This window comes from Pinus tabuliformis, chromosome 5_2 (assembly GCF_031772625.1).
Source record: "Pinus tabuliformis cultivar Carrire ecotype Pingquan chromosome 5_2, CPIR1, whole genome shotgun sequence".
In the NCBI taxonomy this organism is placed as follows: Eukaryota; Viridiplantae; Streptophyta; class Pinopsida; order Pinales; family Pinaceae; genus Pinus; species Pinus tabuliformis.
Genome location: NC_142306.1, coordinates 122,258,913 through 122,403,091, shown reverse-complemented (window position 1 = coordinate 122,403,091; position 144,179 = coordinate 122,258,913). Strand labels below are relative to the sequence as shown.

The following is a 144,179-nucleotide window of genomic DNA, read 5'->3' as shown; positions in this document are numbered from 1 at the left end:
TATTTTCCATTTCTATTCCAATTGGATCATAGAATACTGATGAATCTCTATTAATGATTAGAAGAGGTTCAAAGGAGAGGATAACGGGCCTACTTTGAATAATATATCTTTAAGCGCTGGAGGCTGCATAAAATTGTAAGTATTATGTACATGAAGCAAATCCTTGGAAATCTGTCTGTTGAATAAAATTTTCCAAGCAACTTTCAAATGGATCATGGAAGAAAGGATGAAAAAATAATGAATTAGTCAAACAAATTAGGTTTTTGGCAAAATTGTGATGTTACACTCTCAAGTGATGGTTCTTCTTGAAAATGCAACCGAGAAGAAATAATAAGATGGTATGACTTGAACATCAAATAAAATTGAAAGATTAGAAGTTCTTGATGGTTATGATTAAGGCTTTGAATTCCATTTTCACATTCGCCTTCTAATGCCCTATGCAAGTGATTACCATGAAAGACATATATATACATTATGGATCACAAAAGTCTTAGATCTAACAGGAGTTCCATTTTTTTATTTTCTGCAAGAAAATACTTGAAAAATAATATTTAATGCTAAATTATTTTTTTATATGTACAAATTTACTCATGATTACATACATTTGAAGCATATTGTTGTTGAGATGGCTCCTCATGTGATCTAATTATGTCCATTTCTACAACCATTTACTTATTTTTTTGGACATTCCTACTGGCATGTTTCACATATCAACACGTAAATCATTTGAGATTTTCATAATCTTCATGAAAAAAGTAATAAACTATTTTTATTATGATATATGAAAACTAAATATAATAAAATCAATATTAATAAATTAATGGTTTGTAGTAATATATACATATAATTATAGAAAATCGTTTTATAGAATTAGGAATATTACCTTTTGAATGGTTCTTTTGTTGTTGTTTTATGTTTTGCTATTGTAAGTCTGACATGTCTCATTGACCATTGCTCTGGAAACACTTCCTGTAGTTTAGATATCATTTGGTTCTTGGAATCACTAGATTGGTTTTTTTATTGTAAGTGGAAAGTACGTCTATACATTCGTTTTATTAGATCCCTCATAGTTCTGTAATATTCCCCCCCTTCATTAACCTCCAACACCACTTTTGTCATTTACATGTTATATCATTTTTCTTTCCTTAGAAGGACATTGATATTTTCCTTCGTTGTTGCTCCCTATAGAACATTAAACATATATGAATTAATAGATTGTCTGAAACATGTTATCTAATATTCTTAAGTATATTATTAATGAAAATTAAAAAAAAAACTCAGATTAAATAGTATTTTTTTCATTCACCTGATTCATAATTATGCAATTTTTCTATCAGGGTTTTAGGCTCTTTTGCACTTAAATTAGAAATAATCTTATCGGCCTTGTTCATTTTGCGGCACTGCATGACACACACCAACCAATACATATTAGTTAAACTTACATATATCTCAAACATATTAATTTTGTAAAGAATTTACAAAGAACTTGCCTTCTCTGTTTTTTCTTATGTGTTATCATTGTGTCGATCAATATTTTGTTACTTGAGACCTTCTAAGACATTTTTTATCAATATACAACCTGTAGCATTTAATATAGAATTCATTAAATATATTTTACAAATAAATCAAATAATTTTCAGCCAAAAAAGCTCTCGTAACTGGTGCGTTTATTTAGATAAACGCACTAGGTATTTAGTTTTTCAGGCGCATCGTCATGGAAAATTAATTTTAAATTATTACGATGTGATTTGTAAGGATATGTTGTCACTTCAAATTGCATAGGCAGCACAAGTGCTGTAGGGGAGATCAAAAAGCCTCTGGGTTGATTGTAGACCAGTGCCTAGGACATCTTAAATAGAGGAGTGCATGAAAGATTATATGTGAGGGGTTATCAACACTCCAATAGTCCATGGTAATTTTTAGGTTCGAATTTTAGCCTAAGGGAAAAATTTAAGGGGTTTTTCATTTTAGAGGGGCAAATTTTTTATAAAACACCTATTTCATATATTTAGCCCAACTTTTATTTAAAAATTTTTTTTTTTTTTTTCATTTTAGCGGATAAACTATGAAAAACTCATTTGACCCTATTCCCTGGTTTGGGAGGTTATATTCCATTACAATCACCCGATTTTCTGCTTTTCAATGTTAAATTCATTTGCAAACGCCCATTTTCTGGTTTGGGAGGTTGTATTTGGTCCTAGTAGCCCCGATTTTTTCTGTGAACGGCTCCCTATTTTCAAATATGGTTTTCATCAATGGCAAGGGTGTAAATAAATAAAAACATAAATAAAGTGGAGACGTGGTAAATAAATAAAACCTCTTTTTATATTTAATCCAAGGGTATGGTAAATAAATAAAAATATAAATAAACTAGAGGTACGATAAATAAATAAAACTTGTTTTTATATTTAGTCTATAAGCCTCTTTCTATTTAAGAAGACTAAAAAAGGGGTTTTATTTAAGTGAATCCTATGGGCCAAATGCCATATTTATAAAAGAGGTATGGTAAATAAATAAATCATTTTTTTATATTTACTCCATAAGCCACCTTATATTTAGGAACAACAAAGGGTGTAAATAAATATAAATATAAATAAAGTGGAGGTATGGTAAATAAATAAAACCTCTTTTTATACTTACTCCAAAAGTATGGTAAATAAATAAAAATATAAATAAACTAGAGGTATGGTAAATAAATAAAACCTCTTTTTATATTTAGTCCATAACCCTCTTTCTATTTAAGAAGACTCAAAAAAGAGGTTTTATTTAAGTGAGTCCTGTGGGTCAAATACCATATTTATAAAAGAGGTGTAGTAAATTAATAAAAATATAAATAAACGAGAGGTATGGTAAATAATTAATTTTATTTTTTATAAAAGAGGTATGGTAAATTAATAAAAATATAAATAAACGAGAGGTATGGTAAATAATTAATTAATTAATTATATATATATATATATATATTTTTTTTAAAACTCCATAAGTCACTTTATATTTACAAACACTCAAAAAATGTGTTATATTTAGGTAAAGCCTATGGGCCAAATACCATGAGCCAAATTGTTATTAATACCCTGCAAAAAAACATTATTAACCCTAATATTAGTATTAATAAAATGGTATTGACCCATGGTATTCACATGGAATGTAGCCTATTTAAAGGGGAAATTAAACCAACATAGATCCATCTTTACTTTGGATCTCCTAACCACGGAGAGGGATCAAATATCATGATATGCAAACTAGCATAGAGCGAAGAAATATTAATAAAATGGTATTGACCCATGGTATTCACGTGGAATGTAGCCTATTTAAAGGGGGAAATTAAACCAACATAGATCCATCTTTACTTTGTATCTCCTAAGCACAGAGAGGGATCAAATATCATGATATGCAAACTAGCATAGAGCGAAGAAATATTTGATCCCTCTCGGGGCTTGGTAGATCAGGAGCAAAAATAGATCTTGTAATTTAATGTCCCTTAAATGTTTTAACTCGGTTAAAAAAAATAATAATAAAAATAAATAAATAAATAATTATTAATTTTATTAATTTTAATAAATTACTAATAGTAGTTTTTAAGCTCCACATTTATAATAACCCATGGTATTACCATGGTATTCATGTGAGCATACACTATTTAAAGGGGAAATTCTATCAGCTTAGATCCATCTTAATTCCAGATCTACCAAGTGCTGAGAGGGATAAATAGATTTCATCCCTCTAAGAGTGGTAGATGTGGAGTTAAGATGGATATAGGTTCGTTTTTATGATAATGAAGATATTAAATATACTTAGGAAATTATATTGTAAAAAATATCTTAGGGTGAATGGTTAAAGCTACATTTAGTCACTTCACAAAATTTAGTAAAAAATACCAATATCTCCATTAATATTGATTTTTGTGATTTAACAAAAAAAATTCAAAACAATGAAATCTTATCACTCTTTCCGCATCACCCTCGTAGAAGAGAGATAATTGCTGCCCAGATTTTCCACCATTTTTCAAACGTTCTCAATATGATATCTTCCTGAAAAAGTTAAGGTATTGTTGTTGGATTAGTTGTTTGAGAAATATGCTTGTTTGTACAACCTTTCATCTTCTCTGTTATTCTTAGTTTGTCGTAATGATGTGTGCGGGTTGTGTACCATATTGTCCTAAAAGGCGGAGATTGTGCACCAAAAAGGAAATTAATCCACATGTTACAACGCTGTTAAAAAACGCAAGACACATGAAGGTAGTGAATTATGCTAATAAGCAATTTAGATTGGGAGAGACGTAATTAAATTTTATTATTTAATTGAAGATTTCCAATTAAAATAATAATAAATATACATTTATATATTTATATATTGATTGGAAGGCTTCTGACATCGGTCACTTCTTTCCATTAGATCCCCTTTAGGCCTTTGGGATACCTACTACTTTCTTATATTATATAGTTGGGGCTTGCTACTTGTTGGCATGTTGGGGTAAACAAACTTGATGTGTTTTTTTTATCTGGCAGCTGGAGTCTATGGAATAAGAAAGAAATTTGATTTGAATTTTCTCATCCTGATAGGTAAATGTTTGTAGATGAAGATTCCATCTTAACAACTCTATCATAAGGAAATTCTGTATATCACAAAATCAAGCAATTTTTTTTTTTTTTTTTAACTCAACATTGGTTGCATTTAGGAGAAAAGCGTTGTCTCCATGTCTTCTTCACGTAAGAAAGTTGTATGGTCCAACGATCTTGCCATATGAGTGTTGACAACTAGCTTGCAGTACAAGGCTATCTTTGATGATGAAGCAATAGTAGTAGCTTGGTGGTGGGGAAGATTTGGAAATTTAAATCTTCAATGAAATCCATGATTTTTATGTGGTTGGACCCAACAAATAATATTTTGATGTGAGAGGTTCTACAAAACAGGGCAGGGCAGGGTCCTGGAATTTATACTCTATGCAAATGTGAAGGGGAAACAATATACCACGTGCTGGTGTTCATTTGTATTTTTGCTCAGGAGGTATGGGGTGTTATTCTCCCCTTATTTGAGGATAGGGTACTTGGAAGGAGGCTTCCTTGTTGGACTATTTGATGATAGAGCACTCAAATAACATAAATCATTGCTCCTGATTGCCTCTAGAGCCATTTGGACAGGAAAGAAGGAATAACAATTTTGTAGACAAGGAGATCCCTCCTTTCAGGTACATCATCAAATAAAATACCTTTATGAAGGCATAAAAATGACTCCAAAGGTTAAAGTTCCAAGGTGGATTGCAATCTGGAGGTTGATAAAACTTATCCATGGCCTTTCTTTGTTGGTGCTTTCCAAGGTGATAATATTGTTATATATATTATCTATGAATATGTGTGATATTCTTGTTTTATATATTATTTGCGATTTGAACCCAAGTCAGCTGCTCTTGCATGTGTTATCTGCGATTCAAACCCAATTCAGCACGTGCAGGAGGAAAATTTGAACTAGTGCTGCTTTTGGTGTCTTTCATGTCTACCTCTGCCAGAGAATTATCCACAATACATCAAGTTTTGGATTCACATGTCTCCCAATATTTGATTATTTTTCACATTTTGACATGGGCACAAAGGATAGGTCTTCTTTCAGGTGCAAACATATTCATTGTAGGTCATAATCGACAGTGGAACAGTAGGGATGGGCTTGTTTGTTCAATATAATTTGAACCCAACTGCAAATTTGATGCCCAAAACTTGACAACTAGTTTTGGGGGTTCCCTGGCAACATAAAAGCAGAAAATTAGGAGGTTTGAAACTTTGAGGTCGTGCCCATCATATAAACCTTTTTGTATCACAACAATCTTGACAATGGGAAATCCTTTGGCGTTCATGCTGGTGCAACCTTGCAACTTCCCAGGTGTGCATGTTGTTCACAATTCACGCTATGATTTATTTATTTATGTATTTGTTTTTGGTTGAAATTGCTACATGTATAGATAGCCTATGTGACATCCTTGATAATCTTTCCATTTGAAGACCAAGTGAAGAAAGCATAGATCATAGTTGAATATAGTTTAACTTGGAGGTGTTTAGAAGATTCATTTGTGAATTGAGTTGCTGCAAATAAGCTTCTTATCTTCATTTAATGAACTATGTCAAATACCTCAGTTTTATTTATAGTTTTGTTGAGTTAATGGTTAGTGAATGGCTTGATAAAGAATTTGTTCTTGATCTAGATTCCCCTCGGATGCCAGCAAACAGAAATTGTAGACCTCAATAATACAATTAATGCTCCTGTCAAACCGTGCCTCAGTTATCAAGGGTACTAAATTTATTGTGATTTCTTTATCTAGTTTGTAAATTACTCCGTGCAGAGGGAAAGCAAAGCTTTGTAGATCCTCTTCTAAGTGAGCTCGATCCTGAAATGAATCTAATAATTGAGAAAGAAAAGCAGTCACAATTAAATGGCTTGGAACTTATTTCTTCTAAAAATTTTACACCTTGGGCGGTTATGGAAGCTGTTGGATCATGTCTAACAAATAGGTATTCAGAAGGACTCCATGGTAAGATGTAAGTGCTTGAAGATATAAATTGGAATGTGAAGAATGGTAACATCATGATTGTGATTGTGCTTGAGCTGCTTATCAGTTTCTTCTTGCCACTTGGTATTTTTTTCTTTTTAAACTCAGTTTCTCTTAGATTTTGGACCTATACTTTTTAGTTTGAATGTTTGACATGTGTGTAATGGTTTCTAGGTTCAACGTTATAGTGTAGAGACCTGTAGTTGTTGCATGAGTATCTATTATCACAATGATGGATACAATTGTTGGACACTTTTCTATATTTATTCACTACTGTGTTGGGTTGGGATTTATGCCATGCATATAATATGCTGGCAATGAATTCATTGACCAAAGTGAGAGGCTTTGCTAGCAGAGGGCCCTAGAAGCATTCCATCTTGACAACAATACATGGGGTGTTAATTTTCAACCATTATCTCGATCCCCAACTAATTTTGTTGTTTATACAACTCTCCTCCAACCACATCATCGCATTATGGTGTGTATGGTTCTGAACTACGAACCTCCTTTGATAAGATTATCATTCCTATTTGGGCATGTAACATGTGAAAATTTTCTTTGCAACATTTAGGGTTTGGACTTACCACATGGAGGGCATCTGTCTCATGGATTCATGATAGCAAAAAAGCGAGTATCTGCTACATCAATTTACTTTGAATCAATTCCATATCATTTAGATGAGTCCACAGGTGAGCTTGCATTTCCAATCTAATAATAATTAGGAGGGAAACAGTTCCATCATTGACAAATATTGAACCAATCTTTTGGGGAAGTGTTCAAAGTGTTAATGGTCAGGTTTGTTTTCTTGGGTTATAGGATTCATTGACTATGAGATGCTTGAGAAGAATGCCACCCTTTTAGGATCAAGCTTATCATTGTTGGTGCTAGTGCATATCCCCGAGATATTGATTACCCTCGCATGAGGTAGGTATTGAAGCTAGGTATTTCTAGATCTTATAATGGCAGTCCTTTCAAAAATTTCTCTTTCCAACAATGTTTATTCTAGCATATTTTATTAATATGTTCTTATAGTATGTAATTTTGGATTTTTTTATGATTTTTAGTACTAAAAAGTTTGTGGTTTGGAAAGATTGCCAATATAGTTGGGGCATACTTAATGATGGACATGGCACACATAAATGGTCTAATTGTTGCTTCTACAATGGTCATTCCATTTGATTTTTGTGATGTAGTAACAACTACAACGCACAAGGTGAGTTGATGCTATTAATTTTCTCCGCACTTCACCCTTTCAATTAAAAATATGAGTATATTAGATGGACATTTTTTTGGATCTATCTTAATGCTATATATTTGTGCCATTTCCCCCTTGTATAAGAAAAATAATCCCATTAATGTTCAAGAAAAGATGAATAACTAAAACAAATATGCCATTCCCATCATAGGAGGAGTGATTATAGAGTTAAGAGGTGTAGATTTTCCTTTTGCTTCTCTTGCATGTTCTTTGATTCAGTTTCCTATTTTCATTTTTTTTATGTTCATTTTGTTTCTTATCACTACTAGATCAAAGCTTCGATGAAACTAATTATGTTCCTTGAATTGTTTGTCAATTGTTTCACTTTTATTTTTATATTTATGATATTTTTCATTCTGAAATATTTTTGGATTGGAGGGTTGTGATTTTTAGTCTTTACGAGGTCCTTGGGGAGGCATGGTATTCTTCAAGAAGAAACCAGTATTGGGGGTTGACCTAGAGACAACCATCAAAAATGTAGTTTTTCCAGGTTTACAGGTCAATCTGAGTTCTCCTTCCTTTCCTCCATCATCCATATTGTTCTCCTGCTCACTAATATCATAATATTGGATATATCGATTTTTTGTATCATTTCGTTTCTAAAAGATACATGAAATAATTTGTGGCTTTCTAGGGAGGACCACATAACCATACCATAGGAGGGTTCGTTGCTTGTTTAAAACATGATGTAACTATAGAGCTCAAGGCTTATCAAGTACAGGTGTAGCACTCTCACATGTCTAAGCTTCTGTAAAATTCATGCATGTGAATTATTTTTTGAATGGATTTTGTTTCTTATCAAAGGTAAAATAGTTTTAGTAAGTTGTAGCAAATTTCCGAGCCCTTGCAAAGAGCCTAATGGATTTGGGTTACAATTTGGTGTCTGGTGGTAGTGAAAATCACCTAGTTCTAGTTGATTTGAGGCCCTTGGTAAGGATCCTCTATTCATATGCTGGAGTACACAACCTACTTGTATATTGATTTCTATTGGATTTAGTTGGTTGAATGTAACATGGTATATATTAATGGGCTTGGATAGGGCATTGATGGTGCAAGAGTAGAGGACGTTTTGGATGTTGCTTCTATCACACTGAACAAGAATTTTGTACCAGGTTACATGAATTTTTTCTTTGTATATTTAGATGTAAGGGATTCATTGATTTTCCTTTCTCCATGGGATGATATAGCTTACTTTAATACCTTACATTTTCAGGTGATAAAAGTGTTATGGTTCCTGGTGGTATACACATAGGGACTCTTGCATTAACCACCCGTGGGCTTCTTGAGGATGACTTTATTAAGGTTGCAGATTTTATCCACGAGGGGTTGTAGATAGCCATTAAGGCTAAGAGCTCTGTGAAAAGTACAAAATTAAAAGATTTTATAGAATTTATTAAGTCAGACAATTTCCAGCTATGAAATAGCATTTTTGATCTCAAAAAGTGGGTTGAATCATTTGCTAGCCAATTTCCATTGTCTGGTGTTGGCACTGAAAATCTTAGTTAGATATATGACGTGCTCACAAGATCAGAAGTGTCCTTTATTAACTTTTAGGTTGGGCTTCAGTGACGATAACTAGGTTGGTAAGATTTGGTTCCATGTGTATATTATAGTGATGAATAATGTTTTAAGTTGAATTTTGTTTGAATTTATGTGCTTTCCCAACATTGGCATTAACAGATTCTATTCCGATGTGTTGGATGTTGAGTTTGCCATTTTATTTATTGGAAATTATGTACGACTCTCTTTTTGTTCATCACAAGAATTTTGGGTTGAAAAATATTGATAACTTGTATGGAAGCTATTATAGCACTTATTTATGTGGTGTGACTATGGATATTTTATATAGCCTGGAAAGCAATATTCCATACTTCTCAAGGGCCCAGGTATTGGGCCAATTACACAGTTTCATAAAGTGTGTTCACTAAGATACTTCTACACATGCACAGATTCCATGTATACATGACACATTTGCAATCAATTGGGCTTCTAAGATTTTATTGTTACATTCATCATCTCACATAGGCTGGCAAGAATTGGTCCCATTTGTAGATTATAGCAATGAACCATGTTGAGATCTGTATTTTTCTTGAATTTATGTGCTTTCCCAGTATAAGCATACATATTCTGTTTTGGTGTGATGGGTATTGAGTTTTCTATTTTATATTGGCAAAAAAAGTCTACATAATTTGTATGGTACACCCTTTCAATCCTTCATTTTCTAAAGCAGTTATTTAGACTCTCTTCTATTGGTTAGGACTAAGTAATAAGAATAGTAGGCATAAAGAATTAGGTAGGAATAAATAGAAAGAAAGTGCTACTGTTACATTTATTGTACACACCCTTTATAGAATGAATTTACCACCCTATCCATGGTTTATAGATAGAATTGACGTAGCTTGAGTAGGTATTTACATAGGGTTTGATTACTGAATTTACCACTTTACACACCCTGTCTGTGTTTCATTTGACTGGTTGACTACTCTTACTGTTTTGAATTATATTAGTATTAGTCAGTATATTAGATCGATTGGGACTTACACTATTAGGAAGCTACATCCTGAGTTTATTGAGTCTATAGAATCAAGCTCTCATTTAGTCTATAGGACAGAGGAATGCAAAGTATATAGAGACAAATTTGAGAGCCAAAAACACAAAAAAATAAGTGGAGTATTTGATCCAATTACTATTGGATTCACTTATTCCAAACAAGTGTATATATAATTTGTTATGGAGTTTTATGGGGTGAAGAAAAAAGTGCAAGGATTGTTGGATTAAGGTTGTGAGACGTGATGTGATGTGCCTGAGGAATATAAAATATATCATGACTAGGTGGTACCTATTTTGCCAAAATTGCATAGGACTTGTAACTGGTCCCATACACAATAAGTAGCCCCTTGTGGAGGTATGCCAGTCCACGAGAGGTGAACATGTCACTTGGGGGAGTTGAACCCTAGTGGGCGTGATAACAACACCCCTCTTTCACTAACTAGGTAAGACCCTGTTGACAACATTGTTTAGCTTTTGATTTAATAGTCTTCTGGTCTTAATTGTCTTAACAGGAGAGGGTATTATTCAATGGAATCATAGTATCTAAATGATGAACATGGGTTAAGTTTTGTTTCAAAATATTTGACTCTTGAATGCTCAAATTTTTGTGTGACCACCAAATGCAAGGCCTTTCAACCAACTAGATGTTCAAAGTAGCACAAATTATAGTGAGTGCAGTCTCACATTGCTAGAGATTGTTTTCAGTTGGAAGTGATGAAAATAATAATGGGAGTTTTCCAAACTGGGATTGTGAAACATATGAGTAATTGCTTCTATACCTTGGTGAAATTTCATTTGCATATACATATATTCCAACTAATCTCTCCTTCAATTAGTAGGATGTAAAAGCTTTTGTGAATGGTGGGCATGGTGTATTGGGATGTTTCCATTAACTCAGGTTCTGAACATCATGATTGAGTGTCAGGTTACAGGTAAAAACTTGGCATGTTCTGAATTAGTAATAATTTCTTTCTTAATGCAAATTTTTCATCTGCATATACATCTTAGCTGGCTTCTCTCGAAAATGGCAGAATATAAAACTTTTGTTGTTGTGTCATGGATGGCATAAAGTAATATGATTTAATTAGCTCAGGTTTTCATTAGGTTAAGTGTCGAAGATCAGGATTGAAAGACATCTACAACCGTGGTGGTTTATCAAATAGTAATGGTATTTTACTGAGAAACATTCATCTACATGTACATTCCAACTCGACTCTTTCAGAAATGGTAGAATATACTTTTGCGTTTTGAGTATTATTGGTTGAATAAGGTAACATTATTTAGGCTACTCGATTATTGCATAGCAGCCATGGTTTCCCTGTGTCTAGTCATCATCTCAAATTCTTGTGCTTGTTTTTTTTGGTGCAAACTGCAAAATTGAGAGGTTATTTATTTTGATCAGCTACTTTGATTTTCAATGGGAATTTATGTCTGATAATGTGGTGATTGTGCATGATTTGTTTTAATTCCTACACAACTATTGTGATATGTCATTCATCAAAGGATACCAATTTATTTATTTTTATTTTATTTTTTATTTTTTAAATTTATTTATTTATTTATTATTATTATTATTATTATTATTATTATTATATATTTATTTATTTTTATTGATTTATTTACTTATTTATTATTTATTATTTATTTTTATTTTTGTTTTTATTTTTATTTTTGTTTTTGTTTTTATTTTTGGTTTTTTGTTTTTTGTTTTTGTCTTTTTTGTTTTTTTTGTTTTTGTTTGTTTGTTTTGTTTTTTTTTTCAATCTACATTATTTTTCATTACTCCATTGCCAAAACACAGAAGTCCTTGCTGGGTTATGCATGTATTTGATTCTTGGGATTTTGTGTTGGCAGTTCCTCTGTTGTTCGTTGTAATACATTTGAAATTAAACATGAGGTGTTGTTTGTGGTGTAATATTACATTTGAAATTAAACATGAGGTGTTGTTTGTGGTGTAATAATACATTTGAAATTAAACATGAGGTGTTGTTTGTGGGGTAATACATTATTCTTAAACAACAACTCTTGTTGATCAATGCTTTGAATCTTTTCTTATTTGATGTCATGATCCCCAGTCGTTCCTGTTGTTATGGAGATCGTTCTTGCAGGCATTATTGCATGCTTAATGTATTGTCTTGATACAATGAACTAATTATGTTTTTTTATTGTTGCAACTCCATTTATATTATTGTCAAGTTCTCATTAGTTCTATTCAATTTTAATCAATGCCTCATGAGTTTGTGATTCTGGAGTAGGTGATAAACTAGGGGAGGGAAGCCAATAGTGGAATCTAGACCAATAGTGGAGATACAACTTGACCTCTGAAGCTATAACAAATCAAAACACAACACACCTATAACACATTATAAAAGTGGTATTAAAATAATGAAGAATGCTCACAAGTTTAAAAATAATCCATAAAATCACTAGGCATACAATTGTCTAGAAATCGACTCTTAGTTCACTACCATACAAAACATCATGTCCAAACACATCTTTAAATGCTCTAACATAAAGACACTTCAAATCCTTAGACATTAATAACCATCAAATGCTTAGTCCAACAAGGTTCAGTTTTGATGTATAGATTACCTATCACATCTAACAGAGAGGTTGATTGCTAGAGAATGTCTGCAGTAAATGATGTTCCAATATGTATAACCTCAAGTCCATATAGAGCCCAATGCTTCTTTCCCCTTGTGAATTTGATCATACATGAATAGGTACTGCTTATCATTCAATGCTTTCCATGACCCACCCCTAAGTTTGCAATCTATAATGCAAAGGAGTAACTTATTCAACTCTGTTCAAAATGACCATTAATCATATCAATTTGCCAAGGCCATTAAACATTTTAGAAGCACCAACATTGTCTAGGAGAAACTAAGAGCCCCTAGATCATAATCAAATCAATCCTAGACAAAGATATCATCATTTTTCATATGCAATCCATGTCGATGACCATTCACCACTCAACTTTCCAATGGAATGTTATACATTTAATCTATAATTCATGGAAGCACCATTGCAGAAACTCAGTTTACAATACTACTCTCTAGATCACTGTTAGAATTTCATACAATGTATATTTATTCTTGGGACTCATCAATCAAGATTTCCAATGGAGCATTATAAATCTAAACCATCATTAATGGAAGCACCATTTCTTCAACTCAGTTTACAATACTGCTCTATAGGTCACTGCAAACATTTCTCTCACCACGAATCTTTAGTTAGGGATCAACACTATTTCATAAACTCTCTCCTTTTAAATTTTTGTTTCTTGTCACCTATGTTTACCTTAAAGTTTTTCGTTTCCTTGTTTCTATGCACTGCATCAACCTCTATTATTCTACAATATTTGTTTGTTTAATGTTTTTCTGTCATGCACGAGGAAATAGTGTTGCTCTTGTGAGGGTAAGAATGCAAGTGACAAGGGTTGATCATCTACAAAACTCTTCCTCAAATGAGGAGTTAAATCCGGTAGGTTTTGAAGAGCATAATGATATAAAAGCTAAAGATCATATGATGTAGATGTTGAAGGTGGTGCTTTTGCATGAATTATAGTGCAAGGTGCAAGTTTAACCAAGAATATTAGTGTTAACAGAGGCTGAACTAAAGAGGATATGCTAAAGGAAATTGATGATGTTGACTTCAATGGATGCTTAATAAGAGTTGTAGTGAGAAAATATGGAACTCACAAACATAAATACATTATTGGCTAAATACCTCATGCACAGAAGAAGAAGAAAGGGTTATTACAATGTTAATTGAACAAAAGGAGGAAATAGTTGATTGGTGTAAGGAGATACTTGAAATTGGCCATGACCTAGAGTTGATACAACTTAAGGCTAATGTTGCTCCACTTTGAGTCCATTCAAAGATGGATTTTGGGGAAATCAGGGTGTGCAGGAGTTAAGAAAATATATCAAGAGCTGGCATTATGAACAATTGAAATCCTAAATAGAGACAAAGCTATGGATTTACACCCTACAATTTTGACCAAGTTCTATTACAATCTATCCAAGGCATATGGAGATCATTCATACAGTTTACAATATATATATATGCAATTGTGACAAGTTTCTTTTCCAAGTTGGAAGGAATTGTGGCATGTGGATAAATGCCAAGTGAATGAGTGAAAATGTGCCAAAGTGTTTCCTAACAACAACGTGGATAACTATATTTTTTTGTGCAATTACAATTGGTTTATCAATGTCTAGGCTATATTTGTTTTAGGGAAATAAAAATATGAAGAACCATTTCAAGAATTGTGAGCAAGGAATATCCGTGGTTGCACATCGTAATGCATAGATGACTAAATAATTGTTTATGATTTGGCTATACCATTTTGTCACTTTTTACCTAGAGGCGTCTATCTTACAAACATATACTTGTTAATTTTTTATGGCCATCACAACAACATAGTTTTACAAACCACAAAGGCAAACACGATAGGCATACATAGTGTTGGCACTACTTAGACATTACTCATAAGTTGCAACCCCTAGAAGTGTGTTTGGGCCTTTTAAGAATTATTTAAGGTTTGAGAGAATAAATTGGATGGCAAAGAACCCATGGAGAGAGGTAAAAAGGTTTGAAACAATTGAAATTGCTAGCATATCTATTGAAAGGACCTTGACACCCTCTAATATTAATGTGGAATGTAGGTGCAATGGAATTTGGCTAGTCAATTATGATTCTCTTACCAATGATGAGGCTTGTAGCCAAGTTTTTGAAATACCTGAAGATAAATATGCAAAAGTTGTTATAAACATGTTGAGTCTACCTCAAGGATATTATCATCTATTAGGTGATGATGATGAACATGGAAATTCTACTTAAGAATATCATGGAGCAATTCAAGAAAAAACAGTAGTTGTTGATGACAAAAACCACATACAAATTTTACAACTGCTAATTAAAATGAAATTGTTGAAATAAATATGATTGAAGGTGGTCGAGTGATGGGAAACATTAATGAGCAATTTTAATTTCCAAGCCAAGTGACCTTACATGAGTGGTTAGCGGAAGCCATGATGAATATGAATTAAAATGATCGTTAGGAATACTAATGAAGAAATCTTTAACATGCCTTCATACGTGCTGGGCCATAAGGTGTTCAGGTGGTGGGGACCAGAGTTACATAAATATTTTATTGTTGATCTATTAAACTCCATAATTCAAGGTAGGAACCATTTGTTCGTTGGGTAAGATACAACTATTTAGGTAAGAGAAAGGAAGGTCGGTAAGTAAGGGGGCCCTCTTTCATTTTCCTACTTGCATAAAGCCTGCTTGAATGGGAGGGAGTTTAACACAATGACTCAAAACAAAATATTGCATCGTAAGGCCACATGTAAGGTTCATGGGTATGGGATTTCCTCGATTCAACACTTCATGACATGGTAGAATGACTTTCATAACTTATATATTTCTTGAAGAACGCATTGTAATGACCAAATATCATATGGAAGGATGAACTACCTGAAGGTCGATGGCTTAAAAACTACTCGGAGAGCGAATGAAAGTGTTTACAAATTTCCCTTGTAAATATAACAACTTCTCCTTACAATGAGGCTGCAAATTTGTAGAAGAAAGAAAGTCCTTTGTCACAGTTAGGCTGGCATTTGAGAAACTGGTTTGATATGGAATCAACAAGGTAGTGATGGAAACACTCAAAGAAACAAAAGTTGGGAGAAAAGTAAAACAAAATTTGTACAAACATTAATCTCTCATATCTTGACAAAAGTGGTAGAGAAAATATTAATCTCTCCTACCTTGATAGAATTGGTGGTCAAGATCAACACCTACAAGAACTTTGTTGTGCAATATTATTAAAAGTAATAGAAGGATATGAAAGAGTGTACAGTAAGACCCTTGACAAACATGACCACTGAAACTTGCAACATTGTTTGTAGGAAGAGAAAATTATGTTTCTTTTTGCCAAACATGTATGCTAGTATATTACAGTTTAATGAATATGTTTTCCTATTATCATATATGGTTTCATACTTTAACAAAACATTCTCCAAGACTTCACAATGTTTTATTATTCAGTGAAAGATTTCCAAGATCTTACAAGATTTTATAATCTAGTGAAAGATTCACCATGACTTTACAAGATAATATAATCTAGTTAGAGATTTTCCAAAAAAATATATATACATATTATATTATTGATAAAATCGCCTCCCATTTTTCCTATGTATCACGGGGATTCACCCATTTATTATACATGTAAATTTAGGGTGGTTCTTAAAATTTTCCCTACGATTGTCACGTAAAAAGGTAATAGGAGGGGCTTGGTTCAATAAGCCTTCATTAAGGTGGAATCAAGCCAGTACAAGAATTCAAATGAGGGGGTATATCGAGACATTCTTAAAAGAGAAATGTCTTCTCCCAGTGGCCAACACACAACATTGAGACAACTTTAAAACTAAAGTTGGAGTAGTGGTGGAGAGGAGGAAAAGAAGGAGGGAAATATAAACAGAGGGGCTACCACTCCAAAACCTTACAGGGTGCGATTCTGTGATATTGTGTAAAATCGTTGGGGGAGGCCGAGATAATTTTACAAAGGAAACCTATGCAAAATTAGGGCTGTGTAGGCCATTTTCTCTCTCTTCCTGGGGGTCACGTGGCAGCATATGATTGGTCCTCAGATCTAACATGGAAGCTGACATCCTCAATGACGTGGAAGTATGGTAATGATGTGGCAGTACGGGTGAAACATGTCACTCAGTTTCAGTGTTTTCAGGGGCCTTATGGGGCGATTTCTGACAAATTGACAACCCTTCGTGTAGTTGAGCGAAGTCTGTTCTGATTGCATTCATATGACCTTGGATACTCCACACCCCCCTCATTATCATTCATAACCTTGGCTTTTAACATGCCTCATACTCACATAGACACATCCCAGCAGAAAGCCCCATTTGTATCTGACCCTAAAAAATTAATTTCCAAGAAAATATCACCAGCCTTTGAAGTTCCCTCATCCAATTCTCAGCCTGTTAATGCTCATTATTCAGGACTTACTCCTGAGGCCTTGACATACCCTCTTTCCCCTCCAAACAGTGTGGTCTTGACCCCAGTTCCTCAAGAAAATTTGAATCCCCCTCCACTAATCCAGATGGCTCTTCCAGGATTTTTTCTACATAAGTATGCACCTCTTGATCTACCTTAGCCCTTAAGTTTCATACAACAATATTACCTTAATCTTCTGCCTCGATTCAATGGGGAAGATGACAACACAACATAGATACACATAGAAACCTTCTATGGATTTTTTGAGAACTTGAATGTGGAACAATTGGATGTGGTCATGAGACTTTTTTTACAAAGTCTTGATGGAGAAGCCAAAAAGTGGTTCAAAGGCCTACCAAATGCCTCCATCACTACATGGGAGGAGCTGGAAAGTGCTTTCACCCAAAAATGGAGAGAAAAGAGGAACCATGAGTACCTCCTCCCTGAGTTTAATGGCATAATAAAAATACCGAAGGATGATACTTCAAAATTTATCAAAAGATTCAATAAGAAGTACAATAACCTTCCAACTAACATAAAACCTCCTCCAACTACAACTCGTGTGGTTTTCTTTGGAGCCTTTGAGTCCAACGTTGGTTTTACCCTGAGAGAAAGGAAGTCTCTCACTCTAGACCAACTTCAGATCGATGCTCTCGAAGTAGAAGAAAATCTGGCCTCAACAGGGAAGTCAAGGGTAAAGCAAGAACCTACTGAACCCAAAAGAGGGAAAGAAGAGGCATCCTCCTCTGGTCAAGATAGAGAATCATCAAACCTGAAGTGCGACGATCTAGACAAACTCATCAAGAGTTTATCAAAAAAGGTTGGAAAGCTTGAAATTGAGAACAAGAACCTCTCTAGATCAAATGCTCAAGTCAACAACCGGGGTTATAACCCACAATATAGAAGGCCTCCAAGGGAAAGAAAGGAACAAATTGACCAGATCCCTCATCCCTTATACTTGGAATATGGTCTCAATGAACGATCGTCAGATACATAGGAGATGCAAGGAAATATATATTCTACTTTTACCAAGGAAGAACATGATAATATGACTCACTAGGATGCCATTCATCATAGAGAAGCAGTAGCAGATGAGGAAGATATGGATTATTATTGCAAACATTTTGTAGAGTTCATGCAAACACAACCCCAATGTAAGTGTATTCTAAGATCTTCAAAGAAGAGGTCATGGAAACTAGAGAAACAAGAAGGAAGTGCTCCCCAAGTTGCTCCTCCCGCACTAGACAAAGGGAAAGGTAAGCTCCATCATGACCCACCCAAGGCAGGAGTCTCTACAAATAAGGAAAGCAATGGTCCTAAGGGACACACAGAAAAAGAGGCACCTGATCTGCTTAAAATTGCCAGCTAGAAGGGAGAAAGAACAGATCCAAGAGATATAGAAGAGGCCCAACCCACATTCAATCTCCATAAGGAGATGGAAAAGGTAAAAATTCCTATTCCTCTAACTGAGCTTCTAAAGTAGCCTAATTACAAAGCCCAAGTCTCTCAATTCATGCATCTACTCACCTCAACACCAACCTAGGATAATCTGAACCTCCAAGAGGAGAGGCTCATGGTTGTTTTTGGGCCGCATGTGGAAGATTTGGACCCTTCTACTGTGCCTTTATATGTGACTTTGGTGATCCATGACCTTTTGTTGCATAATCGCATGCTGGATTGCATGGCCTCACACAACCTCATGCCATTATTAGTAACATAACAACTGGGTTTAGAGACACCAGACCATACAAGGACATGTACTCCTTTGACTCTAAGATAGTCAAATGCTTAGGCATGACAAACTTAGGATTTGGTGGTAAAACTCACTTAGATCACAGTGAAAAGTGTGGTAATGGATATACTGGTGGTTGATATACCTCCTCGTTTTGGAATGCTCTTATCCAGATATTTGGGTTCCAAGGTGGGTGGCTCTATCAATCTAGATCTGAATTATGCCACCATTCCCACTTTTGGAGGTGAGTAAAGGAGGCTGTACAGAGAATCCAGGTTTACGAAAACCGTGACCCCAGCTAAGGGCTTAGAAAACTGCCAGTGCATGGGAAGGATCAAAATCTCCTGTCTGTTCCTAGAAGAGGATTGAAGCCTTCTGAGAGGAAACATCAGTACACCTAATAGGGCAATTGGAGCTCTTGTGAGCAAATGAAAATAACATATGGAAATTATACTTCAATGGAGAAAACTCAAAAGATGGGAATGGAGTTGGAATATTGTTGGTGTCTCCGAAGGGTAGTCTGATACCCCTCTCTTTCAAACTGGAGTTTGAGGCGACTAACAATATGGCGGAGTATGAGGCACTGCTCCTTGGATTACAAATGGAAAAAAATATGAATATCAAATGCCTAACAGTCTATGGAGATTCTAAACTGGTCATAAGGAAATTCATAAATCAATGCCAAGCCAAACACCCCAAGCTGGGGACGTACCAAAATGAAGTGTGGGACTTAATCGATAATTTCTTCCTAGCTTTTAACATCCATTTTCTACCCAGGGAAGAAAACAAGATGGTTGATTCTCTTGTGGTAGCTGCAAGCACTTTCAGCCCCCCATAGAATCCACTCAGATATTGGATAGAAGTCAGACACATGCCTCCAATACCTGATAATGTCAAAAAATGGCAAGTGTTTGAAGATGACGAGCAGGTGAAAATATTCATAGAAGTTGTTGGGGAGTTTTCCCACTCCACCATTGATCAAGAAGAAGAAGAAGCAGAACAAGAAATCACTTCGTGGAAAGACACCGTGGCTGGGCAAAAAAATTTGCAACTAAAAGGGAACACCCCCTCATGGACTTGTTCCACTGGAAAGGATTTTTAATAAGGATGACATAGCCTCCAAACAAATGGCCCCGAGAAGGACGAGTAAGTAGAAGACTGCAACATCAGATCAGAGGAGGAACCCCAGACGATCAGGCTGTCCAAAGAAATACCCTTTCAATACAAACAAATGTATTTATATCTATTCAAAACTTACAAATATGTATTTTCTTGGTCTTATGATGATTTGAAATCATTTGATACTAATATCATTCAACATAAGGTTCCATTGAAGAGTGGGATAAATCCATGCAAAAAGGAACTCAGACAGATAAATCCACTCTTACTCCCCTCCATTGAAAAGGAGGTAAGGAAGTTGCTGCAGGACAAGATCATAGTACCTTTAAGATACTCTGAGTGGGTAGCCAATTTGGTCCCTGTTTGGAAAAAGAACGGAGAGATAAGGCGATGTGTGGACTTTCAGAATCTAAACAGGGCGTCTCTAAAAGATAACTACCCTCTGCCCAATATGGATAATATATTGTAGAAGGTAGTGGGTGTAGCCAAAATGTCCATGATGGACATATTCTCTGGATATAACCAAGTTTCATTCCACCCTGAGGACCAGAAAAAGACTGCTTTCACCACCCCATGGGGAACATTCATGTACGCTTGCATGCCATTCAGGTTGATAAATGAAGGGGACACATTTCAAAGAGCTATGGACATAACTTTCGTAGGTGAGAAAGATAAATTCATGGTAGTCTACTTAGACGACATCACAATATTTTCTAAGACTGATGAAGAGCATATCCTCCATTTAAATCTCACCTTCAAGAAGTGCAGAAGGTATGGTCTCTCTCTGAATCCTAAGAAATATCAGTTCACCCTAAGTGAGGGGAAGCTGCTTGGACACATAATAGCATAAGAAGGAGTAAATATTGATCATGAATGAGTCAAAGCCATCAGCCATATTCCCTTGCCCATAAATAAGAAAGAAGTCCAAGCCTTTTTGGGGAGGATAAATTTCTTAAGGCGATTCATACCCAACTATGCTGAGATAGTCAAAGGTATTACATACATGCTCAAGAAGGAGAATGAAGTCAAGTGGAGCTTTGCCCCTTGTGATTCTTTCACTAGAATCAAAGAAGCTTTGGTTGAGGCCCTAGTGATAATCAACCTTGACTATTCAGTGCCTTTCTACATATTTTCTTTCGCCTCTCCACATACTATGGCTGATATGCTATTACATAAAATAAAGAAGGTTATGAGCAACCCATTGCCTTTTTCAGCCAAGTCCTAAGGGATGCTGAATATTGGAGAAACAAGCCTATGCACTAGTAAAGGTGCTGAAGTAATTCCATATGTATCACAACGTTCGTCCCAATGACTGTAGTCAAGGACACCCTGGTGCAGGGAGACAACGAAGGAAAGAGGGGTAGGTTTATAGCTAAAATACAAGAATATGACCTAGAAATAAAGCCTACCAAGTTCATCAAAGGCCAGGGGTTGGCCAAGATTTTATCTAAATACAACTACCAAGCTCTATGGATACGCCTGATCATAGATGAAGGCAGACCCTAGGATCACCAGACCGAAATTAAAACAACTGAGCAGAAGAGCTATGCCAAATATGAGGGATCACCCAAGTATAATAACATTGCTCATTACCTCTTATTCCTAAGATTCCAGTTGGGACTGGATAGATCTAAATACCAGAGTCTGAGATTGCAGACACAAAAATACATTATATCCAATGGACTGCTCTACTGGAAGGACCCGGTGGGGGTATTACTGCTACGTTGGGTGGAGGGAGAAACCCATGAAGTGATTGAGGATTTCCATAGGGGACTGTGTGGAGGACACTACAGTTGGAAGAAAACAACACATAAAATCCTTAAGGCATGATTCTACTGGCCCACGATGTTTGGAGATGTTTATTTCCAGGTCTAGTTGTGCCAGAAATGCCAATTGTTTGTTGAAGGACAGAATTTTGCTCCTCTCCCCTTGATTCCCGTGCACATAGAGGAGCCTTTTAGATAGTGCGGACTAGACTTCATTAGAGAAATAAACCCACCATCCAGTGGCCAACACAAATGGATTTTAACAACCACTAACTATTTCACCAAGTGGGTAGAGGCTATCCCAGCTAGAAATGTTACTGACTCAGTGGTGATAAAATTAATGGAGGAGAATATACTATCCCGCTTCGGGTGTCCTTTTAAAATTATCACTAATAATGCACAGATCTTCAAATATGCCAAGTTCACTAACTTCTGCCATAAATTCAATATCATTATTGGACACTCCACTACATACTACCCTCAAGGGAGTGGCTTGGCTGAGTCTTCAAATAAAACTGTGTTGAGGGTTATAAAGAAGACCATTACTAAAAATAAAAGGAAATGGGACTCCCAATTGAAATTTTCTCTGTGGGATAACCATGTAACGCCTAAATGATCCACTGGGAAATCACCTTTTGAGCTAGTATATGGAAAAGATGTTGTCTTCCCAATCCAATTAGCAATGCTAGTAGCTAAGTTGCTACAAGAAGCCGAGGAAGAGCCAATCACCTTCACTAGAAGGATAAATCAGTTGGTGGAGCTCCACAAGAACAGAGAGCAGGTGGGGATCAAATTGTCAAACTAGCAACAAAGGGCAAAATATATGTTTAACAAGAAGGCTAAGGAAAAACCTCTTCAGCAAGGAGATTTAGTTCTCAGGTGGGATGTCTAATGAGAATAAAAAGGAAAACATGGGAAATTTGATCTGCTATGGTTCAGCCCCTTCAAGATTGTAGAAAAGAGGGGAAATAACACATACATGCTTGAAAACTTGGATGGTGAACTGTTGGAACTGCCTGTAAATGGTCAGTTCCTAAAATTTTATTTTCAAAAATAGAGATGTCCTTCTCTTTCTCATTGTAAATATTTGGTGTGTGTGTTGAAATTGTTATTTGAAATTTTTAGTTTATTATCAAAAAATTCCTTTTTCACAAAATTATATTTTGTTTAAGAATGAATCCATTCCTAATGGAAGGAAAAGCTAATGGTTCGTTGGTCCTCAGCACCTTGCCAGTAAGGCGCTGTCTGCAGTTGGAGCCAATGTTGTCACTCATTGCATTTATGGGTTTCAATTGGTCAAAGTTGGCCAAGAGTAGTGAAGTTTGGAGCCACTTTCCCAAACCACAGAAGATCTCAGAGCTAAATCAAACCCTCTCCATTTCCTAGTGCTTGGAAAGAGCTTTCCAACGGTATATGGAAGTTCAAGAATGGACTTCTAGATCAAAAGTTAGAGCATGTTGAAAAAAACACTTGGAGAGTCTTGAAAACTAAGAAAATGTCTAAGTATGAGGGAAAACTGCATATCGACGACCCCGCAATCTTGCATCCCATAGGTCCCGCATCCTGCAAATCATATATCAGTGACCCCGCAATCCCACATCTCGCATCCCGCATCTCGGCGACATCGTAGTCCCTCAGTCACAACAACCTCGCATCTCGCAGTTCCGCATGGCCCCCACAATACTTGATGGGCCATCCTTAAGGAATTGCGGGGGGGGGGGGAATCACCGATATGGTGTGACATCGCTGGGGAGGGATGAAATTTAGTTAACAAAGGAAACGCAGAACAAAACCAACGCCGGACCACCCCCTTTCTCTCTCCTCCACGTGGCATCAGCTTATTGGTGATCGATAAGGGGCAATCCTGCATTCCCTCATCCCGCAATCCTGCATTATCGACATACCGAAGGATCAAAGGGCTACCACTCTAAAAATTGTGTGGGGGATGATTCTATGATACAATGTAACATCGCCAAGGGAGGCCAAAAATAGTTAACAAAGGAAATGCAGAACAAAACCAAGGTCGGGTTGCCCCCTTTCTCTCTCCTCCACGTGACATCGGTGATCGACGAGGGGCAATCACACAATCTTGCATTATCGACATATCAGTAGAGCAAAGGATTGCCACTCTAAAGATCGTGCGGGGGCCGATTCTATGATACAATGTAAAAGTTTTGGGAAAGGCCGAAAACCAAATACAAAGGAATTTGATGAAAAAACAGGGCCCGACAGGCCATTTTCTCTCTCTTCCTGGGGGCCATGTGGTGCAATATAATTGGTCCTGATGGCTGACATGGCAGTTGATGTCATCAATGACGTGGCAATACAAAGGACATGTGTTAAGCAGTTTCGATGTTTTTAGGCGCATTTCCGGGTGACACGTGTCACCACTCATAGGGTGACACATGGGAACAATGATGTCATCCTACATATCGGTGATCATAGCTGCCTAGGGGAGAAACTTAAGGAAAAGTACACTCAGCACCGGGATGCAGGATTTCGGATAACAAAGAAAAAAGCCCCCAGATGCGATGTTTCATAGGTTCTATTTGATAAAGATTTCACGTTCAAATTTCAGTCGATGTGGTAAAAAGGCGTCACTGAGGGTGATTCAAGTTATAAAAGGACAAGGCCCCCATAAAACAATTGATAGTGGCTCCAACCCCCGGTCATATGAGGAAAGTCACACAAGGGGCTATAATAAATGGGGGCTAAGGGGGAAATAAAAAAGTGCCCATTTCACCTGTTTTAGAGGTAAAAAGCTCACCACTGAGAGATTTCACTGTTACACTACATCAAGGCACCGATAGTGCAATACAAAGGTTTAAAGGGTGTGATGGGTTGGAATCTATGGTTTTAAGAAGAACAGGTGGTGCATTCAAAGCACAATATGGGCTGATCCAGGAGAAGCCCACTGTGACATGGGTCTGGGAGCTAGCGCCAAATGAAATAAATGAAAAAAATACATAGGTTGGTGAAACAATGCAGGAAGCCATGCCTTAAGTAGAACAACTCCTACAACAGAGACAATCACAGGATGAGCAAGGAAATCCTTGTATATTTTTCATCTTATGGTTATTTATTTGCTGTATTGTAACGTGCCTCCTTTCCTGAGGCATTTAATTTTGTAATATTTTGGGCCAAAAAGCCATTTATGACTAAAACAGCTAGTTGAATCGATATATGAGTCTAGACTAGAGATATTTTTCTGTAGTGAATGGTCTTTCTCCCCTCTCAAAATAAATAGGGGAAAGAAATACTTAGGAAAGGTTCAAAAATTCTATAGAAAACATGACATGCTATTTTCAGATTGTATCTCTTTGTAACACAGTTTTTCAAAATATCAAGGGAATGGTGGTGATTCCCTCTTCAAGAATTACAGTATGTGTTCCCTCTGTTAAAACCCATTTTGTGTTCATATTTCTTCTCTATATTCATGCAATTATAGCTGCTAGAAATATTTCAAGCTTCCTCATAGATTTATTTGTATTGATATGTGAATGCAAGTGCTTGTAATTATATCATAGATTCACTTGTCTCAATACTGTTGATGCATATACCTATGTGGACTATTGAAATCATATCTTTAAATCTGCAACACATGAATCATAGCATTCAACTCCTCCTTCATCCATTATTTCTACTTGTAACTCAAATAAGTATAGAAATCCTTAATGCCTCAAGCTCTATGTGTTAAGTGTAGAAGTCTTGAAGCCTTATGCTCTATGTGATGGGTTGCTCCTTCTCTTTGTCCTCTCTCATCTTCCTTGCAAAATCTTATTAAGTTGTAAGCCCTTGAAATACTCGGCCTCCATTATTTTTATGCATATTTATGAGATCTGAACCTGTGAAGAAGTACCAGAAATCCATGTCTTATTTCTTTGGATAAATGAACCAACCTATTTCCTATAAATATATGTATCTATAGCACATAAGTGATGTCTCCAGTTTCCTATAAATCATTTGAGACACACAAATCTAGATGTACCCAGATACTGGTCTTGTAAGCAATCCAAGGTTGTCTTTGGGATGTACAACAGGATAAACACACCGAAATGATTTAATGGTGCTATTTAGAAGAGGCACATTAGCGCATTATATTACATCGGGAGCAACGATTAACAAGCTAGATAGAATTGAGAGTGTTCTAATAATTTGGTGCATTATAATACACATGGAGCACCGGTGTGTCATATTACAGAGAGTGCAATGTGGAACATATCATTGTTTAAAAAAAACGGAGATAACTGATAAGGTTTGGATCTAATTCAATAATTGATTCCCCTACTTTACATGTCAAACACCCTATACATAGTAAGTACACAAACCCATTAAATCTAAAATCCCTAAATTGAAAAACCCTAATTGTGAAGTGGTAGAGGAAGTTAAACCCTAAGGTGAAATTTTGCAAGAAGCAAGGGTTTAAGGTAAATGTTGATTTTTTTTGTTCCTTGTCTGAATTTTAATTAAATTTAAAGAAGAAAGAAGATCCTAAAAAATTTCACTAATAAAATCTATAGTAATTTTTTTATTATAAAAGTTTTTTTTATTATTATCTTAATTGTGAATAAATCTAACAGAAATTGTAAAATATTTTAACAGTAAAATTTAAGATTTTTTCTATCTAGGATTTTGAGTGAATCACCATATCTTTCAACTTCTGATCTTTCAGAAAATCCAAAATATTTTGCAACTCCACAGTGCTCTTAGTATGTCTCTCTTACAAATGATCTCTCTTTTAATTAAACCCTAACATAATTTAAAAAAAAATTATTAGTAAAATAAACAATAAAATTTAAAAATTTTATTATGGAGGTTTTTAAGTGAATCACTATACCTTTCAGCTTTTGATCTTCTGAATAGTTCTACTACACCAAAGTATTTTTTTGTTGCACAATGCTATTAGTATGTCTCTCTTGCAAATCACTCATTTGAAATTTTGGGTGAAATAATGAAATGGAGAATAGCTTTTTACTATTTAAAACACTTTATGAAATTAGATTTAAAAAAATCAATTGCCACTTGTTTTTTAATTATAAATAATAATAAAAAAACGTGTTGTTGTTCTTGTTTTTGTTTTTGTTTTGTTTTCTTTTTTTTCTTTTTCATTTTTTTTCTCTCTTTTTTTTATTTTTTTATTTTTTTTTATCACATTAGTGCATTCGATAGTTAATCACATTGGTGTGTTTATAAAAAAGTGCACTGACATTGTTGAGGCGACAAATTTTTTCAACGCACCGACATGATACAATTTTTTATTATTTTCGAAATCATGAAATGATGCAATTAATTTTTTTAATGCAACGGTGCAATTTCTATTTAAAAGCATCGATGCTCTAATTTTTATAAGAACACCGAGCTACTTGAATTCATTTTTATTTTTTTTAAATTGGGAAACAAGTGTGTAGTAGTTCCAATTTTTTAAAACGCATCAGTGTGTTTTTGTAGAAGAACACCGATATGATAACATATTTTTATCGAAATGTCGCAAACCAGTGCGAGTATTATTTTAACGCCCCAATGTTGTTAATGTTTTGAACACATCGGTGGGATTTGTTATGATAAGCGCACCGATTTAGTTTAAAATCTATCTGAAATTTTAATTTCACATAAAATGGAATATTAATCTCAAATTATCTTTTAAAATGCATCCACATGAATTATTACATTAGTTCATAGTATATATTTTCTGCTTAAAGTCGACTTATTCTTGAAAAATGGATTGAAAACTATATTGAAATTCAAATTGTGGTATATGGTTGTTGAGATTAATTTTGGATATGCACAATTTTATTTTATTTTTTTTTATTTTTCTCAAATGCAGGGATAAACTTTCTTAATAATATTTGTAAATGGCCAATTATTTAAAATCCAGCTCGTTTTGTATTGTTGATCAAAATCCTTCACGAAGTTCAAAGACCTACCATCTTCTGGAGCACCCCGCTACAATGTAAACTTGATAGAAGGTTGCATTAAGGAAAAGAATCAAAGAGGAAGCATACAGAGAATGGTTGAATCAACTACCTAGTCAATTCCCACTACGTCCAGATTCACCAATTAGGAATGACTATAACAATAGTAGTTCTTCATCACAAGTTGGAAATGCAGGAGGCAATTAAATGGAGGTTGGTATGGATGATTACTTATGGGTTACGACTGCCATGGAGGCAATGTTGTTATATGCATTCCAGAATGATGAGCTAGGGGATTATGCTTATATGACTGATACCTTATTCGAAAGCTTGAAATCTACTTCCACCACCCTTCTCTATGGACTTGGAGACAAGTCAAAGAATACTCAGATGGGGACTACGATGTTGTTGTACAATGTTAAAGCAAAGTTTGGCATGTCGAATGCATTTTTCTTGGCAATATTGAGGTTATTGACTTGCATGATTGATTAAGTTCCTTATATTTTGTCATACAATCAAATTTAAAAATGGTTGATTTTATGAATGTTAAATATTGACCTTGTACAATTATATTCCCTAGCAAATGTAGGATATTCAAAGATAATGTTCTTTCGAGTGATAATGTCTTGCCAGGTAGTTGCAAAGAGGCAAAGCAATTATTGTAAATGTTGGGTGTTGAGTACATATCATATCATGCATGTCTGAACAATTGTATTATATATAAAGGAGAATATGTAGACAAAGAGATATGTCTGAAATGTGGGCATGATAGGTACCGTAATTAAAAAAGGGTAAATCACATGGTCCTCCTCATAAGATATTGAGGCACATGCCTATAATCCCAAGGATTCAAAGGCTCTTTCATTGCAAAGAATTAGCTATGTTGTAGGGATGGCATTCCTCACACAGAAGTGAGTCAGGAGTTATGTGAATCCAAATATATTCAATAGCCATGAAGCATATAGAGGATACATGGCCTGAAAAATTCAAGGATGAAGTACGAAGTCTACGACTCAACATAGCCATGGATGGCGTCAACCCATATTCCCTCCAAAACACCAACTATTCTATTTGGCATGTAGTAGTGATCAATAACAATACCCCCCCATGGTTGTCTGTGAAGAATGAACATCTTATGTTGGCTCTCATAGTCCTTGGTAGAAGACAAGTGAAGAATATGGATGTCTACTTACAACCATTGGTAGATGAATTGAAGGAATTATGGGAAGGGATACATGTGTACGATGTATAAAGACCCATCGCAACATAGAGGATTTTTATGTTGTATGGCATATGTGTTTACTTCATACATGATTATCCAGGCTTAGGAGTTTGATCTAGTATATTAAATTCTTATTGATATGTTTAATAACAATAATGTTTCACATCCCCGGATGCGAGTGCTTCAGAGAACAGTTAGGGTGATGGGACAGGGGTGCGGCTATGCTGGACGACACCTGCCAGCCCAGCACCACCTAGAAATGGAAGGGACGAGTTCATTACAGCCGAAGGGGAGTTCACATGGCCATGCGCATTGGGACAACGGCATGCAAAACCTGGATATGGATCAGACCATCACCTCCGCATGCTTCAGGTCAAGTTGGGCTTCGGCTCCATTTAATGCAGGAGTAATGGCGGGGGATAGCCGAGGAGAGGCGGTTGTATTAGAATTTATGTATTGCAATTGTCTGGTTTGGAAGCTTCATATGCATCGACGGCCTGGTGAAGGTGGGATATGGGTGTTTGTCGGGTTTCACTTGGCCGCTGAGTCGCGCCCTCTGCCTGCTCCCAATTTGCTCCTCTGTCCACTCTCTGAATACCATTTCACTCTCTCTGTTCTTTATCCCATCATGGTGAGACAATGTCTGATCAGCAGAAGGGGTGGCTCAAGGGGTGGTAGCTCTCGACAGCAGGTTAGGAGGCGAAGCACCTTGAGCTCTCCCTCTTCCTCGGCGGAAAATCCTTGCTATCCCAATACTAGAAGTGGACAGGGTTGAGCTCGCCTTCATTCTGCTCCCTTCCCTCTACCTCAGCATCCCTCCCCCCACACCACGTTTTTCCACTTCCGCAGCACCCTCAATCAGCCTATTATCACTGTAACCATCGCCATCTCCTTCTTTGAGGAGGCGGCTCAGAACACCCCGGCGCCCCCCCCCAGGAACGAGGTGCTTAAAGGGGAAACCAGTCAACACAGAGCTCAGAAGAAGGCTAACAAAGATAAGGAAGCTACGCACGGTGAACCGCCCAGCCGGAAAGGAAAGGAGGTTGTGGGGGAATAGCTTGAGGATACTGAGCCTCAGCTTGATACGCCAGCCATGGAGTAGCGCAAGGAGAATGAGGAGGACACACCGCTGGTGGAAGGAAGAGGAGAAGGCGAGCGCTCTCAGCTAGACAACCACGAAGATTGGAGCTGCTTGATAGTGGAGGAACCTGCCACGGAGGAGTTCATCAACCAGATTACCAATGCCAGGTGGCACTTCTTTTAACTCTTGCTTCAACTTCTTTTTTGTCCACGTAGGCATACCCTGGAGGACGAATTGCTGGTTTAAGGTTGTTTTTTTAGCAATGCCTAGAACAATGTGGCAATTGTTCAATGATGCACTCTTTTTTGTAATATATGTACTATCAGACTGGTTTCCCCTCTGTTGGGGCAGTCTTAGAACCAGTTCTTCAGCTAGCTGAGATAGGCTATTCTTCTGTACAGCCAATATCACTCTGTAAATAGTTTTTTTCCTTTCTTAATAGATTAATCTTAGTTAGCAAAAAAAACAATAATGTTTCACATATTAATTTAATTTGCTACAATTGTTCAAATCTTCATGGTTGCTAACGTGTCGGCCTATATAAAATAATTAAGCAGGTCTTGTAACAAAAGGGTGTCATGGATGTAAATGTTGTGGACCTTCTCTGAAGGCTAGGTGGTCCGACCACCTATGAAAGCCGGTGTATGACTGCTCCAGGGTATTCCTCCCAAAATAACACCCTTACAGAAGAGAAACATATACCTTCAATGTTAAACCAAAGAGTACCCAAAGGCTTGCAATAATAACACTAGTTGAATGGCTTAAAGCATATGAGAGAGAGAAGGAGAAGGAGATTGTAGAAATGTTCGATTCAAATGGGGAGCCTATGTTCGATGATCCAGAATTATTTGACAACTACGTTGAGAAATTTCCCATTGGGATGGAAATCTATCTTTTATGAGCTCCCATATTGGGAACATCTTAATATTTCCCACTTACTATATCCCATTCATATATTTAAAAATGTTTCATCTTCTTTATGGAGGCACATATCATCAAAAGAACGTGATACATTGGTTGTTAGGAGAGATCTTATTTCTTCAAAAACTAAAAAAAACATTGGTCAAGACAAGAAACTAGAGGAGAGGTTGGTCCCTCTTGGTCTTTCAAAGAAGGTGATGTCCCATGGATTTTAAAGAAAGATGATATTTCTTTAGAAAAGGAAGTTATAATGAGTGTGATGATGCTTTCTTTATATGGGTCTTCACTACAACATTTCTTCACTGAGGAAGATTGATTTTCGGGGTTGAAATTGCATGACCATTTGAACCTTCTAAGAGTACGTATGTCAAAAGCATGATTCTATTATTTTTGTTATTAATTTTGTATGTAATGTGATATTTTATAATTGCTTTTTGTATAATGTACTGTTTACTATGCAGTTTCATTATCCTCTGCTCATGCATGGGTGTGTGAACCATGACTTCCCTCAAGACCTGTGACATGCCATATCTAAATTATCTGCATTTGTACATTGGACCACGTCAAAGGAGATTCATATGGCTAGCATTCCATGGTGGCATCAAGAGATAACTGAGATTGTTTGTATGTTTGAGAAGGAGTTAGTGACAAGTTTCATGGACTTGTAGATTCATCTTTTAATTCACCTAGTCGATAAGGTTGAATTAGTTGGGGTCATTTCTTGTCATTGGATGTTCTTCTTAGAGAGGTACATGAAGAAATTGAAAGGTTTTTTTTCGACAAAGGGAAAAACCCGAGGGGTCTATGGCTGAGGGGTATATAACATATAAGTATTTCTAGTATGCAAATGAGTACATCAAGCAGATTGACAACACACCAAGTGCGATGATTTGGTATGATGAAAGGGATGAAGAGAAAAAAGAAGGGGAGCTTCTCAAAACAAATTGAAAGAGTCACATGATAAAGAGTAAGTGCAGGCTTATCATTTTTCAAATTACTATGTAGTAACTATTCACACTGAACTTCATATTAATGCATATTTTTATCTCATACAAACAAAATATATATTTTTTGTTTGATTTGATCATTATCTAATTCAGAAATTGAAACCATCAAATTATTCATTCTTTACAATATAGCAACGACACAACCATGGGTCACATTTTACGAAGAGAAAAGGAGGAAATGGGACAGCGACAAGTGAAATGGTTGAATGGTAGAAACATGTCGTATCCTGATCATTTAAAAGAAAATATGCCAATGACATGCCCTAATAGTTGGTTTTTTGATCAATTCAGAGAGAAATACAATGCATCTGATCGTTACCTGTGCGTTGAAGAGGATGCGGTAAAAATAGGGATTGGGTGCAACAACTTCATGATTATATTATCTTTTTATATAGTTTTAACTTCATACTACACCTTTGAATTGTAACACACACACACACACACACACACACACACACACACACATATATTTCCCCAAGGATAAATCACAATTTCCATTAATATTTGAAAATTACATATTGTAGATGCTTAAAGAAGCATATGTTGTAAGTTGTGGTGAACCACCTTGAAATGTTATTGTACAAAAAACCCTATAGGGTATACTGGTATTATGTACATAATTACATGTCCAAAAAATAAATATATACATAAGACTTTTCTCAAGAAAAAAGTACTAGCAGTAACTCAAAAAGTCATGAAATCAGGCCCTGTCAGGGCCCTGTATTCTTTGGTCAATGTATGGGCGATAGTAGTACTGATAGAAGTCCTATCAGTACTGGTCAAGAGATAAAAGTACCATTTATGACTAGTCCTACTCATGAGCTTCAAGCAACAATGATTTATCTCTCCTTGCTCTAACATCCACTAAGAGTACAGAAGTGCAACATCAATAGCAGATATCAAATGCAAACATCAACAAATCTTGATCCATTCATTCACCAAAACCTCCTCTGAGGGTGCAAGTGCATGTTCTGAGGACAATTTTTTGATAAATTTCTGGACCCTTCTCTAAATGCATGAGAAGGGTTTAAATACTACTAACTAAATAACTTAATTAAACAGATTCAGGATACGGTTTAAATGACCGCCCTTTTTCTAAGCAAAAATAAAACAAAACTATTTCTAAAAATTAAATCTAATATCTAACTATTTCTGCATTTGCTCCTTAATGTTGCAAACATTCAGTATTTGCCTGGGTAGAGTCAGCTGACTGTCTTCCGCTTTTGGTTGAGCTAAGCAAACATAAATGGTAAGAGTTGGCACCATCTTTTCAGCAAAATCGATGATATACTCGAGAGTCATCTTCTGACTATGTGGCTTCATCGGGTATGCCCAGTAATAATCCAAGTTCAACTTAGTTAACCCTTGAATCGATTCTGCCTTTTCTTTAGCTTTCTATTTCCAGTTTGTTCTTTACCATTGCTTTCTTGCATTTTTCGGGCTTACAAGTGACTGAGCAGTTAGAGGCTTTGCTTTTTGAGCAATTTTCTTAGTGCCTAGCGCAAGGCGCTAATCGTGCATCAGAAACTGCCTCTATTCTTTGATCCGGGCTTCTATGATGCGTTTTTCTCCTTTGGCACCTTTTTCTTCACTGGGTATAAAGCTTCAAAATTTGTAAAAATAATGCTTTCGTGAGCTCTTGACCTTGAGCATTAAACTGCCTATTGATATCAGCATCGTTCAATACTCATTCAACCATGGCTGTAAATGAAAGATCGGTAATGGATGGCTCAACAACGTTCTGTGAATTTGTGGCTCCGTTGCATGCGGACGTCTTTTCTCTGTCTTTGAACATTGGAGTTTTACCCTTTTTCCTCATAGCTTCCTGCACATTGCTTTGTGTAACTTTTGTTTTTCGTTCCTAGAGTTCACAAGTGAGGAGAGAGTAATGATAATAAAAATCGACAGGAAAGCTTTAAATGCTATGGATATGCAAAAACATGCCACCTAACGTAAACTGGCTCTTCGAACAACACAAAACCATATTTTATTAACAACTGGCATATAATTCATTAATTATCATTAAAGCGCGTATCCAGTTCTTGGTTTATGGAAAACTTTTCTTGAATATTGAGCCAGGAAAATTTGCGATGGAATGTTTTTGTGATCTGCATCGTAGTATCACATTACCGCAATTTCATCGTGTTGTGCTATCGCAAGGTTGCTTGATCGCAGTATCGCAATATCGCGGATCGCAGTATCGCAAAATCGCAGATCGCTGTAATCGTTAAATCGTTATGTGTTTTTCATGCAATTTTGCGATATGCGATATGCGATATCACATATCGGTGATTTTTTAAGGTTTTCCAATGTGAGTTTTTATTAATGCATGCGATGCGATGGAGTTCGCGTCGCAATCTCGCAGTTTATCATTTTTACTCATAAGGAAATGTCCTATCCTTCTTTGTGTGATGCGATGCTTCTTAAGGAGTAACATATATGAGCACTAATTGATTTTTGAATTTTTATTTATTTTTACTAAGGGTCCCCACTTAGCTAGTGTTATTGCTAATACTAAATAAAGAGGGGGGTTGTTGGTGGCCACAACAATTTGCGATTCACTTGGAAGAACCAGTTATCTCTGTTTTTTCTATTGAATTTTCAAAACTTCCAAAACAGAAAATTTTTCAGAAAATTAAACTTTATTATGGAAAGATAAAGTACATTATGCTATAAACTGCCAATGATATTTTGTTTCAACTATTTCCCACTTTGATTATTTTCTTCCTCAGGCTAGTCCTTGTATTTACATCAGTCATTACTTGGTCTTGTAAAGATAAAACAAAGTCTCCTCTGTAAACCAGTTTTAAATATGCTCATTTGTCGTAGGTAGAGTCTCTGCTGCCAGCAGGCGTTTATAGCCTCGACAGGATTACCTGTTACCCAGCAATGATCCGGTATCCTACTTAAGGCAGCCTACAACTTTCAAAGAAAAATCCATATCCACACTTATTGCTTTGATTTTCTTTTTTTTTCTTGAAGAACAATGTTTTGGTTTGGTAGCCAAATTATGACACAATCATTCACTTGATTTATAAATTTGCTGAACAAGTTGGCTCGTGATGAGACCCCTTGTCTTTTGATTGCAACAATCTTGATTCATTGCCCTGTTGTGGTGTACAATATTGGAAAAGTCAGCAAGTTATAATATCTGTGATTATGATAAGTCGGCTCGTGATGAGACCTCTTATTCTTCAAGATAAAGTGTATCCTTGGGTTGTTCCTCTGAAAGTTGTGATTTTCTTAGCAGGGAGGAAGTCATTGTTTCCTTAAGATAGCTCTGGACGACAATAATAGAGTTTTTGGAAACAATTGTTCTACAGAGAATCTTTATTTTGTTATTGATACCTTTCATTGTGCTGAGATAAAACAATTTCTTCAATAAAGGTTGTTTTCATCAAACTTTTTGAAGTTGAAACTAGTATCATATCTAGGCTAGAGTCTTTAACTGTATCTATCAATAATAAAGATCAGTTTTTCAAAAGATTTGCTATTTATACAAGCGAAAAGAAATTGGTGTCTTTTTCATAAATGCCTAAGGTAACTACTCACTACTGGTTTTATTATGAAAAGAAAAATAACTACTCTACAAAAAATAGAAGAATAATCTTCTATGGAAAATATTTCTTGAGAATTTGTCTGTTAACAGGCAAAGGATCCCTCTTACCTGCTAAATCCTGTAACACAAACGTTGATGGAACTATGACTTCTACAATTTGAAAAGGACCAAGCCACATTCTTTGAAATTTTGTATATTTGCCTTTCTCTTCATGAGCCTTGTCCCACTTTAAAACTAAATCTCCCATCTGAAAATCTTTTCTGGTCATTATGTTTGAATCAAAAGAGGATTTTACTAGTGCTTGATGATGAGCATGCATTTTCCTAGCCTGTTCTCGTTGTTATTCTAATTTTATTATTTCCATTTGTCTTAGCTGTAGGGAGGAAGTGGGTACTTCATCAATGTATTGAACTAAAGACAAAGAGGGAATTGCTAAGTGAGTCGAAAGAACCACTTCTTTCCCATAAACTAAATTAAAGGGAGAAGTGCCAATAGAAGCTTTTTGCATTATTCGGTCTGTCCATAAAGCATATATCAAAGTCTTGTGCCAATTCTTATGATTTTGGTCAACTGTTCTTTTAATAATCCTGATTAGGTTTTTATTTGTTGACTCAACTAACCCATTGCCTTGTGGGTAGTAATTGGCCGAATATTTAAGTTTGAATCCTCTTTTAAGTGTGAATTCAGTCATTGCATTTCCAGAAAAGTATGATGCATTATCAAACATTAAAGCGGAAGGCAATCCAAACCTGGTGATTATAAATTTATCTATGAACTCAATGATATTTTCAGAATTAGCCGTCTTGAGTGGAACTGCTTCTACCCACTTAGTAAAATAATCTATTGTTGTGAGTATGTATCTATGCTGCTTAGAAGACTGAGGAATGATCTCACCTATTATGTCCAATCCCCACTGACTGAAAGGTTGCTCAATGTTTACCGGCTGTAGTGGCAAGGATGGCTTCTTTTGTCTCCCAGCATGTTAAAATTGGCAACCAGGGAAAAAATTCATGTGGGTCATCTTATTCATGGCTAATAATATTTTTATTAGATTCCTCTCGTCGAGAGGTGTAGGATTGATATAAAGATCATCCAATTCTGATAAGAAACCTGATGTTTCACATTTTAAAATTTTTGGAAGCCCTGTATACTTTCATGTGCCGAAAGAGAAAAGAAATAAATTGGGAGCATCTGGAAAGAAGGGAATTTTCGTGGGCTATGGTGAAAATACTAAAGGCTATAGAATCTATGTAGCCGGTCAAAGGGAAGTCATAATTAGTCATGATGTCACCTTTGACGAAGATATGGCTCTCAGCAAGGTGATCAATCTTCTGACTTTGAGGAGCTCTCAAGAAGCCGACACTAGGGAACCGAAAGAAAAGGATGATGAATCAATGCCTGATGTAGAAGAACCCATGGATCCGATTGATCCTCCTCCATATGAGCCTTCCTCTTCTAGGAAGAGGCCTTCATGGCTTAAGAGGTTACTTGATGATGCTGAAGGACATGCTACACCCCGAGGAACCTTTCGTGAAAGTAAGAAACCTAATAGGTATCAAGGATACCTGACCATCATGAGCACGATCATACAAAATAAGCCTTCGTCATTCTCAGATGCCGTCAAGCATCAAGTATGGAAGGATTCTATGACCGAAGAATATGAGTCTATCATAAAGAATGATGTTTGGGAAGTAGTTCCCAGACCCCAGAACAAGACTGTTGTTAATTCCAAATGGCTTTACAAGATAAAGCATGCAGTAGATGGAAGCACAGAAAAGTATAGGGCTCGAGGAAGGTATAGACTATGATGAGATATTTGCACCTGCTGCCAGATATACGACCATCCGCTCGATCATAGCCCTTGCCGCTTCACAAGGATGGAACCTACATCAGATGGATGTCAAGACTGCGTTCTTGCACGGTTTGATCAAAGAAGAGGTCTACGTGGAGCAACTCGAAGGATTTGAGATTTATGATTGAAAATCTCATGTATGCAGGTTGAAGAAGGCTCTCTATGGGCTGAAGCAAGCACCCCGAGCATGGTATGAGAGGATCGATAGCTACTTGATGAAGTTGGGATTCACTAGGAGTGAAGCCGATCCTAACCTTTACTTTAAGGTTGAAGATGAAAAGCCTATCATACTGGTGTTGCATGTGGATGACCTCTTTCTACAGGTGCAAACCCTCTCATTCACAAATGTAAGAGGGAGATGGCTTCTGAATTTGAAATGAAGGACCAAGGACTTGAAGTGTGGCAAAAGCCAGGAGAAATTTTCCTATCTCAAGGAAAATATGTGGTGAAGATATTGGAAAGATTCGGAATGGTGGACTACAAGCCTGTAACTACTCCGATGGAGCTTGACTTCAAGAAGTTAAGCGGTAGTGCTGCTGGACCTGTTTTACGAAATGCTACCGAGTATCGGCAACTCGTCGGAGCATTAATGTTCTTAGTGAACTCCCGTCCAGATATATGCTTTGCAGTCAACACGTTGAGCCAGCATATGGTTGAACCCCACCACATACACTGGATTGGTGCCAAGAATCTTCTGAGATATCTTCGTGGCACAATGGGTTAAGATACACTGTCGAAGATGTGAGACTACTTGGATATACTGATGCTGATTGGGCAGGCAGTGTGGTGGACCGTAAGAGCACTTTCGAGTGTTGTTTCACCTTGGGATCTGCTTCGATATCCTGGATGAGCAGGAAGCAGAAGTTAGTGACTTTGAGCACCGCTGAAGCAGGATATACTGTTGCTAGCATGACCTCGTGTGAGGCAGTCTGGTTGCGAAAGCTCTTCAGTGAGTTGTTTGGATACCATTGTGATTCTCTATAACAACCAGAGGTGGGATTCGATTATTGAGGAATCCCGTATTCGTCGATTTCTCCAACAGATAGACATCATCTAGGATATGGTAAGTTGATGAGCAAGGAGGCTCCATCGCATTAAGATGATGTACAGGTTGATACACCTTGTCAAAGCCCTGAGGAAAGATCTAATTTGTGATTTTCCCAAACAACTTGGAGTCATCAAGAAACCCTTGTACAAGGGTCCTGCATGTTGCATACATTGAGCTCTGGGAGCTCTGAGGGCTTGTGGTTCTTACTGGAGCAACATACGACCACAGGGTGACTCACCCTCCCTTGGTGGTGCGCACTGGAACAAGATGATTCGCTCTCTTATGGAACAAGATGATTCGCTCTCTTGTGGAACAAGATGATTCGCTCTCTTGTGGGACAAGATGATTCGCTCTCTTGTGGAACAGGATGATTCGCTCTCCTGTGTAGCAGGATGATTAGTTCTCCTGTGAGGCCTGGATTGATGTGTTCTCCATGGCGATTGTAGCAGGATTGATGTGTTCTCCTGTGAGGCCTGGATTGATGTGTTCTCCATGGGGGCCTGGATTGATGTGTTCTCCATGGCGATTGTAGTAGGATTGATGTGTTCTCCTGTGAGGACAGGATTGATTAGTTCTCCTGTCGAGGCATCCTACCCATGCAGTCTGGGACTCATGGGAAGTACCTCTCATCTGATCAATGAGCAGGGAAATGAAGTTAGGGACCATAGTAGTACTGATGGACGCATCGTTGTAACTACTGTACTCCCTACGCTAGGAGGACCTCCATTGATCTGGGATCAATGATACTGGTCTGGGACCAGTGGTAGGAGTTGTACCATACTATGACGCTGACTTCAGGTCGGTTGAGACTAGTCTAGGATCAGTGGTACATACTCTGAGACTGACTTTGAGTCAGTGGAGGATGATATTGGTCTGGGACCATTGGAGTTGCACTCACTATGACGCTGACTTTGGGTTGGTTGAGACTGGTCTGGGACCAGTAGTACATACTCTGAGACTGACTTTGAGTCAGTATGATACATCCTCGATCATTTCTTCTTCTTCATAATTTGGACAAAAGCAGAGTAGAACAGAACAATGCAAGAGCAGAGCAGAACATAACAAAACAGTACAGATCAGTGCAGGGCAGAACAAGACAAAGCAGAACAGGCAAAATAGAGCAGAGCAGGGCAAGGGTCAGGCTGTACAAGGCAGTGCATTTGATGGATGAATAGTAACGACCGATAGACAGATTGCAGATGAAGTTCTCCATGGTTGAGAGGGAGTGTTAAAATTGGAAACCAGGGAAAAACTTCATGTGGGTCATCTTATTCATGGCTAATAATATTTTTATTAGATTCCTCTCGTCGAGAGGTGTAGGATTGATATAAAGATCATCCAATTCCGATAAGTATTCATGGAGATATGAATTTATTTTGATTATGGAATTATTATCAAGCCGACCTACAACTCATGTAGGCTCAGAAGCCCAACAGTCGCATCTATTCACCCACCAACGTTGTGTATAATATAAGAGGGCTTTTCCTCATTTGGACTCACTCATCTCATCACATCTCTCTCTCTCTACTGCGCAGATATGAGTCTCTTCTCTACTGCGCTGAAATGGGTCTCTCTCTCTCTCACATGTGAAGCCGGAAGCTGTTGAATTTGAAGTTGCAACTGCAGAAGTAAAGATTGACTTGCGTGGCCTAGAAGATCTCCTCTTTGGAACTGTGTTGTAGGTTCATCTGAACCGCCTTTGAAAGCCAAAACTTTTGGTGGTGGAATGAAGTCAATCCGACGAACGGTTTGCAAGATATCGACTGGCCTAGTTTGAAGCCGGAAACTGCTGAAACTGAAGCTGTAACTGCAGAAGTAAAGATTGAATTGCGTGGCCTAGAAGATCTCCTCTTTGGAACTATGTTGTAGGTTCATCTGAACCTCCTTTGAAAGCCGCAACTTTTGGTGGTGGAATGAAGTCAATCCGACGAACGGTTTGCAAGATATCAACTGCCCTAGTTTGAAGCCGGAAACTGCTGAAACTGAAGCTGCAACTGCAAAAGTAAAGATTGACTTGCGTGGCCTAGAAGATCTCCTCTTTGGAACTGCGCTGTAGGTTCATCTGAACCTCCTTTGAAAGCCAAAACTTTTGGTGGTGGAATGAAGTCAATCCGACTGTTAGTTTGTGAGATATGGTCTGCCCTATTTTGATAATGAAGCCGCTAATGCTGATGCTACTGATCTAGGGTTTGCTACTGCTGATATGAATCAGATTTATTGTACTATTTCTCTCTGTTGAATTATTGAAGATAAAAGAAGATTTGATCAAAGGGTTTCCCCACACATTGTGGGGTTTGTCCCTGGCTAGCCGCCACATCTTGTGTCTCTTGTCTTGGCTTGTTTTCTGTCGATCATTTAATGTTCTATCTGCACTTTACTTTATGTACATGTGATTGCTAATCGGTGGAATATAATAAGAAAAAGAAGTAAACTGTTATAAGCATAGAACATACCATAACTTAACACAGCAGTAGTTTGGCAGACTTAACATATCCTCATGTAACTGTGCGAGTCTTTAAATAACATGGGCCAGTAATATCCTGCGCGCAAGATTTTATGTGCAGTAGCATCTCCAACATAGTGTCCGCCTGTCGGCCCATCGTGGAGTTCCTGCAAAACTTTTTCAGCTTCAGCTTTCTCAAGACACCTAAGAAGAACAGTATCATAATTTATTCTAAAAAGAATATCATTTATGAGCTGATATTGTTTGGCTTTCAACCTTAGAGCTCTTTTCCTAGTATGATCGAGGTGTGAAGGAGCATACCTGTTCTTAAGATAATAAATGATATCAGCATATAATGACTCTGCTTCGTTTAGGCTTACCTCGCACATTTGTACCTCTGCAGATGGAATTTCAGAAATTTGCGATGCTCCAGCCAGCATTTTGCAGAAGCCTTGACCTCTTACAATGTTTGCTGGTTTAATCTCAATGTCATATTCCTATAAGGCAGTAACCCAATTGGCCCTTTTCTCACCCACATCCTTTTGTACTAGAAGTTTCCTTACCACTGGAAACGGTACTATAATCTTAGTATGGGTTTTGAGTAAGAAAGTTCTGAAGTATTTGACCGCTTTGAAGACGGCATAAGCCTGTTTCTCCACGTCTAAATAATTTAGTTCAGCACCCTGTAAATTTGAACTGAAAAACAAAATTGGGGCTTCCGCTTTTTCTTGATTTGCTTGAGTTAGTATCATAACATATGACTTATTTGAGGCAAATGTGTATAAAATAAAAGGCTCTAAAAAACTCAGAGTTGCTAAAGATGGAGCATTAATAATAGCTTGTTTGATCAGGTTGAATGCTTCATGTTCATCTTGGCCCCATTTAAAATTTGAGTTCTTTTTAATCATGGTTTGCAAAGGAGACACGATTCATGAAAAATCTGGAACGAATCTCTTTACAAAGTTGATCTGACTAAGGAAAGATCGCATGGATTTTTTGTTGTGAGGTAGGGATATTTCATAAATTTCTTTGATTCTGTCAGGACCAATTTGTGAATACCGGATTTTGACACTATGAATCCTAGAAGTTTCCCTTCACTTAGTGCGAAAAAATATTTCTTTGCGTTAAGTGAAATTCCATACCTTAAACACCGTTGAAATATTTGTTTCAACTCTTTAAGATGGTTGCTTCGCTTCTTCGAATACACTGTTATATCATCCAAATAAATTACTACAGATTTATTGACTAAACCTTTGAATGCGATGTCCATGGCTCTTTGAAATGTGGTACTAGCATTAATCAAACCAAATGGCATTTTTCGATATGCGTATGTGCCCCATTTAGTTCTGAATGTGGTTTTCAATTGATCATCAGGATGTACCGACACTTGATTGTATCCTGAAAATCCATCCAAGAAAGACATTAATTCTGAGTCCGCCACTGCCTGCAATATCTGTTCCATAGGTGGTAAAGGAAAATTATCTTTTTGACAGGCTTTGTTAAGGTTTCGAAAGTCAATGCAAATCCTAATATCTCTGTTTTTCTTTCTAACATGTACCATATTGGAGACCCATTTAGAATGTTTTACGGGAAAGATTATTCTGGCTTTCAGTAACTTATTGAGTTCAGTTTTTATCTGAGTTTCTAAATTGGGGTGGATCTTTCTCAGCGTTTGTTGGACAGGTTTTTCATTATCGATCATGGGAATAGTATGTTGGATGATGGAAGTGTCATATGTTTTGAGCTCATTATAATTCCAGGCAAAAACATTTTTATATTGTCTCAAAAGACGAATATACGCTAGTTTTTCTTCAGGGCTTAGGCTGAGGCCTAGATTAATGTTTTGTGGTTTAGCATGGGTTCCTAGGTTTACTAATTCATAGTTCAAGGTTGAACTTTGGAGTTTTGAATTGGTAGACCTTTCAAACCGATCTTTCAAATCGTACAAGTCTTCTAACTTGACCACCGACTTCGGTATAACATTGTTAGTGCTATCTTGTTGCAATTGTCGATCATGTTGGTCTTCGTCAATTATTTGATTGGAGTAGGATCCTTCAGATGTGAGGAAATTTACAATATCAGGATCGTCATTGAATACTCTCCAATTTGTGATGTTACCAGGAATGGATGGTCTAAAGATTAATTCTATTGAGAATCTATCTGGACTAAAATCTTCTGAAGGAATACGTTTAGAAGCTACGTTAGCCAAAAGGTCTACACTTGTGTTTTGGAGTCTGGGGATTGAAGATATATTAAACGCTATGAAATGCTCAGTCAGATCTTGAACTAAGGATTGATAATGTTTTAAATGACCTAATAAGCAATGTATAGTGTTACGTACCTGTTTAACCACAATCTCAGAGTCTCCAAAAACTTGAAGATACTTGACGTCTAACCCGATTGCTTTATACAAGCCTTGGACCAAAGCCTCATATTCTACTGTATTGTTGGTGCAATCAAATTCGAGTCTGCATGTCAGCATGATTTTATCTCCTTCTGTACTAATCAGAACGCATCATGTTCCTGCTCCTTCGTTAGATCTAGAACCATCAAAAAATAATTTCCAAAACAAATATTTATTTACAGGTTTATCTAAAAAATTGATACATTTCTAACTATCAGTTCGAGAAAAATTTTCAACTTGGGACAAAACAGAGTGTTCTAAATAGGGTAACGCATGAGCATTAAAATTTCCGAGAAAATAATCTACCGAGTAATTGCCAATAATGTTGCTGTTATACGCTACTGGTTCATTTTCCCCCTCTAGCTCCGTTACTATGTACTTCTGATGTAGCTCTCGTTCAACTTTTATTTGATTCGGTTTACCATTGTAGGGCAGCCACATGTGCGGCGAGTCGGTTGCGAAGTATCCATGAAGTTTTTCTGACCAATCCCTGCTAAGAATTAAGCCATAGAATTCAAGAATGTCAGCAACTAAAATGTCAATAACTTGACATACCTTTGGGTTGGATGACAACCTTATGGTTACTTGTTTTAGTTCGCCAATCATTTCGACTTGAGATCAATCTCGCTGAACTATGCGCACAGTGGATTTCTGTGGTTGAAGGTTTAACTTGGCACATATGGATTTGGGTAAAATATTCGATGAAGCACCAGAATCTACCAAACAATTGTGCCCATTTTTATTGAAGATTTCATAAGTAAGGAGAAACGGGGGAGTGTGAGATCTTGATCTTCCTCCAATTAGAGCGATGTCATTTGGATCAATCTTATTGATCACGTTAGTTGGAGGTCTTCCCATGTTATGGGAAGCTTGAGAAAGTACAACAGCAAGCAAAGGTGCAACTAGCATAGCATATAATTCTTTCATCGTTATCTTCTGTTGATGCTTTAACTTGCTCAGTTCGTAAAGGGTGATGTTGGCCCTAGTCTTTTTCATGTCTTCTATAAACTTGTACTCCATTTCATCCGACACAATCAGTGTTTTAGATGGAATTGTTTCATTTGTTTGGACTGGGCTGGTTTGAGTCGCTTTAGATGTCATTTTCTTTGTTGCAACTTTATCCTTTATTGCAAAGCTTGCGCTCTTTGGCTTAGGGATAGTTTGGGGAGGATCAATCTGATTTTTTACTTTGTGTGCTAAGTGGGAATACTTCTTGATCTTCTTCTTGTGGGAGGATGAAATCCCACATTCCTTGTAATTCCACAACTTCTTTTTCATCAGTCTGCCCTTTAGTGGCAATTTCCTCTTCCTCTTCCTCGGATTCAGCATTTGAAATAGCATTGGGTGGATTTGAATCCGTTGAAGGACCTCTTTTAAAAGCTCTGTAGGGATTTTTTGAAGAAGTTTCTGCTACTTGCTTTTTGATGTCGACCATTTCATTGGACATGGTCTTTAGAACTTTCTGCAATCCTTCCAAATCGAATGGATCTTTTGCTTGTTTCTTCTTGGAGTCTTCCTTGAAGGTGATTTTTTTGGATTTACGTTCCTCTATAGCGGATTTCTTTTCCAGGGCTACTATACGTTTCTCTACTGCTATTGCTTCTTTCATGTTATCAGCTAAGGTTGTTTTATTGGCCTTGTCCACGAAGATTGCTATGTTTGATGGTAGAGCGGTGATATACCATTCACATCATACTTCTCCGCTAGGCTAGGAAGCAGTAGGAATTTTGTTGAAGATTTTATTGAAATGTAAATTGAAATCTTTGATAGGCTTTCTAGATTCGACCCTAAGGTTGGATAGGTCATTGATTAACGTTTTCGTAGACCTGTCATCACCAAACTTGGTTAGGAATTGCTCCTGGAAGACATCCCAACTAGTGATGGATCCAGAGGGTAATGAAAAATACCATGACCCGGCTGTTCCTTGCAGAGTATAAGGAAAAATCCGAACAACAACATCTTCATTAGTAACCCCATTGAGATTAATGGATAGCATGAAGTTGTTTATGTTATCTTCTACTAGCATGCATGCCTCAGGATTAAATTTAGGCAGCCATTTCTCAGGATGGGCCGGTATTTGACTCAAGGGTGCAGGCATTAAGACTGCCCCAGGGTTATTCCATGGAGATTGGGCCATTGTTGAACTGCTAACAGAGGAAAGTGCAGAAGATGATCCCTGTGGCTGGGAAGATGAGGATACTATGATTGTAGATGACTGAGGAAGAGTTGTGGGGGTTCCAGTGGACAGATGGACGATGATCTAGAGTGGTGGAGTGGATGGTTGACTTCACGGTGAAAAAGTTGAGATGGACGATGTTGACGAAAGAGTCTCGATATCGGACTCTTTAGGTGATTTCCTTGCTCTTTTCCTGGTGGGAAGAGGTAATTCGGTTGGCTGAACGCCAAATTTTTCACTCTTTAGCTTGGTCAAGGGATGAGCAGGGTTATATTGCGAAGTCACGCTGCCTTGAGATTTATCAGACCTTTGAGGAGAAATGGAAAATCGTTGAAGTTTGTGAACCAGAGTTTCAACTTTAAGAAGTTAAACGGTAGATTGTTCTGAAATGTCAGGGTTTATAGCAGCGGTTGATACTCGAGCGACTTCTAACTCTGGATTTAAGTGTAATGGAGAATTTGGGGGAGATGGTGAGGGAAATTTACTCTCAGAATGGTATTCAGATTTAGATTTACTTGCCATTCATAGTTCAGGCCCTCCTTCTAGCGCCAAATATGTTGAAGCCCCAAAAATCGGGTCGACAACAAGGGCGATACCCACCTGGTCTGGACCTTGATTGGCAGCTCCTTATCCGTTTGGTATAGCGGGTCCGACTGGGGATAATGGGACCAGTTTCCCAATCTATGAGTGTGTGTGTAGAATTTGATGTTGCTGATCTAACAGTTCCTATTCAAGATATTCTAATTCTAACTTTAATCTAATTCTATGCTATTGTATTCTAATAAACATCACATCTAAGTCTATACTAACCCGGGATGTAATTCTTCTATTATGCGATCTAAAGAGATTTCAAATAACAACTGGTAATAAAGATCATTCAGCGATTATAAGAAAGGAAATCAATAAAGATGAACCACTTCGCATAAAAAGTTAGACGAAACAGTTGTGAAAAACATATCACATAATGAGCTATTCATACATTAAGCATAAATAAATAGCTATCACCATACAAAAGTGCCAAATGATAACTCAAGCATTCATGAAATAATCCATAAACAACTAAAAACTGTATATCACTTTAACACATAAGCAGCAATGGTCAAGAGATAAAAGTACCATTTATGACTAGTCCTACTCATGAGCTTCAAGCGATAATGATTTATCTCTCCTTGCTCTAACATCCACTAAGAGTACAGAAGTGCAACATCAGTAGCAGATATCAAATGCAAACATCAACAAATATTGATCCATTCATTCACCAAAACCTCCTCTGAGGGTGCAAAAGTGGATGTTCTGAGAACAAGTTTTTGATAAATTTCTGGACCCTTCTCTAAATGCATGAGAAGGGTTTAAATACTACTAACTAAATAACTTAATTACACAGATTCAGGATACGGTTTAAATGACCGCCCTTTTTCTAAGCAAAAATAGAACAAAACTATTTCTAAAAATTAAATCTAATATCTAATTATTTCTGCATTTGCTCCTTAATGTTGCAAACATTCAGTGTTTGCCTGGGTAGAGTCGATTGACTGTCTTCCGCTTTTGGTTGAGCTAAGCAAACGTAAATGGTAAGAGCTGGCACCATCTTTTCATCAAAATCAATGATATACTCGAGAGTCATCTTCTGACTATGTGGCTTCACCGAGTATGCCCAGTAATAATCCAAGTTCAACTTAGTTAACCCTTGAATCGCTTCTACCTTTTCTTTAGCTTTCTGTTTCTAGTTTGTTCTTTACCATTGCTTTCTTGCATTTTTCGGGCTTACAAGTGACTGAGCAGTTAGAGGCTTTGCTTTTTGAGCAATTTTCTCAGGAGTTGTCTTTAGCGCGACTTTTTGGAGATTCCGGTGATGGAATCTGACAGAAAAAATTGAGGTTAAATCTTGATTTGTATTATTTAAAATGATTTTGCAGAAATTAGCTATCAAACTTGCGATTCTAATAAATTGCTGCCGGATTTTGACTGGAAAAACCCACCGGAGAAGCTTCCAAAAACTCTCTTTAAAGACAACTGCATTTTCTCAGCGATGCGCGATTATCACGCATCGGAAACTGCCTCCGTTCTTTGATCCGGGCTTCTCTGACGCATTTTTCTCCTTTGGCGCCTTTTTCTTCACTGGGTATAAAGCTTCAAAATTTGTAAAAATAATGCTTTCGTGAGCTCTTGACCTTGAGCATTAAACTGCCTATTGATATCAGCATCGTTCAATACTCATTCAACCATGGTTGTAAATGAAAGATCGGTAATGGATGGCTCAGCGGCGTTCTGTGAATCTGCAGCTCTGTTGCATGCGGGCGTCTTTTCTCTGTCTTTGAACATTGGAGTTTTACCCTTTTTCCTCATAGCTTCCATCACATTGCTTTGTGTAACTTTTGTTTTTCGTTCTTGCAGTTCACAAGTGAGGAGAGAGTAATGATAATAAAAACCGACAGGAAAGCTTTAAATGCTACGGATATTCAAAAACATGCCACCTGATGTAAACTGGCTCTTCGAACAACACAAAACCATATTTTATTAACAACTGGCATATAATTCATTAATTATCATTAAAGCGCGTATCCAGTTCTTGGTTTATGGAAAACTTTTCTTGAATATTGAGCCAGGAAAATTTTCGATGGAATGTTTCTGCGATCTGCATCACAGTATCGCATTACCGCAATTTCATCGTGTTGTGCTATCGCAAGGTTTCTTGATCGCAGTATCGCAGATCGCTGTAATCGTTAAAACTTTATGTGTTTTTCATGCAATTTTGCGATATGCGATATCGCATATCGCATATCGGTGATTTTTTAAGGTTTTCCAATGTGAGTTTTATTAATGCATGTGATGCAATGGAGTTTGCGTCGCAATCTCGCAGTTTATCATTTTTACTCATAAGGAAATGTCCTATCCTTCTTTGTGCGATGCGATGCTTCTTAAGGAGTAACATATATGAGCACTAATTGATTTTTGAATTTTTTTTTTTTGACTAAGGGTCCCCACTTACCTAGTGTTATTGCTAATACTAAATAAAGAGAGGGGTTGTTGGTGGCCACAACAGATCCCAAAGTGTAGCCACACTCATTCAAAGAAGAGTTTAGCAGTGGCTTCTGCTGTGATATTCTTCTTCTAGGCCGCCATAATGGCCATCTTTGAGAATCTGTTGATGACCACAAAAACATAGTTGTTTCCATGCTTAGTAGAAGGAAGGCCCGACTTGTAATCCATGTATATGGATTCCCAAGGTCGACTAGGGGTAGGAAGCGGAGTATAGAGGCCTTTCTTCTTGATGGTCGGTTTGGAAATGGCACAGATAGTGTAGGATATGATGTACTTCTCGACATCTTGTCAAAGATTCGGCCAATAGAAATACTTCTGCAGTACTGCCACCATTTTCTCGACCCCAAAATGCCCATTTGCCCAACTGTAGTGTGCTTCCCAAATCATCTTGGCACGCTTGCTTGAAGGAAGAAAAAGATGTCCCAGGTGGCATAAAAAGGCATCCTAGAGGTGAAAATCTAGAACTTTCTGACCCTCCAAGAGCATATGGTATGTGTGGCTGAATTCTGGGTCACATTTGTAGAGAAGTCTCTAATCAGAAGTTTCGTGCCCACAAGAGTTGGGCATGGTGGTTAATGCCATGAGCTGTGGTCGGATGAGGTAGTCTGCAACATTATTGGTTCTTCCCTTCTTATACTTGATATTAAAATGGAAGTATTGCAGGTATGTGGACCACTTCTGATGGTGATCATTCTGCAACTTCTCTTGCGTCTTTATGAAATGCAGGGGTTGGTGGTTTGTGTGGATGACCGTTTCCTTCCCCAAAATGTAATGCTACCACTATCAGCAGGTCTGCACAATGGAATACATCTCTTTGTCATAAGTGGGATACTTCTGGATTGTGTCTGAAAGTGTCTCACTGTGATATGCCACTAGATTCCCCTGTTGAGTAAGGACTGCCCCAATAGCATAGTCAGAGGCATCTGTCTTGATCTCAAATGGTTGTTGTAAGTATGGTAATGTGAGCACTGGTGTAGAGCAGAGGCGATGTTTCAACTCTACGAATGCCTTCTATTGAGATTCATACCAAAATAATTTTTCTTTTATTCCTCCCTTGGTGACTTGACTCAAGGGCCAAGTGATATGAGAGAATCCCAACATGAACCTATGATAGAAATGGAAAGACCCAGAAAGATGCAGAGCTCTATCAGAGTGGTTGGGGCTGGCTAATCCCAAATGACTTGGATCTTGGCTAGATCCACATGCACCCCTCATTCATCAATAATGTATCCCAGATATACTGAACCTAGGTCATTCCAAAAGTGCATTTATCCAAATTGGCACACATCTTGTGTTGCCGTAGTGTTTGGAGAACTTGTTGGATGTGGTGAAGGTGTTCTTCCCAACTCTGGCTAAAGATCAGGATGTCATCTAAGTATACCACTACAAATGAGTTGGTGAATAGCCACAAGATGTCATCGATCAGCCTCATGAAGGTTTCAGGAGCATCCATCAACCCGAAAGGCATAACCAACCATTCGAAAAGGCCCTCCTTGGCTTTGAAGGCAGTCTTCCACATATCGGAGGGTTCAATTGGCACTTGGTGATATCCATACTTCAAGTCAATCTTGCTGAAATATTTCCCCCTTGAGTTGGTCCAGGAGGTCATCAATCTGTGGGATCAGGTACCGATTTTGGATAGTGATCTTGTTCAGCGCCCGATTGTCAATACATAGTCTCAAAGTCCCATCCTTCTTCTGTACCAACACGATTGGGCTCCCATAGGGTGATGAACTCGGGCAGATGTGACCTTTCTGCAGAAGCTCCTGAATCTATCTCTTGATTTCATCATTCTCCAGAATGTAGTGCCAATAGATTGGTCCATTAGGCAATGGTGCACCTGGGGTCAGATCGACATAGTGCTTGAACTGATAGTGTAGAGGCACCCCTGCAGGGGAGGTGAAGATGTCCTTGTACTCCTCCATGACCTTGTCCATATATTGTTTTCGTGCGGAGGGTCCCTATCTGGAGGTCATGGCCACCGTCTTCTTCTTTCCCTAAGGGCGTATCATCGGGAAAACAAATTTCTCAGTTTTGGAAATGATCTTACTGCATTGTTTTGTAGTAACCAAAGAGATGGCGATAGGATGCGCTACCTCTGGTATCTTGTACAACTTATTTCCTAAAGTAACAATAATAGTGCGAGGCCTTGATTCATACACAACATGTCGCTTCCACAAGTATGGTTGGCCTAGTATTACATAACAAACATCAAGGGGAGCAACATCACATAATACCTCATCCGTAAAGGGCTTGATGATGTATGGAAGGTGACAATGCTAGCTCACGCGAAGATCTCGTCCTAGGTGAAGCCACTTGATGGTGTATGGTTGTGGGTGTGTTGTGGTCGATAAGCCCAACCACTTCATGACCTCTACCAATATGAGGTTCTTTTGTCTCCCGCTGTCAACAATGAACTGTGGGAACCCTTTAACCATATATGGGAGTGGAAGAGGCGCTCCTCCTCCTCTAGATCTTCGGGTTCCTCCTTCTGGATATTTGAGGTGGAAATTGTGGCATTGGGCTCCGCATCGATAATCTACTTCCATTTGACATTCCCCTTGTCAGGTTCTGAATCAGATTTGGAAAATGCATATGATTCCAAAGCCTTCAGCTCGGCCACCAGTGACTACTTGGCCCGACACTCACTTGTGTTGTGAGTGGAGCTCTTATGGAACTCACTCCACTTTCCCATGTCCTTCTTCAACTTTGCAGTGTTGTTCTTTACTTGCGGCTTTGGCGGGTTTTCCTGGGCCACCTTGCCTTGGATTTTTCCTTTGTTCTGCAGTTTTTGGGTACCTTTCCCTTGCTTTATTTAAACTTCTACTCGATCTTGATGGCGTATCGGTATACCGTGCAAAGCAAGGAGATGTCCAGGAACTCCATCTCATCCTGGATGTACCTATGTAGGCAGCTGCAATAGTTGAGTACCAAATGTTTTTGTGAATCCTTGATACACAACTTCGTGCAAAAGGTATGAAAATCATTGGTAAACTCCAACACATCTTGGTCCCTTCCCTGCTGTAGCGTTGTCCACTTTATGTATTTATCCTCATAGCTCCTGACAGGGTAGTACTGCTCCTTGATGGCATCCTGAAATGAATTCCAAGTGGGTGTGGCTAAAAAAAATGAGGTCATACTTTCATCCTTCTGCTCACAGTAGGTTTCCCACCAGTCCTTGACATGGGGGGCGACTTTGAGAAGAGCAAAAGTAATCTTTTCTTGACTGGAAAAATCATGAACAAAAAAATATCCTTCTAGCATATTTAACCATTTATCTATGACATCTGCATCTATTTGGCCCTCAAATATGGGAATGTCAAAGTTTACTTGTACCTTAAAAGGAGTGGAGCCTCCAGAGTGGTTGTTGGATGTGGATGTGTTGTCGGTGGGCAACTGTTGAAGGATCTGGGAAAAGTTATCCATCATCGCGTTCCTTTGTTTCTCGAGGGCCTCCTCGAGCAATATTTTGATAGGATCTCCTACCCCCTCATCTTTTTTTCTTCCCCCATGGGTGGCCTTCGAGGTTTGCAAGGTTGATCTTGCAAAGGTTCAACCAGATCAAGCCCTAACTCCTTATAGCCCGACCTCGTTGGGGACATGCAAAGAAAAATAGAGAAAGAGCAGACCGCTCTGATACCAATGATCCAGATTTAAATAGGAACAAAAAAATTACAGATAGAATCATAAATACAAAGATGCAGTAGAAATAACACTTCATTTCATTACTATCAAATATTGAAATATGCTTACAAACAGAATTGAAATAAGACTAGCTTAGGTGATGGTATCTTATCTCTGACAAGAGATGAGTGGCTACACGCCTTTGAACTGTGTTACAATGAGGCTCAAAGGCCTATTTATTATTGAGAAACAATGGAAAACCATAAACATCCAAAAACCTAACCCTAGGAGATGAAGCGCCAAACTATGGGCCTCGTTTTGGTAAATTGCTACATCAACTTCCCGGGGTCGTAACTTTCGCATATGATCTCCATTTGACACGCATAATACCTCGTTAGAAATATCTATCCGAGGACTACAACTTTTGAATGACCAAAATTAGTTGAGGACCCATGTTGGTCCTGATTTTCCTTAAAAACGTCATTTAGGGCCTCAAAACAACTTCGGATGTTCAGGACCTGAAAAACTACCAAAAATAGTAAATTGTGCTACAAATAAGGAAACTAAAAAAACTAAAAGAAATAATGGTGGGGGTCCAACCGGAATAGGCGGGTGGCCACCAATATCCACCTGGATCATTCCAGGTTGGCGAGCTCAATCTCAATAGATTATAGTTTACGATCATTCATCTTTCTCTTGTTATGGGCCTAGTCAATGGTTAATTGCTTAAGTATAAGAAGGTTGTTGGAGATGCCTTCTGAAATGGTTCAACTAGAATCAGGAGGGTGATTCTTCCAAAATTCGAAGACTAACCAGATATAGTCTAAGTCCTTTAACCAAGTGGCATTGAATTTAAAGGGGGATTTTGGTTTGCGAGCATGACCAACAATCTCAAAATAAATGGGAGAATGATTATATAGGCCCCCCAATCCAGCCCACTTCCTATAGTTATGAAGGGCCCCAATAAGTGGTTCCTTGATGAGAAAAAAAAACTAGCCTTTGAGCCAATATGGCCTCTCCAATCCTTCGGTTCCTCCAGGTAGGCTGAAGTCGAGCCATGGGAATATAAATAAGTTGATGATCATCTATAAGAGCCTCTAAAGTATCAGATAAAGGATCTATCTAAGTAGTGTGCCCCCATGATTTAGCATGTCCAATAGAAAAATTGAGGTCACCTCCCATAATGATATTATCAACTTGTAATAGGGTTGAATTAAGGATTTGTTCCCAAAATGCAGCTCGGTTGTGGCAGGGGCCATACACATTAATTAGTCTAAGCTCCATCCCCAGGTCAGATGAGAAAATATCAACACCAATGAAACCATTCCCACCCTAGACATTTGATAGCCTTACCGATCTAGGATTAAATCCAAAGGAAATTCCCCTAGATCGCCCTCGAACATCTAGGGCATGAAATTGCCAACCAGTTACAAGTGATTCCAGCACAGGTATAACCATATCAATAACGCCAAGCATTTCTTGAAGGAATAATACATCCACCAATTCAATTTCCATAAGTCTCTTGAAGGCTAGTTTTTTGGTAGGGCTAGCCAATGCGCGACAATTAAGGGATAACCACTTCATGGGGGAGTTGATGATAGGGTGCTTTTTGCTCGAAGAACCCAATCAATAGCGAGTTGTCGGCCTTCAGCTACATCGATACCAACTTGATGGATGAATTTGGATATGGAGGAGTGTTTGCCCCGAGATGATTTTGGGGGCTTATGGGGAGGGATGATACCAATTCCACAGACATCCATGGAAGAGGATTTGAGGATGACAAAACAGATTTAGAAAGAGAAAGAGATGAATCAAAAGAATAGGAGGGACGGTTACCCGATGAGTGTGCTACAGCGACCGCCGCCCAAGATTTGGTATGCGGAGGCGAGGGAGGAAAAACCTGAGTGGAGACTTGCTTCTTCTCTCGAGCCTTTACCTTTGACAGATTACCAGGAGCTGAGGGCATCTGGTGATCTTGTGAACTCATCTTGTTAACCAATCCATCAGTCGCATTCTCTGGAGGGGGAACATATATTACCAGGGGGCATTCCTTATATAGATGTCCAACCTTGTGGCATCATCTACACCTAAAGGGCACCCCTTCGTAGTCAAGGATCTGAATGCGAGTGAAATGCTTCTAGTGTAGGGTAATTTGTTCCTCCAATCCTTCTCTAGTGTCAAGATGAACCAATATACGGGCCAAAGACATATTGCCAGAGACAATGAAGGATTTGTCATGATCTAGGTAGGTACCAAGTGCATTTCCAATGCGCTTGAAAATGTCTTCGGACCAAAAGTGTAGCAACAGACTAGGTAACCACACCTAGATAGGACCAACCCCCAATTTCTCCCACTCCAAATTGAACATGGGACTCCATCGCTTGAGAAAGACAGGTGCAAGATCGATATGCCAATATTTTGAAAGCACCCACGTAGTGTAGTCTGAATGCTGAAACCAAAGGGCGAACCAACCACGCGAGAGAGTGGTAACTGATGGAAGTTCAGAGAGGATCTGACCCCAAATTTCAATGATCCATTGCCGAAGCCTAGCAGTGGAATATGTTCACCTATGAACACGCCTAACCAGAACATAGTTTTTTGTATCAACCACATCCCCCATTTGAATCCCTTCACCGAATTTGAGAGAGACGTCCTTGTTCCTTGCTTTGACACACTTGGAATTCTTCATTGTATTGGGTTGCTTATTACCTTAGGGAATAGAGGAGGGTTTGGGAGGGTGTACAGGGAGTTGTCAACCCTAGGGTTAGATTCACAGTCTGCCAAGTTGATAGGCGGTCCGTAAAAACAACGGTATGAGATAGGGGTGGTTACGAAGTGGGAAAGGGTTTCTGGCTAAAGAGGAGGAGGCCCAGGGAGGTGATCCAGGGGGAAAGATGTAGGTTCTAATTGTGAAAAGTGAGGGAAATAAATAGCAAGAGGAATAGATGAGTAACCCGGTGGGTAAAAGGGGGAGGTGGAGTCAAGGCATGTAGCCAGGAAATGTAGGGATGCCGGAGAAGGGGGAGGGTAATTAAAACCTAGCCAAGGTTGTGAGTTTGCGGGGAGGGAGACATTCAGACACGAGGAGCTAGGGCCAGTTGGAAAATCTGGTGTAACGGCCCTAAGGTAACTGATAAAGGAGACTGGGGGCGCAGAAAACGACGCATTCGACAAGGGAGGGAGCGATGTAGTCCAGATGGGCACAGATATATACAAGTCATCCGTATAGTCAACAGATCTACTTGCATATCCGCCAACCTGTTGGCTGACCGTGATGTGCAAGTGGAAGACCCAATGCCAGATGCCAGGAAGGGTAATGAAAAAGAGGAGAACCAAGGATCCCCAAGACTTTTTCAAGGTGAAGAGTATAAGGGCATAGTCCTCAACCTGTATCAGCAGACCAGAGAAATCTACTCGAAATCAGAATCACTACAGAGCTGGAGCAGTCACACCATCCTCTTCAATTTGGAGCAATTCTATTCTTATTCTTATATATATATATATTTTTTATTATGTTTGGGTTATTAGACACATGACACAATGATTTTTACACTTTTTTATAGGTGCATTTGTTCCCATCTATGTGGACATATGAACATCATTTTCACATGGAGAATGTTGATGATGGATGCATGACACAAGACTATGGAGTGGAAGTCCAGTTTGACCAATCTAGTCATGCTAGCCACCGGGATGAAAACCTAATGCAGGGGACATTAGGTTACATTGGAAAGATATAAGGGATCATTCAAGTGGACTTCTATTCGTTCCCATGTGTTATTTTTTAGGTACAAGTGGTGGGACACCTTTGACCAGAATATCTCGATAGTGGACTGATATCTATCAATTATAGAAAGATGTAGCATAAAGCTAGGGAGCCTTATGTTTTCCTAAAACACTATAACGAGGTGCTTTTTTACCCATATGTGTTGGATAAGGATTGGTGATTTGTATTAAGACATGGCCCTATTTCAAAACATATTTTTGAGAACAATATAAGTGTTATCATGCCAAGCGATGAATATAATCAGGGTGATGGCAATGGAGAGTTATATGTACTTGTTATTTTATCATTTATAGTATTGTTGTATGTTTTTGTTGTCATTATTTCGCTAATTATATTATTTTTTACATGTTTTCTTGTAGTGGAAACATTTTTACAATACTTAAAACAAAGTATTTCTAACTGTGTACATTATCTATGATAATAAGGATTCAAGGTCACAACCCTTATCAAATAGGAACATATCAAGTGCACTGAGTCTATTTGTTGCAATAGGTAGCAATACAACTACCTTGAAGTTTGATGAAATAGTCTCATCCTTGTTGTCAGAGGAGATGAGACGAAAAAATATGGAGAGCCATAATGGAGATGCCTTGTCTATGAGAGGACGCCCTCAGAACAAAAACAAAAATAAGTCCACAAGTGGGAGATCTAAATCTAGAGGGAGATCTAAATATCAAGGAAAATTTGTAAAGGTATCCTGCAAATGTGAAAAAAAAGGTCACTACAAAAAGGACTGTAGATATAAAACTCCTGAGAAAGGAAATAGATCTAACGATGCTCCTTATGCATAGTTGAAAACCACCTCAAGTGAAGGTGGGGATGAGTACTTGGATTCTTCTTCAAGTGCACACATAGATCATGAAGCATGGTTGATTTACTCATGTGAATCCTTTCACTTCACTCCCCATAGGAATTGGTTTTGTGAGTATGAGAAATATGATGGTGGTGATGTCTTCCTAGGGGATGATAGGAAGGCTAGAATCATATGATGTGTAAAATTCAAGTTGAATTTTCAAGGTAGAAGGATAAAAAAAACTTCCTGGTATTCTGCACATTCCTGCATTGGCCAGAAATATAATTTCTCTAAGAAAAATGGATGATACAAGTGTAAAAACAATGTTTGAGAAAGACACCTGCAAGATGGTTTGGGGAGAACTGGTATTGATGCGAGGAGTTCATATTGGAAATTTGTACAAGCTTCTGGGTAGAAATTTTATTGATGGGTGCAACATTTCTGTGGTTCTTGAAGGTGGAGCAGAAAATCTAGTGGTCTCTGGAGAAAATACTATGTATGGAATCAAAGACTGGGACACATTAGAGAGAAGGGTCTTCAAATACTACATGGTAATGGTATGGTAGAAGGTATGTCTAATTTCTCTCTAGATTTCGATTTCTATGAACATTGTGTATATGGGAAGAAAAATCGGTGAGCTTCCCCTCTGATGCTAAGAGGGTGAAAGGTATATTAGATCTTGCACACAATGATGCATTTGGACTTATGTCAATTCCATCATTAGGTAAGTATGTGTTATATGTCTCATTTAACACATACATGGATATACTTCATTTGGAAGAAATTTGAAGTCTTTGATAGGTTTAAAGAATTTAAGGCTCTGATGGAAAATCATACAGAGAAGAAGATCAAGGTGTTGAGGACAAATAATGGTGGAGAGTTCTACAAGAATGAATTTGAAGATTTCTGTAATAAGTGTGGTATAACATGATAGAATATTGCTCCATACACACCTCATAAAAATGGAGTTGCAGAAAGAAATTTAGGACGCTGATGGAAAATGCAAGAAGCATGCTCAATGGCATTGGATTTGGGTAGAAGTAGTGGATAGTGTATGTTGTTTAACATACCACCTTCATTAGCATTGGAGGATAAGACTCCACATGAGGTATGGACTAGTAAGAAACCCTCTCTTTCACATCTAAGGGTATTTGGCTATGATGCATATGTACATGTTCCAAAGGAGAAAAGAACCAAGTTGGATCGTAAATTTGAAAGGTGCATCTTTATTGGGTATAGGGACGGGTTAAAAAGTTATAAGCTTTGGAACCCATAAACAATATTGTGTACAATCGAGATGTGGTGTTTAGAGAGGTGAAAGATGTTATTAAACATGAAGTCCTAACAAAGGACCCTAATGAGATAGGGTTTGAACTGAAGGAGGAAGAATTAGACTCTGCAACAGAACATGAATCAAAATAGGAAGAGCCAAACACTCTAGTTTTGAGAAGATTAATTTGAGATAAAAGGAATCCAAAGAGGTATATTACATCCATTTTCTGTTCAATTTTTTCTTTATCTATTACTGATGATGATCCCAGAATTTTCAGGGAGGTAGTGGATTGAAAAGATGGAAAACTATGGAAGGAGGCCATGGTTGATGAAATTGCATCTTTGGACAAAAGTGAGGCTTGGGATTTGGTGGATTTGTCATATGGAAGGAAACACATTGGCTTCAAATGGGTGTTTAATAAGAAGATGAATGCAAAAGGCAAGGTGGAGAAATACAAAGCTCGGTTCGTAGAAAAAAATTATTCCCAGGTGTCGATATTTTTCTCTTGTTGCCAAGTTAGCTTCTAGTAGATTACTTTTATATGTTGCTACTGCTTTTGATTTCAAGGTAGAAAAAATGGATGTGAAGAAAACACTTATTCATGGGGATCTAGAAGAAGATATCTACATGAAACAACCAAAAACCTTGCAATGAAGGGTAAGAAAGAACTGGTATGTAGTTTAAAAAAGTCTATGTATCATTTCAAGTAGTCACCAGGGACGTGGTATCATATATATATATATATATATATATATATATATGGACTTGGCTTCACAAGAATTAAAGCAGAGAACTGTGTGTATTTTATATTAATTGGTGATTGTGTTATTTATTTGGTCTTGTATGTGGATGATATGTTGCAGATTGGAAATGACAAAGAAATTATTCAGGATTTGAAGGCCCAGTTGTACTCTAAATTTGACATGAAGTATATTAGTGCTACAAACTATATTTTGGGCATGGAAATTAAACGAGGTTGGGTAAAGAGGAAGCTTTAGTTAAACTAGAGGAAGTATGTTGAGACAATATTACAGAGGTTTAATATGTAGGATAACAAATCAGTGAAGGTTCTTATTCCTATAGGTGTAAAGTTATTTGTTGAACAATGTCCCAAGATACAGGAAGAGGAAGAGGACATGTTCTGTGTTCCATATGCAAGTGTAGTTGGTAGCCTGATGTATGCAATGATATATACCAGACCATACATTGCACATGTTATGGGAGTATTGAGCAGGTTTATGTCAAAACTAGGGAAGGAGCACTAGATAACATTGAAGCGAGTTTTCAGGTATTTGCATGGCACTAATGATTATGGTTTTTACTACCAAGAAAGACCAGGATTGGATGGATTTTTGGACATAAATGGCTTTGTTGATGCAGATTAGGCTAGAGATTTGGATCAACGAAGATCTACAAGTGGGTATGTGTTTAACCTATTTGGAGGAGAATTCAGTTGGATGAGAAAGAGACAGTCTATAGTGGCACTTTCAACTAAAGAGGTTGAATGCATGGAAACCACTCATGCAAGCAAGGAAGTTGTTTGGTTGCAGAGATTGTGTTAAAGTATGGGGTTGATACGATGAGCTATAAGGATAGACTGTGATAGCCAAAGTGCAATTTTCTTGGCAAAGAACCTTTCTTATCATTCAAAGACAAAGAACATTGATGTTCAGTATCACTTTGTGAGGGATATGGTTGAAGATAAAAAGGTGTTGCTAGTAAATGTGGACATTCTAAAGAATATTGCAGATGTATTGACAAAGTCTGTGAGCATTGAGAAGTTTTCTTGGTGTAGAAAAACAATGGGCATAGTAGCCCCAGACCAATGAATAATCTCTCCTGTGACCCATAATGTGGAAAGAAAACAACAACTAGGAGAATTTTGGGTGTGTTTTATATTCTTTCCAAGGGTATATAGACCCAATAATAGTTGAGTAGACCTACCCATGGTTTTGCACATGGTTTTTGGGAATGGTGGTTTTTTATCGTGGTATTTGTAGATCTGGTCAAGGGAACTACGATTATGTTCTAATAGAGGGTTAATGGATTCGGGTTTATAAATGCTTCGACATGTATATTATCTATTGTAACATTGAAAGGAATATAATGAAAAATAAAAACAATATTCCTGGTTTTGGGATCAAGGGGAAAATCTTTGTGTATATTTATTTTATGTTCTCCCCATTGTATAGTTTTATGTTTTAAGAATTCGTTTATAGGTAATTTTTGTAGAGGGTTAAAACCTACATAGTTTAGGTTGTGTCTTAGGCTCTCTTTCCTTTTCTTTGAAGCTATTGGCTAACCATCAATAACCTTGTCAGATACAAGGTGAGAAGATCAAGATCTCTCCGCTATAATATGTGTCAATACTCGAGAATGAACACTAAGGTATGACTAATTTATCTTCTTGGTTATTGAAGACCATTTCAAAGAAGAAATAAATCTAAGTTGAATATTTTCTCTTGCGGGAGCCTTGTGTTTAGAAAATCTCTTTAAATGATGAGTATGTTTTCCATAATGCTCACAAGGGTGAAGATAAAAACATTGACTTCATGAAAATGCTGGATTTTGACAATATGAAGTGGTTGTGTAGGAGAAGAAAGTGAATATGAGTTGTCTTGAAGAAATACTTCACTCTAAAACCTAATAGTTTAGAATGTAAAAGGTCACCTATTTTTCATATCCATGACCATTTATGTGCTTGTTGTTGATGACTTCTTCTCAAGGTTTGTTGATGGGATTAGGAAGTGCAAGCAGAACCTCTAAATATTCATGTCAATATGTTCCTAAAGAGGCCTCACTAATCTGACCAGGTGTTGGTTTCTATTGGGGATTTTTCTCCAAGTCAAAAATAGAATTGTTTCGAATAAGAACCAATTTAGAATGATTACTCTTCTATTGTAGTTCATCTCGTCGGAGCTGAGATTTTAGCTACAGAAACTTAATCATGTCATGTGCATGTCGTAAACAAATTTGAATACCAACGAGGATGGCTTTGATGATGTTCAATATATCATGAATAATAGAGTGTATCAATGTATTCAGTAACTCTGATACCTTATTAATTCTAGCCATTTTTCCAACAACTGAAGTAAATTAAGGGTGTACGATTCAACCAAAAATGCACCATTTACAATTCAAAAGTATAAATGAACTTACAAAAAGAAACTATTTGCAAATTACTAATATTATTTATACTAAAGTTGAATTGATCGGGCCTCTCCTTGAGCAGGTATAGTAGGACAAAAAAACTTCCCTTTAGGTTGTCTCCGTTAGAGCATAAAGCATGAATAATGCCACACTCCCTAACTATTTGTGAAGAATAATATCATGTGAAATTTATGATATTAATTGCATTTCCTCCATGCTCATATGGCCTTTATTAAGAAATCTAGTTACCTTAGTACCACATAATGCCAATTCCAAAATATATAGATAAACCAATGAGAAACAATAATTCTCTAATCATTATATCAAATGAGTACCAGTGAATTTTATGAAATTGAAATTAACATGCCCTAAAAATAATTTAAGGATTTGAAAATGGAACCTCCAACTCTTGCGCCACAAGTGAATGAAAGGGCATCAATTCTATTAGTAAATTATACCCACCAACACTGTTGGATATGGGTGAAAATGGAGGAGAGCAAGCTTTAAAATTCCAGTGGTTGAGCACCTATATTTTATTAGAACCATTGAAGACCCAAGAGTCCCGTTATTAGTGAAAATTGTGCAAGGCTAAAAAATGTATAGCCTATGAGGCTTTTTCAATGATATATTAAGAGTATGCATGAACAATTTAATATAGGGAAATCTAAATGGGAATATAAATATTTTTTCTTAGGCCTTAAGCTTAAGCCTTTTAGAAAAAGAAGCTAAGGTGACATATAATATATATCCTTGTGTTCTGGGGTCAATGAAAGGCTTGAATGGGACTCAAAAACATAAGTATAAATGCCATGAATACCTAGCATTTGTGCATCAAGACAATAGTTGTATGAGAAGAAAGCTCCACTGGAATGTTCTGGCACTAATTCCCCTTTATCACCTATGGCTACACCTGTAATGACTAAAAGTGTACCTACCATGCCTATGCAACTTATAAAGCCTAAACAAGTTACTGACCTTAGAAAAGATCAGTTAATTGCCATAACTAGAGCATGGAGAAGGATCAAAATAATCCTTGTATATCATGATCATAAACTCATGATGTAGTGTTCTATGTCGAAGTTATGCCCATAAATGTACTAGAAAAATTCCCCACAAAAGTTGAAGTAAACAACAGGGGAGTGAATACCAGCATAGATTGCATTATACCAATCATTTTCTCTAACAGAGATATCGAATCTTCAAACTTAGCAATTTCTTGAAGACCACCATGAACAATAAACAAATTGCCCACCTTAATATGTTGCTAAAACTAGAATCCATGCGGTAAAATGGATAAATGATTCCATATCCACCAATTTTCTCCCACGTCTCCTCTAGATCACTAAATGGGATCACTTATTCTATGTTAATTTGACGAAGTTCTCTTGCTGTTGTAAAAATGGGTGCGGAGAATTATCATGTTGTAGAGTTACATGGTGAAGTTTATTTAGGAAAGGTATGCAAATTCAGGCACAAGTACACAGGGAAGACAATTTCCATGAAGTTTATCTTAAAGCATGGAAAGTGAGAAAAATACATTAACAATTTAAGGCAATAAATTAAGATATTATGACAATTGAAGCATAAGAATATAATAGAGATGCTAGATGCATTTAAAATTCCACATGAGTTTTGTTTTGTCACAAAATTTGCATAGGGTGAACTATTTAAGATTCTTGAAGATGACAAATGCCTTGAATTTTATAGCCTTACTCAACAATTTTGTTAACTGGTCATTGGACACTAATTCAAGAATGATGTAGAGAAAAAATTACAAGGAGAACACAACTATTCATAATAGAAATCAAAATAATGTCTTTGGAAAAAATCGTGCAACAAGTAAATAGAGAGGTACAGTGAAATGTTGGAGGGTGGCAATTATGATGAGTTGAAATTTCACCAATATTTAAAAAAGAGAGACCAACCTTTGAGTGGAATGCATAAACTAGATCAATTAGTTCCTTAGAATCCTTAGGATCACTTGTGCATTTTTTCTATTTTGGGATAGTGGGTAGAGAACTTAGCTTGAATCTAGCTGAGAGAGGGTTAAAGGTTGAAAATATGAGTGACAGAGGAGTAGGACTAATAACATAGATAATATGGAAGAGAAACACTCTTAAGTTACACCGCTCTGATAAGCTCAAGATGGCAGAGGCATTTTGAACCAACCTTGCTCTGATACCGTGTTAAAAACACATAAAAGTAATAAGAAATATGTAGAAAACTTGTGCGATGAAATTTTATTCACAAGATGTACATATAAATACAATTTTCATTGACCCTTGGTTTTCATATTCCAAGATATCTCTTGAAATTCTATGATAGTTGACCTTCACTCAAGGCTTTTCACCTTCCATTAAAGTGAATGAGCCAAGCTTGCAGAACCCACGAGGATTATACTTCCAACATACATAAATGTTTAGAAGCATATCTTCATTAATTTGCATCTAATAAGAAAACACAATGGGACAAGTGGTTTTTCTTAGTAGAATGGAAGTACAATACATCTTTATGTAGTTCATAAAAGATGTCCCAACAAGGTCAATGAACGATAACCAACTTTGAGAGGGAAACATTCTTTTACGATGAATCTAATACACAATACAAGACAAGATATGAAACCTATACAAATGAATATCCTTTATTATAAATAGGAAGGAAAATGACCTGATGCAACCCATCACTAGGCTGACCTAACCATAACTAATAATCTAATAATGAATTCTTATTGGGGCCTTAACACAGGGGACCTATTGTCTCTTTTTCTATCACACGTTGCACAAGTTCTTCAGGAGATATGGAAGCTTCCTAGAGACAACCTCTAGGTTGATTGTAGATCAGTGCCTAGGGCATCTTAAAGAGATGTGTGCTTTTAAATATTATCAGTAGGGATTTCTGATGCACTCCAATTGTCACGTAGTTTGAAAGGATAATTTAGGGAGTCGGTTTAATTATCCTTCATCAAGGTAAACTCAGGCAAATACATGGATCTCAATACACAGGGGGTAAATCGGGCTAATCTCAAAGAGAAATGTCTGGTTCTAGTGGCCAACACACAAAAATAAGCAATTCAATATTGGATTTTTAGTAAAAGTGAAGAAGAGGAAAGAGAGGAGGGAATTCGATGCATAGGGCTAGAAACAAGACATAATCCTAAGCAACAATGTTCCAGTATAACTATGGAAGACTGAAGAGGTGGAATGGAAGAAAAATTGGAGCACTAATTAAAGTCCCAAACTATATGCATCATGGATACATTTATCACTAAACAAAAATTAGTAAACATGTGCATATTACAGGTACTGCAGGCTATCAAATAACACAATTAAATTTGTAAGTACGTAGGTACTTCTCACTACTTAGCAGTATACATACAACCATGAATAAGAGTGAAATTGACATATTCATTACAGTATTTCTGAGGGAGAAAGAACATACATGAAGTGATATACAGAGGAGAAAAACATACTGCGCATTGATCTGATTGGAATCACCAAAGAGTTACATTAATCCTCAAAATGATTTCAATTCAACAGTCCATTACATTTAGAAATACATAGCTCAAGTCCCTCATGAACAGGAAAATAGAACCAAAAGTGGAATCACAGAATTTGGACCCCACAGGTGTAGAATTATAGAACCACTATTAAGTGTTTCTTCCCTCTTTTTATAAGGAGAGGGAGAGCTTTGAAAATCTATTACAAAATATCTCAGCCAGAGCTCCAACTATCTGATTGACTAGCTATCTCGATGTGTGATAGCTCGGCTACCCAACTGATTACAATAGATTTGATTCCCTTCTTGAAATACAAAAATTGCAGAATAAAAGAAAAAGGAAAAACTGAATGATGATGGGAGGAAAATATCTCCACGTCATTCCTGTTATGGCCTCTGCTCAAGCCATGTCTCTGCCTCAATGATTCGGCCAGTCCACCCGTTGCTTTCCTCTTTAATCGCTTGAATTCCTCACTCTTTGGAGCCAGGAGCGATCAACTGTGGTGGCCTTGGTGGTGTCACAGAATCACAATTGTCGACTCCTCCATCTCTTTAACTTCGTGTATTATGTTATCAGAGCCTGATATGCCCAGTAAAATTTCCATAATGCTATACTGAAGCATTTCCTCAATGGGACTTTTATTCTTAACAACATTACAAAGTGAGGAGTTTCATTGTTCTTTGGCCCTTTTTTCTTTTAGCCCCTTTCAAGATTTATCTCCATAAGATTGAGGGCAGTGACTAGGTGCTTAACCTTAAGGTGCTAAAGAATTTAGACTCTTTCCAAGGGCTATCATTCCTTTGTAAACTGTTCTCCACCCCTGGTCCTTTAAGTCCCTCTTGACCGTGGGCTAGCCCTTATATCGAAGCCCCTCAATCAGAGGATTCCAATCAAAGTTTTTATTTTGATGCAACAACATGCATCAACCTGCAAACTTCGATTTGCGATCTAACATCATCCTTTGCCACATGGCACCTCGCAAGTGGTGACACGTGTCACTCTTTTTTGGCCTCTTATGACCCCTAAAAATACTGAGTCTTCTTGCCATGTGTCCACCTTACTGCCATGTCATGATGACATCATCTTCCATGTGGAATATAGGAACAAACCTCTTTTCACCATGTGTCCCTTATTAGAACCAATCTTACGTTGCCATGTGTCCCGTTGGAGGAGAGAGAAAAGGCCCAGTCCTGCTATAGTTTTTAAGTAAAGTCCTTTGTTAATTTGCCTTAGGCCCTCCTCGACACTTTAACACTTAAGGAACAATCCCAATGATTTAACACTATCGGCCTTTGTTATGAAACCATCGGCCTTTGTTATGAAACCATCGGCCTTTGTTATGAAACCAGCGCACAAAAAAATAGAAAAGATAGATCAACGCCTTAGAATTCAGCCTCTTCGAGGGGGCAACCTCCTTTATGTTACACAAATGAACAATTCTTGGATGATACAAATGACAAGACCTCCTTTCTATATATAGGAGTCTAAGGGGTCATAATATAATCAGAGCCGACATAACAATAATAATGTAAGGGCACAATAATAACAATAGTGGGCTTCTATGGGGCACAATAATAACAATATGGGGACTACATGGGTACAACAATATAATAAGGGGGTTGTGCTAATAGCAATAAGGGGTTACACTAGTAGTATAGGGGTCTAACATGCCCCTCTCCTTCAAAAGTGTTGTCCTCAATGCCTAAGTAGTTCTTGATGCTTCTATATAAAATTCTTGTCCTCCCATGTGGAATCTTCAGTAGGTAAGTTCTTCCACTTGATGAGATACTTTGAAATTGATTGATTTCGTAGCTGTTGGTTCTTGTTTCTATGACTGCTCTAGGTTCCAATGTGATTTTTCCTTCCTCTTCAAGTTCTGGCAACATTGTTTGAATTGGGATATTCTGCAACTTTTGAATGAGTGGCCACACCTCTTTTTCCTTCTTCCATTCATCCCTTGCTTTGTTTATCCAATCTGGTTGGATAATAAAATAGCACAAAACAAGGCTTCCACATCCTCATCCTTTCTTGAGAGTGCATCTGTAACAAAAAATTTCTTCCGTTTTCTATAGATGATGTCAAAGTCATAATCCAACATATTTGTGACCCATTTTTTTTGCTCTTCTAAAGATAATATTTGTTCTAAAAATTATTTAAGACTATCATGACCCATTTTTACCTTGAAGTGTCTTCCCATTGGGTAAGGTCACCAATTATTATGTGCATGTAGTATTTCCAACATTTCCTTCTCATAAATAGCTCACTTGAGATGTAGCCGTAACAATACCCAATCACCTACATAAAAACTTTTTTCATTGCAATGTTGATCTCCCTATTGTTTCATTCGATTATGCACCAAAGTGGCGTTATCCTTTAAAAGTTGGAGAGCTTGTTGTTGATGCTCGATGTGATCTTTCACTCCTTGAACCTTTTTCTTCTTGATATGTCCTTCTATCTTGAGAGTTTGAGGAGTGGTAATTTCTTCCGATGCTTTACAAGATATGGTCGGATTCATTTCTTGATGCTTGATGTGATCTTTCACTTCTTGAACATTTTTCTTCTTGATAGTTTGAGGAGTGGTAATCCCAACCAATGCATTACAAGATATGGTTGGATTCATTTCTTCTTTCGCGATGTGATATTTCACTTCTTGAACCTTTTTCTTCTTGATATGTCCTTCTATCTTGAGAGTTTGAGGAGTGGTAATTCTTGCCAATGCTTTACAAGATATGGTCGGATTTATTTCTTCTTTCTTTGTGGTTGGGTCCTGGCATATATCCTCTTATTTTGATGTTTCTTGATCCTTTTCTTCCTCCTCTTCATACTCTATGGAAAGTAATTTCTTCTCAGCACACTTATGACCTTTAGTGCATTTGCTATCATAATTGTAACAAAGCCATTTTTCTCTTTTTTCTTCCAATTGTTGTGGTGTAAACCTTGTAGCTTGTGGAAGGATAGGAGAAGAAACACTTCCATAATTATAGTCGTGAATGGTGGGATTCCTTGTTTCTGTAATTTCACTTTCAATTTTTCTTGCCCACCTGAATGCCTTCTCCAGTGAATCAAGTTCCCAAAGACAAACCTCATCTTGAATGTTATCCTTTAAAGTGCTTATGAAGACAACAATCCTTTGCTTCTCTGGAATATCATTTACCCTTATATTCAATTTTTGAAAGTCCTCAATGTGCTCTGCCATTGAAAACTTTTGTTTGATATTTATCAATTGGCTAAAGAAGGTGTTTCTCTTTGTATCCTCATAAAGTGCTACCATTTCCTCCGTGAAAATTAACCATGTAACAAGTGGTTTATGACAACAAAGCCATTTATACCATAAAAATTGATCCGGTTCTAAATATGAAGATGCAATACGTACTTTTTGTAACAATTTCACCTCATGTAGATCAAAATATTGCTCCATCTGTAGTATCCAATTTACCAGATCCTTGCCATCAAACTTCTTCATATCGTCTTTTCTTGATTTTAGGAGCTAGATATTGAAACCACTATAACTCTGTAATTTCATCTCTTCCAATTCTAAAATTTCTTCTTATGGTAACCCTCTAAGTAATCTTTCTAACCCCGCAAGTCTGATCAAGATTGGATTCTCTAATGAAGAGTTATGCGAAATCTCCCATGATGACCTGAGTATAGACTGGTTCACTAGAGTGAACTTGTACGACGTACCGAGGGTCACTGTTTCAACCTTAGGTTCTGAAAATGATACCCCAAAAAAATACAATTTGTCCTCTTTCTAGAAATTCTTACGAAAGTTCAATCTGATGTTCATAGCAAAAGTTATGATGATTTTCCCAAGGTGACCTGTTTGGAATGTAATTCGGGGGTCTGCAAAAACCCTAAATTCCTCAGATTATACCTCCAAAAATATAGTAATACAAGATCTTAAATTCAAAGCCGAGGTTCAGACTGATTTCTTCTCAAAAGAGTTTTTTTTTTAGCTTCTGAAACATCGCAGAAAATTTTTATAGCGACAATTCCACGATGACCTGTTTGGAGCAGTGAAACCCTAGAATCCAAAGCTCTGATACCAAATGTTATGAAACCAATTCACAAAAAGATAGAAAAGATAGATCAACGCCTTAGAATTCAGCCTATTCGAGGTGGCAACCTCCTTTACATTACACAAATGAACAATTCTTGGATGATACAAATGACAAGACCTCCTTTCTATATATTGGAGTCTAAGTGGTCATAATATAATCAGAGCCGACATAACAATAATAATGTAAGGGCACAATAATAACAATATGGGAACTACATGGGTACAACAATATAATAAGGGGCTGTACTAATAACAATAAGGTGTTACACTAGTAGTATAGGGGCCTAACAGCCTTTGCTGATCACAACTTTCTTAATGTTATCATTTTGAAAATGCTAAACACCGTTATGCGATATGGCCTAGACCTACCGAATGTCGATCACCGATTTGACCTTGTGCCTTTCCTCCGATATGCAATCGTTGGCATGCCGTGAACCTCTAATCATCGATCGTTGATATTTATCTACACCTCTGATCGTCGATCAAGAATATGTCTATGATGTGCGATCACCGATATGCGGGACCTCTGATTTGTAGGACCTACAATATGCTCTTCTCCTTCCTTTCAAAGGAAACAAAACCCTTAAACTTCAATAGGCCATATCTTCTAACCTAGAAGTCCATTTTTAGACTTCCACATACCGTTGGAAATATTATTCCGAAAAATATCCAATAAAGGTGGTCTGATTTAGACTTTGAGTCCTTTTGTGGCTTAGAAGATGACTACAACATTTCTGCTCTTTTGTACTTTGGGTAGCTAAAAACACATTTTTGCAGTAGGTGACAACATTGGCTCCAACTAGGAACAATGCCTTGCTGCTAAGGTGTTGAGAACCTACAAGCCAGTAGCCTTCACCATTGGGCATGGAGTCAAAAATATAATGAATCTATAAAACCAGAAATCTCCATGGAACTTTATTTGCAGGGAGTCCTTTCCTCATCAAACTAAAATACATAAATATAAATTCTAACAACTGGAAATTAAATGCTCAACTAGTGAGATTATTTATATACAACTCCTACTTATGTATAGGGCATCAATTCACCTAAGTGAGGTCAACCCTCCAATGGTACCAGGTCAACATTTGGGTGTTGGACCTAATGCCTCCATGTTGTTGAAATTTTAAAATTAAAACAAGCATGCCCCATGAAAAATATTCAAACAAAAAACTTGATGCATACTCCAGAAATAACCTTTGTTGCTGACCAAAGAATGTTGTCATGTAATCAGCTACAGGTTCATAGAACTGATGAGAAATACTTGCAACTGCCTCATATTCTTGAAAATTCTGTAGACCAACATCCTCTTGGTTAGGGCAGCCACAAATATTGTTTAGCTCTTAAACTTTAGGTTTTTCAAGAAAAAATTGTTGCTGATATTTTGCTACCCATTTGTCAACAGGCCAACCCTCTTGGAAATTTGCAATAGAATCTTCATTTTTTGAACTATAAGAGTCATAGACTGGAGAATCTACTGAGTATTCTTGGCAAGAATCTTTCTGCAATAGGCAACCCAAACACTGCTTGGTCCTTCAACTTTGGGTTCTTCTTGAAAAAATTGTTGCTGGAATCCTTCTCCCCACTTGCTTGTAAGTAGATACCTTTGACCATCTATAACAGTCTCATCCTCATCTAAATCATATGAATCATATATCACAGAATCTTCATCAACTTCATTACTCACTTCTTGAACTTATTCTCCATTTGAAGGATGTGAATCTGTTATGAAACCAGCTCACAAAAAGATAGAAATATAGATCAATGCCTTAGAAATAAGCCTCTTCGAGGGGGAAACCTCCTTTATATTACACAAATGAACAATTCTTAGATGATTCAAATGACAAAACCTCCTTTCTATATATAGGAGTCTAAGGGGTCACAATACAACCAAGCTGACCTAACAATAATAATATAAAGGCACAAAAATAAAAATAGACAGATTCTTTGGGGCAGAATAATAACAATATGGGGACAATAGGGGCACAACAATAATAATAAGGGATACAAAAACAATAGTAATGGGGGAATCACTAGTATTATAGGGACCTAACATGCCCCTCTCATTCAAAAAAGTGTTGTCCTCAATGCTTGATTAGTTTTGGATGCTTCTGTATAAAATTCTCATCCTCCCATGTGGAATCTTTAGCAAATAAGTTCTTCCACTTGATGAGATACTCTAAAATTGATCGATTTTGTAGTTGTCGAGTTCTTGTTTCTATGACTGCTTTTGGTTCCAATATAATTTTTCCTTCTTCATCAAGTTCTGGCAATATTGTTTGAACTGGGAGCTTGTCACCTATAACCTTCTTTAAACATGAAACATGGAAATTTGGGTGCACTCGAGAAGATGTAGGAAGCTCCAATTTGTATGCCATAGTACCAATCTTTTGCAACACCTTGTACGGACCATAATACTTTGGTGATAATTTATTATCCTTCTTAGCTTGCTTGAGGGACATTTGTTTATATGGTTGTAGCCGTAGGAATACCCAGTCACCTGCATCAAAACTTCTTTCGCTGCGATGTTGATCTGCCTGTTGTTTCATTCTATTCTGCGCCAACATGAGGTTATCCTTTAAGAGTTGGAGAGCTTGTTGTTGATGCTCGATGTGATGTTCTAATGCTTGAAACTTAGAATTTTCTCTTAAATATGATGTGATGGATGGTGGATTATTTCCAAAAAGTGCCATAAATGGGGTCATTTTTGCTGCAGTATGGAATGAAGTGTTATACCACCATTCAACCAGAGGCAACCATTTGACCCATTGTGTCTATTTATGAGATACAAAGCAACAAAGATATCCTTCCAAACATTTTTTTACTATCTTAGTTTGCCCATCAGGTTGAGGATAATAAGATGAGCTATGAGCTAACTGAGTACCAAGACAAGAAAATAATTTTGTCCAAAAATTTCCAGTGAAAATGGGATCTCTGTCACTTACAATAATCTTTGGGTTTCCATGTAACTTTTGAATTGTTTCCATAAATGTAGTAGAAACTATACTGGCTTTAAATGGAAGTGATAATGCACAAAAGTGTGCATAGTTGGTAAGTCTGTCAACTACCACCATGATGACACACTTTCCTTCGGACTCGGGTAAACTTGTGATAAAATCCATTGAAATCTCCTCTTAGTTGGCTTGGAATGGATAACGGTTGTAATAGACCTGGCATCTTAATTGTTTCAACTTTATTTTGTTGGCAAACCAAACATTCTACCACAAACTTTTGAATATCCGATTTAAGGCCATCCCAAAAAAATTCCTTCTTAACCCTGTGGTAAGTTTTTAAAAATCCTGAGTGCCCTCCTAAGGGAGAAGTGTGCAATTCCATAAGAATCTTTTGTTTTAGTTGGGAATTCTTCCATAGGTATAAGCGATCTTTGTACCATAACAAATCATTTTTCCAGCTAAATGTATAAGATGTATTGGAATCTTGTTGTAACTTTCAAATGAGTGCCCACACTTCTTCCTCATTCTTCCATTCCTCCCTTGCTTCATTTATCCAATCCTATTGGATAATAGAAACGCACAACAATGCTTCCACATCCTCATCCTTTCTTGAGAGTGCATCTGCCACAACATTTTGCTTCCCTTTTTTGTAGATGATTTCAAAGTCATAACCTAACATCTTTGTGACCCATTTTTGTTGCTTTTCAGAGGATAATCTTTGTTCTAAAAGGTATTTAAGAATATCATAATCCGTTTTTACCTTGAAGTGTCTTCCCATTAGGTAGGGTCACCATTTCTTAAGCGCATGTAGTATTGCTAACATTTCCTTCTCACAAATAGCCTTCTGTAAATACTTTCCCTTGATTGGACGACTTTCGAAAGCAATGGGTCTTTCATCTTGCATTAAAACAACACCAATTCCATTTCCTGAAGCATCACATTCCACAATAAAGGTTTTTGTGAAGTCTGTCGTAGCTAAGACCGGTGCTTGGCACATTTCCTCTTTAAGATGTTCGAAGGCCTTTATTGCTTTTGGAGTCCATGAAAATGCATCTTTCTTCAATAATGTTGTTAGAGGTGCTTCTATTCTCCCATAATTCTTAACAAACTTGTGATAATACCCTGTCAACCTGAGAAATCCTTGCAGATGCTTTATGGATGTGGGGATTTTCCATTCCTTAATGGCTTTAATTTTGCTAGGGTCTACCTTAACACCTTCATGAGATACAATATGACCCAAATATTCCACCTCTTGTACTCCAAAGAAACATTTGGATCTTTTTGCATATAATTGTTTCTCCTCCAATAGTTTGAGCACCCTGTCAACATGTTCAACATGATCCTTCCAAGACTTACTGTAGATTAGTATATCATCAAAAAATACTAACACAAATTTTCTAAGGAAGGGTTTGAAAATGGAATTCATTAAACCTTGAAATGTAGAAGGTGCATTGGTAAGGCCAAAAGGCATGACCATAAATTCATAATGACCCTCATGAGTTCTAAATTTTGTTTTCAGAATGTCTTCAGTCTTCATTCTGATTTGATGATATCTTGACCGAAGATCCAACTTGGTGAAGTAAATTGGTCCATGCAATTCATCCAATAATTCATCAATGATAGGAATGGGAAATTTATCTTTAATAGTGAGCTTGTTGAGCTTCCTATAATCCGGACACATGCGTCATGATCCATCATTCTTGTGCACCAATACTACTAGAGCAGAGAAAGAACTTTGACTAGGTTGAATTATACTAGCCTCTAGAATTTCTACAACCATACATTCAATTTCACTCTTTTGGGCATAGGGATATCTGTACGACTTAATGTTTGGTGGAACACTTCCTGGAATCAAATGAATAGCATGATCATGATCACGAACAGGTGGGAGACCTTTGGGAGTCTCAAATACCTTGGAATGATTGTCCAAGACTTTATGGAGATCTAGAGAAATAGATGATTTCGATGTGGGAACCTCTAGCGAACATAATTATGCAATTACACCTCGTTGTTCCTTCTTTAGAAGCTTTGTCATACAGTTAGAGCTGATTATGTTTCTCCGGTTTCCCTGCAATACCCCTTAATTCAACTTCCTTTCCTTCCATAGAAAATTCATGAAAAGTTCTTGAAAATTAAAAGCTATTGTACCCAAGGATTGTAGCCATTGGACTTCTAGTACAACATCAGCACCACCCATTGGAATGGAAAGCATTGGGCTATTCAATACATATTATCCGATGGATAGCTTGATATTATGGCACTTTGTAGGGAAATTTATGGTTCCTCCACTTGCAACCATCACTTGACACTCTGGTGCTGGATATAGGAAGCAATTCAATTCCTTTGCTATCTTGCAATGAATAAAATTATGGGTACTTCCCGAATCGATCAACACTATTACCTTTTTCTTCTTGATATGTCCTTCTATCTTGATAGTTTGAGGAGTGGTAATTCCAGCCAATGCATTGCAAGATATGGTCGGATTCATTTCTTCTTTATCTAGGGTTTTTTCCTGAAGTATATCCTCTTCTTTTGACATTTCTTGTTCCTTTTCTTCCTCCTCTTCACAATCTATGTAGAATAATTTCTTCTCATCACACTTATGACCTTTAGTGTATTTGCTATCACAACTGTAACAAAGCCCTTTTGCTCTTTTTTCTTCCAATTATTGTGGTGTCAACCTTTTAGGTTGTGGAAGGCTATGGGCAGCAACACTTCCATCTTTATAGTTGTGAGTGGTAGTCTTCCTAGTTGCCATAATTTTGCTTTCCATTTTTATTGCTAACCTAAAATCCTTCTCCAAAGAATCAGGTTCCCAAAGGTGAACCTCATGTTGGATATTATCCTTTAAAGTCCCTATGAACACATCAATCCTATGCTCCTCTGGAATATCTTTTACCCTTATGTTCAATTTTTGGAAGTCCTCAATGTGCTCCATCATTGAACCCTTTTGTTTGAGATTTATCAATTGGCTAGAAAAGGTGTTGCTTTTTGTATCCTCATAATGTGCTATCATTTCTTCCGTAAAAATTGCCCAAGTGACAATTTGTTTATGAGATCAAAGCCATCAATACCATACAGACTGATTTGGTTCCAAATATAAAGTTGCAATAAGTACCTTTTGTGTGTTTTGCATATTATGGAGATTGAAAAATTGCTCCATTTGTAGTATCCATGTTTCGGAATCCTTGCCATCAAGCTTCCTCAAATCGATTTTTGGAACATGGTGGGTCTTCAATCCAACATTAGAGTCTATGAAATCATGATTAACATTTATTTTGTTCTCATCATGAGTTTCCTTTACTACCCTTTCACCATTAGTGACCATTTCTTTTCCTTTTTTTGTTTTTTTTTGTTGTGGTTCACGGACACCTTGGTCAACGGGTGGTCGCTACGTCCATAGAAAAATCTGGGTTGATCAACCCTGAAGGGAATCTAGCCCCACGACCCACTAGCAAGGCCTAACCCCAAGGGCTTCAGGCAGAATGGACCCTCTAACCTCCCGAACGGCGAGGCACTCATTTTGACCAATTGAGCTAACCCTTGGGGCTCCATTAGCGACCATTTCTTGTAGTAACTTATTCAAATTTATCTTCAATTCTTCCATCTTATCGTCCATGCCATTCATCTTAGCTTCCATCTTAGCATCCATGCCATTAATCTTAGCTTCCACACCATTCATCTTAACTTGCATGCCATTCATATTAGCTTCCATGCCATTCATCTTGGCTTCATTTACCTTTAGTGAGAGTGAAATTTGTTGTACTTGGTCTTGTAATTTTGATATATCATGTTGCATTTATTCCTCTTCTTCATGAGTCATGCTATAGCTTTCAGGTTTCTTACTAGGTGTTTCCATTTTCTTTCTTTGGGGCATTAATTAATGCTAATAATTCTTCACTATTCCCTTTGAATTCCTTCAAACTAATTTTTCAAACCAATCTTATGCAAAATTTAAAAAACTACACACCTTTTTTTTTTACTTTGTAAGAGCTCGGTATTGAATCTATTGTATCTCTATAACTGTGGATCTCTAATATCTGAAATATCGTCCCGTGGTAGCCATTTGATACCTATTTCTAACCCCGTGATTCTTATCAAGATTTGATTCTCCAAGGAAGAGTTATGCCAAATCTCCCACGCTGACCTGATTATAGACTAATTCGGTAGAGCGAACTTGTATGATGTGCCACGTGTCACTGTTTCAACCTTAGTATCTGAAATTGATACAAAGAAAACTATAGGTTGTCCTATTTCTAAAACTTTTGATGAAATTTCAATCTTATGCTCAAAACAAAAGTTATGACGATTTTCCCTATGTCACCTGTTTGGAATGTAATTCGATAATCTGCAAAAACCCTAACTTCCTTAGATCATATCTCCGCAAATATAGCGAGACAAGCTCTAAAATTTGGACCCGAAGTTTAGAAAGATTTCGGTTCAAATGGGTTTTTTGTGTGGTTTTTGAAACATCACAGAAAAAAAATTATAGCGAAAATTCCACAATGACCTGTTTGGAGCAGTGAAACCCTAAAATCTAAAGCTCTGATACCAAATGTTATGAAACCAACTCACAACAAGATATAAAGATAGATCAACGCCTTAGAAATAAGCCTCTTCGAGGGGGAAACTTCCTTTACATTACACAAATGAACAATTCTTTAATGATTCAAATGACAAAACCTCCTTTTCTATATATAGGAGTCTAAGGGGTCACAATACAACCAAGCCAACCTAACAATAATAATATAAAGGCACAAAAATAACAATAGAGTGATTCTTTGGGGCACAATAATAACAATATGGGGACAATAAGGGCACAACAATAATAATAAGGGATACAACGACAATAGTAATGGGGGAATCACTAGTATTATAGGGACCTAACAGAATTGTGGACTGGAGCCTCTTTGTTAACCTCCTGGTGGGCCTCCTCTGTTTGTGAAGCTTTCCATAATTGAGACTATTGTGGTTTTGCATCGCTCGAATCCCCATCAGAGTCATATGAATCATAAGAAAGAGAATCATACAATTCGACAGAGTAAGACCTCTGAGGGTTTGTCTACAGCTCGATGTTGTCTCCTTCTTCCCTTTCTTGATCACTTTGTGATGCTTCTTGATGCGAGTAGATATCTTCTTCGAATGGAGTCCCATAAACATCTTAAGCAGGATCATTAACCTCAAAAATATTTTCATCATTGAAATATGCACAGTAATATTCAAACAGAGCATCCAGTGGATATAATCTTTTGCAATAATGATTGAATGCTATGTGAAATCTCTTTAAGGAAGATATGTTGCCATGAGGTATTGTTCTATACCAAACTCTAGCATTCTCATCTAAAGAATACATGAACAATTTCATTTGTACATCTTCAAGAAAAATACCTTGTTGTTCCATGCATTCATGAAAGTCCTTGAGGTGTTGGTCCGACCTTCTATTTGTGTTTCCATTGAATCTAGGCAAATAGGTATTCCATTCATGAAATGAAGGGACATGATTGGGATAACCAACAATAGAAGAAAAATCCAATGGGGAAAATTTGTTGGCCAAGAATGAAAGAATGGCCATTTTGGAAACCACTTTAGGTGAGTGATCTCAAGTTCAGATGTAGGGGAAGTTTTCTACTGTTTAGCATCATAGCGAGTATGAGGCCACTTGAAAGCTAGGATGATCAAATAAAGATATAGAAAGTGGAGTTGCCAGGATGTTTACCATAAGATTCAGAAAATGGAGTAGCTAGAGTGTTTATAATGAAATTCAGACAGTGGAGTCGCAAAGGTGAGAGATCTTCAATCCACACTTCCCTTGCTCATTTGACAGAGGGAATGTAAAAAAATTTCATACACAGGGAAAAATATTTTGATTCGTTCCCCGACAATGGTGCCATAAAGATGTCGCTTTTTTTATCACCTGATGCACAAGTGCTTCAAGAGATATGGAAGCTTCTTAGAGACAACCTCTAGGTTGATTGTAGACTAGTGCCTAGGACATCTTAAAGATATGAGTGCTTTTGAATATTATAAGTAGGGATTTCTAGTGCACTACAATTGTCACGTAGTTTGAAAGGATAATTCAGGGGGCTTGGTTCAATGGTCCTTCATCAAGGTAAACTCAAGAAAATACATGGATCTAAATACACGTGGGGTGAATCGAGCTAATATCAAAGATAAATGTCTGAATCTGGTGGCTGACACGCAACAATAAGTAGTTTAATATTGGAGTTGTAATAAAAGTGAAGAGGAGGAAAGAGAGGATGGAATTTGATGCATAGGGATGGAAACAAGACATAATCCTAAGAAACAATGTTTTGGAAAAATTATGGAAGACTGAATAGGTGGAATGGAAGAAACATTGGAGTTCTAATTAAGGTCCCAAACTATATGCATCATGGATACATTTATCACCAAACAACAATTAGTAAATTTGTGCACATTACAGGTACTGTAGGCTATCAAATAACACAAGTAAATCTGTAACTACATAGGAACTGAGTCACTACGTAGCAGCAAACATACAACCATGAATAACAGTGAAACTGACAACTTAATTACATTATTTTCAAGGGAGAAATAACATACAGGAAGTGATATACAGAGGAGAAAAACATACTACGCATTTCTCTTATTGGAGTCACCAAAGAGTTTCATTAATCCTCAAAATGAGTCTAATTCACCAGTCCATTACATTTAGCAATACATAGTTCAAGTCCCTCATGAACATGTAAATAGAACCAAAAGTGGAATCATAGAATTTGGACCCCTCAGGTGCATAATTCTGGAACCTCTATTAAGTGTTTCTTCCCTCTTTTTATAAGGAGAGGGAGAGCTTTGAAAATCAATTACAAAATATCTCAGCCAAAGCTCCAACTATTTGATCGACTAGCTATCTTAGCGTGTGATAGCTCGACTGCCCAACTGATTACAATAGATTTGATTCCCTTCTTGAAATACAAAAATTGCAGAATAAAAGAAAAAGGAAAAACTGAATGATGATGGGAGGAAAATATCTCCACGTCATTCCTGTTATGGCCTCTACTCAAGCCATGTCTCTGCCTCAATGATTTAGCCAGTCCGCGTGTCGCTTTCCTCTTTAACCACTTGAATTCCCCACTCTTTGGAGACAGGAGTGATCAACTGTGGTGGCCTTGGTGGTGTCACGAAATCACAACTGCCGACTCCTCCATCTTTTTAACTTCCTATATTATGTTATCAGAGCCTGATATGCCCAACAATATTGCCAATTCTATATTTAAGTGTTTCCTCACCGGGACTTTTGTTCTTAACAACATTACAAAGTGGCAAGTTCTGTTATTCTTTAGCCCTTTTTGTTTTATCCCCGTTCATCATTCATCTCTGTAAGACCGAGGGTGGTGACTAGGTGCTTAGCCTTAAGGTGCTAAAGCATTTAGACTCCTGCCAAGGGCTATCGTTCCTTTGTAAGTTGTTCTCCGCCCCTGGTTCTTTAAGTCCCTCTTGACCGTGGGCCAACACTTATATTGAATCCCCTCAATCAGAGGATTTTAATTGGACGTTTTACTTTGATGCAACAACATGCCTCAACCTACATACATTGATTTGCAATATGACGCCATCCTTTGCCACATGGAAACTCATGAGTGGTGACATGTGTCATTCTTTTTTAGCCTCTTATGACCCCTAAATATGTTGAGTCTGCTTACTATGTGTCCACCTTACTACCACATCATGATGATGTTAGCCACCACGCAACATATCTAAACCAATCTCTGTTCACCACGTGTCCCTTATCATAACCAATCTTACATTGCTACGCTTCCTATTGGAGGAGAGAGAAAAGGCCTGGTCCTGCTATGGTTTTTAAATAAAATCCTTCGTTAATTTTCCTTAGGCCCTCCCCGACGCTTTAACACTGAAGGTACAATCCTGATGATTTAACACTATTGGTGTTTGTTGATCGCAACTTTCTTAATACTGTCACTTTGAAAACGTCGAACACCGATATGCGATATGGCCTAGACCCGCCGACTGTGGATCGTTGATTTGACCTTGTGCCTTTCCTTCAATATGCGATCATCGACATGCCTTGAACTTATGATTGTTAATCACCGATATCTCTCTAGACCTCTGATCGTGGATATGTCTATGATGTGCAATTGTCAATATGTAGGACCTCTGATATGCTCTTCTCCTTCCTTTCAAAGGCAACAAAACCCTTAAACTTCAACATGCCATATCTTCTGATCAAGTCAATTTTTGGACTTCCACATACCGTTGGAAAGATTATTCTGAGCACTATCCAATGGAGGTTGTCTGATTTAGACATTAAGTCCTTCTGTGACTTGGAAGATGATTGCAAACATTTCTTCTCTTTTGTACTTTGGGCAATTGAAAACACATTTTGCAGTAGGTGACAACATGACCTATACCCTCTATCAGGTGACTGACTATAGGAAAAATCTAGTGTTTGGCTACTGTTTGGGAGTTGTCTCTATCTGAATAACTACCATGTGTTGTCTAAAGCATGCTCCACCATGTGAAAATCTAAACACCATTGCTCATAGTCTGAACTAGAATCAAAGAGACAATGGGATTTTTCCAGTGCCAAGTTCTATTCATGAAATGATGGGTGTTTTCCATTTCCAACTTACATGCATGATGACATATGAAGAAATGATAATCATGTTTGAAAGATACTAAATTAATATGCCAAGCCTACATGCTATCTAAATCCTTTAGTTCCCACATAGAACAAAATAAATATCAAAATCCTTTTCACATGTCATCTTATTCAACTTTGTAAATGATGGTTTTGACATAGGGAGGCTCATTGAATATTTATTATAGTCGATATGCTTTCATTCAAGCAAATAGGTCCTACAGCCTCCACGCTCTTTTGTATATATGTAATTTCATGATTTGAAGGTAATAAAATAGACATCTCACTTACAAAAAAAAAACATAGGATCCATAGGGCCTATTGAGTACACTCATGTAAGAGGTGGGTGAAAGAGTCGAATCACATAGTTATGATAGCACGGGTTGAGTACAATCATCCTTGGGTAAAGTGAGAATCAAGCATGCATGCATGAGAGAAGGGAAATTTGAGTAAAAGAGGTAGGGTGGTTTTCAAGGATATGTATGGAGTTATGCAAGTAGAAAGATGTGAGGAAAAATAGATTTTTGAGTGTTAGGAAAATCATGAGGACATGGCTATAGGTAAAAGATAATTTGTTGAAGGTGGTAATTGTGATGAGAGCTAGATCAGTATACCTATGAGGAGTTATTGAGAAAACTTTCCAAGGGTATGCATAATGGTTATGTAAGAACTATGGTAACAACTAGATTTCCTAGAGGTCCCAACAAATAAATTCCAAGCCAGCCTTGTGTTGAAGCCCTAGAGGGGATGGAGATTGTCTGAGAGACTTGTCAGTCAATTTTCCTAAAAATAGAATATAACCAATGTTGAGAGAAAATATTGTGGGGAACAAGAAAGATTCTCCCGATGTTTCTAAAGATGGTACTCCTCTATTGATTGATGGAATATTTGTATCTTTTCCTCAAATGAATGTAATCAGTGAATGCTAAAAAGAAAACCCAAACAAAGTTCTCATACAATAGATTTAATCATTAAGTATACAATAAATGAATATGAAAATAAAATCTTATGTACTAGGGTCTTTCTTCAACAAGTATACTGTCTCTGTCTTTAAAATAATGTGAATCTAGAATCAACTACGACTTTGCAAAGATGAAATAATAAAATAGAATAATATGGATAGGTCTTCAAATAACTTTAAAGGACCACATACATTAGAATCAAATGAGTGTTTAAAAACTCAATTACACAACAATCCAATGATACATCACCATACAAACTCATGCTTGCAATATGAAACTTAAATAGATTTGTATGGGAAAATTAACAATAACATCCCAATGTGATAAGTCGAACATAGTCTAAAAATGAAACAACATCTTAAATGACAACTTCATAAACTATAATTCAACTACATTTGTTTTATACAAGCATGGATCTTGCTCCCTTGAAATTGAAATACAATATGAAATGCTTGGAAGAGACGAGAAGACATAATGAATGTGGATATTCCGATAGTCAAGCACACATGAAAACCTAATGGAGAGATAATGTAGAAGAATGAATGAGAGGGAAATTTTAGATATAGGCATATTCACAAGGTATTTTGAAAAGGAAAAACTTGTCTTCGGAAAAACTCCAAACTTTTTTTTAATGTGATTTTGTCCCTTTATAATCTTCTCTTCATCTTTGAAACTACTTGACAATTAGGTTTTTTTCTCTATTTGTCTTGAATTAATAAATATTCGTTTTGAAAATATGAAGTTAATAATTTTTCCTCCAAACTGGGTTCCACTTCATTGTTCCAAATTTCCTTTTTTTATAATTTTTTTTTCAAGAAATAATTTGGTGATAGGACCCAAAATGCATTACAGGAATTTTCATTTTAAAATGTTAACATTGAATTTCCATGTCATAATGTGTAAGCCAATCAAAATCGTTTAAAATTTAAAAGAGATACTAGTGTGTCTAGGTACTGGAATTTTTTTTAATAATATAACTTACCTACTTTAAGTGTGAATGGTTCCAAGTGACCCAAAACTATATTAAATATTAAAAATAAAATTAACATCTTAATCTATAAAAGTAAGAATATTGAGAATATTTTTAATGAAGGGTAAATGATGGTGTGTTAAATAAATAAATTTAAATATAAAATCCTAAATCTTAAATTTAATTTAAATTTTAAATTTATTTTTTTAATTTAAATTTTATTAAATCTTGTATTGATAAATTAATTTAAATAGAAAATATAAATATATGGTTATTTTGATAAAAGTGCATTTATTCGAGTAACTTAAATTTAAATTTTATTTGTGTTAATAAATTAATTTCAATATAAAATATATGTAGACGGTTATTTTTTTTTATAAAATTGACGTTTATTTGGGTAATTTAAATTTAAATTTAAGTTTCCTTTAAATTTTGAATTTTCTTTTTTAATTTTAATTTACTTTTTTTATTTAAATTTAATTAAATCTTGTGTTAATATATTGATTTAAATATAAAATATATATACAATTATTTTGATATATGTGACATTTATTTGGGTAATTTTGGTAAAAGAATAATAAAAATGATATATTAAAAAATTATCTAGATGACATTATTTTATTAGTTTCTTAATTTTTTCTTAGGTGGCTAATTTTGAGTTGAAAATTCCTCACAACTATTTTTTTAATGATATCTATAATTTTGGAATTGGAAACAACTCCCAACATGTTCTTCATGCTTCCAACTTTTCAACAAGTTTTTTTTTCCCAAATCACACATCGAGAACTCAAGTTATGGCTTCCAGAAGATAACACTTAGCAATCATTGATCTATTCCAAGTAAAATCTTAGCCTTTGATTTATAATTTTCTTTGTTCATCTCACATGCATTATAGGAGGGAATTTGTAATGATTTGTAACGAAGTAGGCTCCCCACATTATTCATGCATGGAGTAGAGAGAACCATGGAACCTTGTGTGTAGAGGGAAAAACTTAAGATGTAAGAATGTATAAAAATAAACTGAGTCTGGAGAATGATATGACAAGGTAGTACAAGTACACGTACAAGTAAAATGACTATGTAATATAGATTAATGTGAGAGGAAACCATTGGAATCAAGTGATGATATGTGGAGAATGATATGACTAGGTAGTAAAGTAGAAGTAGAAGTAAAATAAAATAATGCACGAGGAAAACAATGGAATGAAATGAAGAGATGTGCATAAATGCAGATTATGAAGCATGACTATATAAAAATGGATTAAATGACTAAGTAATAATGGATAAATAAAGAGATGAGAAGGAAAAAGAATAATAATTTAAGAAGTGGATAATGAAAATGGAATATGGATGAAAGGGTTATGAGAGATGGAGTAAAAAATGGTTAATTGATTCAGTAAAAATGGATTAAATGAATAAGTAAAAATGGATGAGTAATTCTAAACTGAATAGAAACTAGATAATGAAAATGGAATATGGATGCCCACAGGGCATAAAATAGACATTGGTAGAGTGTTCTGTTAAGGCACTTTATGGTGTAAATGTCACTGGTTCAAAACTTCATGGGAAAATTTCATTCATGCTAAGGGCTAGTGTGGTTCAAGTCGAGTCTGTTGGATCACAAAATTAACATATTTTACATTGTTGAACTGTCTCCTTTTATCTTATCCTAGCATTTGTTTACCATACCTATTACCACATTCACCCATACTTATGTGCTTAACAAGCTTAATGAGTAAAATGTTGTTAATATTCATAATTTCCTTTGTTTTCAATGAATAAGAAATGTTTTAGACTAATCTTGTTAATGACAAATGTTCTTAGTTTAGTTCACTTTCACCAATTGAACTCCATGATTTGCATATCCACATATTTATGGGGAATATTTCATAACATAGGTTTTGTCACTAGGATGCTCGAAATGGTATAGTATTCAACAGATTGCACCCAAGTCCAATTGGGCAGGTTCAAACCCATGGTCAATCTTCCTTAGTCAAATACATACTAGAATAGCAACAGTGAACTTATGAGTTGATGGATATGAATTTAGAAAATATAAGACATGGGTTTTGTGTAGAACATGCTCATTTAGCTTAATTGTGAGAAATTTTCAAAAATAAGAAAGGATATGAGAGACAAGGACGAATCTCTAAATTGAGTTTGTTCAGATTTGTTGTTATAGTTGTCTTCTCCAAAGTTCCACAAATGGATGTGCCTAGTCAGCAAGGAGGACAAATCAATCTATTTTCATATGTTTGAGATTGAATTTACCTTCTATCTTGATCATTGATCAATATCATTGTGATATTGTCTTCCCTAAATTCTCTACCTGGCCATGTTTGTATTCTAGTTGCCAAAACAGAGGAACTATTTACTAATTAATTGATCCACCTCTACAATTTGCTTCTATATGTATACCTAAGCTATGATGTAATCATATTAGAGAGGGGTAGGGAGGAAAAGGTTAGAAAGTTAGGGAAGAAAACTGGAGGAGGACTTGTCAGTGATCTGCATTGTATATTATTGAAGATTTTTTTTGTAATGAAATAATGCCATATGTGTTCTTGTATATGGTGTGGATCATTTATTAGCATTGTAAGCTCTTCCTCCATAATGAATGCGAGGATTGGCAGGGCCTCCATTCCATGGTATGCATTGCATTCATTTATTTCTAGTTAACTAGTTCAGTTGTGGATTTGATTTCCTTGTCTACATTTTAGTTATAGTTTATCCTTTCTATTTGTAAGATTTTTATTAAATGTTGAGTTATCTATAAGAGTTGATCCACTAAAGATTAAAGGACCAAAGAATCATGATAAGATATCACAAGAACCTTTGGAAAAGATTGTGGTTGGTGCCAAGAAAGCATTTGAGCAACCTTTTTCCAATCATGAACGATTATATGGTCTAGTAGTTTGAATTATCAACACTTCCTTGATAGGTTGGCATAGACTTTGATCCTACATTTCCTGTGCATGCACCTCAAAGCTTACGAGCCCTAGATTGATGATTTAATGTTTGAAAATTATACATATAAATAGCCTACCATGTTTGGCAGTGTTTTCGGGGAGGTGCTAAAAGGGATTATAACACTGGTATTTTTCTTGTTTTTCCAACACTTGTGACTTGGGGAGTAGAAACAGTCAGGCATAAGGACACCCTTGTTTAAAATATCTAGAAAGGGTCCTACCTTACCGCATCCACTTTAGTGGGTTTATTCAAAGCCTCGTCGTGTTTGTTTGGTGTGACTTTATGCAAGTTTATTTCTTTAGAGTGTTACATGGAAAGGTTAACATTTCTCGTGTCAATATAAAACTTGGTGACAACAAGATCACAATAGCACGAGTTTCCTGAATACATGCTTTGCTTCGTAATTTGTTTTGTTTGGTGTGCAAGATTTCATCTATTTTCCTAGAATTCTTGTTCTAGTTTGTAAAGACCCCACATGCTAATCCATTGAAAGACAGGGATTAGGAAACCAACCAGAATAATGTAAATATGCTCAAGCACTTGTTGAGTAAAGGAGGACATACACCTACAAGGACCTTTTCAAGTCCTTGTCCACATTCCAAAATAGTCACCAAGGATGTGTCCATAGAATATCAAAGAATCCATGTAATACAATAGGAGGACTTAACACACTCTTTTAATTGTCCTAATCATTATTTAGAGTAGATCCAAGAGTCATGGACCAAATCTAATGAGGAGCAACCACTTGAGCCAGAAATTGAAGAATTTATGGCATGTTTGTCCCCAAATCCTTTGTGCATTTTCGGATGTGATGAATAACTTTCTGAAGAACTTCATGGCATGCTAGACAAATAGAACCAAGGAGACCGAGGATGCATCGAAACTTGGTTCCAAACTATCATAAGGCCACAATACCATTTCATCCTTCAATAATTATTGGCTTCATATCCACATGAGCAGTTGGCCTCTCATGTTCGGGTATTCATTGACGTACATTTTTCATATTTGAATATGAGTATGCTTATAAATCTATTACACACATGGATTAACCAGAAATACTCCTACAGTTGAGAAAATATTTCCTTTGTTAAGTTGGGTACGTTAGTAGATCAATAAAATTCAATAAATGTTGCATGTAGTTATTTTCTCAGCTTAAAGTATAGTGCAACAACATTTTTATGTTTTTTTTAATAAGTAGGGAATACCAATAGTTGATAAAGAAGCCTGATGGAGATCTTTATTCTTATAGTAGGTCTCTATTGAAATTTGTTGGATATTTACATGTGAAAAATCTACAGATGATTTACAACTAACAAACATCTCAAAGGCAACAATAAAGCTTGATAGAAATAACATTTTTTCTGTTTTGGCCTTCAAGTAGTTCAGAAGTATGTTGTATTTCAAATTCTCTTGCACATGCTTAGATCTAACATTCATATTTGTAAGTTTTTATCCTTCTAATCTATTAAATATGAAGGAATCTTATCATAAAAACAACATTTTAAGCTTGTTATTTCTTATCATATCCTATCTACCACAACATAAAAAATATGTAGATAAAGTTTTTGCATGTTTCATGGTTTGAGTGGCAGCAAGCATCAAATTCACATATTGTTGTCGATTTACCCATGCTATTGTATAAACCCATCATCACCCATTCCTCACTTGGCTTTAAAGTAGTAGAAGTTTATATTGTTGCACCATCAACGCACAACATATGCTTATATTCCTCATCCCCAAAATTCACTATGGATTTAGCTTTCTTTTCCTAATGATTCCGTGCAACTGCATTAGCAAGGTAGTCCTTTCTCAAACCAAATGTCCTTCTCTTTTCATGATAAATTATTACAATCTTTTTTGAGGTGCTAAGATAAACCCTATCCACCTTAGATTCAAAATTTATCACTTTGTTTAATAAAGCATTCTTTATTTTGTAAGAAGTCTAGATAATCCAATGTTTCCAACCCCTCTATGTGCACTTCGTTGATATCATAGACAAAAAAGTAAGTGTGATAAGAAAAAGAGAAATTAAATGGCTTGTTGTTTGTATTCCTGATGTGAGATATCAAAGTAATATCACCACCATGAGCCAATGCAACTCTAAGAAGAAATTCAAAACTGTGGGGCCAACTTTTGAAATCTTATTTCGTGGGCTTAAGAATTAAGTCAACAAAAACCTTGTTCGCGACAGTTGAAAGGAATGCATAAGAAAATGAGGATTGATGAAACTCATTTTGAATCCTTGACAGTGATGGTTTAATGGTTAATGGTGAGATTATATTGTTTTATTGGGAAATTGGAATAGTATGTGGAAATTGCAAGAGAGCATATGTATGGTTGTATAAGAAGAAAAAATATGTTTTCAGGACATGAATTTTTGCTTACAAAAAATATTCTTCTTTTATTGTCATTATTCATGTCTACATTGATGAAATTACCAATGGGATAAAGCTTAGCAAATTTTCCATGATGAAATTTGAATACTTGGTAAAGTTGAAGGATGTTTGGGGTTGATGATTTATAATGAGGCAACTATAATAGTGTGTCCATAATAGCAGTATAGTAAAGCATGATTTTTCAACATTCCTTTACCTATATAGGAGTCCCAAAGTAAGTACAAGAAGGTTGTAGCTATTTTTTATAGAAATTATAGAGAAGAAATTGATTTCTTGATATCTCCCAAGTGGTGAACCTGTTGACCACGAAATTTGGAGAATAAATGAATCAAGGTATTATAAATAAATGCAAAATGTTTCAACCAATTCGGGTTTATTTTCTTCAATAAATTAACGTCTGTCATCTTTAGTCATTTTTCTTTTTTTCAAAATTGGTGTACCCATTGCTTTCATTTTTTGTGAGTAGGAGCATTAGGATGATACCAACAATCTCATCAAATTTCATGGAAAACTAATTTGTGGTTTGAGAGACAAATTGTAACAAGTCACTGCAAATTTTATAGTTTATTGCCTTTATCAATGGTGTTACAACCCCACCATGAAGGTCAAAATATTTTCTTGTTGTTCCAAAGGAAAATTTGCTCGGGGATCATTTATGGAAAATATTATTTGAAGATAGTTCTAACATGCATGGGGTTTTATTCTTAAGACATCTAGTGAAGCGATGTGGTTGCAGTACAATGCATGATTTCACAGTAGGAAATCAATTTATTATACATTTCTTTTAATTGAATCTCGGAGTACCCACGGTAATGATCATACTTGTCGATGTTTCAAATCCCAACAGGGATCCATCATCAGGACACTTACTGAATGATGATAGAAGAAGAGCTTAGTAAGAATATAAATAGTGTTAAGATAATTTGATTTCAAGGAGATGAGGTCCGCTTTTTAATTTTCTTATGTTTTTAATTTTTATTATTTATTCATTTTATCTTTTTCTATAATTATTAACCAAGTTTAAAGTTTTATTATAATTTTAATAAATTGTATTTAAATATTTTTATTCTTGTAATTAAAATATTAGTTTTTATTATTCTGTCTAATGTTACTCTAATGTGCCAAATTTTGTAATGTTTAATTAGATTAATTAGTTAAATAGATTTTATTAAAGATTTTTTGTCTTTATTATTATATCTAAATTCTACTTAATAAGTTAATTAATTGATTCATAAATATTATAATAATCAAAATTTATATTTAATAATGATAATTAATTTTTATATTATTATTAATAAAAGATAAATTTATTCTATTATTTTTTTAATAATATAACTAAGTTTACTAGATTTAATTAATTAATTGGTTACTAGATATTATAATTACTATTGTTAATTATTTTATTTTTAGTATAGGATGACTAATTGTTAATTCTAAAATAATTGATTAATAAGCGAAATGATATTATAATAATTTATTTGTTATTTTGTAAATGTTTAATGATATTAATAATTATTATTATTACTATAAATTAATTATTCCTATTATTCTTATAACTAATCTTTAAATAATTATTATTATTACTTAATTATAATATATATTAACTAATTAATTAATTAAATCTAATAAAACTTAGATCTATTATTATAACTTAATACAGAAACTTATTCTTATAAATGAATTATTCCTATTATTATTATAACTAATCTTTTTTATAATTATTGTTATAAATACTTAATAATAATTATTAAGAATCATAATAATAACTATTTTTATTTATTATTATTTTTATTTTATCTCTAATATGAGATCAGAAACTTTTAATAGGAGAGGAGCAGTTACCTGATTACCTAAGATGTACTATTGGTCCTAATCCCTTTGGTTAAAGGAACCCAACTTCCACTAATCTCGATACCATTGTCTCTATTGAGATTATGTGGATGTTTTATAATTTCAAGAGCCTCCCTGATCTTTCGTTTGTGATATTTCTCTTCTTTTGTGATGATTGAGGACACTAAGCTCTTCTTCTATCATCATTCAGTAAGTGTCCTGATGATGGATCCCTGTTGGGATTTGAAACATCGACAAGTATGATCATTACTGTGGGTACTCCGAGATTCAATTAAAAGAAATGAACCACAGATGCCTGAAATCCATTATTATACATTGTTGGAAACAAAAAATAAGCTTGAAAATAATGTATTGAGATGACACTTGTTGTCAATATACTGGTTGTTGCATAGAAAGGTAATAAGAAATATAACCTATTGTTTGATCATAGCCATAAGAATAGCAACAAAATTGAAGAGCATGTACTACTTGGAGTAATGGTCTTTTCAAGGATAATGACTATAGGAAATTTGTCCTTTTAGCAGTTATTTGTCCTATGAAATTGGATGGTTAAGGTTAGCATTGAAGTGATTGTTTCTTATTTTCCTTGAACATTTGGTCTCTGACAATAAGTTCATCCACCACATATATGCTTAATCTAGTGTTGATATTATTATAATGATTTGTTAGAATCTTGTCAACAAAGTTTTGTAGGTTTTGCTTGAGAAATTGTCTATTGATAATAAAAGTTTTATGCGGGATTACAAATTATATAGGTGGGTACCAATTCTCAAGGGAATGGAAGGGGTATGGAAACTCAGTTTCTTGGGCATCCCATGTGCTCATGGAAGCATGAATGAAATGTGGGATGCAAGCATAAGTTTCAATGTGGCCTAGAAAGAAAATTTATTTACATGAAACATGGAAATTCTATTTCTACATCATTTCCAATACTTCTTCAAAACCATAAGTTCTGCAAAGTCTTGGATTGGATAGTTTAGAAGCCTCTTGAGGAGTTACTCTCTACAACTGGTTTTATTCACCTAACTTAATAATGCTAACCTTTAATCTTACTATTGAGAAGTATTATTTAAGCAACAAGTCGATATAGGAATTGGCTTAATACTTGGCAACTTTGTGAGTGATGATTGTTTAGTTCACATTCCCCAAAGTCGATTTTGATATCTTTAGATTTTCCAAGAATATTTAGATCCTTAGAATTCTAAATAGGTTGAGTATGATTCATATCATTTCCTTAGCATTTTGATTAATGCAGTCGGACTCTACTAGAAGAATATGGAATTAATTCAGTCATTAATAGATCTATTTGCACAAGAAAATATGGCAGATAATATATTTGTATTATGAGTTTGATCAGTGTCCTACTTCATTTGGTTGAGGACATTCTAACCCTCAAGCATGTGAGAGATGTTGTATCGCGAAATTAACATATTTTACACTATCAATTGGTCTCCTTTTATCATATCCTTACATTTTTTTACCATTCCTATTACCACATTCACCCATACTTATGTGCCTAACAAGGTTAATGAGTAAAATTTCATTAATATTCATAATTTCCTTTATTTTTAATGAATAAAAGGGTTTAGACTAGCCTTTTTTATGATAAATGTTCTCAGCTCAGCTCACTTTCAACACTCAACATCCATGATTCACATATCAACACATTTCTAGAGAAGATTTTAGAATGTGGGTTTTGTCACTAGGACATTCAACATGGTATAATATTCATTAGATAACACCTAGGTCCAACAAGGGACCTTCAAACCCATGGTCAAACGTTCTTAGTCAAATAAATGTCAAAATAGCAGTGGTGATCTTCCTATGTGATTTTTGAGTTAATAGAGAATAATATAGAAATTATAAGACATGGGCTTTGTGTAAAACACTCTCATTTAGTTGTATCGTAAGGGGTTTTCCAAAATAGCAAAGGATCTAGGAGATAAGGGCAAATGTCTAAATTGAGTTTCCTTAGATTTTTGTTACGATCGTCTTCTCTAATGTTCCAGGAAAATGGATGTGCCCAACCAGTAAGGAGGAAAAACCAATCTATTTTCATATGTCTAAGATTAAATTTACCTTCTATATTGATCATGGATCAATCTCATTATGATATTGTCTTCCCTAAAATATCTACTTGGCCATGTTTGCATTATGGTTTCCAAAACAAAGGAATTGTTTACCAATTCGTTTATCCACCTCTACACTTTGTTTCTATATGTATACCTAAGTTAGATGTAATCATATTAGGGAGGGGGAGGGAGGAAATTTTAGAGAGCTAGGGAAGAGAATTGGATGAGGAATTGTTGATGATCTGCATTATATAATGTTAAAGATGTCTTTTGCAATGAAATAATTCCAAATATGTTCTTGTATATGGTGTGGATCATTTCTTAGCACTATAAGCTATTTCTCTATAATGCATTCCAGGATTGGCAGGGCCCCCATTCCATGGTGTGTGTTGTGTTCATTTATTTCTAGTTAGTTATTTCATCTGTGGACTTGATTTCCTTGTCTACATTTCAGTTATAGTTTATCCTTTATATTTGTAATCTTTTTATTACATGTTGAGTTATCCATAGGAGCTTATCCATTGAAGATTGAAGGACCAAAGAAGCTTGATAAGAGATCACGGGAACCTTTGGGAAAGACTATGGTTGGTGCCAAGAAAACATTTGAGTAACCTTTGTCTAGCGATGAAACGTTTCTATACATTAGTTTGATTTATCAACATTTCCTTGATAGGTTGGCATAGTCTCTGATCCTACATTTCCCGTTCTTTCACCACAAATCTTATGAGCCCCAGATTAATGATTCAATGTCTAGAAATTATACATATAAATAACGTGACAGGGTGCAATCCCCGAGCGATTTTGACAGCTTAGATGCTCCTAGGTCGCTTATTTTCAAGCCATAGGTTAGGCATGCTAGTCATCTTAGGAAGCACATAATAAATCAAACAAATAAAGAAAATGGAATAAGGATGAAAACTGATAAAATTAAGGAAGCTAGAATGAAAGGGATGTGAGCAAGTTAATACTCTAGGTTCTCAAACTAGACTGAAAATACCTCAAAATATCTTTGAGATTTTGTAAAGTATTGGATGTAGTTGAGACATGGGATTATCAAATGAAAGATGAATACATATGATTTTTCTTCCTAGTAAGTCATTAATCTTTCGAGGGAGAAACCATCTAGGGAAACCTTCTATATGGAAGCACTTGAAATTAATTTTAGACTCTTAATATTTTAATTTGGGGTCTCCATGAGATTCATATAGCACATTCAAAAGTGAAAAATCTTGACTTTCAATTTTATCAAGGAACTTTGATCAACAGGGCTATGGTGCAAAGAAGGAAATCTCATCCATTGGGTTATGCAAACCAATGGGGAATATACACAAGCAGTTAGAATTGTTGTAGGACTTGGGTCATTGTGTTTCTACTAGGTATTAGATTGTACAAGTGGACTATATACACACATTGGAGCTTTCTCATCCTTGTGGACTCATAGACCTATCTTGAGGGTGACTTGTTGTTAAGAGAATTGGAGCAAAAAAGTATATGGTTTTTCGGAATTTTGGATGTCTACAATCAACTATGTAAATAATTTAAAAGGTAAGTGATCTACACTATGTGATGTTTATTGTGTAAATGTTAATTTGAATAATGTGTTTGAATTTTATTTCATGCATTTGATTTAGGTGTGCATTTTTAATCAATTTCATTCACAAATTTATAAATTATTGTTGGTTATACATGCACGTGAATGCCATGTTGTGCATACTTCCATGTTAAATTTGGTATAAGAGGTAATTTTTAGTATCAAGGTGGCCTTGGAAGGGAGTCAGATGTGTTATAGGGTGGTATCAAAAGATGAGGTTAAACATTGAACCTATATGGGCTAGAGACCATTGTGAATTTGACAAATTCAATACTACAAAGTTTGGTATGTGTTGAATTTGTGCAAAAGGAGTAAGAACCCCTAATTTATGAGCAAAATCATGATAAATTTTCCTTAGGAATGTTGAGAAGTTAATTAATGTCATCAATTTGCAAGATGCAAAGTCAAATTCGGTCTAGAAGGAAAAATTTTGTCAGTTTATGGAAACTATGAAGTTTTGAGAATGGGCAACTAATATTAGTTCAAAGTTTTTATCGAATAGACAAGAATAGGGATCAACCTAAAAGGAGGAATTCTCAAGTTATCATTGGAAGAAATGAGTTGATCATCAAAGAAGAAATTTTAAGTTCGATGGAGGAGAAATTAGATACCTTTTATAAAATCATTGATGATTACATTCATTGAAATCGTCAATGGACCAATGAGTAACATTGGTGAAATCATTATTGGGATGATGAATACCTTTAGCGAAAGCATTGATGGGCCTATAAATACCTTCGGTGAAATCACCAATGGGCCAATGAAATGCATTTGGTGAAATAGTTGATGGGTTGATGAATACCTTCAACAAATTAATCAATGGGTCAATGAGTACCTTCACGCAAAATCCCCAATGAGGTTGATCAAGGATCATGCCAACACCCATTGGACTCTCCTTTTCAACACTAAACATGGTTATTTTTTAGCCATACAAATTGTATGGAAAAGTACACATAATAATGCAAATGGTGATGAGGTAGCAGTATATCCATGATGTGGGATAGCCACATGGTAAGGTAACATTGATGATGTATCAATATGGACGATGACAAGGATAATACATGTTTTTGTCTACAGGAACTTCACAGAAAGGTGCCATTAGCCTCAACAGTAGATGATAAGGTCCATTGCCTTCAGCACTTAGAAAAAAGTGTTTTCTTTGGTTAGCCACATTATCAGTTGAACTATTATGGCCTTCAATCATCAACCATCGTTGTAGGAAATCAATGCCATTCCTCCATGGGCTTAGCCAATGTTTGATGACCATCAGGGGTTGGATAACAAGTGAAATAAAGGATAATTTTGGAAACCACTAATAAAAACAAAGTTAATAACCTAATGAGAACTTGACTGGGCTCTCGATTTTTAAGAGGTTGCATTTAGTGCTAATTTTTATGTTGATTTTGAAAAGTAGTGATGCAATATCACCCTCTATTTTAGGGAGCAATTTTTTGAAAATTTAAATATTTTTATCAATAAAGTATAGACATTTTTTCAAGTGTTGGTTTTTTAACCATTTTTAAAGCTCTTTTTTTATTTGTGGTTTTTAAGTGTTATTCAATTTTGTTGATTTTTTATATTATTTTATTTTATTTTTGGGGTTCAAGTTACAAATTAATTAACATTGTAGCCTTGACTATTGGTGTCCTAAAAAATAGAGGTGCCATAGGTGTCAACAGTTGAGGATAAGGTCCATGACCTTTGGCACTTAGCAAGAGGTGTTTTCTTTGGTAAAACATATTATTGGTCGAAGAACAATGGCCTTCAACCATTGCCCATAATTGCAGGTAGTCAGTGTTGTCCCTCCATGGGTTTTGTTACCTCACACGGTGTTGGTCCGAGGATAAAACCCCTATAGATACCTTTTTGGAAACATCTGCAAGTAGGTGAAGTCTCACTTGAGGCATCTAGGGTGAATTGTAGGAATCGAAATAGTTATGCAATGATGAAGGAGGGGACCTTAACCTAGAGTTACCGAGTTTTCCCATATTCAACATATCATTATTACTATTCAGAAAAAGAAATGAAGTATACCCCAAGTCTTCAAAAATTGTGCATGAATCTCATCATGCATACATTTCGAAACTACAGTAACCATGAAAATTAGAGAAGGAATTAAACATTATAAAAAAAATAGAATAAAACATCAAACGAATATTTTTATTATCACTATGGATCTTCCATTACAATGATACCCATATCAGCTCACTGGCATTAGTAGACCATTCATCATTATAGTGCCAAAACATTCACCAAATTTGTGATACACATATATCTATCTATATCTCCCACTATGTTTCTCTAAGGGTTTGTCTCTTAATCCTCGATCTCGATCAATTTAAAAGTTTACATTTGGACCCAAGCTGACCAAAAACCCTTTAGTAGTAAAATATTACTCAAAGCTAGTAAACTAGGCACGGTTTTGACTAAGACAAAATTATCGCAATGACTTATTCGTCGCAGTTTCGTGCAGTGCCTTATCTTTGTGAATTTTGTGTGTTACCCCTTCGTTGGCCTTTCTGCGTAGTACCCTCCTGCATGATTCTCCTTTGCATAGTTCCCAAAACTTTTTACCCAAAAACAATGCTCCAACAGGTCCCCAACAATCACCTGTGGCTTGTCCTATATCCATTCAGTCTTTCTAGTGCTCCAATCATATGGAACTATCTCCTTTGTTATCACAACAAACTTTTATAAGTTTGTTTCACAACATCCATCTTGGCCTTGACTACCTCTACTTGACCTAGTATTTGTTCCGCCAACTCCACTGTAAGAGGCGTTTTCAACTTTTCTTCCACTTCTTGAACCATTTTTTTAACTATTTGATTTGTTGCCTAAATATCGCTTGTGACCTTAAATGCTTCATCCTACAATGTCTCGATCATCTACACTAATTGTTGTTGATCTACTCTCATTTGATTTATTTGCTTGCTAAGTTTCACACTTTCTAGCATTAAATCCTTGTGATTATTCATTAGTAATACGTTTAAGTTATCCTTGAGGTTATGTATCTTCTCCTCTGTTGTTTGAATATTTTGCACAACTTCCTTCAATTCTCCACTTTCCAACAACCTGGCCAAATCTACATGCCTTCTTCAATGGTTGAGGATAAGATCCATGACCTTTGGCATTTAGCAAGAGGTGTTTTCTTTGGTAAAACACATTATTGGTTGAACACCAATGGCCTTCAGCCATTGGCCATCATTGCAGGTGTTCAGTGTTGTCCCTCTATGGGTTTTGTTAGAGCACAGGGGGTTGGTCTGGGGAAAAAACCCCTATAGACACCTTTTCGGAAACACCTGCAAGTAGGTGAAGTCTCACTTGAGGCATCTAGGGCGAATTGCAGGAATCGAAATAGTTATGCAATGATGAAGGAGATGGGGACCTTAACCTAGAGTTACCGAGTTTTCCCATATTCAGCATATCATTATTACTATTCAAAAAAAGAAATGAAGTATACCCCAAGTCTTCAAAAATTGTGCATGAATCTCATCATGCATACATTTTGAAACTACAATAACCATGAAAATTAGATAAGGAATTAAACATTATAAAAAATAAAAAAAAAGAATAAAACATCAAATGAATATTTTTATTATCACTATGGATCTTCCATTACAATCATACCCATATAAACTCACTAGCATTAGTAGACCATTCATCATTATAGTGCCAAAACATTCACCATATCTCCAATACACATATATATATATATATCTATATTTCCCTCTATGTTTCTCTAAGGGTTTGTATCTTAATCCTCAATCTCCATCTATTTAAAGGTTTACATTTAGACCCAGGCTGACCAAAAACCTCTTAGTAGTAAAATATTACTCAAAGCTAGTAAACTAGGAATGGTTTTGACTAAGACAAAATTATCCCAATGGCTTATTTGTCGCACTTTCATGTAGTTCCTTCTCTTTGTGAATTTTGTGTGATACCCCTTCATTCGCCTTACTGCATAGTACCCTCCTACGTGATGCTCCTCTGCATAGTTCCCAAAAAAATTTACCCAAAAATACTACTCCAACAGGTCCCCAACACTCACCTGTGGCTTGTCCTAGAGTCATTCAGTCTTTCTAGTGCTCCAATCATAGGGAAGTATGTCCTTTGTTATCGCAACAAAATTTTATAAGGTTTGTTTCACAATATCCACCTTGGCCTTGACTCCCTCTACTTTCCCTAGTATTTGTTTTTCCAACTCCACTATAAAATTGGTTTTCAACTTTTCTTCCCCTTCCTAAACTATTTTTTTAACTATTTGATGTGTTGTCTCAATCTTGTTTGTGATCTTAAATGCTCCATCCTACAATGTCTCGATCATCTGCACTAATTATTGTTGATCTACTCTCATTTGATTTATTTTCTTGCTGAGTTGCACACTTTCTAACATTGCATCCTTGTGCTTATTCATTGGTAATACATTTAATTTATCCTTGAGGTTATGTGCCTTCTCCTCTATTGTTTGAATCTTTTGTGCTACTTCCTTCAATTCTCCTCTTTCCAAAAACCTGGCCAAATCTGCATGCCTTCTTCATAGATCATCTTGCATTCTACTTCTAATCCTTTGATCTAATCAAAGGTTAGTGTTGTTTCATGTCCCTTCTCCTCGTGCTCTCTTTCTTCTGGTGGAGTGCTTGGCTTTGTTTACGACTCCAGCTCCTTGTATCCACCTCCTTATGTGACTTTATAACATTCCATGAGTTCTTTATATATCTGATAATGCTTGTGCATGAAGCACAAGGGTATCAAGTCCTGCACAGTTTGTTTGTTTGGTGAAAAGATATTCTATTTGGAATTCTATAGAAATTTATCAACTAAAGGATTCCCTAATTCAAAGTTGAATGATACCTTAAAATTATAAGTCATTTCTCTCCAAATTTTTTTTCCTCTTTGCACCTCTAACTTAGTATACAAGTTCCTTGGGATAGTATCAACCATATGTACAAAACAATGTACCCATTCCTCCTTCAATATCTTCTTCTTATTCCATGCTGCAATATAACCTTTAAGATGAGTAATAGGGAAACTAAACCAATATACCTTGGTCCAGTGTCTCCTGCATCCAACTTAAACTTGATTTGCAACAAATGTCTACATGTTTGCCAACTTCCCATCTTGTCCTTGTGCACGGCCCACCAATGTGTAGGAGTTTCTTTCAAAGCTACATCTAAAGCTTGAAGTATTAGTTGTTCAGGTACATATAACTCAAACTATTTTACAAAAGAATAAACATCTAATTCTCCTTCAAGCTTCAGGGAATTTGATACCTTTGTTCCAATCCATCATAATATGTGGGTAATATGTGTGCACCTTCTGGTAGAGACTTAGTGTAATCTCTGCTGCCAATTCTCAAGTGTTTCCTCTAAATATGAGGAAAAAGATTTAATGCTATGCCAACTCAACACAACATTGGAAGTTGGGTTGACATAATCATCCCTCCACGCAATCACATTTTAAATATTGTCAAGGTATTTTTGTGTTGAACTCCTCTCTTACAGGCTCCACATAGGGATCTCCTTCCCTTCAATCTAACAACACAATAACCCTTAAGTCTCCTAATTCAAAAATCATCAACCTCTTGTTTAGGTTGATCATGAACTGGTTATCAAAGGCTCAATTGATTCCTAATAAAGTAGGATGTGTTTTGTATCATTTATAATCTCTATCACCTCCAAATTAACGATGCTTCTTACCCCATCAATATTGACTTCTACACCTGATAGCCTACCAATGGGGAAAATCCTATATTTATTTGCTAGTATTAGTTGGATGGGTGACCAAGTCAAATTCGGTCTCCCCATCATCTCCCATGTCTTTTTAGGACGTATATTCACATATGAGCCTAGATCTAGAATGATGTTATCCATGTCATAGTTCCCTTTATGTGCACTAAATCTGAATCCTTTGTTTGTCCTTCTTTTATGCACAACTTACTTAACTGTGTATTGGGGGGCTTGCGTGGTAGGTACTTCCCATTCTTGTGTGCAATTATCAATTATTTTGTGTATTCTAAGGCTAATTCATCCTTCATTAACTCCAAAAAACTTTTCAGGAAATTGTTAATAAGACTTACCTCCTTAGCAACTTCTCTAGGTGTGGATTTTTCATGTACTAGGGCATATCATATATTGACAATCCTTGAGGTGCATTCGAGCTTTATGAGCCCCATTCCATCGTAATCAACTCCTTTATATCTTCCATGTATGTGTCCTTTTATTTTATCATATCAAACTTTAGGGGTGTTTCTACAGCTTTTCTTACCCACTGATGAGGTTGACTTCTTGTCTAGCTATATTTGTTCCTATTTTTGTACATATTCATGTAATTTATCCTACTTGTGGATGGTCCTTACGCACTTCGGTATATATCATCCACACGTTCTAACCCCTCTTCTCCTACCACTTTTTAATCAGTTGAGGACAATCCCTAGTAGCATAATCCAATTGTTTGTGATACGTACAAGTTATGCAAGGATTGGGGCAATCAGATGCAATATGTCCTGGTTGTGCGCAATTATAGAAAATAAATGAACCCATGTCTCTTCCAAATCCTCTCCATCCTCTACCTTGGAAACATGGTCCTCCTCTCTGCATTCCTTAGCCTCTACCTAGCTAGATGTAAGCTCTTGGTTGGTTGTAATTTTGTACTCCCCCTTTATCCCCCTTAGTCTCTTATACACTATATGCATCAAAATTGCATTCCCTCATTAGTTACAATGCACGACATGTATGGATATCATGTCCCATTGACTTACAAAAATCACAAAATAGTATCATGATTGAGATCTAGTATTTCGACATCATGGGACAAGCTATTGGTAAGTTATCCCATACTCTACAAATCTCGAACCACGGGATCCTACCCTACGCCAAAGGGTTTTCATCCCTTGTAGCCACATACTATATTACATTCAGACACGCATTTCTATCCTGGCCATCTTTTCTACATATAATGCACCATGCCTTCTCTTGTTTTTCCTTGCCTTTGGCTAGATCTTGTAATTGCAATGTTAATGTTTCCAGCTGTGACTGAATGTGAGCCTTTCCTATGCTATTTTAATTTATTGATGATCCAGGACATTTACTTTGTTAATGTTTAAAATAATTTCTTAAAATAACATCTAAGACCAATATTACAACATTCATGAAGAAGCAACATAAAAAGGAGACAATAAAGACAATGCATCAATGTTTGATAACAGATTTCAATCACAATGTGTGAGCTAGGTATTCAAGCCTAACTTCAAAGTGGAGAGGCCTCTATATTATGTCATCAAAATAAAAATCAAGTACATCATAAAATACATGATTATCCTCACTTCTGGAAGTGACCTAAAAATGGGATACTCAAATCCTGAATCTGACTACACCGGTGAATTATGTATGAAATATGAGTAAAATGAATATAAAATTGACCAAGTTTTGACATTGTCAATTTTGGACCCCTTGAGAATCTCCAAGGTTCCATAGCAAACAAAATATATTAGGGATATTCCTTAGGAATATTCTCTAGAGCATACTATATAATGTTCTAACCTTGGGATATGTGCCTGAGCACGGTTCGGTAGGCCTGGTTCCACCTTGTGTTGAGTTCCAAACCCCGTCAAAGTTATGTGCCTCACTATCATGTCATGGCTCCCCAACACCATATGTTTAAGGGTTTAAATATATTACATCAGTAGAGTTAATAAAGTTTTCTAGCTAGATTATTGATTGACACATGATATTTAGTGCATTGGCAATTGGGAGGTCTCAGGGTTGAGCCCATGGGACTCAAGATTTTGTTATTACATTATAACAATATGGAGTTAGCGGTAGGGTTGGCAGAACCACCAACTTTGGTGGCCTGACCATATTTAACCACGAGTAAAACTATTTTCAAATTTATCCAGGCATATCTAAATTTAACCACTAGATTGGCCAGACCACCAACTTTGGCTATGGTCCAAATTTGTTTGGACACAATTAAAATTTGTTCAATGCCTAGTTTGACTGGATTTTTGACTGGATATAACGTTTTCATATGAACTTAGATTGAGGTGTCTTTTGCATCATTAGAATCGTCTTGACGATATATTTGACTTGATACTAGTTTCACTAAGATTTGAGGACATCAAATTTGAGGTCTTTTCAGATCACCCTAGATCCATCCTCCACACTAAGAAGATTTTGGGCCTCCAAAAGCCTTATCAATCAACAAGTAGGTAAGGGAATTATTCCCTCATTTTCTCCTTTTAAATCCATCATGCCTTGATAAGATGCATTCTTTTGAAATCTACTCGAAGGTACAACACATATCCCCATCATGAATTCTTGGTTATGCTGTCTAGGATGACATCTTTGGGCAACTTATCTAGGTACTTTGGAGCAAAATCATCCACTGAAGGAACTTGACCACTCTTCTCTGAATCCATGATCATAGGTGATTCATAAAGTTTCAAGTTTTCAACATTGACTACGAAATACATCTGCATATATTCTAGAAGATCAAGGTGATAAGAATTTGTTCCAATCTTTTCTAAGATGGTGAATGGACCATATCTGATTGGTTTCAACTTCTTTCCTTCTCCCTTCAACCTGTCCTTTCTTATGTGAAGCCACACTCTGTCTCTAACTTGGAACTAGTGATCAACTTTGTGTTTGTCATGTCTTCCTTTATACTGTGCCTGACTCTTTTTCAAATGTTCCTACATTTTTTGATGAATCATCTAGATTCACTGAATGAACTTGTGAGTTCTATCTTCATCACTTTGTTCATTAGAATCCTCATCTTTCCCAAAGACCAAATCTAAGGGATCTTTCAGCAGGTACCCAAAGCATGTCTCAAATGGTGAACTTTGAGTAGAAGAGTGAAAAGCCTTGTTGTATGCATGTTGAACATAATGTATTTGTTCATCCCACAACTTAGGATACTTGTTGCAATACCCTTAGAAAAAATGAACCATTTCTCTGTTGATGACCTCTATTTGACATCCATCGTTATGTGGATGGTAGGTCGTACTCCTCTTTAGCTTTGTGTCCATCATCTCCCACAAGCTTCTCCAAAAATATCCAAGGAATTGAGAGTATTGATCTAAAACAATGGATATGGGTAGTCCAAAATGGACCCATACATGCTAAAAGAAAACTTGAGAAGTCTACTTAGCAGTAATCTACTTCTTACATGGAATCAAGACACACATTTTGCTAAACCTATCCACCACTACATTCAAGTAGTCATGACCCTTTTTTGACAAATGAAATCCCCCTACAAAATCCATGGAGATACTTTCCCAAGGATGAGAAGGAATAGGAAGTGGCGTGTACAACCCCAATTTTCTATTATTGGGCTTACAAATCAAGCACATCACACACCCCTTTACATATATGGTTACTATTTCTTTCATCTAAGGCCATGTTAGGTCCCTATAATACTAGTGTATTCCCCTCATTATTATTATTGTATCCCCCTATTGTTATTGTTGTGCCCATGTATCCCCCACGTTATTATTATTGTGCCCCATAGAAGCCCACTATTGTTATTGTTGTGTCCTTACATTATTATTAGTATGTAGGATTTGATTATATTGTGACCCCTTAGACTCCTATATATACCAAGGAGGTCTTATCATTTGAATCATCCAGGAATTGTTCATTGATGTTATGTAAAGGAGGTTTCCCCCTCGAATAGGATAATTTTTAATTCGTTGATCTATCTTTTCTGTGAGATGGTTGCATAACATTTGGTGTCAGAGCTTTGGATTCTAGAGTTTCGCTTCTTCAAACAGGTCATCTTGGAATTTTCGCTATAATTTGTTTCTACAAGGTTTTAGAAGCTGAAATTCTGACCATGTGGAGCCAAAATCTTGGTGAACTTCATGTACAAATTTTAGATCTCATTCTGCTATATTTTTTGATATATGATCCAGGGAAGTTAAGGTTTTTGCAGGCTCCATAATTCCATCTCAAATAGGCAAGCTATGTAAAATCGTCATAGCTTTCATTTCAGGCATTGGATTTGAATTCTATAAAAAGTGGATGAAATCGAATGGACTATAGTTTTCTCTATAGAAATTTTAGGGTCGAATGTTGAAACAGTGACATGTGGCATCCCATACAACTTTGCTCTACTGAACCAGTCCATAATCAAAACATCGTGGGAGATTTGACATAACTCTATATTGAAGAATCCAATATTTGTATGACTTGTGGCATTGGAAAGAAGATTCATAGGGATACCGCATAACTAAATTTTGGACCTTGGAAATATGAAACTACAAAGATACAACAATTGCAATATCAAGCTCCAAAAAGGCAAGAGAAAGGTGTGTATTTTTAAAAGTTTGTCATAACTTTTGTTTGAAAAATAAATTTGAAGTGATTAAAAGGGAATATTGAAACATAGATATAAGTATTTGGTCTTAAAATGCCTCCAAAACAAAAGAATTATACACCCATTAAGCCCTTAGAAATCTCTATTATGACTCATGAAGAGGAAGAATAGTAACATGATATATCAAAATTACGGGACCAAGTGCAACAAATTTCGCTCTCACAAAGAGCAACCAAAGATGAAATGGATGGTTTAAAAGTAGATATGGAAGGTTTGAAGGATGGAATGGAAGCTAAGATGGATGGTTTGAAAGTATACATGGAAGGTTTGACAAAGTTTTTGCAACAATGGCTACCCGGTGGTGACAACATAATCTATGAAAATCATGACGTGGAAAAAGAAATATGAGTTATGAATTTAGAGACTCCAATGTGAGGTTTAATAACAACCACATTCCAAACATAGATATGAGGAAGTTTGATGGCAAGGATTTGGTAATATGGAAACTACACATGGAGAAATATTTTGATCTAAATGATGTGCAACACACACAAAAGGTACGCATTGCATATTTATATTTAGAACCCAATCAAGTTGTATGGGATGGATTTGTTCTCATAAACCACTTGTCACTTAGTCAATTTTTACGAAGGAAATAATAGCACATTATGAGGATACAAAGAGCAACACCTTCTTTAGCCAATTGATAAATCTAAAACAAAAGGGTTCAATGGCAAAGCACATTGAGGACTTCCAAAAATTGCATATTAGGGTAACTAATTTTCCAGAGGAGAATAGGATTGATGTATTCATAGGGACTTTGAAGGATAACATCAAACATGAGGTTCATCTTCTGGGGCGATGGAGTTACAAAAATTTTCTGGGTCAGTGCCTGATACAGGCTAGGGTTTTGGAATCCCTACAGAACTTTCTCGACTACTGGTGCCTGACCAGCATCCACAGACCTCTTACAGCTACTCCCTGGTTCCATTCAATATTTGCACCTTTGATTACTGTTTTATCTCGTTACCTCCCGTCACCGATTAACCTTAGCATCCGGGATACTGCCTGCAATCGTTTCCCCACCACAAGCAGTTCAGTAATAATGATAGTGGTTAGTAGCTCCCGATGGCAGCGGGCATGTCGTTTTCAGAAAGTTAGACATGGATCCAGACCTAGTTGACTACTCTGATGATCCATTCGAGGATGTTTCCATCTAGACATATCCCCCCCGATCTCGGATGGGTTGTTCCCACATAGAAGTGACTTGTCGGATGTCCTTGCACCTTTTCCATCGGTTTTGGGTCCCTCCTACCCGGTTGTTACCCTACTTGAGGACCCCATCATATGGCCGGCTTCCGATACCCCTCCCCCATCGCCAGCAACCCTATAGTTTTTGGCTAGGTGCAGAGGACCTGACCACACCATTGACTCCTTGGGTTATCCACCACACCCTCTGACCGCCACTTCACAATACCCTTCATCTGCACCTTCTGGAGGACCCTCGGTACTTCCACAAGAAATCCCTCTTGTGCCATTTTCGAATACCCCCACCTCTGGTTGCTTTGCAAGCATACCTCCAGCTTTGGAAGCAAACCCTTTGTTGGGATCAAATTCATAGAACCCACATTAGAGCACTCCTTAGGCGAATAATAGTGACAAGGGCCACAGACCAAGGAAGAAGCCAAAGTGTGTAAAGTCCAGGACCCAAGATGTTTCACTACGCTTGGAGGAGGATATTCAGTGGGGCAAAACCGTGGACATCACTAATAGAGTCTTGGTGGGTAGGGTTCAAGGGAGGAACCACACTGCTGCCAAGCTCAAACAATGGACTGCAAAAATTTGGGGGCATCACATGGCTGAATTTCCTTTCGTACAAAATTTCGTGCAGGGATGGTTTGCGCTCAATTTTGTAAGAGCTGAACACACCAATTGGGTTTTATCTAGTTTCTGGCACATTGAACAAGCCGCCATGCTCCTTAGGAGATGGAACCCTCTTTTTGACCCTGAGAGAGCAGCTGGGCACTGGACCATTGTGGGTCAGATTACCAGGTCTGCTTCTACACTTCTAGTCAAAGGACATCTTTAGGTGCATTGGGAATGTCCTGGGCACCTACTTGGAGCATGATAAATCATACCTGACCTCAGGCATCATGGTGTATGTAAGGATTCTGGTCCATCTGGATATTAGGGAGGGACTGCAAGAGAAAATTACTCTACTCTAGAGGCACTTCTCATGTGTACAAATCCTAGACTATGAAGGGGTTCCATTAAGGTGCACGAGGTGTCACAAGGTGGGACACTTATTTAGATATTTCCCTTTGAATGGGAAATCAAAAGCAACGGACAAGGGAAAGACGATCCCACCCAAAGCTACCAAGGTTCCTGAGCACTGCACCAGTACTAAAGCAACAACGACATCGATAGTCAAGGAGAATCCGAAGAAGTGTGGCAATGCACCCTATCAGCCTCCCTCTCCTCCTCTGACCAGGGCTAGGGTGGTTGCGGCGGCTGCGCTATCTTCGGGTATGCCTCTCTCTAATCCTTTCTCTTTGAATTTCTCTACTTCGACTTGTTTTCTTGTAGCATCCACTGTTGATCATCACGACATTGAATCATCCTCCCCAACTCCCCATTCCTTGGCCTGCTCCTTGCAGTCACCCCCTGCCCTATCCTCTGACTCTGAGAAGGGGTCTCTCTCACACAGCTACCCACTCAGATCACTATCTCGATCACAGCCTCATGCTTCTATCGGCATTGGAATAGTACCCCCTTCCATCCCTTTGAAACCTCCTCAAGGCAGACCCTCCTCCCTCTGTAAATCCAAGCAACAGGCAGGGGTAGAGGTCATCTCGGGATGACAACTTGCTATTGATCAGGTTCTTAGAGCACAAAACACCCTGGATCCATCTCCCTCACGAAGTTGCTCTCCTACAACTGTCAGGGGTTAGCTAGCCTCGAGAAAAAACTAGTTTTTCAGAGGCTTCTCAGTACTGAGTAGATTGATGTCATTTTCCTTCAAGAAACCTTGGGTTTATCTATGGTCATCATACACATCCTAGAATCCATGCTACCCGAATGGTCATTTCATTCCCTTGATGTAAACGGGTGCTCAGGTGGAGTTGCGATGGGGTACAACTCCAAGACCATCAAGCTATGTAACATTTGTGGAGGTTTTGGTCATATTGGGGTGGACATATTCTCATCTGAACTTGGCATTGACATCAGACTCATCAAAATTTATGGTCCATGCCAAACCGAGAAGATTTATGGGAGCATTTGTTGAGCTCCAATCTACTACAAGTGGATAACCTTATCCTTGGAGGAGATCTTAATTTCTCCATTGGATTATCTGAATCATGGGGTCATCATGCTCAGATTGACCCACTATTTTCATTTTTTGAATACATCCAAGAGGACTATAGTCTAATCGATATCCCATTTGCTAAATTACAACCCACTTGGAGAAAGAGAAGAATAGAGGAGGATAGGCTGGCTAGAAGACTAAACCGCTTCCTAATTAAAGATCGATTGTTGAGTATGGGGTATAACTATAGGTAGTGGGTTGGATCGGGGGGAATATCAGACGCCAATATACCTTGAAGTCAGAGGTGGCTTGAACAAACCCAAATCCCCTTTCAAGTTCAAATCAACATGGCTAAAATATGCAGAATACATTAAATTGGTAACTCATTATTGGAAGTCCCACCCTCCTGCAGCGGGTGGGAATATAGAAGAAGGTTTTGCCCACAATTTAAGCGAGCTGAAGAGACTATCAAAACAATGGGCACACAACAAGAGACTAATGGATGAACAAACCCTGAGAGGCACAGAAGCTGAGATTGATGATATGGAGGATGAGCAAGGCCGGGGATACACAACACTTGAATAGAAGGAGAGGCTCACATCCTTATTAGCACAGAGAGGTAAAATCCTAAAGGACAAGGAAGAATCACAGAGGCTGAGAAGCAGAGCCATCTGTCTACTTGAGGGTGATGATAACACAAAATTCTACCACAAGTTTGCTAATGGACAAAAAGCAATTAACACTGTTTTGGCACTTGAATAATGAGTAGGGCATCAGAGTGAATACCTTTCAGCAATTAGCCTCCCTTGGCACATCTCACTACAAGAAGCTCTACAAAGCTCCCCCTAATGCAACACTGGTTGAAATCATCAGAGTGGATGAATTTTTTCCCCAGTTCGTGGATCAGGAGGATGCTCTGGATCTCAACAAGGCGGTCACTATGGGGAAGCTCGAAGCCACATCGAAATGGTTCAAGTGAGACAAGAATCCAGGACCAGATGGTTGGCCGATCGAGTTCTATATTTCTTTTTTTGAACCCCTAGGAGATGACCTTCTCAAGGTCATTGAAGACTGCCGAACCTCTGGGAGGATGTATGAGGCCTTCAACACCACTTTCATTAGGCTCATCCCTAAATATGATAATTATGACTCTTTTGATGACTTCCGCCTCATCTCCCTCTATAAATGTATCTATAAAATCATTTCCAAGACCATTTCCAATCGCCTTCATCCCATTTTATCCTCACATATCTCCTCAGAAAAATTCGCCTTTCTCGAGGATCGACAAATCCATGAAGCTATAGGGACTACACAAGAGGTGGTGCACTCTATACAGATGAAGAAACTGAAAGGTATGATCCTCAAGTAGACCTCTCAAAATATTTTGATCATGCTAGTTGGTTATATATCAGAATGCTCTTATCTCATTTTGGTTTTCCCATAGAGTTTATATAGTGGATCATGTGTTGCATAAAAAACATAACTTTTAGTGTCCTTATCAATGGATTGGCATCACCTTTCTTCCACTCAGAAAGAGGCCTCAAGCAAGGATGCCCTTTATCCCCTCTATTATTTTTTCTCATTATGGAAAGCCTCAACAGACTCATATTGGAAGAACACAGGATGGGCAGACTTCAGGGTATCAGGATTATAGACAGATGCCATTTACTCTTTGTATATGACGTGTTGATCTTCCTTAACAAGGGAATTAGGGGTTTGATTGACTTACAGAATATCATGGAAATATTTTGAACTTCTACCGGCATGGAAATCAACAGTCTAAAATCCACTATAACGGTTTCAGGATGCACACCTCATGAGATAGAGTTTGCCTCCACAGATTCCCATTCACTCTTCTATAGTTGGATGATGGTCTTAGGTACCTGGGATACTGGTTGAAACCCCTCAAATATAAGATTGCAAACCGGACATGGTTAATCTCTAAGCTAGAGAGAATACTTAATATATGGCACCACAAGTACCTCTCAAGAGCAGGTTGGCTAGTTCTTATTAAAGCAGTACTCGAAGCTACCCCTATATATTGGATGTCTCTATCCTGGATCCCAAGGGGAATTCTCTCTAGAATACAAAATATCTGTTGCAGATTCCTTTGGAAGGGTAAACAGTCCGGGAGAATCTTTGCCTGGGCTAGATGGGAGTTACTAGCACTTCCAAAGAAATGGGGAGGATGGGGCATTAAAATATTGGACGATTTTTCCACTGCACTAGCTGCTAAGCTAGGATGGCAACTGATTACCACCAGCAACTTATGGACAAGGGTGGCATATTCGAAATATATATCTCCCCTAAACTTGATGGACTGGATCCGTCAACCCAACTGGAACAAGATTGGGATATCTATCATATGGAAAGCAGTGATAAACTCCCTGCCTCTTATCCGAGATGGGATCACATGGAAAATACAGTCTGGCTCATCGGTCTGCATTGGATTAGATCCCTGGATCGGTAGTGGAAACACACATATACTCCCACAGGATCTAATGCTCCATCTCAACAATTCAGGCATCATCCATATCAACCACATTGCGGACCCTGAGCACACCACCATTTTTCAGCAGGCATGGAAGACTGCACGAAGACTACACCTCCCTCAACTTTGGCATCATCAATGGGGGGAATACATTGCTTCCCTAACAGAATCATACATCAAGATTACAGAGGGGGAAGGTGAAATCATGTGGGCCCATGCAAAAAATGGTAGATACTCTCCAAAGGAAGGATACCTCTGTATCTCTGCTATCCATCGACCATTGATTGTTGAAAATTGCTGGAAACACCTGTGGAAACTAAAAGCGCCTCCCAGAACAAGATTGTTTATGTGGACAGTACTTAAAAACAAGGCCCCCACGGGGGACAACCTGAAAAAGAGAGCCCATCATGGACCATCCTAGTGTTTCATTTGCAAGAACAACACAGAGTCTATTGATCACCTCTTCCTTACTTGCCCGGTCACTTTGGACCTTTAGAATACCACCCTTAGGGCTATCAATCCCCACTGTCAATGGCAGGGCACATTTGTTGTAGATGCATGGGAAACATGGTGGTCATCTACAACTTCGAACAAGGCATGGAAATTACCCCTTCTCACCTGTTGGGCAATCTAGATCGCATGAAACTCTTACATCTTCCATAATACCATCCCATATTGGGCCTCCATTATCGCTCGCATTCTGGCTGAATACAACTCCATCATTGATGATGATGTCACACCATCCATCAGGACAATTGTCCCAACCGAGAATACCCCTGGGCATATTTCAATGGATTTTCACAGGATGCAGGTTGTGGGGGGGTGCTTTACTATACCTTTCTGACTCTCACTACTATAAAATACAAATGGGACTGGGAAGGGGTACTAATAATTATGTAAAGTTGATCACTCTTAAACACCTCCTACACTTTGCCATGGAGAAACAATGCAGGAATATACAAATCTTTGGGGACTCCAAAATAGTTTGCAACTGGATAAACAATACATCAAACTGTTATGCATATTCACTGAGACCTATTTTGGAAGAGGCACACAGACTCATTGCACATTTTGATCACTTTGTTTGTCTCCATATCTATAGGGAGCACAACCAGACTATAGACCAGCTATCCAAGGAAGCTGTGAATCGGCCTCCTGGTACATGGATGATCCAGGAACAGAGGGACAGTGCACACTATCAGTACTATCACCGTCCTTACATGGATTACATAGCATAACTGGCCCAGGAGGAGCCTGATTCTCATGTTTATAGTTTTTGCATAAATTATCTGTACATTTGTATATTTCGATTTTACTTGATGCATATATATGACACACAATTGTACTCCCTGTGAGGAGTTTTTTAATCTTTTTTGAACGACACAGAAGACATATTCTCCCTGCATGGAAAATCATTGATATTTTTTATCCTTTCTTTTTTTGTTAGGCGTACAACCTCACATATAGCATATTCGAACTGCATCTACAATATATAATTTTCTTATATCAATGAAAATTACGATTGTTCCAAGGGGAAAAAAGAGGTTCATCTTTTGGAACCTGATTCATTGGAGAAGGCACTCATGGTGGCAATAAAATTTGAAATCAAAATTATGGAAATAAGGAACTCTACCACTCACAACTATAAAGATTGAAGTGTTGTTGCTCCTAGCCTTCCACAACCTACAAGGCTGAAACCAGAAAAATTGGAGGAAAAAAGAGCAAAAGGGATTTGTTACCGTTGTGATAGAAGATACACTAAAGGTCATAAGTGTGCTAAGATAAATTATTCTACATAGATTGTGAAGAGGAGGAAGAAAATGAACAAGAAACATCAAAAGAGGAGGATATACACTAGGAACCAACCAACCCTAGAGAAAGGAGAAATGAATCCAACCATATCTTGCAATGCATTGACATGAATAACCACTCCTCAAACTCTCAAGATAGAAGGATATATCAAGAAGAAAAAGGTAATAGTGTTGATTGATTCAGGTAGTACTCATAATTTTATTCATTGTAACATAGCCAAATAATTGAATTGCTTCCTATATCCAGCACCTGAGTGTCAAGTGATGGTTGCAAATGGAGAAGTTATAAATTTCTATGAAAAGTGCCATAATACTAGTCTAACCATGGGGGAATATGTATTGAATAGTCCAATGATTTTGATTCCAATGGGTGTTGTTGATGTTATACTAAGATTCCAATGGTTACAATATTTAGGGACAATAGATTTTAATTTGCAAGAAATTTTCTTGAAATTTTCTTGGGAAGGAAAGGAAGTTGAATTAGTTGAATTAAGGGGTATTGTAGGGAAACCAAGAAATATAATCATCTCTAATGGCATGACAAATATTTTTAAGAAAAAACAACGAGGCATAATTTCATAATTATTCTCACTAGAGGTTAAAACATCAAAATCATCTATTTCTCCAGTTATCCAAAAAGTCTTGGACAATCATTCCAAAGTATTTGAGACTCGCAAAGGCCTCCCACCTATCCATGATCATGATGATGATAAAGCTATTCATTTGATTCGAGGAAGTGTTCCTCCAAACATTAGACCTTACAGATATCCCTATGCCCAAAAGAGTGAAATTGAACATACTTTTGCATAAATGCTAGAGGCTAGTATAATTCAACCTAGTCAAAGTTATTTCTCTACTCCAATAGTATTGGTGCACAATAAGGATGGATCATGGCGTATGTGTCCAGATTATAGGGAGCTCAACAAGCTCACTATTAAAGATAAATTTCCCATTCTTTTCATTGATCAAATGTTGGATGAATTACATGGAGCAATTCACTTCACCAAGCTAGATCTTCATTCACGATATCATCAAATTAGAATAAAGACTGAAGACATTCAGAAATCATAAGGGTAATTATAATTTTTGGTCATGCCTTTTGGCCTTACTAATGCACCTTTGAAATTTTAATTTTTGATGAATTCCATTTTCAAATCGTTCCTTAGAAAAATTGTGTTAGTATTTTTTGATGATATACTAATCTACAACAAGTCTTGGAAGGAGCATGTTCAACATGTTGACATGGTGCTCAAATTATTGGAGGAGAAACAATTATATGCAAAAACCTCCAAATGTTTCTTTGGATTAGAGGAGGTGGAATATTTGGGTCATATTGTATATCATGAGGGTGTTAAGGTAGACCCTAACAAAATTAAAGCCATTAAGGAATGGAAAATACCCACAACCATAAAGCATCTTCGACGATTTCTTGGGTTGATAGGGTATTATAGCAAGTTTTTAAGAATTATGGGAGAATAGAAGCACCTCTAACAACACTACTGAAGAAATATGCATTTTCTTGGACTCTAGAAGCGATTAAGGCCTTTGAACATCTTAAAGAGGCAAATTTCCAAGCACTGGTCTTAGCTATGCCTGACTTCATAAAAACCTTTATTGTGGAATGTGATGCCTCTAGAAATGGAATTGGTGTTGTTTTAATGCAAGAAGGAAGGCCCATTGCTTCTTAAAGTCGTCCAATCAAAGGAAAGTATTTACACAAACCTAGTTATGAGAAGGAAATGTTGGCAATACTACATGCACCAAAGCAATGGAGACCTTACCTAATGGGAATACACTTCAAGGTAAAAAAGGATAATGATAATCTTAAATACTTTTTGGAACAAAGATTATCTTCATAAGAGAAGAAAAAATTGGTCACAAAAATGTTGGGTTATGACTTTGAAATCATCTACAAAAAACGGAAGAAAAATGTTGTTGCAGATGCACTCTCAAGAAAGAATGAGGATGTGGAAGCATTGCTTTGTGACATTTCTATTATCCAACCTGATTGGATAACTCAAGCAAGGGATGAATGGAAGAAGGAAGAAGAGGTGTGGGCACTCATTCAAAATTTGCATCAAGATTCTAGTACATCTGATACATTTAGATGGAAAAATGATTCATTATGGTACAAATATTGCTTATATCTTGGTAAGAATTCTCAACTCAAGAAAAATATTCTTTTGGAATTTCACACCTCCCACTTAGGAGGCCACTCAGGATTTTTAAAAACTTACCACAAGGTCAAGAAGGATTTTTTTTTGGATGGCCTTAAATCTAATATTCAGAAGTTTGTGGTAGAATGTTTGGTTTTCCAACAAAATAAAGTTGAGACAATTAAGATCACGGGTCTGTTACAACCTTTAGCCATTCCAAGTTAGAATTGGGAGGAAGTACCAATAGATTTTATCACAAGTTTACCCCCAAGTCTGAAGGAAAGAGTATCATCATGGTGGCATTTAATAGACTTACCAAGTATGAACACTTTTGTGCATTATCTCATCCTTTTAAAAGTAGTATAGTTGCTACTGCATTTATGGAAACAATTCAAAAGCTAGATGGGGAAACCCAAAGATTATTGTAAGTGAAAAAGATCCCATTTTTACTAGAAATTTTTGGACAGGATTATTTTCTTGCCTTGGTACTCAAGTAGCTCATATCTCATCTTATCATCCTCAATCTGACATGAAAACTCATATGGTGAACAAATTTTTGGAAGCATATCTTTGCTGCTTTGTATCAGATAAACAAACACAATGGGTCAAGTGCTTACCTCTAGCTAAATGGTGGTATAACACTTCCTTCCATACTGAAGAAAAAATGACCCCATTTATGGCACTTTATGGATATCATCCACCATCTATCACATCATATTTAAGAGAAAAATCTAAGGTTCAAGTAGTGGAAGATCACATCGAGCATCAACAACAAGTTCTCCAACTCTTAAAGGTAAAGGATAACCTCACTATGGCACAGAATCAAATGAAACAACATGCATATCAGCATCATAGTTAAAGAATTTTTAATGTAGTTTACTACATATTTTTACAACTACGACCATACAAACAAATGTCCCTCAAGCAAGTTAACAAGGATAATAAATTATCACCCAATTACTATAGTCCTTACAAGGTGTTTCAAAAGATTGGTACTGTGGAATACAAATTGGAGCTACCTTCATCTTCCCGAGTACACCCAGTTTTCCATGTTTCATGCTTAAAGAAGGTTATCAGGTGACAAGCTCCCAGTTCAAACAATGTTTCCATAACTTGACGAAGAAGGAAAATCATATTTGAGCCTAAAGTATTCACAGGAACAAGAACTTGACAACTACAGAATCGATTAATTTCAGAGTATCTCATTAAGTGGAATAACTTCCCCATTGAAGATTCCACATGGGAGGATGAGAATTTTATATAGAATCATCCAGAACTACTCAAGCATTGAGGACAACACTTTTTTGAAGGAGAGGGGCATGGTAGGTCCCTCTAATACTAGTATATTCCCCTTATTGTTATTAGTGTAGCCCCCTATTGTTATTGTTGTGCCCTGTAGAAGGCCACTATTGTTATTGTTGTTCCCTTACATTATTATTGCTATGTAGGCTTTGATTATATTGTGACCCCTTAGACTCCTATATATACCAAGGAGTTCTTATCATTTGAATCATCCAAGAATTGTTCATTGATGTAATGTAAAGGATATTTCCCCTTCAAAGAGGATAATTTTTAAGTTGTTGATCTATCTTTCTCGTGAGATGGTTGCATAACAGGCTAATAACAAAATCTCTGCAAATAAGACATAGCTTTTCCTACCCCAAAGTGACCAAACGCAAGATAAGTGTGAGCTTCTCGAATTGCATGGACTCTTTCACTTGTAAGAATACATAGCTTTTCAAGATGCTAGAGTAACTTGTCCTATAAATGGTAGTTATCCACCTATGGTCCATCGATCAGCTTCTCATATACTTCTTCAAAATATTCATCAGTAGCATAGTGTTCAACATAGCTATCATGAGATAAAGAAGCATTATTTAAAACAAGAGATGTAGAAACATGAGGTCTAGAAAGCATATATGTCACTTTGTTACTTGTACCCTTCTTGTACTTGATCACTAAATGGTGTTGAAAGAATCCCATTGTTACACAATATTTTATCACACCTCCTACACTTCCCTATGACATACCCTGAAGTGCTCGAAACATCACCATTATACAGTATACTCATCCATGTATACAGCTCAGATCCCTCCTAAGACTTTGATTGGAAAATGCCTTGAGCTTTCCCTGAAGAAATAACTCTTAAAACCCTAAAATGAGGATCATCGCTCTTATAAGACTTAAAGCAATGATGGTCGCCTATTGCACAGTGCTTGACCAGTGATGGCATCACTCTGTTCCCTTGCATACTCGTGATGATCCCAAAAAGGTAATTTTCCCAAAGAGGATGAGAAGCTTCATGATCTAGAAGCTTCAAGAGCGGCGAGCTAGAGGTTGTTTCACATAAATGAGGTCAAATCCTCTCAACTTGGCCTCTTGGTCTTATCCCTATGAGCTACCTCCTTGAGATGAGGGCCTAATCATATCTTTGGAGAGGTCTTAACTCCCTTTCCCAGTCTATAAATTCATCCTCTCCCATTCTCAAATGGTTGGTCTATGTCTATTTGCACCCTTATGCTAAGGTTGTGCCTAGAGACTATTCATTTGACTTGGAGAAGGAGTGCTTGGAGAGTCCTTGGCTTGGACTTGGATTACCACTCAACGAGAGCCTATAAACATCAAGGCTTTGGTTGTAAGCTTCCCTTTATTTTCTAGTAATACACAATTGTTGGTTCATCTTCCCAAAATGTATATGTTCATGTATCATTTAGCTTGACATTCCTTGATCACTTAAGTAGGTTGCTATTGGATTTTCTATTTGTTTTGGAATACCTTGTTGTGTCTTGATCACTTGTGCAGGTGCGTAAAAATTGAGAGAAGCAGGAACAAGCTCATGACACAAACAGTTCAGTGTCCTCAACAAAGGAAATCAGAATAGCATCAGAACGAGGTAGGTCATCTCCTTTGTTCTTCTTTTCAATTGTAACCTAGGAAGATGTCTAGTTGATTATCACTTTGGTTTCTAGACCCACTCATTGGGCTAGAGGGATCATCTCTATCTGCAGAGAGGATTAACATTGTCAACAAAATGGCGACTCCACTGGGGAGCCTATGATCCTTTCCATCCAATCGTTCACCCTGATCTTTTGACTAGTTTGACCAATCGTCGATTTTTCAGCTTGTCTGCATCAGTTTGGGTTTATATCATCACTCATTACTGCTAAGTCTGGATTTTTTCTTGGCATCCTTTTAGTTTTTTCCCATATTCCTCACCCATCGCGGGCTTAGCCTTAACAATCACAATGGCATCACGGTTTTTACCTTTACTGTCGCGATGAAATTTTTTTCTTCGTTATTTGGTTGTGCTGAAATCATCACTACTTTTGCTATACAAAGTAGTGATGCCATCACGGATTTGCCTATGCAAAGTACGATAATCATGGGTTTGGGTATATAAAGTAGCGATGATTCTTGAATGTGAGAATTTTTTAGGTTTCTTCCTAATAATCCAGTGTGTCTTGGCCCTTAAGGTCTTTTCCCATATTGTATGCTTGGATTTGTCAGTTTTTTGATTGATTGCCTTGATTAATTTGAAAATTTTGTCTCATTGGCTTCAGAGTGAAATCTGACTGAGTTCTAGGGTTTCTATTCAATTAGTCATCATTTTATGCTTGTTGGTGCCATTGAGATGTTTGTTTTTCTGATTGATTGAGTGTTGTTTTCTATAGAAATCATTGAAAACATCATTTTGCATCTGTTTTAGCTTGTATTTCGAAATTTACTTTTCGTGAAAATGCATTAGATTAGTTGCATTGAGAAGTTATTTTTTGAGATTCATCATTGAGAATAGATCACATTTTTCGATGATTGAAAGCTAAAAACTATATTAGGTGCATCAAATCGTTCAAAACAAAAAGAAAAACATAATTCATATAAGTGCATCTTTGTAAAGTTAAAATCATTTTACTTTCGAAAAGTTTCCTTTGGGATAGTGAAAAGTGAAAATATTTTTTACTTTTGGCATTGTGTTTGGAAGATGAAAGTGAAATTTAGTGGAAGGCATTTTGCATGATGCATTTTGTTTGATGCATTATTGATTGAAATTTCTTCCCTTGGTTAGTCTAGCTTTCATAGAAACAAAAGTTTTATTTTTCTCATATAGTTGCATCTTAGATGTTCAAGTGACATCGTGTTGAGCCTTAAAACCGAAACATAATTTCAAGATCAACTTTAAAATCTGTCAATTAATCTAAGGACCATATGAAACATTAATGCTTCATACATAGTGGTCTAGGCTAGAGACGTGTTATGGCGTCTTTAAAACTTAGCAGTTGTCATTTGCTCTTGCATTAGAGAGTGCTAGCACAGACTTGTGCTCCCCGTACCATCAAGTATATAAAGAGATACCCTCATAGGTTGCAAACCTTTATCCATAGGAAGTCGAGTCTGACACCCTATAAACATGATACATCAAACACAACATTCAGAGAGATTGCTTGCACATACATAAAGTCCTTGGTAAATTTATTTGATGAGGTGTATATTGCAATTCACAGTTACTTAGTACTCCTTTTGCCTAGAGCTACCTAAGTAGTCATTTCGATCTTTTCTGACTCCTTAAATTTGAAAATATCATCAAGCACTTGTCCTTTCAAGCTCACTAAACCAATGAAAGCGACTAGAATCACCTTTTCATCCCTTTCTCGACTCTTAAAACATGAAAAGGCAAAGTTTTTGTTTCAAATTCTAAAATTAATTAACTGCAAAACAACATCCTTCCTATGGAAATACTCCTTAGTAGATCTTAGGTTGATACCAATGGAAACATTTCCTGAGTCTACCAATCAAGGAAACCCCTCTGATGGGAATCCTAGTCCTTTTCCTTCTTTTGGAAATATTGGTGCTCCCTATATGGTGATGTTGTCCCTTCTTGGATTGACCATTGGTCTTCCAATTTGGTTATTTTTTACCTCGGTGATTCCTAGTATCTAAATGGATTTTCAACCAAGTTCTCTTCCACTTGAAAAACATCAACCTTATTTTGATCCTAAAGTTGACCCCTTTCCTTCTTCACCTATTTCTTCACTTCATTCTTCCTCTTCACCTGGTGAAATTCTGGTTTCTAATAACTAGGAAGCTAAGAAGATGAAGGAGAAGAATCAAAATAAGCAAGGGGACAACCAAGCGGCTATTGTTACAGATGAAACTAATGTAGAAAAATCTTCCAAGCAGCCCCAAAAAGTAAAATTCCCTTGCATGTTATGTAAAGGTGACCACCTTCTTCAGAATTGTCCTGGTATTCCCAAGGTCTTAAAAGTGTGGTCCATAGGTTCACATCAACCTTTGTCATCAACCTATGGTGATCATGCTGGTGATAAGCCCTCAACTAGTAAAGTCCATGGGAAAACCAGAAAAGTCAAATTTACCTGTAAGTTATGTGAAGGTAATCATCCCATTCACCTTTGTAATCTTATGAATGAAGATTCCAAAGAGTTGGAAAACCTTACAGCTTCTCAACCTCGTCTTCCGACTAGGTATCAAAAGATTTCCCCCGATCCTTCACTAGTTGATCCAGAGATTGATCAAAAGTCATCTTTGGTCACCCCACTCTCTCTGAAAGTGAGCCTCGTGAGTCCATTCTCAGCCAGCCATTGGTTGAGAAACCATTAGACTTGACTCCACCTTCAGTTAACCATACCTTTCCGGTAGAGAGTGAACCTCATATTGCTCAGGTTCTTCTAGTTTCTTTAGTTTCGAATGAAATGGAGGTAAATCCTCCTATTCCCAAGGTGCATGAGATAATTTCTCGTGTTCCCATCAAGCAAGAGTGTAGCTCTCACATTTTTAGGACACCCCCTCCGAGTTGTTTAGTCACTTCTTTTGATTGGAGTCGGCTGGCAGGATATCACCTTCCATCTTATGTGCCTTTCCAATTTACAGTACATGCTTACCATATGGTTGTACCTAGCACAGTCATAGACAAGGGCACATCTATTAGTATCCTTTCCTCAACTACTTTGCAAGCTTTATGTTCTCCTTAGCTTGTCCCTATCACCCATAATCTGTTAGCTTTTAATAGTGGAACTAGTCAGCCGTTAGGGATCCTTCCTAAGTTTCCTATTACTTTGGGAGGAAAGACTATCTATATAGACATGATGGTTGTCCAAGTCCCTTTAGATTTTAATCTACTCCTTGGTCATGACTATGTTTATGTCATGGGAGCTCTTGTTTCCTCCCTCTTTTGAGTGGTGTGTTTCCCGCATGAAGAAAACATTGTGATAATTGATCAGCTTACATTCATTTCTCCTAAATCAGCTCCCACTCAACCATCATCCCTAAATGGTTCTTATGTGCAAGTAGTATCACCTCTGCCACAGGTTAATTACGTGGCCACCTTCTCCATGCCCACATCTACTGATGATCTAGTAGGTGATGCAGTACACCATGTACTGAGGGCATTGGAACCCGGTTTTTCATTTGGATCCCTGGACATGTATCCCTTCCAGAGTGTTGTTCTCCCTTCTGATGAGAACCTCTTGGAAGCCATGGCCTCCTTTGGTCTGTGATCAAAGGGGTCTGGAGCATAGTTCCTTGTCTTGTGTCAAGCTTGTTAAAAGATGAAACAAAGGATATGAGGATAGTTCTTTTACTATGTCAACCTCATTAAAAAATGAAATAGGTCCCCATAGGGCAGAGTTCCTTGTTGTGTCAAGCTCATTAAGAAATGAAACAAGGACCATGAGCAAAGTTCTTTTACTTGTGTCAAACTCGTTAGAAAATGAAACAAATCGCCTTCCAATTCGAGTCTTTGATTAGATTTCGTAAAATCCCAGTCGAGTCTTTCACTTGATCTCATAAGTGCACCTTCATTCCATCCACTTAGGTGAATGAAATGAAGCTTGGGGGCCATGTATCTCGAATTGAGTCATTATGCTGGGGGTATGAAATCTTATCTCAAGCATAGTTTATCTTTGTTTCAAGCTTGTGTAAAAATGAAACGCAACCGAAGCATAGTATGTTTCTATCTCAAGCTTGTGTAAAAATGAAACCAAATCCAAGCATAGTTTGTCTCTGTTTCAAGCTTGTGTAAAAATGAAACCATTCCCACTTTACATCTCGTGATTTTTATTAGATGAGCCTTGGTTCTTTCATTCCATCGTGACCATCTCTTTGGCCAATCGTACACTTTCACTTGGTTTTTTTACCCTTGCTTGAGGAACATCTACAATGAGTGGTCTTATTAGCCAACCTCTTAACCATTACATGTTTTGAGCAGTTCCATCATGACCGGAACCCGTTTTTGTCCTTTCATACCACTCATTCCTCCAGGTGGAGTCCTATTTCAGCTCTTTTCAGACTCCAAAAATATGAAAAGATTGTCGAGTACTTGTCATTTTGAATTCGTTAAAGTAAATGAATTGAAGTTGTCTCAGTATATGTTTACCCCTTTTCGGGTTGAGATTGACTATTTACAAAAACGGTACACCTTAGTCGAACATGGCTAAGAGGTTCTCTCGAATATTGTTTTCTACCTTTTTGGATTCGAGAGACAAATTACGAAAAGGGACCTGATGGAGTTTTCTTTTTCGTATCTTTTTTAAACTTTCTAAATATGAAAAAGACATTGAGTTACTCTTCTGTCGGACTCATAAAAATTAAACAATGAAAGACTTGTCACTGTGATGAGACCGAGCTTCTCCTTCCTAGGGTTTGTAAAACTTACTAGGATGGATTCATTAGAAGGGTGAACTTATACGACAAGAATATGGTATCCTCTTCAAGATTGTGTAAAAATAAATTGGTACTCACTAGAAATAGTGGGGGGAAATGAAGATGAAACATCCTTTATATAGGCAACATGTCTCTCTTGAACATAACACTCTTTTGCATCTCATGTCGGGTTTGGGACATCCTTGCCCAGTCACTTGTCCTTCCAGGTTTGGGTTATCCAATTTACCTCTCATCTGACTATTCCACTTCGTCATTATGACCCTTGGTCCTATCTTAAGTCTAATGTTGCCACACTCTGGAGTCGTGTCACCAATATGTTCAAGAGAAGTTGAATCTTTAGTTATTTACTTATACACCATTTTAGTCATTACTATAGTATTGGATCTTACTCATTTCATTCCACTTTATTCCTTGTTTCATTTTGATGATGAGGGAATTGTTATGACCCTCCTTTGATGGGTCACTTCCTGTCGAATTCAGCTCATTACCTAGGAAGATGACTTAGAAACTCCCTTTCAGTACATCTTGCATGCCTTAATGGTAAGTTCTTCACATTCGACGACAGGTTTTCATCATTAGCCTTTGATCAGATGATTCCACGAGTGTTCGACTTCAACTTCATTATCACATTAATAGATTGTACTATCTTACCTTGAGATCCATTGTCATTATGGGTGGTTCCTCTCGTGCCTGTTAATGGTCTACATCAATGGCCATTAATCAGGTGGTTTTCTAGCATGTTCGACCACGACACATTCATTCACATGTTAGAATTCGTACATTGATCGGGTCGGCATGGAGCGCAAGACCCTGAGTCTTGTCTGATATGACTCAGGCTTTGTGGAGTTATATGCTATTCATGATTGTACACATGTTTTTACTATACGAATGGTTGTGACCATACCGTGGGACTTTATATTGATGATGATCCTTGTTATCTAGATGGTTGCGCCCATACCATGGATCTTTTCATATAGTCTTCATCATCCGAATGGCTGCATCCATGCCATGGATTCATGTCTTGATCTCAAATATGTATATGTATATGTATATACGTCCTTGATTTGCAGGTCTCCTGACAGTGCGTGTCCTCGTCCTTGCAAGAGATCATAAAGCATCTCAGCCATCACTCCTCGTTCTATGCTTTAGGGGGCATCTGTTACACAGTATTTTGTCACACCTCATGCACTTCCCTATGACATACCCTAAAGTGCCTGAAACATGACCATTATACAGTATACTCATCCATGTATGCAACTCAGATCCCTCCTAAGACTTTGATTGGAAAATGCCTTGAGCTTTCCCTAAAGAAATAACTCTTAAAACCCTAAAATGAGGATCATCACTCTTATAAGGCGTAAAACAACGATGGTCTCTTGTTGCACTGTGCTTGACTAGCAATGGCATCGCTCTATTCCCTTTCATACCCACAATGACCCCAAAAAGGTATTTTCCCAAAGAGGATGATAAGATTCGTGATCTAGAAGCTTCCAGAGTAGCGAGTTGGAGGTTGTTTTGCATAGATGAGGTCGAATCCTCTCAACTTGGCCTCTTGGTCTTATCCCTATGAGCTACCTCCTTGATATGAGGGCCTAATCCTATCTTTGGAGAGGTCCTAACTCCCTTTCCCATCCTATAAATTCATCGTCTCCCATTCTCAAATGGTTGGTCTATGTTTATTTGAACCCTTATGCTAAGATTGTGCCTAGAGGCTATTCATTTGACTTGGAGAAGGAGTGCTTGAAGAGTTCTTGACTTGGACTTGGATTAACACTCAAGGAGAGCCTATCAACATCAATGCTTTGGTTGCAAGCTTCCATTTATTTTATAATAATACACAATTGCTGGTTCATCTTCCCAAAATGTATATGTTCATGTATCATTTAGCTTGACATTCCTTGATCGGTTAAGTAGGTTGCTATTGGATTTGCTATTTTTTTTGGCATGCCTTGTTGTGTCTTGATCACTTTTTCAGGTGGATAAACGCTGAGAGAAGCAGGAACAAGCCCGTGACACAAGCAGTTCAGGGTCCTCAACAAAGGAAATCGGAATAGCATCAGAGCGAGGTAGGCCATCTCCTTCGTTCTTATTTTCAATTGTAACCTAGGAAGATGTCTAGTTGATTGTCACTTCAATTGCTAGACCCACTCATTGGGCTAGAGGGATTGTCTCTATCCATAGAGAGGATTAACCTTGTCAACACCCATCCACCTGAAGTGACAAGCCTATTGTAACTTGGTTTATGACTGGAGATATTGTAAAGGCTGGTGCTCTGTATGTATGATAGTCTCCTTCCTATCAAGTTATGCTTCCATTTTGTTGACACTTTGAACTAAGGCATACAACTCTTTATCATACGTGGGATAGTTTACAACAACTTAAGAAAAAGTATTTTAATGGTAATAAACCAATTTCCGATGTTGCATCAATACTGCACCATGGCATAACGACTAACATTTGCCTCGATATCAAATGGTTGTTGAAGGTCTGACAAGGGTAGTACTGGGGTTGTGTTGATCTTTTCCTTCAAGGTGTCGAAACCCTTATGTTTCTTTCCTCCCTAATGAAATATTTGCTTCACACTGGTTAAGGCATACAAAGGAGATGTAATGATGGAGAAGTTAGCTATGAATCTTCTCCAATATTGAACTGCGCCTAAGAAGCTTCTCACTTCTGTTACATTTTTAGGTGTACGCCATTTGATAATTACACCAACTTTAGAAGTATCAATCTTATGTTTTCCTCCTCCAACAATATGACCCAAATACACCAAAGAAATATTTCCAAATTCACATTTGGACAATTTTACAAACAGTTTTCCTTTTGCAAATTATCCAGTACTTGTTTGACATGTTTTACATGATCATCCCATATCTTACTAAAGACAAGTATATCATATAGGTATACAAGTGCAAACTCATCTATAAATGGTTAAAATACATCATTCATTACACTCATGAATGTAGTTTGGGTATCGTAAATCCCAAATGGAATAACCAGCCACTAGAAAAGTCCTTGCTTGGATTTGAAAGCAGTTTTCCATAAATCATTCTATATAATTCTGATATGATGGTGATGGGCCTACAAATTAGAAATAAATTAAGGCTCGTCTGACCATCCTTCAGCACATTAAACATCTCTTTCTTCATTAGATGACATATTTTTAACTTTAATATGTTCATTAGGAAGGTTTAGAAATAATTGCATATTTGTGCCTATATTGTTTATTTTTGTACAATATTGTGAGAATATTGGGTAGATTATGAAGACTTGGAGGATGAAATAATATAGGGACTTGCTCCCTACTATAGGATGGACCAATATTCGATGATAAATGGACAAAATATCATGAAATCATTGACAATTTTTGGAGCTCCATTGATTGAGAAAATCTAGGAATTTGCCCCATGTCATTTAATGAAGATTCCTAGTGTTGGGAACCAGATTCACTTTTTGAGGGATTTTGGAGGGGAAAACTGCCTCCTTTCAAGGAGAATGCTTCCTCATCACTTTGTATAAGTACCAATTCAAAATTTTCTCTATGGGCATGTATTTCTTAGTCTTCTTGTGGATAAAACATGTTATTTAGTAGCTCCACTTTCATTTCTAACAGGGATGTACTTGGATTGATTCAATAATGAATTTTGGTGACATTTTTAGCTTTTAAAGCTTGGTTTCCTTAATAGGAATCTAAGTATCCCTGATCTTGGCCATCCCAGGAGCCTTATATCTCTTTTGTACAATCTCTTTATTTTCTTTGAATGTCTTTTTCACTTGCATCTCTTATTTATGCATTTATTATTCATGCTTCTTTTGTTGTAGGTTATATTGGTCAAATGATTGAAGTGAGTTGTTTTGTAGGTTATTTATAGAGTCACAAGAATGATGCATCCATATAACATCTTTGAAAATTCATCTTCATCATTGAGCTACTTGGATTGGTTTACTAGTTCACAAATCTAGAATTTCTGGAAGTCCCTTGAAGCAAAATAGTAGCAATTTTCTGTTATTTTTTAGAACGTGTTAATGAGCTTCATTTGAGTCGATTCCACATATATTGAGTCATAAAAACATTCAAGTTAATAAAAAAATTCACCCTGTTAGTGTCAGTCTTTCCAGCCTTCCTCCAGTGACCAAATATGCTCTTACAAAGTGGTCTCAGAGTGTCACGGTCAAATTTTGTCATTTCAAAGAGTTTTCAAGCAAAATTTGGTCACTAGGCATTAGGTCTAGGGTTTGTTTTCACTCCTTTCAAAGTTGCCCAAATGTCAGTCCATGTCATCATTCAGCTGAGTGTATCATCATTCAGAGGGTTTTCATCATCATATTAGGTTCCATTGGGTCATGTTACACCTTGTTCATGCTTCAGTTGCGCCTAGGCAAGGTCATTTCCCTCTCCTAGGGTTTTGAAAGCTAATTTCTCTTGAATGGTCAAATCATTAGCAAAACTTGTATCCAGATGTTCATACACCTTCCCCTATCCTTAAAATACCCTATCAAATGCTTCCCATCCCTTATATCCCCCAAATTCCTCATTTTCGCACAAACCCTAGTTTCTAGCTACAACCTGGCAATTTTCTAGGTTTGGCCTATGTTTTGCCCTTTTGGACCCCTTCCCCTCGCTCAATCTCTGAGATTCCACTTTCCCCTACTTCCTAACATCCCTCCCCACTCCCAAAAATTTCCCCAAGAATTTATAAGCCCCCTATCCCCTTCGTTTCGCTCCATTTCGACAAAATTCCTTGTTTCACACATCGGGACAAGTCGCACTCAAATGATGTTCCAGAGCAATAAAAGATGAATTTTGGAAAACTGAGAGATTTTTTTGTCCATAACATGCCAAAGACGAAAAACCTCCTTCACTTTTTGCACAGGTGTCATGGTTTTAGAGAAATGTCAAAATTGCAATCGCCAGATCCAAGGAGGTTGGCCAAAGCACAAAAGCGAAGAAAAAGGTCCGACCCCCTCCACATCTTGGCCGAGGCTTCCTTTAAGGAGAAAGGAACTAAATAGCTCAGCCACAGCACAAATCCCAAGAAATTTTGAGCATTTTGGGTCAATTTTGGTTTTTTCAGGCAATTTACAAGTTTTGTCCCTTTAACGGGTCTCACCCCCTACGCGACCCTTTCTCTTGGCAACTTCATTTTGCAAAAACTCAGAATTTCCAGATTTTTCATGAAAAGTTACATATTCTCATACATTTCCAAGAGATTTTGTGAGGTTTTGGGCCTCCAGAAGGTCAAAAAACAAGCAAAAAATGACTTTCTGCCACATTTTTGAGACACAGAAAACAGTCTTGGGAGATTGCAATTTTGGAGGGGCAAATGACCACCAAATTCAGAAATTCCAGTTGGGTTGGAAAGTAGACTCACAGACCTTTCCAAAAAACCTACTCTTGCCCAATTTTGACACCTGGAAGTGCCCCAAAAGTTCCCTCAAAGGTGCGCGACCCGTTAGGTAGAGGCGCGCGACCTATCAGGCAATTTTCTCAAAATTTCACTGTACAGCTCAGAAAAACGCAGATTTGACCATGTTTGACTTTTTGGAGTGGATTGTTATCCTCCTTGATGTAGATAATGTAATTTTTTGACACTTTTACACTTATGTATCTCTTCTAGAAGATTCATTCATGAAATAGGTGAAAATTAAATGAATGAATTGGTTTCCTAGCTTATAGAGGCAAGTTGTTTTGACTGCCTAGTTTTCAGTGCTTAGTTTAGAAGTGGTTGAAACAGATCCTAGGATAGTGAGCTCGACCCCTAGAGGCAGGGAAATATGTTAGATGATCTATATTATGTACTTTCTTGCTCATTTTCATGGTTGGACTCTTGAGGGAGAAGCTCTTATTGTATTACTCACTGTATCTCTGCAATTTTTGGCAAAGGAAGACCAGGGTTTTGCAGTCCTTTTTGGGATTCTTGTGGTCACATGTATTGATGGTGTGTTTCTCTTTGCACTTGTAAGTTTGTTATGTGAATCATTTCCTTACTTTTCCTTATGCACATTAGGCAAATGAAGTGTTAAAGTAGAACTCATGACTGTCATGCTCTGCTTTTAAGTTTGCTTAATATCAATGTTTTCCACTGTTTAAAGGGAATTCAAGGTTATTGCTTGCTCTCTTTAACTCCTCACCGGTCATTCTCATCCATCCATCTCTATTCAAGGCATCAATACTGTTTCCTACCTCGCCCCAAAGAACCCCCTGCGAAAACTGTGTCCAATCCCCGCACCTAAAATTGCCATTTCCCCAATTTTCCACCAAAAACCATAAAAATCCCAAATCAACCCTTTTGATCAGTTTACTAGTGTAAAATCAGTGTTACCCTATTGGTTATCTCGCCCATTGAAGATATTTATCGAGATAGACCGGAGAGAGCCCTCTCCTGCCCCGTAGGGCTAGCTACGAGGCTAAGTGGTTTGATGTTACATTGAGGTTTACCTTTCTCAGCCTGAGGTGAAATTTCAAGCGCTAACACACCCCATATCATATTCACTTGAATATGTTAGGCATTTGATAGGTTAACTAGCTCACTAATTCTTGAATTTCCAGTTTTTATAGTAGTAATTTTCTGTTATATTTTTTTTTTAACAAGGTTGGTTACTTTTTATATATTGCAAAAAAGAAAAAAGAAAGGAAAAGGAAGCTAGTTCCTTGTAAAAATAGATGAGGGCTGGAACAGAAGTAGAGTGTAAAATGGGAGCGCAGTCCACACACCTACTTTTTCAGCCCTGTTTCTAAAACTTCAAAAACTAGAAAGTTGATAACGAAAATCTGAGCTAAGGGAAAACTTTTCCATAAAATTACATGAACTCCTTATGCCACGCGAGTTAACCTAACCCACACTAAACGAATGATAAAGCAGACTTTACCAAACCTCAATCCTCGATGAGTGGGAACATTTTCCGCTTTCCAAAGCCATGGCGCGATTTTCAAAGCAAACTTTTAAAAGATTCAAACTCCGCCGTAGATTAACCTCCGTCAGATCTAATGGACACCACTGATCGCCGATCCATCAACTAGCATGACACTTCACCACCTCGATCCACTCACATTGATCCAACGACGAACAGGGATAGCAGATGGGAAATTCACACGGAGAATACCCGCCTGATAAAGCGGTATTCTCGCTCCCCCTCATGCTACGTGGCTAGCGATGAGTGGAATCGGGTGGTTCCCTCCTAAAACCGCTTACCACTTATACACAACCTGAAATACCATCCTATTTTAAAAAACCGTTATTTCTCTAAGACAAAGTCTCGAGCAAGTTATCGCCCGAAGACCGAAGATCTGCCACCAAAAACGGCATCGACGGCTACACCGAGTTCCTCTTCCACTAAAACTGATTTCAAACCTCGACCATTGATCACTGGGATCCAACAGTGCCTGTGCGGTTTTTTCTTCATCGGTCTCCTAAGCCTTACTTTGTGACAATTCTTCAGAGTTTTGTGAATTCTGATCCAAAAATAATGGTCTATGTTGAGGAGAGACCTACTGTTGTAGAGAGCCAAAATGTCTCGGGTCACCTGGGGGCCTGCGTAGGGGGACCTAACTGTGGCTTGCAAAACCATTATTGTCCAAGCAATCGTGAAAGGCGTGACTAATGTCGTCTTTGCCTAGGAGAGGAGGACAAATGAAGTAAAGTGTAGCTTTTTTGGAATTGTGAGAGGCTTGCGCTCTGTGCAAGGTAGTTTACAGTTAAGAACCTCTGTTGGAAAATAATATCTATTTTCCTCATGCAATCTCCTTCTTGATCTAATGTTTTGATAATTTTCGGGTCTGAAACTTCTTTCTCGATCCTCATACTGGGTCATGGTATACTTTCTTCATAAACTTCATTGTTCTCTTTAACAATCCCAGCTAGTCTATCAATTGCTTTGTTGGCTAGGCTATCAACGTCCTTATTTTGGTTTCTAAGGACATGCTTTATGGTTATTTTTCCCAGACTGTCTAAACTTATTATGATCCATTGATAGGTTTTGTTGATGGCTATGCTTTTGAAGTCCATTTTGGCATCCAAAGTGGCTATTATGATACCCGAGTCCCCTATTATTATGGGGTCCTTGATTGCATTTTTGTTTAAAAGCCTTGTGCCTAGGAGAAGGCTGTATGCTTCAGCCCTGTTGTTTGTCATTTCTCCAAGGCTCCATTCATAGGTTATTATTTTTTTTCCATTTGGATCTAGAATTACTCTGCCTTCCCCTACTTTACATGGGTTGTTTTTTGCAGCTCCGTAAAAAAAAAAGAATGTCTCACTTCTGTTCTTTTATCCATTCTGCAAATTATTTATCCTCCAACCTTAATTTCCATTTCTTGTTTGTATGAAATTCTTTATTTTTGTTGTAACTTCTGATCTTGCTTTGTTTTCTAACATTGCTTTGTTGTACCCGTCTTTCTCTTCTTGTTGTAAATTGTTCTAGTCCATTTTTGAGATTCCATTTGTGCTTATTATCTCTGCAACTTGGCTCCATGTTTTTGCTAGGATCTTGCCTAGATTTGGCTTTTGTTCTTTGAAAATGCATTTGTTTTGGGATAGCCAAATTTTCCAACGCAGGATAGAAGGGAGACATTTCCATATCCTATTTATTTTTGCCTTTTTTTCCTTTGTATATGGGTAGCTTTTATCCCAGTTTTCATAAAGAGTTGTCAACTGAGTTGTTGGATTTATATTTATTTCCAAAGGACTAATTGCCTGTTTCCAGCACTCTCTCGCCACCATACAGTTTATGAAGAGGTGTTGGATTGTTTCTTCCTCCTTTTGACACATGACACATTTTGAGGGCCCTTGTAATCCTTTTTTTTTTATATTTTCAGAGGTAATAATTTTACCTTTGAGAAGGGTCCAAGTGAAGATTTTAATTTTGAGCAGACTCTCTGATTTCCAAGCTGCCTTCCAAAGGCTCCAATCATTTCGGTTGTGGAGTTTTTGGAGGAGGTTGTACCCCAATTTCACTGTGTAATCCCCTCCATTTGGGTCCCAAAAAAATTCATCTTGCTCTTCTTTGTTGATGGGCGCAGCCCCTGCCATATGGGCTTTTAAAATTTCCCACTTATCTTTTAGTCTTGGTGGAGTAGCCAGCTTTTTCCATCTTACCCAGTTATTCTGATCCCACTCCGAAATAGAATAAAGAGTGTTAAATCTTCTCTCTTCTATCCATCTCTGAAGACCTCTTAAATTTTGTTGCTAATTTAAGGGATTTTTCCCTATTATTTTATGCTCCTAGGTAGAGATTGGTTTTCCATTCCCTGGATTTTTGGATATTCGATCTCTAATAAGAGGAATTATCCTTTTAACTAATTTCCAGATTTTGGTGCATGCTCTATCTGGAATAGTATTAGTGAGTAGCTTTGTTCTATGACAATTTAAATATTTCATTGTTAGAACTTTTTCCCACCAGTGACCTTTCCCATTTATCATTCTCCAGACAATTTTTGTCCCTAAAGCAGTGTTCATTAGTCCTGGCAGGCGAATTGCTATACCTCTTTTTTCATAAGGGAGAGTAACTTGGTCCCATCTAACAAGGCTGAATTTTTTATTATCTTGTTTTCATCCTTGCCAGAGGAAGGTTCTAATTATTAGTTTCATTTGTTTGTGGGCACTTGCCGAAGCCATAATGATTGCATACTGATATATAGGCAAGGCCGAGAGAAGTGCTTTAATCCGTGTCACTCTTCCAGCCAAGTTGAGCCACATCACTCCCCAGTTTTGAATTTTTTCCCTCATTCTCTCCACTTGCTTGTTCCAGACTTCTGATTTTACCACTTCCTTTGCTAAGGGTAGTCCAAGATAAGTGAAGTGGCTCCAATTTATTTGTAAAGGTATTTCCAGAATGTGTGAGATGCATTGCATTGCTTTTGTTGGGGTATTCTAGCAATAAATTCTGCATTTGGAGTTGTTTAAAATTCCTCCTGATGTTAGGAGGAATTCATCCAAGACTTTTTTGAATCATCTTGCTATAATGCAGGATGCCCCACCTATGAGAAGGGTATCATCTGCAAAGAGAGAGTGGTTTATATCTTTGACTCCTCTCGAAATTTGGATCCCTGTTATTTTGTTCTCTTTTCTCTAATTTTATAGCAAAGCGCTCAACGATTCAACCATGATGATGTACAAGAAAGGAGAAAGCGGACAACCTTGCCTCAGCCCTCGTGTGCTTTGGAAAAATTTACTGGGCCGACCATTGATTAAAGGATCTATCCATGGATTTGATATACATGCCTAGATAATCTCTATGAAATTTATTGAAAATCCAAACTTTTTGAGTGATGCTGCAAGAAAGTTATGGTTAATTCTATCAAAAGCATTTGCCATATCTAACTTAACAATAATTCCTTTCTCCTTTATTTGGATACTGTTCTGAATAGCCTCCTGAACAATTATCGCATTGTCTATGATTTGCCTCTTTGGGACAAATCCTCTTTGCTTTTCTGAAATTATTTCCGGAAGTAATATTTTCATTCTGTTTGCTAGAATTTTGGTGAGAATATTATAAGACGAGTTGCAAAGGGAGATTGGCCTATATCTGTTAAAATTTGTAGGATTGGATTCTTTGGGAATGAGAGCTAGGAAGGAGGAATTTGTGTTTCCTCCAATTTTTTTTTTTGGAAAGCATTTTTGAGCATTCTCATTAGGTATTTTTTCATAATTTCCCAATGATATCTATAAAAGGCCATTGTAAACCCATCTGGACCTGGGGCCTTATCAGGGTGGAGATTCCACATAGCTTCTTTGACTTCTTCCTCTATAATTTCTTTGTCTAATTCCCTGTTTTGCTGGTCACTTATCTTTCTTTTTTTTATATGCTGCAAAATTTCTTCACTAGCTGCCTATTGATCACTTGTTGAGAAGAGTTCTCTAAAGTGTTTATGAGTTGCATTTTTTATGGCTTCAACTCCTTTTATTTCTTGACCATTTACTTGAATCTGTTCAATCTGATTTTTTGACCTCCTTATTTTCATTTTATTATGAAAGAAGGTTGTATTTTTGTCTCCAGATTTTAGTCAGAGGCATCTTGATTTCAGTCTGCTTTCCTCTTCTTCTTGCCTATTTTGTTTATATATTTCCTTTTCTTGTATATGATCTTGCTTACTTTCTTCCTTGTTCTCTTTTTCCTTGCAAATATTATCCAATTTTTTTTGCAATTCGATTTTCCTAGCTCTATCCCGGAGATCATTTTATCTTGCCCAATTTTTTAAGTGCATCCTTAGGTTCTTTAGCTTAGTTTTCCAAACATACTGGGGAGATCCTATGACACTTTTTTCTAGCTGTCCTTTATTTGTTTGCCAAAATATTCCTTGCTATCACATATTGAGTTATATCTGAAGGGAAGGGGTCCTTGATTTTCCAGCTTTCCCAAGGTTAGCACCACTGGCTTGTGATCTAAAGTTGAGATGTGAACAATTTTACTTTTCACAAGAGTATAAGTAGCTGCTATGCTTTCATGAATAAGAATTTTGTCCAAGCTTTCTTTTATGTTGTTTTTTACTATTCTTTTGTTGTTCCAAGTATATTTTCCATTTCTTGGTGGAATGTCTATTAATTTGTGTTCTTCTATTATTCCTTCTAGAACTTCTCTTGACGGATCGTTGTGGAAGATTCCTCCAAATTTTTCTTCTGTATTCCTTATCAAATTTAAGTCTCCTCCAAGGATTAGGTTCCCACTTTCTTTCTCTGCTATTTCTTCTTTAATTGATTTCCAGCATTGTTCTTTCTCTCTATAATGATTTGGGGAGTACACATTTATAATTCTATACTATTCTTTTGTAATGAGATTTCTCAACTCTATTCGAATCCAATGTCTGCTGGTTTTTTGGGTCATTAATTCCCATTTTCTTTTATCCCAAATGGTGTTGATTCCTCTTGATGCTCCTGTGGCTTCTAACACTACTCCTTCATAATTTTTTGGTTTTTGAGTCATTTTTTTATTTTCTTGTTTGTTTAGTTTGGTCTCTTGGATCAGATATATGTCTAGTTATTGCTTGGCTAAAATGTCTCGAGCTGCATTGACTTTAAAGGAGGTGCCAAGGCCGCGACAATTCCAAGAGACCAATATAATTATTTACTGATGTGTTGGTGTGGTCCTCCCTTTCCTCTTTCCTGAGTTTTCCATGACTTCTTGTTTATTTCCCTAGGAATGAATCCATTGTCTGTTATGTTCCTAGGGCCATTTCTCTAGCTGTTGCCTCATCTCTGATTTCTTTATTGGATTTCCTTCCCACTTTTTTTTGTTGATCCCAGGCTTGCGGGATTTCTTTGGCTTCATTTCTAGTTAGAATGTGGTCCACTGAAGGAGGAGGTGGGGAGGATATAGGGTTGGGGGAGGATATGAGAGTTAAAGAGATAGGGTTTGAGGGTGGGGATTTTGGAGAGGGTGGTTCAGAGAGGTCTTCTAATAGCTCAAAGGGATTCGGAGTTATGTGATCAGGAGGGGTAACCTTCGCTGGACACTGAGAGGTTGTTTCATTTCCTTCTTGGTGTTGAGCACTAGAGAAGGTATGTTATTATCATTTATTTTGTCATATTTTCTTTAAAATTCATAACCTCTTTACATTATGAACTAGGTGTATGACAAGAGATTATGATAAAATCTAGAAGATTTATGTGCAATGTAAGATGACTAATAATTACCCTTTTCTATGTAGAAAAAGGGGAAAATGGAAAATTACCAATCTGAAGGAAATGACAAGACGCCATCAACTGTTGTCCCTTTGACAGGGAACCGCATCCAAACAAGAAGATCCAGACTAGAGTGTACAAACCAGGAAAAGGAAGAGGAGATACCAAATCAGCGCAAGAGAACGAGAAGATGACTGAGAGCTAATAGTATGGCAAATCCCTCAGGATCCTCTGATCCTGAGGGATCACTACCTTAATGATTCTCTGTATCATTGATATCTCTGCTCGGCTATTATAAGAAGGGGCAACACTGCTAGCCCAGAAAAGACTATTGTTGTTTTTATGAAATTCTCTTTTTCACTTGAAACTTTGATCATCGACTCTCTCTAAAAGAGCGATTCACTGTAACTTTGTTTTGATGTTTAATATATAAATCCTATTGTTGTTCCATCTTTGATTTTGGAGTAATTATAAGCATTTCGTCCCTGGTGGCCAAGGGCCCGACCCTGGTGGATCACTTGCTTCTTGTACTATTAATTCTTGATTTCGAGTCATGTGTGGTTTGCTTTCTCTTATCTATTTCGTTCAGTAATCTGTTGTTCCTTATTTCATGTATCAACCCTATTATATTTTGATTCCCATTCGAATAGTAAGGTTATTCTCTGCATAAATATGTTATGTTACTTGTTCTGAAGTTATATCGTGTTTTTGTTACATAACATTGTTGTTCCTTAAAAAATTGCCGTTGTTGTTCGATTACAGAGTAATAGTACTGTATATACATAAATCAGTATCACTGTCTATTTATCTACGGTTTACTTTCAAATGTGATTGTTGTTCATTTGAACTGCTATTCCACCGTGATCACAGTTGTTGTTTCTTTATAACCGGGATTATTTATTATTATGCCGAAACTCAAATTATTGTTCCTTTAACAGACAAGTGTTTCGTATAGCATTTGGTTTAGTTTGCTATGTATTTACATTTGGTTTAAGTTGTTGTTCAATATTTCATAGCTTCCTTTAATTTTTTGTCCCATTTATGTTTGTTGTTTAAATCATTTCTGAGTGAAGATTGCAATTACTGTCCATTTTGTAGGTTAAAGCTTTGTTGTTCAATTGAGTTAAATAGATTAGTCGTTGTTCTATTTCCTGCCATTTGAATTATCATTGCTTTAGTGTGCACAAATGATTTGAAACTATAGTGAATACTGACAGTTGCTTTCCAGTTCCCAGGTTGAAGATCTTTTCCTTAATTTGCTTCTCAATTACATCAGTTACAAAGGGATGAGTTATCACTATTGCACCCTTGACTGATAAGTTTTTGTAGTGAATGATTTAGATCTCAGAATGCTAAAAGTTTCCTTTTTTGAAAATAGATTTCATGTCAAGCATCTGTTTACTCTTGTATTAAAAAGCACTATACTACTAGCATTACCCTGACAAATGACCGCCTCATACTGAGTACACTCTTTGAGATAACGAATCATGCATGGATTGACAATTAATGTAGGGTAAATAGAGGTGAGAAAGACCCTTTTTATTGCTTGACATTTTTGCGCCATTGCCGAGGAGTGTAGCCATTTGTTCTTTTCAGAGTTGTGTAAGTACCTGCTAGGAGAGAATTGGGTTTTAAAAATGGAAGGTAAGAACCTGCGTACGGAGCATGTAATAGCCCTACTCCCCTACCCACTTTCCTGCAGATTTTTTGTTGTTTTTGGGTAGAAATTAGCATTTGATTTCTGTGCATGACTAAGCAGAAAAATCCTGAAAAGAATCCTAAACCACTACCCAAACCTGAAAAAGCTAAGGGGCCGGTGACCCTTGGCAGATCAACCTTTATAGATGAAATCTTTAAGAAAACAGAATCTCAGCCTTCAGTAGGACCTAGAAAAGTTGCTTCTAGACAACCTACTAGTTCCCTTCAGGCCACAGGATCACCATATGTAGCCTTGACTGAGGTGCATAGCCAAACTGAAGAGCAATATTTTCAAGAAATTGAGAATTCTAGCCCAAAATCATTACAAGAAGGGAACCTTAGCAACCTCTGTGAAGGAAGAGGAGAAACAAGGGAAACTGAAGGACCAAGATCTCCTCTTGGGATAATTCAGCCATTAAGCAGCCCAGATAAGGGAAGTGCTGTAAAAATCATCCAAAACAAAGAATCCCCCCAAACATTAAATTAGCAAGGAAATCTCATTATCCCAGATCAAGGAAGTGTTGTTAAGGCCTTTCCTGCTCCTTCTCATCAGCCTAGGAATACCCTCCTAGACATCCCAGAAGGTTATTGGCATATATTTGACCAAATGGCCCAGAACCAGCTAAACACCCAAACCTCCACACTATAATATCCCATTGTAGATACTACAGCCAATGCACCCATGAAGGCCATTCCGCTCCAGCACATCCCTACATTCCATGGCCTTACATCAGAAGATCCGGATGCATTTTTATTTGAATTTGATGTGTTGTGCAGAGGATATGACTATACCACCGATCCCCAAAAACTGAAATTATTTCCCTCTACATTAAAAGGGGCTGCTTTAAGATGGTTTATGGGGTTGGGTGGAGGTGTTATAAATAACTGGGATCAAATGAAAAGTGCTTTTCTGAAAAAATATCAGGATTATTGTAGGTCTAGAGAGTTAAAAGATGAAATATTTCAGATGGTAGCTAGACCTAATGAAACATTAGAGGAGTATGTTGAACGTTTTCAGTATAATCTTCAAAGATCTCCTTATGCATCATTACCCTTACCTGATAATGTATTAAAAACAACATTAATTAAAGGAATGAAGGAACAATGGATTGAAACACTAAATATTATGGGAAAAGGAGATATTTATCAGGAAAATTTTGCTGACATTATTAATTTATATATCAGGAGTTCGAGAGGCAGCACAAGACTAAAACCAGCAGAACATGACAGGTTTACAAGAGACAACAAGATCTCTGCAAAAGGAGTAACTCGTGCAAAAATTGGAAATTTATTAGAGAATTTCAAAATTGATATACTGGGGACTCTGACAACACAGCTTGATATTATGCAAGAAAAACATAAACAAGCAAAGGCAAATCAAAATCTGGCAATCTTCTATCCCAGATGCAGAAAGAAACACAACCAAAAAGAGTGTCCATTAGATGTTGTTCAAGTTTGCGCCATTTGTACAAAAGACCACTCTACAGAGAGTTGTCCCTCACTTCCTGGTTTGAAAGCAGTATACAAAGAAGCAGAAGAAGAACCAGAATCGGTGTACCTACTTAATTAGCGCCATCAATGGCAGCTGCAACAATCAGGTATGTTCCTCGATCCAGCTTCTTCTTTCCAGCCTCCGCAATATCATGCTCAGCAATATAATACAATGTGGCAAAATCAACCCCCCTTCCCAAATTGGACACAACAACCATTTCCTTCATCCTCTCCATGGCCGAATCAAACAAGCCAATCTAATTGGCCAAATTTTCCCTATGCTCCACCATATTGGAAAAATAATGTGTATCCAACACAATGGTCCCCTCCTACTTCACAAAGTCAAGCCTGGCAGACAAACTGGCAAAGACCGATGAATCAGCCAGTAGGAACCATTCCCCTCCCTCAACCTACACTGCCAGCACTACAACAAAACCCCCAGTCCAATTTAAGACCACAACTCCCAACCCAACCCAACCCAAACCCAAATAACAGACCGGTTCAATCTATTCAAATAATTGAAACACCAGAACTAGAAATCGATCTAAGGGAGTGCAATGACCTTCAATTAAGATCTGGGCACATTATAGAAACAGAGGGAGATAAAATTGTTCAAGTTGAAAATCAGTTACCTATAGAACAACCACCACAAGAAGAAGATGTGATCAGACAACAGACTCATGATCAACCAACCACATCTTCTCCCCCATTCCTAGAATGACTAATTGTGCCACGTCCTATAGAACATCCTGATTTTGATATTCTGGGAGAACTTAAGAATTTGTACATAAAAATTCCACTCCTCCAAGCCATCCAGGACATTCCAATATATGCAAAGACCATTAAAGAGCTATGTATAAAAAAACCAAGGAGGAGAATAACAAATAACCCAACAATCCAAGTAGTTGGCATCTTATCTGACTTGTTATCAGGAAGAGAAACACCTGTTAAGTATGAATACCCAAGAAACCTGATAGTAACAGTACAAATCAATGGACAAACCTTTTCAAATGCCTTAGTTGATTTAGGGGCTGCAATTAATATTTTAACAACCGCCACTTGTCAAAAACTGGGAATTACATCAGTAGAATCAACTTCCACTTTATTAAAACTGGCTGACCAGTCGGTGGTTAGGCCAGAAGGGACACTACATGATGTCATGGTATCTGTTGATTCCTAGGAATATTCTGCTGACTTTCTGATAATAAACCCCAAAAACCGACTTGATGGACATCCATTGATTTTAGGTAGACCTTGGCTTGCAACTGTTGATGCTTATATTGGCTGCCGACAAGGCAGCATGACTATAACTAGAGGGAGTAACATCAAGAATCTAGCCCTATACCCTCCTGCCCAGCCAAGTGTCACAATAATAAGAACTAACAAACATCCTATATCATACCTCACCGAAAACATTAGATCCCCATTAACCATAGAAGATGCCCTCTATTTCAAAGATCAAACAGAGGATGATGTTATTAACAACTTTATTAACCAGGCTGAATCCAAATCCCATATACAATGTCACATGATAGAAGCAGCATTTGATAATGAATTAGAAGAAGATCCTCTCAAAGACACTCACGATCAAACAATACCTACTACCTCTGTGTCAAATAGAAAAACTGTAGAGATTGAGCCAGGAAAAACTTTAAACATTAATAGCAACCTGACTCCTGAACAAGAAGAGAAGCTAATCCAACTACTGAGAAACTACAAGGAATCATTTGCAGGGACTTATCCGAACATGAAAGGAATCGATCCCCAATTATGTACACACCACATTTACACAGAAAAGGATGCAAGACCTATTCGCCAACCCCAAACGAGACTTAACCCTCATCTAAAAGACATTGTGAAAATTGAACTACAAAAACTTTTAGATGTGAACTTTTTTTATCCTATCTCCGATAGAAAATGGGTCTCTCCACTTGTAGTGGTGCCAAAGAAGAATGGAAAGTGGAGGATTTGTGTATATTACAGAGAAATAAATAAAGCAACACAAAAAGACCACTTTCCCCTTCCATTCATTTACCAGGTATTAGATACTTTAGCAGGAAAGAAATTCTTTTCTTTCTTGGATGGCTTCAGTGGATACAATCAAATTCAGATTGCCCCTGAAGACCAAGACAAAACTACTTTTACCTATCCTTGGGGAACATTTTCCTACAGAGTTTTACCCTTTGGCCTATGCAATGCCCCTGCCACATTTAAAAGAGCTATCCTCAGCGTCTTTTCAGATTTAATAAATGAAGGGCTCAAAGTATACATGGATGATTTTACACCGTATGGAGATGATTTCAACCCAGCATTAGACACACTAGAAAGAGTGTTGCAGTGATGCATTGCCACCAAGCTCTGCTTGAGCCATGAAAAATGTTATATGATGATGACTGAAGGACTCATCCTTGGCCATTATATCTTAGCAGCTAGAATACAGGTAGATCCAGACAAAATTTAGATAATCTTTTTAATACCTACTCCTACCACACAGACAGAGGTACACAGTTTTCTTGGATTTTTTGTTTATTATAGGAGATTTATAGAACATTTTTCTCATATTGCTGCACCTCTATATGCACTGATAGGAAATGTTGACTTTGTTTGGATAGATAAATGTGACCGTGCTTTTTAGGATCTGAAAAAGTTGGCGTCAACAGCCCCAGTACTCAGAGGTCCAAATTGGGACCTGCCATTTTAAATTTCATCAGATGCTTCAGACACAGCTATTGGAGCAGTCCTTGGACAAGAAGAAGACAAAAAACCATGAGCAATCTATTACATTAGCAAGAATTTGTCTACTGCTGAGTTGAACTATACCATTACTGAAAAAGAATTTCTAGCTGTGATTCATGTTGTCAATAAATTTAGGCATTATATCACTGGATATCCTACTGTTTTATATACAGATCACTCTGCCATAAAGTATTTAGCAAATAAACCAATCACAAACGGTAGAGTAACCAGATGGCAATATCACAATAAAAGACCGACCTGGAAAAGAAAATCCTGTAGTTGACTTTCTCTCACGAATGCCAAAACTAGTGGACACAGCAGCGGTCGAAGATCAATTTCCAGATGAACATTTATTCGTTGTTACTGTCAAAACACCCTGGTATGCTGATGTTGCAAATCATTTAGCAGTAGGCAAGTTACCAAAGCATCTGACTCCCAATGAATGAAAGCAGATTTTCTAGCGTAGCACCCGATTTTCTTGGATTGGGGGCTACCTGTTTCATACAGGGGCAGATATGCACATCAGAAGATGCATTCGTGAAGATGAAATTTTTGACATTTTGAAAGCCTGTCATGATGGACCATGTGGCGGACATTTCGCAGATCGAAGAACTAGTCACAAAGTGCTGCAAACAGGGTATTATTGGCCCACAATCTTCAAAGATGCAAAGAAGTTTGTTCAAGCTTGTGACAGCTACCAAAGGGCAAGACACCCTGGACAGTCCGACGAAATGCCCTTGAACCCACAGCTAGTCATTGAACCATTCGAACGATGGGCACTTGATTTTGTTGGTCCAATCAACCCATCATCAAACCAGAAAACATATATTCTGGTAGCAACAGAATATGTCACCAAATGGGTTGAAGCAGAGGCATTGCCAAGAGCTATAGAGGATTTCGTTATTCAGTTCCTGTTCCACATATTTGTGCGATATGGCCTCCCAAGAGACATAATCACGGACGGAGGACCACAGTTTGTTGGTAATAAAATTGCTGCAACACTAAAAAACTATCATATTCAGCATAAAATTACTACTCCATACCACCCACAGGCGAATGGTCAAGTAGAAAGCACGAATAAGGTAATAGAAGCAATATTGACAAAAACCATTGTGTCACATAGACGCGATTGGGCCACAAGATTTCCAGAAGCCTTGTGGGCATATAGAACAACATGGAGAAGCACTACTGTATATTCACCATATCAGCTAGTATTTGGAAAGGAACCCATCTTTCGAATAGAATTCGAAATACAGACCTTCAGAACAGCATAAGAAGTCGGTCTAGATTTAAATGAGGCCGAGATGAATAGACTACAGCAGATCAATGAGTTGGATGAAATGAGGCTCTCTGCTCTTCAACATACTGCAGTAATCCAACAACAGAGAGCCAAATGGCACGACACCCTCATCAAAAAGAAAGTCTTTCGAGAAGGAGATTGGGCGCTCCTATACGATTCCAGGTTCCAGGATTTTCCGGGGAAACTTCAGACTCGCTGGTTGGGACCATATGAAATCTAGAAGGTACATGATAATGGCACCATTACTTTAACCACCATTAATGGATCTGGACATACCTTTAAGGCAAACGGCCATCGAGTTCAATTGTACCGCAAACCACTCACTCGGGAATCCTTCTACCAACAACTCCGGGAAGATTCCGACATGCAAATTCTGGCTGAGGAAGCGAACTCTTCCTCACCTCTGGTTCATTAACTAATTTGATTGCTTTTAAATTTTGTACATAATTCTTTTGTTTTCTTTTCTGTACAGATTTCTGCATTTCTGCAATTTTTGCATTTTGTTGTTCCTTTCGGATGAAACAACATTTTCACCATTCTGCTGTTCCTTTTCGAAGGAACAACACTTCTGCATTTTGTTGTTCCTTTCCGAAGGCTCAACATTCTCACCACTTTGCTGTTCCTTTTTGAAGGAACAACAATTTTTTCATTTTGTTGTTCCTTTTCGAAGGAACAGTAGTTCCAATGTTTTGTTTTTCCTTTCTGAAGGAACATCACTTCTGCATTTTGTTGTTCCTTTACGAAGGAACGGCATTTTCTCCATTTGTCATTCCTTTCCAAAGGAACAACAGTCTGTCGTTTTGTTGTTCCTTTCCGAAGGAGCAGCACTTCTGCATTTTTGTTGTTCCTTTCTAAAGGAACAGCACTTCCACATTTTTTATGGTCCTTTCCAAAGGAGCAGCACTTCCACATTTTTGTTGTTCCTTTCTAAAGGAACGACACTTCCACATTTTTGCTATTCCTTTCCAAAGGAACAACACTTATGCATTTTTTGTTGTTCCTTCGGACATTTTTTGTTGTTCCTTTCTGAAGGAACAACACTTTCATTTTCTGTTGTTCCTTTCCAAAGGAACAGCACTTGCGTTTTTTGTTGTTCCTTTCCGAAGGAACAGCACTTTCATCTTCTGTTGTTCCTTTCTGAAGGAAAAGCACTTGCGTTTTCTACTATTCCTTTCCAAAGGAACAACACTTTCATTTTTCTGTTGTTCCTTTCCGAAGGAACAACACTTTCATTTTTTCGTTGTTCCTTTCCAAAGGAACAGCGTTTTCACATTTTTTTTGTTTGCTCTTGTTTTCTTTGTTGTTCCAATTAAGGGACAGTTGTTGTGCCTTTCAATAAACAAGCAATTTCTAGCATATTTTTTTCCTTTTGCTTGCATTTTTTGTACAGTAGTTGTTTTATCTTGAAAACAACATTTTTAGAGTGCATTTTCTTCTTTGTGTGTTTTACTATTTCAATCATTTTTTGAGTTATGCTCATTTAAAGCACAACTATACATTCATGCAATGAATACAAAAACTAGAGGATACTGAAATCAGCAAATTACATAAAAATCGTTATCTTTACAAGAAATTGCTTTGAATTGATAAGAGAAAAGAGGAAAGGACACAACTATTGATCACCTTGCTGTCATTATTCTACTAATACCGATATGATTGGTTATCTTTATCATGATGATTCTTCCTAAATTCCCATAATTCTCTTTGATCATTATTAATGAATAAGAATAAAGGGCATATTTTTCTATTGAGATGTTAAGACTTATTCCACCATCCCTACTCTTAAGGAGTGTTGAACCACCCTCTGTATATAAATAGGAAAAGTGCTATATAAAAGAAAAAAAAATGTTTATATGATTGCTAACATGGTTTGTCAAATGAAGGATAGGGGGTCTCATCAAGAGCCAGCCTACCATGATCATAAGGAAGAAAGTGAAGTGGCATTCCCATTATGGCCACCACACCAGGGATATGGTCCAAGAGGCACATCAGAAAAAATAAAAATTCCTTGGAATAGGAGGTCTCATCACGAGCCGGCCTGCCCACCTTTCACTCCTTCCTGGTGAATGGCATTATGATTTATCTAGTTACCAAGCCAGCATAATGGCCTCCATTCTAACATTGCACAGCACTTTCCTAAGCATACACAAAGGATTATGGTTACATGGGTGAAATAAACAACTCTGTCAAGGTTATGGACACCTGTGGGCAATAGAGCTCTATTGATGGTATTGAAGTCATATTCCTTATACACCAATAGCAATTATAAAACCCTTCTTCTTATATCTTTGCAATGGGTCAAATGAGATTATGTACATAATCCATCTGAACCTTTAATACATGAAAATATATTACAATCAATTATGACGGCAAAAGTCGATAATGATAGCATTGACCTTTTATGCACTTTAGCGGTCCTATCCTCCAATTCTTGCATCTTATCACGGCATTCTCTTATTTATTAAGCGATTCCATTATACACCTCAATTTCGGAAATCCGCTCGTTCTTGTAAACATGGCATTCTTGTATACGTTGTTCCTTTATGACTCTGTACTATGGCAGTTTAGCACGCTGCTCCTTCATTTGATGGCCGAGGACGGCCTATCACATTGCAGGGGGGAGCAGGTGACCTCATAATTTGTTGGCATACGTGTCAGCTTATCATTCAGAGAATTCTGACTCAGGAATAGCAAAGCTTAATGGTATATTGTTTTCCAATTTGCATGGCTTGCTGTTCCGAAGCTATTTCCGTGTTATGCTCTGCAACAATTAGCAGTAATTCAAAATTCGAACAAGCTTGTTGTTTCATCATCTTCTCTGTGTTTGCTAACAGTTTGAACAACCTGTTGTTCCATTACTGTCTCTGTGTTTTTTTTTTACAATGTGCTAAGCATGGGAGGAAGATCAATTCACAGAGAACCACAGGTGTTGATGGTCTCTGATGCTGCACAAGAGATCCTAACAAGGGCAGGATGGATAGTTTATCTCAATCGTCTACAACAATCCAACGAGACGATGGCAATTGAATTTTTGCAGAACTTGTAATAACATCACTCCACGGTGAGAAGGAGATAGATAGCAGTCACCGACAACATAATTGCAGAGGTTTCGGGACTTGCCAGCCATTGGACCTGTGTGGACTCTGAAAAATGTGAGACTACGAGACGCCATAAAAATCTTCCAAGATGAAGGGCGGAACCTGACTGTAAGAGGAAAGGGAGTTTTACCAGCAGCCTTGGGAGAGCCATGGGCAAAGTTGGAGAGAATCATCTAGAGCTACATCACTTGTGAAGGCAAGAAAGACATGGTAAGACCACGCCACCTTAAACTTTTAGCTGTGTTAAAACAAAAATAC

At 37.0% G+C, this 144,179-nt stretch overlaps 2 pseudogenes; one reads left to right on the top strand and one right to left on the bottom strand.

The window, feature by feature from the left end:
• The first annotated feature begins 5,655 nt into the window (after positions 1–5,655).
• LOC149157806 (serine hydroxymethyltransferase 3, chloroplastic-like) lies at positions 5,656–9,299 on the top strand (annotated as a pseudogene).
• Positions 9,300–30,118: 20,819 nt separating this feature from the next.
• Positions 30,119–105,083, bottom strand: LOC149157805 (putative glucose-6-phosphate 1-epimerase; annotated as a pseudogene).
• Between the last annotated feature and the right edge of the window lie 39,096 nt (positions 105,084–144,179).